At 42.8% G+C, this 144,179-nt stretch overlaps 1 pseudogene; it reads right to left on the bottom strand.

Annotated features, from left to right (window-relative positions):
* Positions 1-19,919: 19,919 nt before the first annotated feature.
* Positions 19,920-21,431, bottom strand: LOC143940451 (actin, cytoplasmic 2 pseudogene; annotated as a pseudogene).
* Between the last annotated feature and the right edge of the window lie 122,748 nt (positions 21,432-144,179).

Below are 144,179 nucleotides of genomic sequence, written 5' to 3'. Positions count from 1 at the left end.
TCTTTTCATTACCCTGTATTTTTGTATTGGGGAGGAGAGGCAGAAAGTAGAGCTAGTTCACATTTTATCACTATGCAGCAATATGTTCATTCAGGTAAACATGTATTTTTATATGTTATTTGTATGTTGATGACATTGCATTTGCATAAACTTGTTCTATCAATAAACTTTCTTTTATCATTTGTGGAGAGCAAACGCACCAGAATCGTGTATCGAAATAATGTTGCATTTTGGGTAAAACTGACATTTTTTAGCAGATATGAAAGAAAAGTATATTTTAAAAATCGGATAGTTATACAAGTAAAGCCGCGCCTATGGAATAGGTCTTGATCAGCAGGAGTATGTATAGGTATTGATTTATACCTGTGCCCTTGTGTTCTATATAGTTTTTTATTGGTTACAATTCTTCTATCTAATTTTTGTCTTATTAAAAGATTAGGTATAAGCTTTCTTTATTTTATGAGGTTGCTGCCACCCTAATATGCGAAGGCTGCACTAAACAACCTGCATTAATGGAATGATTCTTGATTAAAGGTTATTGGCGCTACCTCCACCCAGTTAATTCCAATAACACTCTTTGCTTAACCAAACCTTTTATGTCTATCTATCACCTTAACGTGTCCCCAAAGACTATGTGCATTAAACCCGTATTCCGTATTTTATCTCAACAACACCCCATATATCCAACACCTAATACTCAAGGCAAAAACTGATTGCACCCCACTTTATATCACCTAAGTGAAATAGTGCCACTATAGTTTCATTAATATTTAAGAATCTCCAATCAAAAAGATATACATACAAGAAATAAAAATAAAAATAAAAATAAAATAAAATAAAATAAAAAGTGATTGGTAGAGGCCTCTGCCGTAGAAAAACCTAACTTCAAACAAAAAGCCAAAAAATACAGAAAAAAACACAGAAGAAAAGGGGGAGAAAAGAACCCCCAACAGTTTTAGTGTTTACCAGTGCCAAACCTCTTCCTAATTGGGGAAGAAAACTATCATATACATTCTTTGTGCTAGTTATTACATATTAAATACACCAAATCTCCTTATATTAATAAGTGTAAAAGGAGGAAGCACAAGGTTTCCTCATGCAATAATATCCCCAAAAAAATTTTTTATACAGTAAACAAAAAATCAAAAAAGACAAAATATGTGAAAAGTCCAGTTATATCCAGTGGTCTATACACCAATCCACGAGCATGTGAGAGTGTGAGAGGGTCACGTGAGCCCAATATATGTCAAAAATAAGCAGTATAAATATCAGTCCACATTGAGTCTTCTATAACCGTATCAATGCAATTACGCCTCTTCAGAATACAGGAAAGGTGACTTTCGTGAGATTGCCTGCGCTTTATTAGTGACTTTCGTGCTCGTTCCCCCTCAAGGATCCCCACTCACCAGATCCATTCACCCCCTAGGGGGTTAAACGCCTGTAATCTGTATCCTGTTTGTCCGAAGATTCCACCATCCAGTTATATCTCCAATAGGTCCTTCTCAAGGTCTTTTAAAGAGATGCAGGTAAGTCCTTATATCCAATAGTGATTTCCTCAAATAGAAGAAAATACCCTCATGGTGTAGTATTTTTGATTATAATTGGGAAAGAAGGGAGAACAATCTGATAATCTTCTTTAAAAAGCAGGTATTTTTAGTTATGTAGAAATTTTAGGAGGCTAATTTCCACTTAAAAATATTTTATTACAAAAAATATTTTATTACAAAAAAACTTTATACAACACTCTGTGCAGAAAAAAAGGGGGTTTTTTTATGCAAGATGCAGTCTAACAGTCCATGCATCAGCATACACCGTATATAACTTGTGTTATACGGCTCAAAAAGATGTAATGTAACAACCCTTTTTCAGAAAAAAAAGAGACAATATAAAATATAAAAGATAAATAAAAAGTAAAAAGAACAGATGCAATATAAAGCACTGATTCCGGAATACAAAAAAGGATTTTCTTTATATATGTACCAAAAGTTCACCAATTATGAAAAAAATAAATAAATAAAAATCAAAAATGAAAAAACAGAATCTCCTACGGTCCTTTACATGAGTCTGCAGAGTATCTGCACTTAATCCCAAAGAGCCCTATTCCCCCAGTGCTACAGTCCCCTTACTACAGTGGGGTTAAATGATGGTCTCCTCTGGGGGCCGTTTATCAGGCTTAGTTTGGGTTAGGAATGGAGCTCCGTAGGTTAAAAAACCCGAAAAGAAAAAACGTTAATGTTAAAAGAAATTTTCAGAAAGTTTATCGGGCTTATTCCCACTAACTTCAGCCCAAATATTCAACTCGCCGGTCCGTCATAGAGACAATTCCCCTGAACGCGCGGCGTGCGTTCCAGGCTGCGTTCCAGCGGATCCAGGTGCACCGGAAGTGACGTGTGTGCGTAATGACGCTGTACGCGTTTCGTCAGAGACGTCCTCAGCAGCGCTGGAACGCAGCCTGGAACGCACGCCGCGCGTTCAGGGGAATTGTCTCTATGACGGACCGGCGAGTTGAATATTTGGGCTGAAGTTAGTGGGAATAAGCCCGATAAACTTTCTGAAAATTTCTTTTAACATTAACGTTTTTTCTTTTCGGGTTTTTTAACCTACGGAGCTCCATTCCTAACCCAAACTAAGCCTGATAAACGGCCCCCAGAGGAGACCATCATTTAACCCCACTGTAGTAAGGGGACTGTAGCACTGGGGGAATAGGGCTCTTTGGGATTAAGTGCAGATACTCTGCAGACTCATGTAAAGGACCGTAGGAGATTCTGTTTTTTCATTTTTGATTTTTATTTATTTATTTTTTTCATAATTGGTGAACTTTTGGTACATATATAAAGAAAATCCTTTTTTGTATTCCGGAATCAGTGCTTTATATTGCATCTGTTCTTTTTACTTTTTATTTATCTTTTATATTTTATATTGTCTCTTTTTTTTCTGAAAAAGGGTTGTTACATTACATCTTTTTGAGCCGTATAACACAAGTTATATACGGTGTATGCTGATGCATGGACTGTTAGACTGCATCTTGCATAAAAAAAACCCCTTTTTTTCTGCACAGAGTGTTGTATAAGGTTTTTTTGTAATAAAATATTTTTTGTAATAAAATATTTTTAAGTGGAAATTAGCCTCCTAAAATTTCTACATAACTAAAAATACCTGCTTTTTAAAGAAGATTATTAGATTGTTCTCCCTTCTTTCCCAATTATAATCAAAAATACTACACCATGAGGGTATTTTCTTCTATTTGAGGAAATCACTATTGGATATAAGGACTTACCTGCATCTCTTTAAAAGACCTTGAGAAGGACCTATTGGAGATATAACTGGATGGTGGAATCTTCGGACAAACAGGATACAGATTACAGGCGTTTAACCCCCTAGGGGGTGAATGGATCTGGTGAGTGGGGATCCTTGAGGGGGAACGAGCACGAAAGTCACTAATAAAGCGCAGGCAATCTCACGAAAGTCACCTTTCCTGTATTCTGAAGAGGCGTAATTGCATTGATACGGTTATAGAAGACTCAATGTGGACTGATATTTATACTGCTTATTTTTGACATATATTGGGCTCACGTGACCCTCTCACACTCTCACATGCTCGTGGATTGGTGTATAGACCACTGGATATAACTGGACTTTTCACATATTTTGTCTTTTTTGATTTTTTGTTTACTGTATAAAAAAATTTTTTTTGGATATTATTGCATGAGGAAACCTTGTGCTTCCTCCTTTTACACTTATTAATATAAGGAGATTTGGTGTATTTAATATGTAATAACTAGCACAAAGAATGTATATGATAGTTTTCTTCCCCAATTAGGAAGAGGTTTGGCACTGGTAAACACTAAAACTGTTGGGGGTTCTTTTCTCCCCCTTTTCTTCTGTGTTTTTTTCTGTATTTTTTGGCTTTTTGTTTGAAGTTAGGTTTTTCTACGGCAGAGGCCTCTACCAATCACTTTTTATTTTATTTTATTTTATTTTTATTTTTATTTTTATTTCTTGTATGTATATCTTTTTGATTGGAGATTCTTAAATATTAATGAAACTATAGTGGCACTATTTCACTTAGGTGATATAAAGTGGGGTGCAATCAGTTTTTGCCTTGAGTATTAGGTGTTGGATATATGGGGTGTTGTTGAGATAAAATACGGAATACGGGTTTAATGCACATAGTCTTTGGGGACACGTTAAGGTGATAGATAGACATAAAAGGTTTGGTTAAGCAAAGAGTGTTATTGGAATTAACTGGGTGGAGGTAGCGCCAATAACCTTTAATCAAGAATCATATTTTAAAAATCGTCTTTACATCCACTATCTCCCATTCCAGTGATCTCAGCCCTTACACATTTACCAGTCTGGCATTAGTTATAAGCCTTTATGCCTGGGGTGTCCAAACTTTTTTCAAAGAGGGCCTGACATTTTTTTAACTATTAAAATTCGGTCTGTGTGTTAGTTCGAGCAATAATACAACGCACAACAAGCATTCTCTTGCCTTTGTGGCTGTATATGAGTAAAGAGATGAGGTCGGGCGTGTTATTTGGATATACCGTATTTATTGGCGTATAAATTGCACCTTCACTTTAAGAGGGAAGTTTCAGGAAAAAAACGTATATTTTACATGAAAAAACTATGAAGCAAAATAAGGGTCAGTGCCCATCTGCAGCCCCACCATTGCCAGGAATGCAGCCCCCCATCATTGCCAGGAATGCAGCCCCCCATCATTGCCAGGAATGCAGCTCCCCCATCATTGTGAGGAATGCAGACTCACCATTGCAATCACTGCAGCCTGACTAATTCCCATGCATCTGCAGCCTCGGAGGGTACAGGGAGGGGGGCGGGACGAGGATGAGCGCCAACAGATGAGCTACAGGAGAAACTCCTGTTTTCTCTGCGGCCTCTTTAATAGAAAGTCCTGCCTCGTTTGATGGACAGATCAATCATCCAATGGCAGCGCCAGAGACGGGACTTTCTATTACAGAGGATGCCGTGTAAACAGGAAATTCTCCTGTGTGCACGGCACTTGTCCCGCCTCCTCCCTGTCCCCTCCAAGGCATTTGGACATTTATATCTACTGAGATGGTCAAAGGGAGATCGTTGGGGGCCACAAAAGATATATATGTCAAAATAACCAGACGGGCCGTTCAAAAACGGAATATGGGCCGTGATTGGCCTGCGAGCCGGACTTTGGATATGCCTGCTTTATGCGTTCAATTGTCCCTCTTATATGCTGAAGCCTTTTCTGTGTCTAATGGGCGCAAAAGTCCCACCAAAACTATGTATTTGGTAAAAAATAAAGGAAAAGTATAATTGTTTCATATAGTAATTATTGATTTGTTCACTTACAATAGAATTATTTGATATTGCTTGAAGAGGCCATACTTAAAATATGTGTTCTCCTGCTGTTTCAATAAAGTATTATGATCACATGATTTAAAAATTTTTTTTATTGAAAATCAGTAAAAACTATCTCTTATTGGCCACACATCGATAGGGTCACTCAGTTGTTCTCTTGGTGAGGCTAAACTGATTGAACCAAATAAAAATTTCCAACAAACCAAAGACCCTTCATATAAAAAATTGGCAAGTTATTGATTGATTTTAACTCTGCCAAGTTGACAACTTTGATGCAAGTTTGTGGATCACTTCTGATTGATCAAATAAACATATGTGTATTGGAGAACTGATTGTAATATAGATTCTGTTTTCAGATTCATTGATGATTACTTCTGTCTAGATCAGTCAAAAACCTCGATGGTGTTTATAAAAACATTAGCATTCGCTCAGCTCAAGAAAAAACCCATATTTTGGGAAATATGATTATTTTATATTATTTTAAGCTCGACCAAGTGTCCATAATTTCCTGAGACAGGTATCGCAGAAACATATTGCATTATGGCCACTAGATGGAGCCGATGACCATAAAAAAGAAAATGTTTTAGGTAAAAAATTGGATTATTTTCTGATAGCTAAGAGAATGATTGAGACATTCGGCCAGCATTTTTTGTTTTAAATAAATAGACCCTATGTGTATGCCTACTATAACACTTTCCTTGTAAATCCAAGTATTTTTCATTTCTTTCACATTTTTCGTATTTCTCTTTTGGTACATTGTTCCTGTATTTTGGTTTTAGCATAAAATAATTACCATAGGTGTGCACAGCCTATTGTATTAGGGTGTGCACCCCAAAGCTTAAACACACATGTAAAACTTAAATACACGTTGCAACAACTTGGAAGGGAAAATAGGGGTAAAAGATCTGGGGTTCACACCCCATCATCATTTTCTAAACCCTTCTTTGCAGAATACCAGTTATCCTGGCCTTGTAACCAATCAGGGAGCTTGACGTATGGTCACATGAGCTCCTGCCGGATGTCCTGATTGGCTGTAAAGCCAGTATCACTCTCCCTCTGCTGGTCAGAGAGCAGAACTTTCTGATCTCTCCGCCAGAACATTTTCTCCTTGCCTGCAGATTCAGGGTGAAAAAGAAGTGCTACCATGCTTCTCTTATAAGCAGAGATGGTCAAAGGGAGATCTTTCCTTTCTTTCCACCAGCACACAAAGCGATAATTGTAATGCACATGGGGTGATTAGTGTGTACCCAGACACACCCGACACACCCTGTGCACATGCCTATGAGAATTACAATATGTAACACATTCAAGCAATTAGAGACTGGATGAACTTTTTAGTGTAGTATTACACTTTTGTTTGCTATATTGTACATCTTTTATATCGGTAGACTAGCTATTTACAACCAGGAGCCTTATGCCTCCTACACACAATTGGACTTTCCACCAATAAAACCGTGGAATTTTGTCTGAAGAGCATTGGCTCAAGCTCCTTCTGCTAATTTCGTGTTAGTAGACGTTTGAGTGCTGATTTGAGCTTTTCTTTTTACGTTTTTCATTTAGCACTTTTCAGTTCGCACTTTTCATTTTGTGCTTTTCAGTTTGTTTCTGAACGGCCGTTCGTCAATCAGCCATGTTGCGGGATCGGAGGAGATAATGTGGTATTTATTATTGGCCTTGGAGTTATTGCTTTGGCATTTTTTTTGGTTGAATAATGATTTGATTTGGTATATTTTCTATATTTTTGGATGCACAGAATGCACTTTTTGGTTAAGTTCTATTGGCAGATAGCATGTATTTTTTTTTATTTTTTATGCACAATAATGCACACCAACATAGTTGTATCTTTGATCTTATAAACTACAGGATAATGGTGTTGTGGTAACTTGCCCAAATAATAAAAAAAAAAGTATAATAATATTATTCTTGATATCACTAGAAAAAAAAGCCTTTGAAAATGTGTTTGCAATAACTCCATCAGTATCACCAGCAAAGCAGCTTCATTATTATTCCCTTAAAGAAGAAGAGAATATGTGCTGCATTTGGAGATTTCATAATTTGCGTGTCACAATTGTTAATTCTCCTTTACAAACGCTAGTTTACAAGACCGACCGCTTCTGGTTCGGAGCATGCATGTTTTTACTTTTGTCCGATGGACTTGTGTACACACGATCGGAAAATCCGACAACACACATTTGTTGGAGGAAAATTTGAAAACATGCTAGCCAACATTTGTTGGCAGAAAGTCCGACAACATTTGTCCGATGGAGCATACACACGGCCGGATTTTCTGACAACAGCCTGACATCCAACATTTCACGACGGAAAGTATGATCGCGTGTATGGAGCTTTAGGCTTCATTCAGGGGTTGCTAGGGATACCTTGAGCTCTGGCTTATTGACCTCCTGTATAATTCCAGGTCCAACGCCACTTGGCAGAACCTGTAGTGGGGGTGCCTCACATTCTTCCCACTGACCTCCAAAGTAAGAGGCATCCTTCCCATTGACCTCAGATGAATTCATTTTAGCAGGGGTCAGTAAGATCTGAAAATGATTTTAAGGGTTCCCTCTGGAGTACAAAGGTTGAGAAAGGCTGCTTTAGACTAATAAGAGGGACAAATAAGAAAGAAAGAAGCATTTGGTTCTAAATTTCTAATAGAGGGACAGTTAGGATCTATGATCTATCTATCTAAAATTTTAAACACTATACATCAGATGCATGCTTAACCACTTCTGGACCGCCGCACGCCGATGTACATCCCTACTTTGGGGACGGATATCGTTGTTTTGGCAGCAGCTAGCTGCCATAACCCCAGTATCCCCGTGTTCTGCTGGCGGTCCGGTACAAGATAAAAGTGGTCTCTGCGGTGGATTCCCGCAAGATCACTTTTATCGGTGGCAGGAGAGGGGGCCCCCCTCCCGCCGCGATCTTGTGCCCTCTGCTGCTTACTGGAGCCGTTGGCAGTGGCGTAGGCGATTGGATCCTTCTCAGTGCTGTGCATGGAGACGAGTGAGGGGAAGATAGCCCCCACCCATCTCCATGACACTGCAGGGTGGAAGTAACGTCCTAACGTCACTTCCGCCCATAGCTCTTAAAGGGCCATTTTATTTTTTACATTTTTTTAAATGACAATTTTTTTTTATTATTGCATTTTAGTGTAAATATGAGATCTGAGGTCTTTTTGACCCCAGATCTCATATTTAAGAGGTCCTGTCATGCTTTTTTTCTATTACAGGGGATGTTTACATTCCTTGTAATAGGAATAAAAGTGACAATTTTTTTTTAAAAAACAGTGTAAAAATAAAAAATAAAAGGTAAAATAAATACGAAAAAAAAATGTTTTTAAACGCGCCCTATCCCACCGAGCTCGCGTGCAGAAGTGAACGCATACATGAGTAGCGCCCACATATGAAAAACGGTGTTCAAACCACACATGTGAAGTATCGCCACGATCGGTAGAGCGAGAGCAATAATTCTAGCCCTAGACCTGCTCTGTAACGCAAATCATGCAACCTGCAGAATTTTTAAATGTAGCTTATGGAGATTTTTAAGGGTAAAAGTTTGTCGCCATTCCACGAGCGGGCGCAATTTTGAAGCGTGACATGTTGAGTATCAATTTACTTGGCGTAACATTATATTTCACAATATAAAAAAAAAATGGGCTAACTTTACTGTTGTCTTATATTTTTAATTTAAAAAAGTGTATTTAAAAAAAAAAAAAAAGCCAGATTGTAAGACCGCTGCGCAAATACGGTGGGACAAAATGTATTGCAACAACCGCCATTTTATTCTCTAGGGTGTTAGAAAAAAAAAAAGTATAATGTTTGGGGGTTTTAAGTAATTTTCTAGCAAAGAAAACCATTTTTAACTTGTAAGCACCACATCTAAAAAAGAGGCCCGGTCTTAAAGTGGATAAAGAAAGTGTTGCATGTTTTTTCATGTGCACAACACTGCACCAAATTCACTTGGGAGCCTTGTATACCATTCTCCTTTTTCAGATTTTAGTGAACTTTGACAAATTGTACTGTAAGAGAAGCACTGCATAAAATTACCATACCACAGAAAAGGAAAAAAAGTATACAAGTCACTTACCGTACACATAACTGATTGTGAATACGGGGGTCACACTATGACTTTCCAATTTGGGAATAAATCTGCTGAGCCTTTCAATGGGACACCTTTTTTTATAGATATTCATTTACTGTGTCTATTCGTAGATTTAATGTGCTGCTACTGTGATGTGACAGCACATTGCAATCCAAATGCTGCTTAGCTGCATAGATTGATCACTGTGATCAAAGATTCCATTGCACTACCAGTGCCAGAAAGCACACTGAATCTTCAGAAATATAGAAAAAGGAATAAACGGTTTGTTCCATATTTTATCTTCCAGTTGGTCATGATTAACTGATTCTTTTGGCAGAAAAATGTTCATTCACACCTAATGCTAAACAGCTCATCCCGAGTAGATAAAATAAATTCTTTGCATAGTATTTTCCCTGCAGAAGCTAGGCCGGGCCTGTCCCTGCATGCTAGGAATCTCTGAGAAATATTCCGCTTCAGCCAGAGTTTTTGCAAATCTTTCTTTTTCCATAATTATTCACCTCAAAGGTGGGTTCACTGCTGGAGTTTGAATGTGGAGACCGATATTAATCATCTTCATAGCCAGACGCCTCAGATTTATTTATTTACTTAATTGAGGGGATATGACTGGAAGAATTCAGTTCAATGATTCAAGGAAAATGGTCATAAGAGAACACGGCGGTTGCCGTCTCTAACTTTTGAAAATCCTAGTTGCCTGGCTGTCATGCAGACCCTCTTCGTTCAAGATAATCAAACACAAAGGGCTGATTTGAACTTAAAGCTGAACTCCAGGAAATCGAAAAATTCTCCCTTGCAGTGAAGCTGTGCCTGCACTGCAAGGGTTAACTGTTTCTGTCCAGAAGGTTTGGAAAAGTAGATTTATTTACCCAATCATATGCTTCTGCAGACTGCTCTCTGTTGCTAGACCGGTTCCCGCAGCTATTTCTTCCACATTTTCCGGTGGTCTAAGGTGCTCTGATGTCACCAAGACCAGTATAGGGTCCATAGCCCTGCACTGAATGCAAGGTGGCTGAGAGACAGCCCACCGCCAGAGCATGGGGGACCTGGGGGATAAGCAAGTATAAGGGCTTCCTCCTAGACATAAATGAGCAGTTAACCCTTCTAGTGATGGGCACAGCACCTGTCACGTACCTGGTGGCTGAGCCCACGGATGCTGGGAGTGGCAACTCGAATTCCTCTGGCTCAAGAACTCCTGGTAGAGAGGACAGATGTTCAAGAGCGCAGAAGGGGCACAAGCGCCTAGCAGGTCACTGATGCAAGGGCTAGTCCGGCTCCAGGAACAGAGGGAAACCAGATGCAGGCTGGAACTGAGGTCAGCAAGGAACAGGAGCTGCAGGAACACACAAGCTGGATAGAAGGGGAAGGTGTCTTGTAGTATGGCACACTCTGCGGACCTACAAGCAGATGGAGTAGTATGCTGGAAGGCAGGAACAACAGCAGGACGGCAGGCTAGGCGTAGTCGTAGACAGGCCGGGTCAAATACAGGCAGGCGGGTAAGGCACCGAATCAGCAAGCAGGAGAATCGATAGACAAGCCGGGGTCGAAGGCAGGCAGCAAGCAAGGGATCGTCAGAGGCAAGCCGGGTAACAAGAGTCAAGCAGAAGTCAAACAGGTACAGGGGGGTCTCTCAGGAACGCTGTAGACCGGAAAGCAAGGAGGCAAAGTAACAGGTCCCTTTAAAGAACCCCTTTGGTGCCAAGAACTGTCATGCTACGCGCCCGCGCGCGTTCACACGCGCACGCCCGCGTGCGCACACCAACCTCTCCGCGCACCCGCGTGCGTCCAACATCACTAGCGCGCACCCATGTGTGCCCGGGTAGCAACAGCGCGCACCCGCATGCGCCACCAGCGTTAATGCGCACCCGCGTGTGCCCATCAGAGCAAACGCGCACCCGCGTGCGCCCATCCGCGTTAGCGCGCACCCGCGTGCGCCGACTGGCACTTTTACAAAAGACTTCACGGATAGAACTTCCGGGGACAGCCGGACGATCGGAACGGCCTTCTTGACAGCACCACTGTAAGGGAGAATTTATAGGTTTCCTGGAGTTGGGCCTTAAGCCTTCTGTTGGGTTTCAATAAAGCGCATTATGGCATGTGTCAGCGTGTATTGAGTTAAGTCAATCAAATCATTATAAATGGGCTGCCAAATCACCACAACGCATTAAATTGCACATGACCTTTTTTTCAGCAACACAGAAAACCACCATGCATGTTATACATTGGGCTCCACTGTACAATGCATTGGGGTCATTGGCGTATCATCCTTGAGTGCACCCCCTGAGGGGGGTGGATTTCGGTATGTTCCAGCACACATGGAGGAGCTGCTGCTCCTCCACTTGTCCTTAAAAATGCCTCCCTCCACTCCTTTATACCCTCTACCCTGTAACATTGATCCCCTGTGTTTACTATACTTCACTTTGTGAATGAATAGGAGACCCTGTACAGAGACTTCTGTTCATTCATCTGTACTGCAGCTGAGGCTGCAGAGAACGTGAACGAGGACTCTATGTCCTCAGTCACTTTCTCTGTCTCAAAACAGAGACATGAGCCAACCCCCACCAAAAAAGTAAAAAAAAAAGATAAGAAGTATTAAAAATATCATTGTAAAAAAATTATTATATTAAGAATTAAAAATGTGGAAGACCATGTTTACCTGTGTGTTCCATGCATCCCCATTCAAGCAGTCCGTCCCATTGATGTCAATTGGGAAGCAGCGGCTCCATGGACATAGCTGCTGCTCCTAATTTGACATTTGTGTGGGTGAATGTCCCACACAATTCACACTATCTGCATTTAGGCTGTGCACCTGCATCCACATAAATGTCAGATCTGTGCAACTGTGTCCATGCAGCTGCTGCATCTCAACTGACATGAATTGGACTGCCTGCACATATGGGTATAAACTTAAGTACACCTATTTGAACAAAGCATTAGTAGGAATTTAACAGGAATTGTGTAAGCTATGTTGAGTTTATGTGTGCTAATATTGATTTTAGTGTATTTTTGGTGAAAACAGTGATTTGATATATATTTGTGCAACTACTGCGAGGACTAAAAAAAAATCAATGAATGCAGATTGTACTGAGGGTCAGTCTATCGGGGGGGGGGGACCTGGGGGAATTGGCCTTGTGGAAGGGGGAGATTGTACTGGGGAACAGACTGACCTGGGGGGGAATTATTCTGGGGCACAGATTGAAGTGGGGGGATTACATTGGGGGACAGGCTGACCGGGGGGGGGGGGGGGATTGTACTGGGGGACAGACTGACCTGGGGGGAAATTTATTCTGGGGGACAGATTGACCTGGGGGGATTATACTGGGGGCCAGACTAACCAGGAGGGATTATACTGGGAGACAGACTGATCTGGGGGGAGGGATTATACTGGGGAACAGACTGACCTGGGGAGGAGGGTTATACTGGGGGCAGACTGACCTGGAGGAGATTATACTTGGGGGCAGATTAACCTGGATAGGGGAAGCATTATACTTGGGGACAGACCGACCTTGGGGGATTACACTAGGGGGATTATTTTTATAATCCAGCCTCATAACCTCCTCCCACCATTAACGCAATTTGGCCAGACCCCCTCTTCACCTCAGTGCACTACATTAGCCTCATTACTCTTCTGCTTGCTGTGCCCCATGTCTTTTACAATCCTAGCAACTCCCCTGGCACAATTTAAGCCATGCCCACTCTTCGCTGTAGCATACTAAGTACACTAAGCACATTTTTTAAATGAAAAAATGGGGGCCCACATATGATCTTGCACATAGGCCACTGATTTTATAAAAGGCCCCTGATTGGGGTGCCATTTATAATTATTGGCATGGAACATGCAGCACATAAAGCAGGTTGGTTGTAGATGTAAATGTATGTCAGTTTGTGCTTTTAAAAGCGCAACACACAAGGGTGAATAATTCTGTAACTGGAACGAGAACAAGGAGTTTTGACTGTTCTCTGAATTTTCCAATCTGCGTTTCCATTTGTTCGCTTTAATCCTTTCTCAGGTTGGCACAGGGAAACTGAAAGTGAACCTGTTCTTAAAGTGGTTATAAACCCATATACCTTCTTACCCTATTAGGTTAGGGCATACCACCAGAAATTTATTTGCAGAGCATATACCAGGTAACATGACCATTTTCCTTCGCTTAGCTCTACATATCCCAGGTTGGTGCTGGTCATTTTGTTGTAGGTTACTCATGTCTTCCTCCCCTGGCCATTCAGAGCAGAGTAGAGGAAAATCAATCCAAGCAGTCAGATGTAAATCAAGGCAGCTAGGAAAATCAATCAAAGACTAAGAGCATGTGCATTGTGGTAGAACTGCTGCAGATGAGCCCGCAGATCGTTGCCATCAAGAATTATGTTCAGAGTGACTGGCATGATTAAGAAGTAATTTATCTAAAAGTAATGTTTGGTAAAAAAAAAACAGACTGATTATAAAAACCTTTAGGGAAGCTTTAGCATTTTTTTTAGCCATTTCCCTGATGATCAGCCATGACACCAGCCATTGGAGGATTCAAAAAGTAAGTTGAGAACTGACATTAACAAAGAGACAACTGTGACAGTTATCACCAAAGGCATGCCTTGAATGTAGCAACCCTTGGCATGTGCTAGCAGGCAGCACGTAAATAAAAACACTACAGAATGCAGCATTGATATGTTTGATTAAAGTATATCTAAACCTGCGTTATCTTTTCGACACAGCGGGCTCCTTGCAGACTCTGATGACAATTATTAATAAATTTGGAGAATTTTCCAGCTTCACGATAAATTAGTTCAAATCTATCTTTATGCCCCTTCGCCAAATAGGAGCACCTCTCCCAACTTGTGGCAATCAAATTGCTGTCGCCAATTCTTTTAAATATCTGGGGGTGGCGGTCTCTCCTGTGCCTTCCCACTATCTCAAATTAAATCTTAGCCCCTTGCTGGACAGGCAAAAACTAAAAAGCTTAAGTTGGTGTAAACTTCCCTGGTCAGTAGTGGGCAAAGTCAATTTAATAAAGATGGTTTGGGCCCCGCAACTGCTGTACATTTTCCAAATTCTCGCTATCTCCTAGGCAATTCTACCAATACCTTCAGTTTAAACATGCGCTGCAGGTTCAGCAACAAACCCTTAATTTGACTTTACCTAACTCAGCTCTGGTGGCCAAACTCCTACAGTCAAGTACTCGTAAAGGTTTAATTTCCCATATTTACTTGGAATCACTATCCTCTATCCAAGACCACGACAAGCTGAAATGCAGGGCCTGTTGGGTAATAGATATTGGAGACAATAAGGGTGATCAGTGGGACATGGCTCTAGAATCAATCCCAGTAACCTCCCTTTCTGCCTCTCACAAGCTCTCGCAGCTGTTTATTCTACATAGGACCAGACCATCTTTAATATTGATTGGACCCCGGGAAAACATTTTCTTGGGGCCCCCCCCATACAATTTCGCTATCTACCTGCTCTGAGACATACAATAAATAACAGCTAGACTTAAAATCAGTTTACTGTATCAAATCAGGCAGCAATTGGTTGCCAGAGGTTACAGTGTATTATTACCACTTACCGACTGGTTGCTAGAGGTTACAGCACACATTAAGGCTCACTGATTAGTTGCTAGAGGTTACAGCACACATTAAGGCTCACTGATTAGTTGCTAGATGTTACAGCACATGGTTTCTGCTTGTTGATTGGTTGCTAGAGATTACTGTACAGTAATACTGCTCACTGATTGGTTGCTAGAGGTTACAGCACATCATCTCCTCACTGCAGGGGGCATGATATACATATGAATGCCACCTTTATTTACATATCTATGCTGCTGGATACAGCTATTTACATATGAATGCCACCCCTATTTACATATGATTGGCGGTTATTTACATCAACACAACACAACAATAGGGCAGAGCTGGGCAGCATTAGTAGCAGAACTTCACACTGAGATATCAGGATGCAGCATGGGACTAAAACTTCAAGGGACAAGGGAATTTAAACTGGGATAGTTGGCAAGTATGAAGCAGCTACTTTGGGCCCCAAAACAATGACAGGGCCCATGGCAGCTGCCCCTTTTGCCCTGCCTTAAAGATGGCCCTGCATAGGACCTATCGAACGCCTGTTAATCTGTTTGGGGCAGGAGAGATACACCAATGTGCCCTAAATGTAATATTCATAGGGATGATTTTATACATATGATATGGTGATATGGTGATGCCCAAAACTTGTAAGGTATTGGACTGAGATCTTAAAAAACATTTCTATGTTTGCCCAAGTTCCTGTACCTCTTGACCCCCTGGTGTGCTTACTTGGAGCTCTGGATGTTGAATTGGTACCCACCGGGCATGTACATCATAACAAGATTGTTATATTTGCCTAGGAAGCTAATAGCTAGATTTAGGATATCATCTACGATACCCACTCAAACGAAATGGGTTGAATATGTTAATTCTGTTCTACTCAGGGATCAGTTGGCATACCACCACTGAAATGCACTACGGAAATTTAATCTAGTCTGCCAGAGCTGGCTGGATTCTCCTGGCCTTGCTCCATCACAACTAGTAATGGATAGACTTATAAAACTCTGAGCTAATGAAGCTTTACTGTCAAAGGAGCTGGAATATCCCACCCATCTATAGGGTTTATTAAGTTAACTTGGTTTAGAGTCAATAGGATGACCCTTTAAGAAAAACAGAAAGAAATAGCATCCTGCATAAATTAGTGAAATATGGGCTAATGTTGTTTTACCTTGTTTTGCTTACTCCCCTTTTTGTTTTCTATGGCCTTTTCCCCTTTTTTCTTTTGGCACCCCAATAGCACAGATTGCTTATTGTATTCTGTATAACGCTATTGTATGACTTATACTGCTCAATTAGTCTGTGCATTATCCAGATGACCTTTTTTTTCATAGTAATAAAAATAGTTTGGATTAAAAAAAAAACAAGAATGAAAACTGTATGTATTGAAAGTCTTTTATTAGATGTAGTGTTTCAGTTCGTTTTTTTTCACATTGTTTCACCCTTGTTCAATATTCAAAAAAGGGGAAATGGGACTTTAAATGAGGCGTGTTGCTGAATAGAAAATATATTTATTTATTAAGTACAAACCATATCACAAAAAGTGTCAAACTAAGATATAGGACACAACTTATTTTGGTACATTTCTTTAAATACATTTGTTTACATATACAGTCATTTTGCAAAGTACAATACAACATCATTAGCGATACAGATGTGTAGACATACTCATCCATTCATAAAACCAATAAATATTAGCAATTGCTCATAGTAAGTCGAAATGATCTGGGCATCAGTTGGATATATACTCGACGCACGTTTCATGGCTCTTGCCAATCATCAGGAGTACAAATGCTCTGAAATTAGATCAATAGTATCTATAAATATGGTATAACCTTTAAACGGAGAACCATCTCTCAAGAAAAGGGGGGGCTATAACTTACTGCCTGTCCCAAAGGTGATACCAAACATCTGTCCAGGAGATACAGAGGACAAGGATATCAATCTCCCCCGGGGCTGAGGTGGAACAAATCCATACTTGTAGGTAAATAAAATAAATAAATAATATGCAATTAATGCAATCATTTTAAATGTAATAATTAAACTACAGTAAGAGAAAGTATGCAATATGTACCCACTATGGGTCACCATAAATCAGACCCTCCCTATAAAGGTGATCTGAAGAATGTAAGTAAATCTCAGTAACCTTGTGTATGATTCTATGGCTGCAGATATGCCTGGAATCCTGCTTGTGTGGATGAACAATAGGGAGGGTCTGATTTATGGTGACCCATAGTGGGTACATATTGCATACTTTCTCTTACTGTAGTTTAATTATTACATTTAAAATGATTGCATTAATTGCATATTATTCATTTATTTTATTTACCTACAAGTATGGATTTGTTCCATCAATAGCAAATAATCTCAATAGGTTTTATCTCTATATTTCTGCAGAATAGTACGGCCTGGTAAGCACACATCATATACTATCATGGTCACCTGGGCTTTGCACAGCTGCTATCCTCGTTTTGGGTGCGATTCCTCACCTCAGCCCCTTTGGGCCGGACAGTAAGTTATAGCCCCCCCTTTTCTTGAGAGATGGTTCTCCGTTTAAAGGTTATCCCATATTTATAGATACTCTTGATCTAATTTCAGAGCATTTGTACTCCTGATGATTGGCAAGAGCCATGAAACGTGCGTCGAGTATATATCCAACTGATGCCCAGATCATTTCGACTTACTATGAGCAATTGCTAATGTTTATTGGTTTTATGAATGGATGAGTATGTCTACACATCTGTATTGCTAATGATGTTGTATTGTACTTTGCAAAATGACTGTATATCTAAACAAATGTATTTAAAGAAATGTACCAAAATAAATTGTGTCCTATATTTTAGTTTGACACTTTTTGTGATATGGTTTGTACTTAATAAATAAATATATTTTCTATTCAGCAACATGTCTCATTTAAAGTCCCATTTCCCCTTTTTTGGATATTGAACATATATCCGGGATGGAGGCTTGCTGCTGCTACTAATAGGTTGTGTCAGGTCGCATCACTTTTTTTTTTTTTTATTTACTGCAGCGCTTTATTTTCCTTACACAATGAAGTGTTTTCTGGGAGTTACAATTTTTTTTCCTCAACTTCAGGATGACTTACAAATTTTGGTTCTTCTACTGTCATGTGAGAACATTAAGGCAACATACAAAAAAAATGTACATAAATTAACTCGGATGTATAAATTTACAGGTGTAACCAGGGGCGGATCCAGGGGGGGGGCAACAGGTCAATTTCCCCCCCCGAGATAGTAGCAGTGAGATTGAGTCGTTGCAGCTCTGTTCGTTTGTGTGCCGCTGCCTGTGTCTCTCTCTGTCACATAACCCGATCAGATCATCAGCGGGCAGCGGCGCAGAGAGAGAGAGACTTGTACTAGTTACGCCCAGCCAGCACTGCAGCCTCGCATCCTCATTGGCCAGCGCCAGTAACAGATTCAGATAGGAGGAGGAGGAACAGCGGTGGGTGGAGCCTCTCTCCTGCACTCGTTGCTAACGCCTGGGCCGCTTGGCGTCTAGCAACGAGTGACGTCACGGTCACGCCGGTCACCTGGGGGAGGGAGACAAACACAGCGGAGCAGAGCTGCCTGCTGGAGCCTGGAGAACAGATCAGGCATCCGCAGCAGCGCAGCCAGGGAGAGCTCAGCCTCAGAGCAAGAGCAGACTGACTGAGGCAATGTTATGCCAGTGACTGTGATAATCAATCACAGTCACTGCATTTGAGCTGTTTAACTAAACTAAGCTAAAAAACAAAGTCTTCCTTTCTGCAGAGTGGCACTTGCAAGTTGCAGCAATCTTAGTTCTGGAGTCCGCCCCTGACGTTGTGGTCCCACCCCCCCAGCTCCCCCTCCATCTTGTCCACGCTACAGGCCTCCGCTCTGCCACCCCTGAGTTAGTTTTAGCTCCACCCACCTCCTCCATCTTCTCCACCGGTTTGTGCAGTGCAGTACAGAGTGAATTCTACAGAGGATATTGAGAAGATTACTGCTGGATCCATCCATCCCATCCATCTCCACTCCATTGCTCCTGCATGGGAACGGTACCCATCCCCTCACCAGACTACCAAAAGAATTGCCTAAACGTGAGTATAAATGAATGTTATGTGACAAATCGCAAAATACATGTGTGCCATTATGTATGATTATTTCTTGTGATCCTGCGCTGCGTTACTTTGGCTGATAATTGCGCGGTTGTGCAGTGCAATCAATGCTGTACCGAAATTAAATTGATATCCTTTTTTTCCCACAAATAGAGCTTTCTTTGCTGGCATTTGATCATCTCTGCGTTTTCTTTTATTTTTTGCGATATAAACAGAAAAAGAGCAAGAATTTAAGTTATATGTGGTTAAACCTATCTTGTCTGTTTGTAATGTAATAATCTAATCTGGAATGATAAAAGTATCACTGTTTTAAACAAGTTTAGGACTGTACGATACGTTCGAGTTCTGTAAGCAACACCTTCGTTTCTGGCAGTGCCCCTCCCGAGACTTGACTCTGGATCCGCCCTTGGGTGTAACTGCAATAAGTTGTAACTTCTTCAGACCCGTTCAATGATGGGTATACAAACTGGGCTAAGAGAGAAAAAACAAGAACCTGTTTCTAAGGCCTGGATGCCATTTCTTTCCAAATGTACTAGAAAAAAAAGTGGCAAAAAAAGAAGTGAAGAAGTGATAATTCCTTTATGAACTCCTACCAGCCTCAGACATGAAATTCTGGAATATTAAGCGCTAAAAAATTGGTTATCTGGAAGCCTAAACCTCAGATAACCTGTACACATCTCCCACCTCGACTCCCCCAGGAGCCCCCTCGGGGAAGTGTCATTCACAATACTGTCGCAGATCGGCAGCCTTTCACAGAAATGCATTCCTTAGACGTTTATAGCTTAAAAAGGAGACACAAAAGACGGAATGCCAAGTGGAGTTTTGTATCGGAGGTGTGTACAGGGTATAATATGCTAGCACTGACACCACAGGAATAGTTGGATATTGGGAAGAGACAGTTCCAAAGTCTTGCATTACAAAAAAGAAAAAAAAAATCCCCAACAATGGGTGACTTTAGAGTGTCTCACATTCTGAGGGCAAGTTCAATTGGATGTTGGCTCTATTCCAGTTTCACGAGGCTAGCATGAGGCGTACACATTTGCCGAAGCAAATATTAACACTTTGAACAACTCATGCAGCAAATGCAACGCATCTGCTAGCAGTCCGTTTAAAAGCATTTGCGGTGGACGATGGATGGGCCAGATTCGTCGTATTCCTGCTTGCTGATCTACATCTGTTGGAAGGTGGAAAGGGAGGCCAAGATGGAGCCACCGATCCAGACGGAGTATTTGCGCTCAGGTGGTGCAATGATCTTAATTTTCATTGTGCTAGGGGCCAGGGCGGTGATTTCCTTCTGCATTCTGTCAGCGATGCCAGGGTAAATGGTGGTACCTCCAGACAGCACAGTGTTGGCATACAGGTCCTTACGGATATCTACGTCACACTTCATGATTGAGTTGAATGTGGTTTCGTGAATGCCACATGATTCCATACCCAAGAAGGATGGCTGGAAGAGGGCCTCTGGACACCTGAACCTCTCGTTTCCGATGGTGATGACTTGACCGTCGGGCAGCTCATAGCTCTTCTCCAGGGATGAGGAGGAGGCAGCGGTGGCCATCTCCTGCTCGAAGTCCAGGGCGACGTAGCAGAGCTTCTCCTTGATGTCATGCACGATTTCTCTTTCGGCTGTGGTGGTGAAGCTGTAGCATCTCTCGGTCAAGATCTTCATGAGGTAGTCTGTCAGGTCACGGCCAGCCAAGTCCAAACGCAGGATGGCGTGGGGCAGGGTGTAACCTTCATAGATGGGCACTGTGTGGGTCACACCATCACCAGAGTTCATCACGATACCAGTGGTACGACCAGAGGCATACAGGGACAGCACAGCCTGGATGGCAACGTACATGGCGGGGGTGTTGAATGTCTCAAACATGATCTGTGTCATCTTTTCTCTGTTGGCTTTGGGGTTCAGGGGGGCTTCTGTGAGAAGGACAGGGTGTTCTTCAGGGGCGACACGCAGCTCGTTGTAGAAGGTGTGATGCCAGATCTTCTCCATGTCATCCCAGTTGGTTACAATGCCGTGTTCAATGGGGTACTTCAGGGTCAGGATACCTCTCTTGCTCTGGGCTTCATCACCTACGTAGCTGTCTTTCTGTCCCATACCAACCATGACACCCTGATGTCTGGGGCGTCCAACGATTGAGGGGAAGACAGCACGGGGAGCATCATCTCCAGCAAAGCCGGCTTTGCACATACCAGAGCCATTGTCAATGATGAGTGCGGCAATTTCTTCTTCCATTTTTCTGGTGGTGTGAGGGTGTTCCTGGTGCGGGAGAATTCGGTAGGTGAGATGCTGTCAGGTCCGCTGCCGCCGGCTGAATCGCATCACTTTTAATTGTTTCACCCTTATTGTCAACTAGTGAAAGGAACACACTTACTGTCCTAATGTGTCAACTGTACTGTGTCTAGAAGGAGCAGTGTTGTCAGTCTAGGAATGAAGTGTGTTAAGACTATATAAGACGTTCCCTTCATAATATGTGAGAAGGTATTTGTAGCAATGGAGATAGCTGGGAACAATGCTAACTGCTGTCTGCAGAGAAAGAGAGCACTGGATTTCTGGCTGGATGAACAGCATGTGTCAAACAGATATAACAAAATACTTTTTTTTTTTTTTTTAACAGGTAAGACAAATACTTTAAATTGTATATTTAAAAGACCATGAAGGAGGGAAAAAAGGAATGTATTGTTAAAATTTACAAACACTTTAAGGAAAATCTGTGCAATACATGCACTTTTCCACATGTTTTATCCCCTTAAAGCGGTAGTAAACAGCAGGTTTAAAAAAATAAAAAAGCCCTGCAAGTCAATGGCATAATGTGCTAGTATGCATTCTAGCACATTAGGAAGTACTCAATTTAGGATGAAGCCCTCCACTGGCGAGCTGTCACTGCTGACAGGGCTTCCTTCTTCACCTGGTCTTTCTTCCTGGTTCCTGCGCTGTCTGATTGACCAAGCTGCGGAGACGTCACTCCCTCGCGTGCACACTGGAGTCATGACTGAAGGGACAAAATGGGTTTGCCGCTGACATTACTGGCTGCATGCAGTGTGAATATCTCCTAAACAATGTAAGTTTAGGAGATATTCACTGTACCTACAGGTAAGCCTTAGTAGGGCCTTATTATAGGCTTACCTGTAGGTACAAGAAAAAAAAAAAAAACTTTACTAACACTTTAAAGAATTTTAGGTACAAAAAAATATCTGCTGATCTATCATACATGCACTAGTCTCCTAAGTCATGTTGTGGGCTGACAAAACACAACTATTTTGTGGACTGTGTTGTCAGCCCTGTCCAGTTTTTTTTCTAAACTACTCAGACCCACCTACTCTCCCATCTCCACAACACAAAGGATAATCATTCTGTAGGTCCAAGATAAAAACTGTGAGGGCTCATTTCTCTTTTTTGAGACAACATAGGAAATTTACATAAGATACTGGACAGTTTTGAATGTCTACCACAATCAGCAGGTTTATGTTTGCAGTTATTTAACGCAGGGCTGGTGCAAGGAATTTTGACACCCTAGGCGAAACCTCATTTTGCTGTCTCCCCTTAGCTCCACCCTTGACTCCACCCCCTTTTCCCTGCCCATGTAACACCCACCTTTTTGAATGAAGCGCCCATCAAATGCGGCCTCACCAGCGCCCATCAATGCAGCCTCACCAGCGCCCATAAAATGCAGCCTCACCAGCGGCCATCAATGCAGCCTACCAGCGCCCATAAAATGCAGCCTCACCAGAGCACCTCAATGCAGTCTCACCAGCACCCATTAATGCAGCCTATCAGTGCCTATCAATGAATGTTTGCTTCCATTCATTCAGGAGTTGGGACACAGATACAGTCCTCCGTTGCTACTGTACCTCTGACAATATGTGCGAACGGAGCAGCGGTAGTCTGCTGATACTAAGAATTAGTTTCTTGCTGCAGAGAGAAGAGAGTATGAACACCAGTGGCCGGGCGCCCTAGGCAGCAGGGCACCCTAGGAAGTAGGGCGCCCTAGGCGGCTGCCTAGTTTGCCTAGTGGTAGCACCGGCCCTGATTTAACGGATACAACAAAATGCTTGCAATGGTATATTTAGCAGGCCAAATATGGAACAAATAAGTGATCTTCATTGTTAGCCCCTATACACACGGTCGGACACTCCGACAACAAAATCTGTCGGATTTTGTCCGAAACTTGTGTTGCATACACACGGTCGGACAAAGTTGTCGGAAAATCCGATCGTACGTAACGTGATGACGTTGTTTCGCTAGGATGGGACTACGTTCAGGCTATTAGCCAATAGCTTTGGTCTAGGAATTTGATCTGAGCATGCGTGGCCCTTTGTCTGATCGGAATTCTCTACACACAATCGGACAAAGTACGATCGGATCATGTTGTTGGAAGCCCAGCTCTAAAACTTTGTCCATCGGATATTCTGACGGAAACAGTCCGATGGAGCCCACACACAGTCAGATTATCTGACAACACGGTCCGATCGGACATTTTCCGTCGGAATGTCCGACTGTGTGTACAAGGGCTTAGAGTTTACTTAATTAACATTTATTAAAAATCTCCAATGTAAGTTTTCTTTTGGGAAACAGTTAACATTGGTGGGTTTAGTTCCACTTTAAGGATTGCTATACTTGCGTATTTAAGTGAGCTATAATAGAAAAATCAGATAGGAATCAAAGGAATTTTCACCTGAATTATGTATGCATGAGCTTCAAATTCATAGCTAATATATTTAAATACAATTCAACAGTTGCTAAGGCTATTTAATTTGTTTACTTAAAAAGAAAAAGACCAGTACCTCATTATGCAGTTTATTTTCTGCTCTTTAGATCAAAGAGTCACATTTATTCTCACCTGTGTTATAATTGTCCACAATACCTGCTATGTTTTTTCGTTTTTCAAAACAGCAGAAAAAGGAACAGATGCTTCTTTTGCATATGAAATGTAAGCTGGCTTTGTTTCACATGGTTCATTTAAAATTTGCATACAGTACATAAAATTGCTAAAATTACAAACATGCTAGTATTTGTATGATAAAACTCTATGTCTTTTCACTTGGGTTAATTTAGTGAATATTTAAGTCATAATTGTATGGGGGCGAAAGGTGGATCGTTTGTCCCTATTGTCTACCTTGTCTAATATGAGAGTGGCTTTGTACTCACTGAAAAAATGGGATTTTTATATACAGCTTACCTGTAAAATCCTTTTCTTGAGAGTACATCACGGGACACTGGAGCTTCATTACATAGTGGGTTATATAGGCACCTCTGGTGATTGGACACTGGTTGACCCCAATTAAGGAGAATTCCTCCCCTATATAACCCCTCCCATCTGGGAGGCACCTCAGTTTTGTAGCAAAGCAATAAGAAACCACGTAAAACCCAAGAGGGGCGGGAGCCCTGTGTCCCGTGATGTACTCTCAAGAAAAGGATTTTACAGGTAAGCTGTATATAAAAATCCCATTTTCTTGATCATACATCACGGGACACAGGAGCTTCATTACATAGTGGGATGTCCCATAGCAATGCTCAGATTGAGGGGAGGGAGACACAGATCATAAATATAGACCGCCAGGGACCGGAGGACCTAAACTGCAGCCTGCAGTACACTGCGCCCGAAGGCGATATCCTCTTGCCCTCTGATATCCACCTGATAGAATCTGGTGAATGTGTGGACTGATGACCAAGTCGCAGCCTTACAGATCTGAGCCAGGGAGGCCTGGTGATGCACTGCCCAAGAAGCACTAACAGCCCTAGTAGAGTGCGCCTTCACCCGAAAAGGAGGAATCTTCCCCTTTAAACCATAGGCCTGAGAAATAACTTGCCTGATCCACCTTGAGAGAGTGGATTTTGACGCCGCCTGGCCCTTTCTAGGGCCTTCCGGCAGAATAAACAAACAATCAGTTTTCCTTATCTGAGACGTTGCTTGAAGATACATACTGATTGCTCTAACCACATCCAAAGTGTGTAAAGATTCTTCTTCTGTGGACTGAGGGTCCGGAAAAAAGGATGGTAGGATTACATCCTGATTCAAATGGAAACCCGAAACCACCTTAGGTAGAAAGGAACTGTTGGGACGCATGACCACCCGGTCCTTATGGATAATTAAATACGGCTCCTTACTGGAAAGAGCTGCCAACTCTGATACTCTTCTAGCCGTAGATATGGCTACTAAGAAGACCAGCTTTTTAGTCAGGATAACTAAAGAAGCCAGATGCAAAGGTTCAAATGGTTGCCCCTGTAAGGCCGAGAGAACCAAATTCAGATCCCATGGGCATACCGGAGGTTTAACTGGCGGTTTTGTCCGCATAGCCCCCTGGATAAAAGCCCGTACTAGGGAATGTGATGCAAACGGCTTTTGAAAAAATACTGACAGGGCCAAAATCTGCACTTTGATAGTGCTTAGAGAAAGGCCAAGATTCTGTTAATGATATATTTTCTAGGATGCCATTTCCTGAGTTCACACCAGGAAACATATGTCCTCCAGATTTTGTAATAAATAAGCCTGGAGGCCGGCTTTCTGGCATTGACCAGAGTAGAAAGGACTGGCCCCGAAAGGCCACGGTCTCTCAGAATGTGGGTCTCAGCAGCCAAACCGTCAAATTCAGACTGCGTAAAGCAGGATGGTAGATTGGACCGTGTGAGAGCAGATCTGGCCGGAGAGGGAGGGTCCATGGCCTGCCTACTGCCAACTTCATGATTTCTGCATACCATGGTCGCCTGGGCCAAGCCGAGGCCACCAAAAGGACCGACTTTGTCTCCCTTTTGACTCTTCCCAGGAACCGCGACAGAAGCGGGCTCGGGGGGAAGGCATAGATCAGATTGTACTGATCCCAGGGAACTGTCAGAGCATCTGACCCCTGAGCAAGTGCATCTCTTGTCCTTGATACAAACTTGTCCAGTTTCCTGTTGAACCTGGATGCAAACAGATCTACGTCTGGAGTACCCAACTTGTGACATATGTTCTGAAACACGTCGGGGTGCAGAGCCCATTCTCCCGGGCACAACTGCTGGCGGCTGAGAAAATCCGCCTGCCAATTCTCCACTCCTGGGATGAAGACTGCAGAAAGACACGGAACATGCTTTTCTGCCCAGACAAGTATGCGATTCACCTCTTTTTGGGCCACCAGACTTCTGGTACCGCCCTGGTGATTGATGTAAGCCACTGCGGTGGCATTGTCTGACTGAACCCGAACCGGGAAACCTCACAGTCTGTAAGACCACTTTATGAGAGCCATGTAAACTGCCCGGATCTCCAAGATGTTTATGGGCAGTAGATTCTCGGTCGCAGACCATTTCCCCTGCGAGCATGTTTCCTCCAATACAGCTCCCCAGCCTGTCAGGCTGGCATCTGTTGTGATAATCTTCCATGAGAGAGGAAGAAAAGTTTTGCCCTTCAGCAAATTCTTGGTTTGTAACCACCAGACAAGACTCTTGCGTGTCCCTGGGGATAGACGCATAGGAAGATCCAGAGATTGGGGCTTCCTGTTCCAAGCCGCAAGGATGCATCCTTGCAGAGGCCTTGAGTGGAACTGGGCGAATGGGACGGCCTCGAAGGAGGCGACCATCTTCCCTAACAGTCTCATGCACAACCGAATGGAGGAAGATCTTCTGCCCAGAATCAGGCGCACCAGATCCTCAATGGCCAAGGCTTTTAGCCTTGGGAGAAACACCCTGCTCTGAGCGGTGTCGATGATCATACCTAGGTATTCCAACCTGGTAGTCGGTTGTAGGGACGACTTTTCTAGGTTTATGATCCAACCTAGGCGTTCTAGATGTTCTAGCGTTTTGGTGACGCTGCGACTTAGGAACGCTGCAGTTTTCTCCATGAGAAGCAAGTCGTCTAGATAAGCCATGACGGCTATGCCCTGAGCTGTTAAGTTTGCTAAGAGAGTGTCCAGAATCTTTGTGAAGACTCGAGGGGCTGTAGCAAGCCCGAACGGCAAGGCCACAAATTGAAAATGGCGCCGCTCTACTGCGAACCTTAGAAATTTTTGGTGTGCGGGAAAAATTGGCACATGGAGATATGCATCCTTGATATCTATTGATGCCATGAATTCTCCCCCTTGCAGGGAGGAGACTACAGTGTGGATTGACTGCATTCGGAAGGACCGGATGTTTAAAAACCGGTTCAGATCCTTCAGATCCAGGATAGGTCTGACACTTCCATTTGGCTTTGGAACGGTGAAGAGATTTGAGTAAAACCCTGAACCCTGTTCTTTCGGGTTCACTTCTACTATCACACCCTGGGATAGTAACTGATCTAAGGCCAGAAATAGCGGTTTTTGCTTTACTGGATCCCTGGGGATCCTTGACCTTAGGAAACAAGAAGGTGGAATCTCCTGAAACTCTAGCTTGTAGCCCAGAGATACTGAAGAGATCACCCACTTGTCCTGGATCTCTTCCCACCAGGCGCCTGCAAACTGCAGGAGCCTTCCCCCCACTCTGCCGAGCGGGGGCGCCCCTTCACAAGGAAGTTTTTGGGCTCTGCTTGGCAAGCTTTCGCCCCCAAGTCTTTTTCTGTCCCTGGGCTCGGCCTTGAGCCTTTCTAGTAGAGGAGGACTGAGAAGGCCGTCGCCACTGTTTAGAGCTTGATGCTTCGGGAGAAAGAGCACGCCTGAATGAAGGACGCTTGCTCTTTTTGACTGGAAGGAGAGTAGATTTACCCCCTGAAATATTTTGGACGAACTTATCTAATTCTTCTCCAAACAAATGCTCCCCTTTAAACGGGAACCCAGCCAAATGCTTCTTGCATTACAGCTCAGCTGCCCAATTCTTTAGCCATAGGGCCCTTCGCATGTGAACCAACATGAGAGACAAACGTGATGCTTGTTGGACGGAATCCAAAATCGCATCAATTATGAAACACAGAATGTGAGGCAATTCTGTATAATTTTCTACTTCCTCACTGGGAAGGAGCCCAAGCATCTGTTTAACCTGTTCCTTGAGGAACTGACACAACCCCACGGCTGCGACTGTAGGTTGCACCACAGTGCCAGCCATGGAAAAGGAGGCTTTTAATAAGGTTTCCAGCTTTTTATCAGCTGGATCCTTGAATACCTGCGCATTATCCAATGGATAAGTTAGGTTCTTATTCACACAAGAAACAGCCGCATCGACAGATGGGACCCCCCACTTCTTGGTGAAACTTTCCTCCACAGGATAATGCATAGAAAACCTTTTAGGAGGAGCAAACAGTTTATCGGGATGTCCCCAATCCTCATACATCAATTTATCCATTAAGGGATGAATTGGGAAGGAATAGGCAGTCTGTGGGGCTTTCCTGACCCCCAGGGAAGAAACAGAGGACGTAGCGACTTCAGCAGCAGGCATTCTGAATGTGGTACGCACCAATTCAGTATAATACTGCACCTGTTTTCTGAGCGCCTGGGAGGAGGGGACTATCTCCTCTTCCTCTGACTCATCCGACTGCTCATGATCCCTATCCAAAGATAGGGATCCCTCCTCATTTTCAGAAGATTCATCTGAGAGAGGGATTTCAGCAGAGGGAGGGGATCTACCCCTTTTCCTGCTATCTTTTAGGGAAGCAGAAATAAAATTCATGATTCTCCCTTCAAAACCCTCCAATGTAGCCCTAAGGGAGTCCTCAGTGACATAAACCGGGGCTGCGACATTAGGAGAGGCTGCAAAACCCGACAGGAGCACTGACTCGTCTTGAGAGGCTGGCTCCAGTCTTGCAGGGGGGGATGGTAACTTACAGGCACTTTTGGAACCCCTGGACCTAGGCGGTGATTTACCATTGCCTTTGCTACCTCCCCCTGAGACCCTCTTACGAGGAGACATAGTACTAGGCTACAAAGCAGAGGTACTAGTACAAGTGCAATCACTGTTGTGCTTAAAGTCTCACAATAATATATATGCTTAACTTGCACAACCTGATGCTGAGTAGGTGTCTAAGGTTTGCCTGGATCCAATCCCCACGGATGCTTACTGCCCACAGCTCCTGTGTCTCCAATTACAGCCTCCTGACGCTCGGGGATTTTAAAACTGCCGCCTGGCGCCTGCGCAGTACAGCGCCGTGCACACTGACGTGCACGGCTCGCAACCACACCCCCCCTCCTCCATTAGGCCGGGAGCGCGCCCGGCGCGCGAGCCTGCGCCCGCGCGCGTGCACGAGTACCGCGGAATCCAGGGGGGGAAGGAGAACCCAAAAACGGAGCTGCGTGGGACCCCTGAACTGCGTGGGACCCCTGTTTACCTTTGTTTGTGGCAGGGACTGCAATGGAGACGTAAGTCAGCTGGAGAACCAGGCTTCACTGAGCGTGTGTATTGAAAGGCATGTAAGTATGCATCAGGCTGCTCTTACTCCCTCTAGTGGTGGAAACCAGGTAAGACATACAACTACTCACAATGAAGAAATCCATTCATATAATTAAATATACAGGATAACTTCCCTTACCAGTCCTCGCCGCAGGAATTGCTGAACCAGACAAATTCCAGCCTTCACCCATCATGGCGGGTATTGTTAGCCAACCTTCAGGTTTATCTGGGGTTCCTTCTCGGAAGAACCTCCCACCTGGGCCATGTAGAAAGCTCTGCCAGAAACTTCCGTGCGCTCTGTATAAACAGTACACCAAGTCTGGTTTTCCCAGAGCCCAGTCTTCCAATGGAGAGGACTTACAGGCAAAACCTCGCTTCTTCGGCTGACGAGGCCCGGGTACCATACCATCTTGGGAGTCAAATATCGGCCCGAGGTATGGATCCAGTTTGTTGTAGCCCTTCGGCCCTCGCAGGGACCTGCATAGAGCTAAAGTTTTTACGTGACCATCACCATAGACACTGGCGAAAAAACTGAGGTGCCTCCCAGATGGGAGGGGTTATATAGGGGAGGAATTCTCCTTAATTGGGGTCAACCAGTGTCCAATCACCAGAGGTGCCTATATAACCCACTATGTAATGAAGCTCCTGTGTCCCGTGATGTATGATCAAGAAAATAAGACATTCTCTGAATGGCGGAAATTACTCAACCAACACCTGAAAGAGGACAATGCTCACTGTATGGAGCACAAGTTACCACAATGAATTTCTGCATCCGCAGGGGCACCCCAAATGTGAGATATGAGGACATAGATGTAATCAAGCTGGACCAATATATTACTGTAATAATAAAAAAGATAATCTGACATTCCTTATTAAAGTGGTTGTAAACCCTTACAACATGCTTTTTTGCAGCAGATAAGCCTATAATAAGGCTTACCTGTAGCTACCATGGGTATCTCCTAAACCTGAACCATTTAGGAGATGTCCCCTGCATTTGCATGTGCTGACATCATCGACATATGCACACTGAAGCAATGGCACGTACCGCATGCGCGGGAGTGACTTTATCGTGGCCCCAGCCAATTACAGCGCCAGAGCCCAGAATACCTGGAAGTGACTCCGGGAACGATGTCGGCCATTGGAGTGGTGTACAAGGAGGGCTGCAGAGGCTTTGATCTCAGGTAAGTAATTCATAATGAGCTAGTATGCTATGCATACTAGCTCATTATGTCTTTGTCTTGCAGGTTTTGTTTTTTTGTCCTAGGGTTTACAACTAGTTTAAAGCTGAACTCCAAGAATTGTTTGTGTCATTCAATAGGGATGTATGCTACACACCCAAAATTTCATATTTGTGTGACCAGATAACAAAGCCAGGGGTTAAGGACCATCAGCCCCCCTTCCTCCCAGGGTAGGTATTCTGTCTCAGTTGTTTTATTTTTTTTCTGTGTTGTATTGAATTTCACTAAGTTAAAGTGTTTCTAAACCCACAACAGTAAAATCAGCCTTTATATGCAGTAATGCATGCATCCATTCACTGTGAAACTTAAGGTGTAATCCTTTGCATTGTGTAAAATGGCTATTTAATCCTTTCTCTCTGATCCTCATCTTCTTCCACTGTCTCAAAAAAATAACTTGATATTTACAGAGCCAGAAGTCAGGCTGCACATGCTCAGTTTGGTGTGTATTGCTAGAGAGTTTTTTTTTTTTCTTGGGAGGGGGCATGTGATCAGCGCAGGGCCAATCAGCACTGTCCAGACATGTCCAGACAGAGGATTGGGGGAAAATGAAAACTCTTCCTATAGGGTTTACTAGGAACTGATAGAAGTCACAAGACTGCTATATACTGCTGATGAGAAAGGGTATTTATCAATTTTTATTCACTAAAATAATTGCATATCCATGTTCTGTGTACTGTGGGAGACCAGATATAGTAAATGCAGGTTCTGGGTTTGGTAACACTTTAACATTGTTCTGTAGTATGCTGACATCTAGTTGTGATTTTGGGCTATTACAGCTTGTTTACTTATGTGAATTGGTATCTCCCCTTGTCCTCTCCTCCAGATCAGGGCTAGTTAGTTTAATCCTGTCTAGACCCATTCTGGTTATTCCATGTTCCCTCTGTCAGTTTTAGTACTTTGCAGAAACAAGACTTAGGGAAGTCATTGTCATCTTTAACTTCAATTCATAAGACCTGAAAAACATCCCGTGTACTGCAATTAGTTGAAGTAAACATAAGTTGGATTCAACTTCTGTATCCTTTTGAATTATTGAGTTAAGCTGACTGTGGATGGTGCCAAGTCCGCAGATGACTATACCATCTGGACAGACTGGGTCTAAGAGGGTATGTCAATGCATATAGCAACATTTGAAACAGAGCAGGTGGTCTAACTTTTACAATTTAAGTGGCCTTGCCTTTTCAGACAAGTCCTTGGAACAGAGCACCAAGTTTAAATAAACATCTTTAGGGATCCAAATGTGTTATAAGTGACTTACAGAAGATGGTTGTAAAAACATAATGTTATTTGTAAACTAAATGATACTGTATGTATTTGCTATACATTTTTATTTTATGTGGTTGTTAATTTGATTATCACTATTAGCTTTGCTGGAGTAAAAATCTTTGTATTATCATCGTTGTTTGAAGTTCTAAGGCGAATGCTGACCAGTGCTGATGTTTCTGTTGAGGGAAGGTTGCATGCTTCTGGTATTATACGGGTGGGAGGATTTTAATCAGATTTCCTTATTTTTGCAACTGCTAAACTTTTCTTTTGCCTGTTATGGCAGGGGTTATTAGGTGGGTAAATCTTCCTGTTTGGCTCCTCTTGCACCCCCTTACCAGATGGGTGGGGATGAGATTGTTGGAAGCGCTTGCCCAGTAGGTACAGAAGTGACTAGCAATAGTGACATGTTCAGCATGTATCAAGCATGTGCAGCTTGCGGGGCACACTGTGATGAAGTCACACATGGCATAGTGTGGCTTAAAGTGGTTGTAAACCTCAGTCATGGAATCTGAGAAAAGCACATACATTTACCAGTCACTTTAAGCCACACTGTGTGGCATAGATTTAATAAGGTATTAGAATCATTTCTCAGAGAATTTGGTCCATATTGACATGATAGCGTCACATAGTTGCTGCAGATTTGTTGGCTGCACATCCATGATGTGAATCTCCCGTTCTGTCAAATCCCAAAGGTGCTCTATTGGATTGAGATCTAGTGACTATGGAGGCCATTGGAGCAGGGCCATCTTTAAGGCAGGGCATAAGGGGCAGCTGCCCTGGTCCCTATCATTGTTGTGGGGTCCAAAGGATCTGCCTCATACTTGCCAACTATCCCAGTTTATTTTGCCTTGTTCCTTGAAGTTTTAGTCCTGTGCTGTGTCCCCATATCTTAGTGTTAAGTTCTGTTACTAATGGTGCCCAGCTCTGTACAGATGACTCACCTGCAGACCCTTTGTTTACATGTAAATAACCCACATTGATATGTAAATAGTGGCAGCATTAATATGTAAATTGACACGGACCAGTGGCATTGATATGTAAATAGAGGCAGCATTCATAAGTACAGGTGATACTTAAAAAATTAGAATATCGTGCAAAAGTTAATTTATTTCACTAATGCAACTTAAAAGGTAAAACAAATATATGAGATATACTCATTACATGCAAAGCAAGATAGTTCAAGCAGTGATTTGTCATAATTGTGATGATTATGGCTTACAGCTCATGAAAATGCCAAATTCACAATCTCAGAAAATGAGAAGATTGTGAAAAGGTGCAATATTCTAGGCTCAAAGTGTCCCACTCAGCTAATTAAGCCATAACACCTGGAAAGGGTTTCTGAGCCCTTAAATGGTCTCTCAGTCTGATTCAGTAGGGATCACGGTCATGGGAAAGACTGCTGACCTGACAGTTGTGCAGAAAACCATCATTGACACCATCCATAAGAAGGGAAAGCCTCAAAAGGTAATTTCAAAAGAAGTTGGATGTTCCCAAAGTGCTGTATCAAAGCACATTAATATAAAGTTATGTGGAAGGGAAAAGTGTAGAAGAAAAATGTGCACAAGCAGCAGGGATGACAGCAGATTGGAGAGGATTGTCAGGAAAAGCCATTCAAAAGTGTTGGGGACTTTCACAAGGAGTGGACTGAGGCTGGAGTCAGTGCATCAAGAGCCACCAAACACAGACGGATCCTGGACATGGGCTTCAAATGAAGTATTCTTCTTGTCAAGTCACTCCTGAACAACAAATAATGTCAGAAGCGTCTTACCTGAGCTAAAGAAAAACAGACCTGGTCTGTTGCTCAGTGATCCAAAGTCCTCTTTTCTGGTGAGAGCAAATTTTGCATCTCATTTGGAAACCAAGGACCCAGAGTATGGAGGAAGAATGGAGAGGCACACAGTGCAAGATGCTTGAAGTAGAGTGTGAAATTTCGAAAGTCTGTGTTGATTTGGGGAGCCATGTAATCTGCTGGTGTTGGTCTACTGTGCTTCATTAAGTCCAGGATCAACACAGCTGTCTACCAGCAGATTTTGTAGCACTTCATGCTTCCTTCCACAGACGAGCTCTATGGGAATGCTGATTTAATTTTCCAGCAGGACTTGAAACCTGCCCACACTGCCAAAAGCACAAAAACCTGGTTCAATGACCATGGGATTACTGTGCTTGATTGGCCAGCAAACTCGTCTGATCTGAACCCCATAGAGAATCTATGGGGCATTGCCAAGAGACAGATAAGAGACATGAGACCGAACAATGCAGAAGAGCTGAAGGCTGCTATTGAAGCATCCTGGTCTTCCATAACACCTCAGCTGTGTCACAGGCTGACAGCTTCCATGCCACACCGCATTGAGGCAGTAATTGCTGCAAAAGGGGCCAAAACCAAGTACTGAGTACATATGCATGCTTATACTTTTCAGAGGTCCGATATTGTTCTATGTACAATCCTTGTTTTATTGATTGCATGTAATATTCAAATTTTCTGAGATTGTGTATTTGGAGTTTTCATGAGCTGTAAGCCATAATCATCACAATTATGACAAATCACGGCTTGAACTATCTTGCTTTGCATGTAATGAGTCTATCTCATATATTAGTTTCACCTTTTAAGTTGCATTAGTGAAATAAATTAACTTTTGCACAATATTCTATTTTTTAGAGTATCACTTGTATATCAGGCTTCCCCCTGAGGTCATATCAGCCATAACTTATGCTGCCCACTGGGGAGGTAAAGGGCATGCTTGAAAGCCATTAGAAAGTCCTGCTTACAAGTGTGGTCATTAATCCTAATATCAAGCCTGTTCTACAAAGGTAAGTAAATTGGAAGTGGAACCCTTTTTCAAAATAACATGGTGCCATAGCACCCTGAATTTTTGTGCATGTGAATGCGCACATCTCAGCAGATGCATGAGGGTGTCATTAACAATTAATGGCACTGCTGTGTATCTGCTAAAGGGCAGCACATTTCTGTGGTGTCTGTGGTGTAAGCCCTTGTACACACGGTCGGAGAATCTGTCGGAATGAGTCTTATCGGACCATTTCGTCAGATAATCCGACTGTGTGTGGTATGCATCGGACTGATTCCGTCCGAATCTCCGTCTGACCCAATTTTCCAACATGTTGGAAATATTTCCCGACCAACTGGGCCGGACGGACCTAATCCGATCATGTGTAGAGCATTTTCATCGGACCAAGTGCCACGCATGCTCAGATCAAATTCCTACATCAAAGCTATTGGCTACTAGCCTGAATGTAGTCCCATCGTAACGAAATTACGTCATCACGTTCTGAAAGATCGGATTTTTTTGCCAACTTGGCCTGACCGTGTGAATGCAACAGTTTCGGACACAATCCGTCGGACTAAATCCGACAGGCAAAATCCGACGGATTTGGTTGGCAAAATCCGACCGTGTGTACGTGGGCTTAGACTGCATTGACAAATGTCAATGGAGTCCAAATGTCTCAGTTACATTGATGGTCAGTGTAAATCATCTCATTATAGTGGGGCTTTGTGTCAAACCTTTCATTCACACTATTGGCCAGTGTGAAGGTCCCCCTTACATTGGGTGTCAGTGTAAATCCCTCCTTACATTGGCGGTTACTGCGATTCTATTACATTAGTGGTCAGTGTAAGTCGCCATTAAATTAGTGGCCAGTGTAGAAACTCCTCTTCATGTTGGTAATTGGTGAAAAAATCCAAACTTGCATTTGTGGTCAGTTTCAAATCCTCCCTTACATTGGTGGTCCATGTAGAAGCCCCCTTTAAATTGGTGGCAAGTGTAAATCCTCGCTTACATTGATGGCCAGTGTAGAAATCCCCCTTTAATGGTTGTTGATGTAAAATCCCCCATCACATTGGATGTCAATGTAAATTCTTCATTACATTGGTGGTCACTGTACATTTCTCCTTACATTGGTGGTAAGTGCAGATTTGTCCTTACATTGGTGGTCAGTGTAAATCCCCCTTTACATTGGGGGTCAGTGTAAATTCCCCCTAACATTGGTGGTTGGTGTGGAAGTGTTACCTTACATTGGTGGTCAGTACAAATTTCCTTAACCATGGGTGCCAGTGTAAATTCCCCCTTACATGGAGGTCATTGTATATTCCTTCTTACACTGGTGGTTGGTGTAAATGCTCCTATTGCATTGGTGTCAGTGTAGAAATCCCTCTTTATATTGGTGGGTGAAGTAAAATCCCCCTGTTACATGGTGGTCAGTGCAAATTCCCCCTTACATTGGTGGTCAGTGTAAATACCCCTCACTTTGGTGGTCATTATAAATTCCCCATTACATTGGTGATCAGTATAGAATCCACCACTATATACTTGCCAAAGATTTCCAGTTTTGCTCTACATGATTCAGAATTTGCCACAGTGTACTGCCTCCTAACTAATCCCATCCCCCACCACTGCCCCTGATTCTATCAACCCCCCAGCATTTCCACTGATCACACCCCCCTCCCCCAGCATTGCCACTGATCCCAGGAGTCCTAGGATCCCTAGAAGCTTTCTGTCTATTGATGGGTCCCTTAACTTCCCCAGTCCATGGTGTGCAGGCAGTGAGGAGATGATGTGCTGTAACCATTAGCAACCAATCAGTGAGCAGTCATGATGTTCACTAACCTCTTGCAACCAATCATTGAGCAGTAAAGATATGAAGTAAACTCTAGCAACCAATAAGTGAGCAGTAATAATGTGCAGTAACCTCTAGCAACAATTGAGTGGCAAGGATGTCCAGTAACCTCTAGCAACCAATCATTGAGCAGTATTGATGTAGAGTAATCTCTAGCAACCAATCAACAAGCAAAAGTCTTGTGCTTTAACCTCCTAGCAATTAACCAGTGAATCATAGACATGTGCACACTGAAATATTTTGTTTCGGAATTTCGTTTTCATCCGAAAAATACATTTATTTAGTTACTCCCAATTTTACTCCCTATTTTTTTTTATTTCGTTTTTCGTTATAAATTGCATTCGTCTGAAAATCCAAATTAATTAAGGTCAAATCTGTCATTGAAGGCTTATGGTGTCTGTCGAATGTTCAAAGAAGATTCAACGGAGCAGCTAAACTGTATGACTCCATATAGTTTAGCTGCTTCATCGAATCTTCTTAGAACTTTCGACAGACGCCATAAGCCGAAGATTTGTCATTTGTATGTTTTTCGCTGCTTTGTCTTTCTCGTTCATGTTGAATGTATATAGTTCAAACAGAAAATGGACTGGTGATAGTGATCACTGATCAGACAGGTAACAAGAATCTCAATCTATAATATAGAATCTATAATAATTCTATACAACATGGGCAGCCTCTGAGGCTATCACAACACTAGTATCACTATCAAGTTCACAACACTAAAACAAAAGCAGCAGATTATTATGAAAACGTTAAGTTGAACTGTAGCTTGCTTCACTATTGTTCTGCTTCTGTGCTTATGCTTAGTTGCTAAATAATTCAGGTTCTCTGACAAACGGACCAGCTAAGATTGACTGTCTTTTGAAATGATTCAGTGTGTGTGTCTCTCTCTGCTAGCAATCGTAAGTGAAAGTAAGTTGGCTGTACGTGTGTACTTAGTTCTAGCTATTTTACTGCTCCTCCTCTTTGGTTACAATCAGCCAATAACATTCATCATCATCATTATTTTTATTTTACTTCCCCCACCCAATTCCAGCAGCAATCTTTTCTCTCTATGTCAAATCTTTTCTCTTTGTCAAATCTTTTCTCTCTGTCGAATCTTTTCTCTCTATGTTGAATAATCCTGGACTAATAGAGTTAAGGTTAGGCACATTCGACCACAGGTTCGATGGACACAGATTGTTTTTGTCAGCGTCACGTCGAATCTCCTATCTATATCGAACTGTTATCACAACGAAAATAAAGCATTTATTTATGTTGGATCTTTTGTTTTTCGGATTCTGCACTTTCGTTATCGTTTGTTAAAACGATAACAAAAATACCTGAAATTTGGACAAAAATGCATTCGGATGAAAACAAATGCACGTGCCTAGTGAATCATAATGTGTGCTGTAACCTCTAGCAGTCAGTCAGTGAGCGGTAATGATACACAGTAACTTCTGTCAACCAATCGCAATCACTACCTGATCTGATTCAGTAAACAGCTATATTTTCTATGTCTCAGAGCAAGTGGAGAACAAATTTGCATGGAAGTGGGGGGGCTCCAAGAAAATGTTTGCCTAGTGTCCAATCAATATTATGACAGCCCTGGATTGGAGTACAGTAAATTCATTGTCATGTTCAAGAAACCAGTTTGAGATTATGTGAGCTTTGTGGCATTATCCTGCTGGAAGTAACCATCAGAAGATGGGTGCACTGTAGTCATAAAGTGATGGACGAGGTCAGTAACAATTCACAGGTAGGCCGTGGCATTTAAACAATGCTAAATTGGTACTAAGGGACCTAAAGTGTGCCAAGAAAATACCCCCAACAACACCACCACCACCAGCCTGAACGGTTACTACAAGGCAGGATGGATCTATACATTAATATTGTTCATACCTAATTCTGACTCTACCATCTGAATGTCGCAGTTGAAATGGAGACTCATCAGACCAGGTAAAGTTTTTCCAATCTTCTATTGTCCAATTTTGGTGAGCATGTGCGAATTGTAGTCTCAGTTTCCTGTTCTCAGCTGACAGGAGTTGCACCTGGTGTCGTCCTCTGCTGCTGTAGCTCATCTGCTTTAAGGTTCGATGTGTTGTGCATTCAGAGATGGTAGTCTGCATACCTTGGTTGTAGTGAGTAGTTATTTGAGTTACTGTTGCCAGTATATCATCTTGAACCTTGAACCTTGAATCTTGAAGTCTGCCCATTCGCCTCTGACATCAACAAGGTATTTTCCTCCACACAACAGCTGTTCACTGGATATTTTTTCTTTTGCGGACCATTCTCTGTAAACCCTAGAGATAGTTGTGGGTGAAAATCCCAGTAGATCAGCAGTTTTTGAAATACTTAGACCAGCCCGTCTGGCACCAACAACCATGTCATGTTCAAAGTCACTTAAATCCCCTTTCTTACCTATTCTGCTGCTCAGTTTGAACTTCAGCAAGTCGTCTTCACCACATCTAGATGCCTAAATGCATTGAGTTGCTGCCATGTGATTGGCTGATTATCAATTTATGTTACCAAGCAATTGAACAGGTGTACCAAATAAAGTGTCCAATGAGTGTATATCTGTAGTGTTTATTTATATCTCTCTAAAGCTCTAAGTGTCCTTTCTCTCTGGTGCTTTGTCAATCTGTTAGCATTTGAGTCACTTACGAAAAGTTTGGAAAATCGTTATCATACGCTTAACGTAATTTTTTAAGGTATGTATTTGATAACAATTTTCCATTTTCCTAGCCCATCTCATGTCAGCACACAATGGGGATATACCTTTGCTGAATAAATGGGTGGGAAAGAACAAATGAAAGGAGACACTGACAATCAAAGACAAGCTGCTTAAGCCAAACAAAATTGATCTCTTTTGTCCCAAACTTGCTGACCGCACATTTAGTTTGTAAGGTTGAATGAAGGCTGCACAAGACCTTCAAGCTAGTCATCTTACATATATCTTTCAAGCAATCCTGGCATAACTGCCCCAATGGCTGCCACACCTCTAGTCAAATAAGCTTGCAATTGTTCCAGAGCAGGAAGGCCTACTTCCTGCAAGCCAAGCTAATCACCCTGGTAACCCAACAGTGGATGACTTTTGAGGATCTGTTAGCTAAATGAAAAGAGTTCACTGTTAGAAAATTGACCATGTGTAAGGAACTAAAGTCTTCCTGCTGTGCACTAAGGTGACTCTCGTGTGTAAACTCGGAGGAACTACTTCCCAATTTTGCTGGACAATGGATGTTACTTTAAAATTGAACTTGGAGATAGATGTAGTATTACCATTGTTGGAAAAAAAAGAACAGACACCAAAGAACCCTTGCAGTAAAGTGTTGCAATCTTCAACCTCCTTCAGTCTGAAGTAGTTGCTGTCAGAAGAACTAGTTTTACCGGTAGGTACTTCAATGGAAATTAAACCAATGGAGCAAATGGTTCTCTCAGATCCAAGCCTAAGGCCCACCGAGGGAACAAGGATTTCCTTCAAGGTCATCTATAGATTGTCGCCTGCAAGAAGCATTTGGTCATCGGCTTTTCCACCTATCTGCAACCTGTGAAGGATAATGTAGAGATCTGTACCTTAAATATAGTTGTATGCCAGACCAACCTCTAGCACTGACTGTAAAATATCCAGGATATTGGCTAGAGCAGGGAACACAGGAGACAAACCTTTTGCCGAGAACACTAAACAAACTTCCTTCATATCCTCTCATATGTAGCGTTCATGGATAATCTTCTGGTCACCAAGGTCTGAACAACTTCGAATGAGAATCCCTGCACCTTTAGTCTAGCCTATTCCATAGCCAGGCTATTAAACGTAGTCTCAATGGATTGAGGTGCTGTCACTGACCTTGCCATAAAAGGTTTAATTTGACCAGAACAGGTTTGGCGGTGCTGATGACATCTGGGGGAGTAGTGAAAGACAAGAGCTTCTCAGTAGGTGTAAAGGACCTGTATGGCATGGACTTGTTCTGTACAACTTTTCAGTAGTACCTTTATCTTCAAGGACATTGGGGAGAGACAGAGATCAAACAGAAAATTATATGGCACTGTGAACCTATCTTGCATTGGTATCCTGTTGCAAATATCAGAAGCTGTGTGTTCAGTAAAGTCTTCCTGAGAACTATTGTTGGAAAGCCCCATATGGCCAATATTGGTTTGAGGCACTTGTTGAAAAATATTCTGTCTAACCGAATCAATAGTTGAATTTGCTTTCCTGGCAAGAAGACCAACCTTAACTGGCTGCAAGTGGTTCTCTGCCCAATGAAAAGTTTCTTTGCAAGATGTAACAGTAAGGGACTTTTGGAATCTCCTTGGAAGGCAATGTAGGCTACTACTGTCTTGTTGCCAATCAACTTTACTCAGGCCCCCTTGAAGAAGATCTTGAAAAGCTTGCAATGCTAGAAAAGGCTTCCTTCCATTCAAGATGATTGGGGAGTCTGCATTCCACCGTGGTTCAATGGCCTTGCACCTGATTCTTCAGATTGTGGACTCCCCAGCCCCAGATACTGGCATCTGGCTTTGGAATCATCCTATCTCCTGTGCTGAGAGGCATGCCCCGAACCACAGTGGCGATGTACAAAATTCCAGTTCTTGCTGAATTTGTATAGGCACAAAGATTTTCTGATCCATAGACAGGCCAGCTCATAGACTAAAGAGGGCAAATTGAAACACCCTTATGTGCCACCTAGCCCAAGGTATCACCTCTGCCAACAAGATCTTCAAAAGATTCCTGGGTCTGTGCCAATTCTGTAAAAGGCAGACACCTGAACTGGAAGTGACATCTGGCCACTGCAAATCTCACATGCCTCTGGGCCTTGGCATTGATCAGTACATTGAAGTATCAGCCAGCGGGTCGATTGACACTAACTGGTCCTCCTGCTGGACTATCCCTGTGACTGTCTGCATGGACTCCATCTTGAACCTCTTGGTGTGTATGTACACATTTGATTCCTTCAAACTGAAACAGGCCAGAAGGCTCCTGTCTTAGATACTAGAAAAACTGTGGAGAAAAGTCTCCAGATGTTTCTATGTTTTCGGCATCACTGGCATGATAGCCTTGCAGCAGAATAAATTCTTATATCTAATCTTTGCGTAAATTTTCTCTTCTGAGATCTGTTGGTCATAAATGAAATGGATTCAGTGGTCAACTTTGGAATTCTCTATTTTACTTCCACATAACTGTCTTCTGGACCCACTGGTCTTTGATTGTCCTCCAAACCCTCCTAAAGGAGGCTACAATTAGGGATGAGCCTGATGTTTGAGTCAAACTTAAGTTCGACTCGAACATCGGGTGTTCGTTTGCTTGCAAACTAACTGAACATATGGGGCCCCCTACCCATTCACCAAAAATGTAAAAAGGACAGAAGACAGTTTTGGACAATTCCTTTATTAAAAAAGTAAAAAAGTGTCCCGTGATGTCCATCCATCTTCAATTACGGCGCTGACAGACCCAAAAAACAGAAAAATCAAAAAAGCTCTGCCCAGTGGGAATTGTCACATTGACTGCTGTCTCTAAGCAAGGGCGGGGCCACTCAGTGACATATCTGGTTGACCCCGCTCCTTCTGACATCATGTGCTATCATGTGATGTCAGAGGGGGCAGGGTCACCCGTTTACATCACCGTGCCTATATAACAGCTGTCACAGCCAAGAGACAGCAGCCCCCGGGAGGCCTTCCATGAAGGCGGAGGATTTATTTTTTCTATTTTTTGGGTCCGTCAGGGTGACGTGATGGAAGATGGATGGACATCATGGTAAACTTTTTTATTTTTTAATAAAGCAAATGTCCAAAACTGTCGTTTTTTTATTTTTTTACACTTTTTTGTGAATGGGTAGGGGTACAATGTACCCCTACCCATTCACATAGGGAGCTGGGATCTGGAGGCTTGTTAAAGGGGGCTTGCAGATTCCGATAAGCCCCCCACCTGCAGGCCCCCTCAACCACCAGGCAAGGGTTGTGGGACTAGGTGTTTTGGGGGGACCCCAAAGCACCCTCCCCATGTTGGGGTCATGTGGCCTGGTACAGTTCAGGGTGGCCTGCTCCTCCCCCCTATCCTGACCTGCCAGGTTGTATACTCAGACAAGGGTCTGCTATGGATTTTGGGGGGGGGGGGCCTGAAGGGCCTGGTATCAATTTTGTCAATTTTGGGGGGAGGACCCCCACGCCATTTAAAAAAAAAATGGCGTGGTGTTTTCCTTAATATCCATACCAGACCCGAAGGGGAACCACACGCATTGTTTTTCAATGTTTTTTTTAACTATGTTGCTGGGCGCTGACAACACATTACAGCTGTGAGCAATTTCAAATGACACTTTTTCCTTTTAGAAATGTCATTTTGCTGCGGTACTGTAATAAACATCGGAAAGATCAACTACTTTACAGGCAGACTAAGGGGACCCCCCAGGCATGATATTTAAAGGAATATTTCATTTTTATTGTTTCACTTTAAGCATTATTAAAACCACTGCTCTTGAGAAAACTGCTGTTTTTTAAAACTTTTTTTTGCATTGATACATGTCCCCTGGGGCATTACCCGGGTCTCCATACACTTTTTATGGCAATAACTTTCATATAAGCATTTAAAATGAGCACTTTTGATTTCTCAAATTTTTTGCCTGTTCGCATGTTCTGGTGTGATCCAAACCGGGGGGGGGGGGGGGGGGGGTTTCTCATCCCTAGCTACAATCATCAACTTCACTCAGGCCCCCTGTTCCCAACTGGAAGAGACTGGTTGGGTGCACCTTCAAAAGACTTTCCAGCCATCTTAGAAACTTGCTCTGCACTTGATTTCATGTAAAAAGTTACTTTGAGGCACCTCCACTGTGATCTGTTAAATCTGCAGTCTGTCCTGTAGGATTTGACCTTCTGCACCTTTCTGAAGTTCAATAGGCTTGAGTGAAAGTATTGAGTATTAAGTCTTGCATGAGGTATCATTACTTTGTGGGATTTTTGCTGTCCCAATTTCAGTTTTAGATGAGCTATTTGGATGTTCACTTTACCTTTTTGAAATTCATCTCTAATACATCAGCGAAATCACTAGGTCGAACAGTTAAATGTTAACATTAATATACCATATATACCGTATATCATTACTTTAGATTCTTTATAATGGGGTGCACAATTAAGGCCTCATGCACACTGGACATTAAAATAACTTTATAAAAATGGCAGTAGCTTTGCAGTGAGACTTTCAACTTTTTTTAACATTTTTGCAATAGTGTTTATTAGCGCGTGTAGCGTTTTTCCACATTAGCAGTTTTTAGCGTTTTTTTTTCAATGGTTTAAAAATGTTAAATGCTGGCAAGCCACGTTTTTGAGCGTTTATCGACGTTGATTCGTGTTTATGATCATTTGCCGTTTTTTGTAGTCATAAAAATGACTCCTGAACGTAATTTTATGGCGTTCAGAAAACAGACCATAAACTCTACTGCTGATAAACATCCAAATATGCGTGCATGGACACATAGGATAACATAGAGGGGAGTTTATAGGCTGTTAAAAAAACTCCCGAAAATGTCTGTTTATGAGCATTGTGCATGGAGCGTAATAGTTAACATTGATGTACCATACTGTAAATATTTAACCACCTCCAGTGTGGGCCTTTTCTGGCAATTTTTTTTTTCACATGTAACAGCCAGTATTGTTTGCTATAAAATTACTTAGAACTCACAAACTTTATATATATATTTTAAAGCAGAAGCCCTAGAGCAGTGATGGCGAACCTTGGCACCCCAGATGTTTTGGAACTACATTTCCCATGATGCTCTGGCACTATGCAGTGTAGTGGAGCATCATGGGAAATGTAGTTCCAAAACATCTGGGGTGCCAAGGTTCGCCATCACTGCCCTAGAGAATAAATTGGTGGGTTTTACATTTTTTTTTCAAAAGCGATTTTTGGGGAAAAATACACTTTTTCAAATTTTAATGCAAAAGAAAAAAAACACAATACATAACACAAATTTTTGTAAAATATAAAAGATAATGTTAGCCAAATAAATAGATACCAAACATGTCACGCTTTAAAATTGCACACACTCATGCAACAGCGACAAAGAACATAAATTTTACTATCTATAAGCACCACTTTAAAAGCCTTTACAGGTTACCACATTAGATTTACAGGAGAGGCCTGGTGCTAGGATTACTGCCCATGATCTGACGTTCACGGTGATCCTTCGCATGTGTGGGCTGATCAATGCTTGCCTGCGTGCGGGACATAGCACGGAAAGACGGGGCATTTTGATTTTTTTTTTTACACTAGCTTTAAAAAAAAAAAATTAGCACTTTTATTGCTGTCACAAGGAATGTAAACATCCTTTTGACAACAGTAGGCATGACAGATACTCTTTATGGAGAGATCTGGGGTCTATAAGATCCCAAATCCATTTTCTGCACTTAAAAGCATTCAAAACTCCAAGATTAGTGTTTTTGAATGCTTCAGATTTTTTAAAAATGGCACTGATTGTTTCCAAGTAAACTGGAAGTGATATTATGTCATCGCTTCTGTGTTACTATAACAGCTGATCAAAGCCGATCCTGACTTTGCTTAGCTGTGCGGGTGTGCTGGCTGGTTGCTTGGGTCTCCCAGTAGGATGGGAGATCCCGAGCAAGTAGATGTGCATGAGGAAAAAATATAGTTTTGTTTCCTTTGGATTCATTAACCTAGTTATTTAGTTCCATTAAATTTGTTTGATTCATTTAATTCGTATATTTGGGATTCTAATTTGAAATTTGTTTTATGTCTTTTTCGCTTTTTCTTCAAATTTACCAATTTTTTATTTTTATTTTTTTCAATTCGAAATGTTCGAATCGATAAATTTTAAATCGGCCGAATCGAAAACTTTAGATTTTTTTTTTTTATTTGAAGATGGCAAAATGAACAAACAAAAGAAAAAATCTTCATTAAATGATTACAATGACTCTTCAAATCACCTTGGGCTTAAAGAGGAGGGCCGGTTTAAAGAGGAGGGCCGGTTTAAAAAATAAATAAATAAAAGTCAGCAGCTGCAAACACTGTAGCTGCCGACTTTTAATAAGCACACTTACCTGTCCAGGGCTCCCGCGATGTCGGCCGACCGAGGCTGACTCGTCCCTCGGTCTCGGGTCCCGGCGCCACCATTTTTGCTAAGGGAAACAGGCAGTGGAGCCTTGCAGCTTCACTGCCCGTTTCCTACTGCGCATGCGCGAGTCGCGCAGCGCTTTGTGAATGTTCCCAGAACACAGCGCAACCCATTACCCAGAAGACGCCGCACGGAGGGGAGAAGACCGAACATCTCTGCGGAGGAGGAAGAGGCAGATTAGGATGATGTGCCTAGCAACAGGCATTTCTGGTAAGTTAAAAAAAAAACTTTTTTTTTTTCTGATTTTTTTCTAATTTTTAATGTATTTTTTTTTCAGGGTGGCCCTCCACTTTAACTAAAACGGCATTATTTTGAAATGGTACTCTAATAACACACACAGTCTTTGATTTCAGAAACATGTTTACAGTTTGAATTCAACTGGAATTTGATGTTAAATTTGACTCACATTTCAATTTGAATTTCGTAAATTTGGACAAATTTGGTTTTGTTATTCGGAGCATTCGTTAACTTGATTTATGCTGTAATTCGGGTATTCGATATATCCAAATCTCCGAATAATAAAATTCGTCTGAATATTTATTCAGAACAAAACCAACCACACATATCTATGAGACGGGACGTCCCCTCCCACTGCTTGTAATAGCAATTAAGTGGCTAGTTAGCTGCTCCAATTGGGATTACAAAAAAGCTGTCCACTGGCTCTAAAAAAACTATACCAGGCTGATATCTGCAGCTGCAGGCATTATCCCAGTATAAGCACCGAAAGTCCAGCGACGTACGAGTACCTCTCTGAATAGGAAGTGGTTAATTACTTTTGTTTCTTTTATAATGGGATTTGCATCTTCATATGCATTATCATAGAGTTTTATTTGAGATATTATAATTTTGTAGCATAATTGCTGTAGAACATTTTCACCAGTGACTACAGCACTCGCGCTCCTATACATAGGGGGAGATTTACTAAAACTGGAGCATGCGAAATCAGGTGCAGCTCTGCTTAGAAACCAATCAGCTTCCAGGATTTTTTGTCAAAGCCTAATTGAACAAGCTGAAGTTAGAAGCTGATTGGCTACCATGCACAGCTGCACCAGATTCTGAGTGCTCCAGTTCTAGTAAATACCCCCATAGTGCCTATGTAAGTAGTTTAACCTCCCTAGCGGTGATTCTGAGTCTGGCTCGGGTTGGGATTTTAGTTCCACGAGCGGTAACCCCGAGCGAGACTCGGGATCGCATCGCTGGATACAGGGAGGACACAGGGAGAGTTACTTACCTTGTCCCCTGGATCCAGCGATGTCCTCCGCGCTGTGTGATTGAGCTGTCCTCCGCTCGATTCACAGTGCCCGAATGCTGCCGAGCTCCGTTCCCTGTGACGTTACGGCGTACGGGAGCGGAGATCGGCGCCAAATTCAAAAAAGTAAAAAGACACAAAACACACACAGTACTGTAATCTTACAGATTACAGTACTGTATAAAAAAAGTACACACCCCCTTTGTCCCTAGTGGTCTGTGCAGTGCCCTGCATGCACTTTTATATTATAAATACAGTTTTTTCTGCCTGAAATTTGGAGATTGTCCATAGCAAATAGAAAGTGTCCCTTTTTCAGTGTTTTAGGATTTAATTACATTATTGAATAATTTTTATTATTCTTTATTATATTATAAACTTTATCATACCCGGGATGTCTGCTAGACTCTGGTTTGAACAGATTTAAGAGAGTTATTCCTAAGAATTACAGGACTACAATATAAAATGCCAAATTTCCATGGAAAATAATTGTACCGCTTTCAGCACCTAAATCCAGAACTAATCATACCGCCAGGGACGTTAATAAAATCAAAATAATGAGGATATTTCTCTTATATATATAGTTGTATTTTTTATAATTCTGTTATAGTAGTAGATCTACCCAAACTGAGAAAGCATATCACTGTGAAACGCATTGAAAAAGAGATCATGTAACTTTTTAATCAGTCCTATATACTTATTATTTTTATTAAGTTTGCCCATCCAACTATAGTTAGATAGGACCTGGTTTTATACATCTCTTTGAATTTATTAGGGGGAATTAAATAAAGCTGCTGCGCCACTTTTCCGACATTAATCCCTTTTTCCGACATTAATTCGTGAAGCATTTGCAACACTTTTGGTTTTGACTGGTGCAACAAACTGAGGTAAGTATAAAATGCGCCACTTTTACATTGTGTCACATTGAATGCCACACTTTTACATTGTGTTGCATTGAATGCGCCAAATATAAAAGTGGAGCTGTTTTGGATCAACTCTCTTTTGGAGTACAGAGAGAGAAACTGTCTCAGACAGATTTTGTAAAAGTGTCTCTCGTGCATTTTAAAAGTGGTGTAACATGAGCCAAATTCAAATACAACTTCTGGACAGGTATATGAATTTGGAACATTTTTACCACTTTTAGAATGCATAAAAGACACTTTCACAAAATCTGCCTGCACCAGTCTCAATGAATTCCAGGGAATGAGTTGGATAAGTAAGCAGAATGTGCAGGTAGTGGGCTCATTCTGACATACAAAATTCCAATCATTGGTGTCCAAATAAGCCCACATTTTTCGTGTCAGTGAATTCCACACTACTATATCTTTGAGTCAAAAGTTGCCACTAGACTAGGATGCCTATCGGTCAGAATCAGAGATAAATTTAAAAATTGTTGTCTGTTATTGGCTAGACCTGCAAACGGACAATAATGTCAGGGCTGTCTTTAAGGCAGAGAAAAATGGGCAGCTGCCCTGGACCCTGTCATTGTTGTGGGGCCCAAAGCAGCTGCCTCATACTTGCCAACTATCCCAGTTTAAATTTCCTTGTCCCTTGAAGTTTTGGTCCTGTGCTGTGTCCGGATATCTCAGTGTGAAATGCTGGTACTAATGCTGCCCAGCTCTGCCCTATTGCTGTGTACAGATGACTCACGTGCAGACCCTGTGTTTACATGTAAATAACCAGAATTCATATGCAAATAGCGAAGTTTTGGTCCTGTGCTGTGTCCGGATATCTCAGTGTGAAATGCTGGTACTAATGCTGCCCAGCGCTGCCCTATTGCTGTGTACAGATGACTCACGTGCAGACCCTGTGTTTACATGTAAATAACCAGAATTCATATGCAAATAGCAGCAGCATTCATAAATAGCTGTGGCCGGCGGCATTGATATGTAAATAAAGGTGGCACTCATATGTATATCATGCCTCTCTGCAGTGAGGAGACAATGTGCTGTAACCTCTAGCAACCAACCAGTGAGCAGTATTACTGTACAGTAACTTCTAGCAACCAATTAACAAGCAGAAATCATTTGCTGTAACCTCAAGCAACTAATCAGTGAGCGGTAATGTGTGCTAAAACCTCTAGCAACCAGTCAGTAAGCAGTAATGATATTCTGTAACTGCTGGCAACCAATCACAATTGCTGCCTGATCTGATACAGTAAACTGATTTTAAGTCTAGCTGCTATTTATTGTATGTCTCAGAGCAGGTGGAGAGTAAAATTGCATGGAGGGGGGAAGAAAATTTTTGATCAGGGTCTAGTCAATATTAACGATGACCATGAATAATGTATTTACATACCCTTAGCAAGTAGTAAAAGATTCTAAACAAACCAACCCTAACCACCCTAGTAGATTGCACTGTAAAGTTATTAATTTTAAAAAGATCCTAAAAGATCACAACAGAGGTGGCAAGTTTCAGTAAGTTTCTAACAGCTTAGAAATACCCACAGCCAAGTATTCTTGACAGGCTGCAAGTAATTAGAGAACAACTAATGCAGGCCATACATGATCAGAAAAATCAGAAATTTTGCGGGTTTTGTGATTCGATGGTGCCACCATTGTTTTTGAAATTTGACCAACCAAGCCTTCAATTGCACCTCATGTTGCTACAGAAAATAATTTTCGTGGCTGGGAGTTTTCTTTTTTTTCCAGGTTGCAGCTCATGCAAATTTATTTTTCAATCATATTTCTCTCACAATTCTCCCATTATTAATTAGAAGTTTGTTTGTTTTTAAGAATATTTTCAACATAAACAAAATCAGCCGTTTCTGTGGCCCACTAATGGTACAAAATTCAAAAAAAATTCTTAGTTACAATTTTCAAAAGAAAATTCTTTCGGAATACTACCCATGCATGGCCGGCAGTATTAATGCTTTTGTTGAGAATTTTAAATATGAATTTCTCTTAAGTTAACTTCAAAGGTGAATGAGGGCTTGTTATACTGCTTAACAAACTGTCAGAATATTGGGGTTGATTTACTTAAACTGAAAAGTGCAAAATCCAAAAGCTGATTGGCTTCTATGCAGAGCTGCACCAGATTTTCCACTCTCCGGTTTTCGCAAATCAACCTCCACAATGTCCTCTCTCCACCTCGTTTGTGCCAACATGGCAGCATACATATGATATAAACGTGACGGAAGTGACGTTTACATCCGAGCAAGACGCTCATTGATCTGTTGCTAGCTGTGTGCCTGTTTTCGTTTCCTCTTGTGAGTAGTTAAAGTTATATTTTAATAAAACCATTTATTTTAAATTCTACACTATGGTGGATGCTTTTTACCTGTCCTTTTGAGCCTTTTCGCTGGTAACATCCACGAGGAAATCGGCACCGTCAGAAGTCCTCTCCGCAGTCCCCCTGACCCTTCCAAGTACCCCCTGCAATATAGCTGTTTTTTTGCTGCACACCTCGCAGCCGTGAGGTAATTACTTAGTGTAATTAGCACTGGCACGGAATACCACTGGAAGAGAGTTGGCTTGGCACATTGCACTTTAATTCTGATTGTGATATTGCATCCAAATTGCACGATTGGACTATGTATGGAACACTCTATTGAGATTCACTGATTTGCTGCTATTGTTTTTTGTTTGAATTTTTTATTAATTTTTTCTACATTTTTTTCTGCGTTTATATCACAGAATTTTTTCTGCGTTTATATCACAGATATATATATATATTCTTTTATATACTGCATTTTCAACCTGTTATATGCACTGTATGTATTTAAGCACACATTTTCTTGATTTTGACACCCGAGTGATGCACAGAGACACCTTAAATCAGTTGTTTTATGCAATGCACAGATGCACTTTTAATGCAATTCCATAAGCACTAAGCACTGTTGTAGTTTACAAGCACTATTGCACCTTTTGCCTTGATATTTATTTGTGTATTTGTTTATTTATTGTGTTAGCTCATTTGGTACTAAGGAAGCGCAACACAACCCCCCCCCCCCCCCCCCTGTTTCATTTTCTGCATTATTGAGAGTCAACTCATAGAGTGGCTGCTGCTTCCATTAGAACAGAATTGGCCATATAGCGCGGGAGCCTTTGATATATACATACATATGATATAGCTCCCAGCACGCAGTCCCAAATCTCAAACATACCAACAAGGTGAGAAACCCCTTCTGGTGGTCTTTTGGGGTCGAAGTGTTCTCTAATCAGAGATGGCAATCCTCTTGTGGCATGCCTGCTTTGGGGTCCGTATCTAGCGCCTGGGACTGCATGGCATCTGTGTCCTCTATGAAATCTGCTTTCAGGCCTGTCTTTTCTGTTTATACTGTACATATATATATATCATATATCTAAAATGTCTCCAGCAGTGTATTTTTTTTGTTTTACCGTATCTGAGCTAGAGGGGGAGATGGCACTTATATAGGGGTTCCCCCGGATGCTGTTCTCCCTCCTTGGGGGTCCTTGGGGCTCGAGTGCGGCTTTCCTCTCTGTTCCAACTAGCTGCAGCGGCCTCAAGTGATCCTGTTCGTCTGCATGTGCACTGTGGTCTCCAGTGGCCAGGGGCCGGAGATGCCGGCGCATGCGCGATGCGTTACAAAGTCACGGTGGCCGTCTTGGATAAGGGAAAAGGCTTTCCTTGAATGATGCGGACCTCCTGGGTAGGAGGATGGATTGAGGGGTGAGGAGCCAGTCCTAAGGCACCCTATTTAAAGCGTACAGATTCAGAAATATGGATAACTTTTGATTTTGGCATCAGAGCAAGCAGCATCTCTAACAGAGGAGCAACAAGAGGACGATTGTTTTGTGAGAGGATGGAAGGTCCTTTTTATGACTTCTTTTTAGCTAAATGAGTTTTTTAGTGGGGATGTATAAAATGGGGATTATGTATGTATGTATATGTGTATGTATGTGTGTATACCGTATTTATTGGTGTATAACACACACTTTTTTCCCCTTAAAATCAGGGGAAAAACGTGGGTACGTTTTATACGCCGATCCCCTGCCGTTGTGAGCCTCTGGGTGGCTTTCAGCCACCTTCAGCCCTTCTCGGCGGCTTTCGACCGCCTTCGGCCGTTCTTGGCCGCTTTCGGACGTTCTCAGCAGCTTTCTGCGGCCGAGTTTGGCCGAGTGCGGCTGAAAGCAGCTGAAAGCTGTCAAGAACAGCTGAAGGCGGCCGAAAGCTGCCGAGAGCAGGCGAAAACTGCTGAGAACGGCCAAATGCGGCTTAAAGCCGCCGAGAACTACAGAGCGCCACCGAGCTCCACAGGACATCCGGCGCTATTTTTAAAAGGCAAAGCTGCAAATAAAACTGACAAGGCTGCAAATGACACTGACAAGGGTGCAACGATGGGCAAGGCTGCATGACAAAGCTGCATATGACAATGACAAGGGTGCAATGATGGACAAGGCTGCATGACAAAGCTGCATATAACACTGACAAGGCTGCAAATGATGGACAAGACTGCATGACAAGGCTGCAAATGACACTGACAAGGGTGCAATGATGGGCTTTTAAATGTTTTTTTCCTTAAACTTCCCTCCTAAACTTGGGGTGCGTGTTATATGCCGACACATGTTATACGCCGATAAATACGTTATGTGTGTGTATCTCCCTTCTCTTTCTTTCTTCTTATTTTCCTTCTCTGTTGCCATGCAGTTCCCTTTGTACCTTTCGGTTCTTCTGCCAGCATGAGCCTACAGCCACACAACCAAGACCACCACACAGAAAAGGGCCAACTTTGGGTAAGTAAGAAGATGTGGGAAAAAGAGCGCGTTATGCCCTGACAAGCATGCCTTCTTGTCTATTGCAGCCCCGGCCACCCACATTTCCGCTTTAGAAGGTCCGGAGACCCTCTGGTTTGTCGAGAATTTCCCAGGGCAGAAAGTGACTCCTCCAGTCCCGACAGACCCCAGTACAAAGGATGCAAATATATGCTTAAAAGAAAGCACACAGCTTCTCCTCCAATGGCTCTGCAGCCGAAGGGCAAATGTTGATCATGTGGTGATGGCCCCATGTCAGGAAAGCTAATTTGCAGCAGCTGCTTCAGACAGCTTGCCAGAGACCAAGAATATGAAAGTTAGCAGGTGTCAACATTGCTCATAAAAGTAGTCCGCGATTCCTTGGCAGAATTTTCCAGTCTGTTCGGACAACCAGGGACAGAAGCGGGTGAGTAGGGTGTGGGTCTAAACCAGGCCGTTCAACCTTCTCTAACTAGAGTTACCAGGCCCTTCAGAGGTGACTCCAGCCCAGCGGATCAGGTGGGATGATTAGCAAGATCCAGTATTTCAGCTAACCATCCAGGCAGAAGGAGAAGATACCGCCTCCTCCTCGACTGAGGAACCTGAAGGTTCAGGCTTTGAATTTTCAATGGTGCAGCCATTCATTAAGGCAGTAAAAACTGCACTGGAATGGGAAGACCCAGAAGCTCCTCCAAAGAAGACTTATTATCCCCACCTAAAGAAACAGGTAGCTACCTTTCCTCTTATGACAGAAATAAGAGGCCTGTTTCAAGAGAATTGGGAGAATGGAGAAATTGTTTTCAATGAACAGGTTGCAGAAATTGTGCCCACTCACGGAAGAAGATGCAGCATCGCTATCTAGCCCCCCAATGGACATTCTAGACTAGTCAAGAATGGGACACTTCCAATGGTAGAATCCTCTTCCTTTCGGGATGTCTTGGATAGACGCATTGACTCGGACTTAAAAAGTCTTACCTTGCGGCAGATGGTGCCTGTAAACCCGCTGTGGCTTTAACGTCAGTAGCAAGCGCTATGCGAGTGTGGACGCAGAACCTGGATTATGCACTCAATAACCAGCCACAAGAGAAAATTATCAAGTTTCTTGATTAAATAAAGCTCTTGACGGTCATTCGATGGTCTTCCGGGGCCATGCTTAGCTCAGTCACAGCCAAAAGAGTTCTGTGGCTAAAACCTTGGGTGGCCGACCCATTCTCAAAGCAGAACTGCTGCAAGCGGCCTTTTGATGGAAGGCACTGTTTGGCCAAAAGCTTGAAACTGCCATCTCCAGGGTTACCCCAAGATCGGAGGTCCAGACGCCAGGGGGGGTGACCAGAGGGGCACCGGGACTCCGGAAATTTTCATCCCTCCAAGGATTCCAGAAGAGGTTTGAGAGGGGCAGCCCCCAGAATACTCCTTAACCCCCACCAAGACACCCCAGTCACCCCCGAAGTGAGCTGCTCTTCAGGAGTACAGTAACATCTTTCTGCTTCAAGGGGCAATCATACCAGTTCGGACCTGTCAAAGGTTTACAGGCTTTTACTCGCCACTATTCCTGGTCCAGAAAAAAACAGGGGGCTTCAGATCAGTGATCGACCTCAAGAAGCTGAATCAATTTATTTGGGTAGAGCAATTCAAGATGGAGTCTCTCCCTACTATAATCAAGATAATTCAACCAAAAGACTGGATTATTTCGGTGGACTACCAGGATGCCTACCTGCATGTCCCGATTCTGCGGTCGTACCAACAGTTTCTAAGACTCCCAGTTGGGGACAGTCATTACCAATTTGTCTATCTTCCCTTTGGCCTATCCACTTCTCCATGAACCTTCGCCAAGGTTCTGATTGGACCCTCTGAGGGAGAAAGGGCTCAGAGTCCATCATTATTTGGACGACATCATCCTCCTGGCCCAAGACCAAGACCTTTTGCGGACACAGAAAGAGCTCCTGCTGTCCATCCTATGGTCATTCCGCTGGATAGTCAACTATCAAAAAAGCCAGCTAGAACCTACACAGAATATGGTCTATCTATGGGCCCAGTTCAATACCTCTTCAGAAACTCCCCATAATCAGGGAAAAGTTCCAACAGGCATTTGATGCACCAGTGATGTCAGCATCCCAGTGCATGAGTTTTCTCGGGACAATGGTTTCATGTATCCTGATGATCCCCTGGGCTCACTGGAGACTTTTCCAACAGGGCTTCCTGGTACAGTGAAAGAGGATTTGTTTAGCCTAACCAATCACGATCACCAGCTGGGCAGCAATATCTTCCAGATTTGAGGGCCATATATCTTCCAGACTGTCAGAATTTGGAAGCGGATATCTATCCAGAACTTCAAGGATCCCAACAAATGGTCCCTTCACCCTGAAGTGTTCAAACAGATCATCCACGAGTGGTGGTGTTCACAACTGGATCTGTTTGCCTCATCAACCAACTACAAGATGAGCCGGTTCCTCTCACGCTACCCTCATCCATTAGCGGAGGGGACAGATGCCTTGACCCATCCACCCATGCATAGCTGGCTTATGTCTTCCCTCCAATTTCTCTAATTCTGAAATTCCTGAAGAGATTGTTGACAGAGAATCTGACAGTCATTGCAATACTACCCTACTGGCCTTGCAGGCCATGGTTCTCTCTAGCAATGTATCTCAGCGTGTGCCCACCGATCACTCTGCTGGTGACTCCTCATCTCTTGTCACAAGGAGATATCCTATATCCGCAACCATCATGACTGGCCTTAGTGGCCTGAAGATTGAAAGGCAAGGGATGCAAGAGTTAGGATGTTCTTCAGAGGTTATTAGGACTTTACAAAATTCCAGAAAGGGGTCAACCAATGCCCTCTACTCCAGAATATGGGATAGATTCAAGAGCTTTGCAGCTGGATGTCAGTTTGACCCTAGTGACCCGAATGTGTCTAAAACCCCGTCTTTCCTACAAACCGGATTGGATTTGGGGCTCAGCCTAAGCTCGCTTAAGGTGCAGATTTCAGCCATCTCAGCTTTTACACAAAAGAAATGGGCAGTAAACCTGCTGATGGAACGCTTCATGAGAGTGGTACTTAGACTACATCCTCCCAAGAGAAATAAGTTCCCTCAATGAGACCTGGCAGTAGTCCTCAATTTATTAACAAACCCACCTTGTGCTCCCACGGATGTCTGTTCACTATGGGATATGACCTTAAAAACGGCATTCCTAATAGCCATAACTTAAGGGGGAAGGGTATCAGAACTCCAAGTGTTAGGAGCAGCCAAACCTTATACCATGATCTTCGCAGACTTGTTAAGGGTTGTGCTAAGACCATTGGATGATTTTGACCCAAAAGTGGCACCAATTTTTCACCTCTCCAATGAATGGGTGCTTCCAGCCTTCCCAGCAGAAGCAGATGCTGGCCTGCACGAGTTGGACCTTCCCAAAGTCCTCCAAAGACTACCTCCAGGCTACTTCTTCAGTCAGTTGTTTTGGCAGACTTTTTATTATACCTTCTGGAAAATTTAAAGGGAAAGAGGCCTCGGCCAGAATCATCTCGGCTTGGATTTTAAAAACTATTCACTGGGCATATAGTGGCCGGGGGGGGGGGGGGGACCCTCCAGTGGTGGTTAGAGCTCATTCGACCAGGACAAAGTCTTCTTTTTAGGCAGCGCCGGCAGGAGTGTCCCTGGAGACAGTATGAAAAGAGGCTGGTCATTCCATCACACATTCCTGAAACACTATAGGGTGGATCCAGCAGCTCTTACTACAGTGGAGTTTGGGAGGAAAACTATCCAAGCTTCTCTGTCTATTGTTAATTAAAGACTAAGTTTGCAGCATTAAACCCTCCCTCTCAAAAGCTCATTATTTATCTTATGTATGCTTCCATGTTGGCGTCAGGAAAATGGAAAATTGTATCAAATACTTACTGTAATTTTCCTTTCCTGCTGCCAATACATAGCAGCATACACACCCTCCCTCTGATCTTTGTGCTTTATACAGAGAATGATGAGGTAGCTCTCAGTCAGACTTTTATAGAGCTAAACAGGTCCTGTGGATGGATATAGGGGCAGAGCTATATCATGTGTATGCTGGCATTGGCGTCAGGAAAGGAAAATCACGGTAAGAATTTGATACAATTTTCCTTTTTTTTTTTCACTTAGTCCGCTAACTGAAAAAAAAAAAAGATTTACAGTATGATCAGCTTAAAATGGAGTTCCGCCTGGGTAAAAAACAATTAAAAGTCAGCAGCTATAAATACTGTAGCTGCTAACGTTTAATATAAGCCCCCTTACCTGTCCTGGAAGCCTGTGATGTCGGCACCCCAAGCTGACCCGTCCCTCAGCTCTTAGGGGAAGGGGCTGGTATTACTAAGGGAAACAGGAAGTGAAGCCTCATAGCTTCACAGCCTGTTTCCTACTAAGCATGCGCGAGTCACTCTGTTCTTTCTGAATGGTCCCTGCTGTCTTCTGGGACCTGTGTGTCTCCCAGAAGGCAGCATGGGGGGGAGGAGGAGGGGCCAGACATTATGTAGATTGTGCAGCAATCTTTTCCCCTGGAAGTGGGAGCAGATACCTGGATTTGACAGGTATCTGCTCCTCCCTCCGCTCTGAAAGGTATCAAATGTGGCACCGGAGGGGGGGGGGGAATCCGATCAGCGGAAGTTCCATTTTATGGATGGAACTCCACTTTAACTTCCGTTGCTTTGTTCATCACAAGTGTCTAGAAGTAGGCTATAATACAATAATGAAAGAAATATAAAGTAATTATAAACTAGAAAGCTGTGGTAAGGTAAATACGGAGATGTACAGATAAAAAAAAAACAAGTTAATTACATTTTGTAAAAACGTTATTTTCGTTCCAAGAATGCTTTCGTTCCGCAGGGTAAAATATGTAGAGAGCTGGAAAAAAGCTGCAGTCTGCACAATTCAAAGCACATTGTCCTCTAGTCACAGGGAATGAAAATAAATATGCAAGGTTTTGTTGTGTCTAAGTTAAATTTGAGCAACTGGAAAAGATATGCACCAATCTATTAGTCACACCACCAGAAAGAGCATAAATGACCAACTTCATCTGAATTAATTGTTTCCATGCCATTGGCTCATTCTCAAAGGAAGAGTGGTTACTTCAAAGCATCCAATTCTATTCTCTATTATTAGCTTATAAAAGGCAGACATAGAAGCATCCATTCTGTGGAAACATCTAGTTAATTTGAGTATTTACCTCAATGAACATTTTTGTTTTTACTTAAGACAGCGGTTTATAAGGATGGAATGTTAATGAGCGAAAATTCAAAATGAACCAATGGGGCTGTTTGTTAAAGCTGGTAAACTATTCTGGGTCAGCAAAATCCTCATTTGAAAGCTCTCTGAACTTCTTGTGTGTTCTGATTCTTGCTTCCATCTTTGCCTGGGCAGAAAAAAACACTGATCCACTTATTGGTCAAGAGTCTACTAGAACAATGTTTTTCTCTTAACAAGTGCTTACTGGATCTGGTACACAGCAAAAGAATTTGTTTTGGTAGTACAATTAAGTATTCCGGAACCGGACATAATTTTAGGTTCCCCACATTCCTCACATCTGTTTAGAAATTTATATATGTATTTATTTTATTACAAGCATATATAATGCCAACAATTTAGGCTGTGCTTCAAATATTGTACTTTCTCAACAGTCCCTGCCTTCAAAGAGCTTACAATGTAAGATATCTATCTTACATGCATTAAGTATATATATAATACCTCGCGCTAAACAAATATTGAAAAATAAATAAAAAGTCTGCTGCACTTTTTACCACTCCCTGAATACAGGAAATAAATACTAAATGTGCCAAAAATGTAAAAGATTTGCACTGTCTGTTATCAAAGTGATAAATAAATATTGAAACAAAGTATATTGTGACCCAACACCAAGTTATTTCAACACATAAATGAACATCAATAGTGATCAAGTGTCCATACATATATTCAGGATGTGTATTTGTGTCGTATTCCAACAAGATATTATACAGTGCACCGCTCCCAGTGACAAATAAAGATGAATCCGTGTTCCACCAATGTGATTATTAAACGTGCCTCTTACCAGAGCCACATGATCTCTACATTATAGGAGATTATGATAAGCGTGAGGTGAAAGGTTATTATGTTTATAGCCTTGTCCAATGGATGTAGCGACCCTCGTGGCAGATGGATTAAAAAGCCAGAAGATTGGCATCCCAGCCTCGCACACAACAATCCAGACTCACTATGCACCTCGCACTCGGTCCACGTTATGTATTTAACCAAAAGCAAGGCTCATTGCATAATCTCTAAAATTTAGGAATTTATTGAGCTAAAATATTGCACTTACAACAAAGTAGAAGCAATCAAGCAGTAGAGGATAATCCGACCGCTGGATCACCAGCAGATCCGTACAATAGTAATGACACAGCTCCTGTCTCCTTCCGACATGTTTCCCCATAAAAGGCTATGTCTGGGAATGGATGTTCATTTATGTGTTGAAATAACTCAGCGTTGGTTCACAGTATACACATGCTTGGCCAGTCCTTGGCCATTATTTATCTTTTATATTTTTGGCACATTTATCTTACATGCATACATACACACTAGGCCCAATTTAGACAGGATTCAATTAACCTTTCAGGGCATCTTTGGAGTTGGCAATTACATTTTGTTATGAGTGTTTGATTTTTTTTCTCGATGTTGTTACAAAGATTCAAATTTTTAAATGTGCTTTGTGTTAACAGATGAAGTTGTTTTGTTATTATTTCTGTAAACCTTGACTATAGGTTCCACAGATATAAGATATAAAAGTTGGCTGATCTGCCTATTTGTAGTCAAATCAATCAATATAATTCTACATTCATGAGTTTCTGTGAATGCTACTGGTCAATGCATTCAAGGATCAAAAAGTGTGTGCATTTCAATGGTCCTGATACCCTTCCACACGGGAGCCCGGCGGTGATTGCGACCACTGGGAACTCGCATCGGCTCCAGGGACGAGCAGTGGGCGCGCGCGCCTCTGGTGGGGCGCATGTCCCTAGTGACCACATGGAGAAGCGACGTTACATAATGTAGTTTCACCCAGCTGTACCATTCTGCCACAGTAAAACTGCGACGTCTGTTTGGCAAGTGGTTATGTTCAGCTCTGTGGGGAGTCGATGCTAGATTATCACCGTCCATGGCGAATCTCTACATGGGTTGGTGGGAGGAACAATTTTTGCTCTCTCCCAGCAACCTCTTTGCTAGGCAGATTCTATGGTATGGTCGTTATATCGATGACCTCCTGATGGTGTGGGATGGTGACACTATAGAATTGCATGAATTTTGGATATGCTTGAATGACAATCAGTTAAATTTGCATTTTTCAATTGAACATGACGCTTTCAGTATCAACTTTTAAGACATCACCCTAAAGGGCGATACAACTACGGTTGATGTTTCAACAGGCACTTATAGGAAACCATACTCTGGTAACACTACACTTTTTGCAGCCATCCCTCATGGGGAGCTTATTCGAGCAAAACAAAACTGTTCAACAGATTTAGCCTTTGAGCTGGAATGCAAGATCATTCATCGGCGCTTATTGGACCGAAGTTATAACAAATCTGTTATATACCAAGGAGTGGAAAGAGTTTTGATAGTGGACAGAGAGGAATTACTGTCAGATAAGCCTAAAACCAAGAGAAAGCATACAAATAAGAATAAACCTTACAACTCTAGAAATAGAGGAACGGGCAAACATATTACGTTTGTAACTACATTTTCCCAAGAATATCTTCAAGTAGTTAGAATATTAAAAAATAATCTGCCAATACTGTATACAGATAAAGATTTAAATGGGATATTGCAAGCAGGTTGCCATTTTTCTAGCTGACGTGCGCCCACATTAGGACCTGCACTATCATCCAGTCTTTTCTCATCTAAACAATGCCAATCCACCTGGCTCTCCTATCCTGGAAGTTACCCTTGTAATACAAAAACCTGTAGGTACTGTAATTTGTGTCTTTTGGGTAAAACGTTTGTTGCCACCAGTGTTGGTCATCTTACTTTAAAAAAGTAATTAGTTAAGTTACAAATTACTTCTCCCAAAAAGTAATTGCGTTAGTTACTCGGTTACTACATTGGAAAAGTAATTAGTTACTTAGCAAAGTAACTGTGACGGGGTGGCAGCGGTGGTACTTGAGGGGGTGGCGGCGGTGGTACTTGAGGGGTGGCAGCGGCGGTACTTGAGGGGTGGCAGCGGTGGTGTACTGGGGGGTAGCAGGTAGCGGTGGTACTTGGGGGTGGCATCGATGGTGTACTGGGGGGTGGCAGGCAGCGGTGGTACTTGAGGGGGTTGCAGCGGTAATGGTGCCATCCTCTCCCACCACCACCTCTGCCTCTTACTGATCCCATCCCCTACCACCACTGATCTCATCCCTACTGTATCCCCCCATCACCTCTGTTGTAGAAGTGATGGTGGGTGGGTAGGGATGGGATCAGTAATAAGCAGAAGTGGTGGAGGACTTGGGATGGATGGATTGCACTGCAATTCGAATCGTCAGTCACTTACTTGAATGCCTTCAGGGATGCCTTTCCCCATGGGGAGAGAGAGAGACCCTCCCCTTCACTCGATTGGTGTCAGCTGGTCAGCTGACTTCATTTTTCAGTGTCCGCCCCGCCTCCCTACATTCTCTCTCTCTGGATAGGCGGGGCGGGATGGGGTGGTCCAGACAGTCTCTGAGTCTCAGCCTCTTCTCAGCTCAGCGGGCGAAAGCCCCCCTCCCTGAGGCGGAATGAACGGCCAGGCAGCGGCGGCCATGGCAGGCCTCCCGGGCGGTACATGTAATTGTGGTAACACCGCCCAAGTAATGGGAACTTTACCCTCTAAAGTAACTGCGTTAAGTAACTCAGTTTTTTATAACTGAGTTACTTACATCACTGGTTGCAACAGCCACAGATGAAGAGTTCACTATACAGCAATACATCCACTGTGCCACAAACTATGTTATTTACCTGATCACGTATATTTCATGCAGCCTTCAATATGTAGGCTGTACCACACATCCTTTGAGAGCCGTATAGGGGAACATTATTGTGACACAAATAATCCAAATAATCCAAATGCTAGAAATATTTTTAATGCAACACGACACTTTAACCACTTCCCGACCAGCGCACGACGATGTACGTCGACAGAATGGCACGGGCAGGCATATTGGCGTACATGTACGTCCAATATTCGTTGCCGCCGTGCCATCGGGAGCGCGCCGCCGGCGGCGCGCTCCCGCGCTGGTCGGGACCCCCGTGAGTCCGGTCGCGGGACCCGCGGACTCGATCGCCGCAGGCATCCCCGCGATCGTCTCACGGAGCGGCCGAATGGAGGAAATGCTGTATAAACAAAATTTTTCCATTCTGCCTAGCAACTAGTGACGCTGATCTCTGCTCCATGTGATTGGAGCAGAGATCAGTGTACACTAAATGAAAGCCCAACCCCCCCACAGTTAGTAACACACCCCTAGGAACACTTAACCCCTACACTGCCACCCACTGGTTAACCCTTTCACTGCCAGTGTCATTTACACAGGAATCACTGCATTTATATAGCAGTGATTACTGTATAAATGACAATGGTCCCAAAAATGTGTCAAAAATGTCCGATGGGTCCCCCACAATGTCGCAGTCACAATAAAAATCGCAGATCGCCGCCATTACTAGTAAAAAAAAAATAATAAAAAATTATTAATAAAAATGCTATAAAACTATCCCTATTTTGTAAACGCTATAACTTTTGCGCAAACCAATCAATAATCGCTTATTGCGATTTTTTTTACCAAAAATATGTAGAAGAATACGTATCGGCCTAAACTGAGGGAAAAAAATGTTTTTTTATATATTTTTGGGGGATATTTATTATTACAAAAAGTAAAAAATAATGCGTTTTTTTCAAAATTATCGCTCTATTTTTGTTTATAGCGCAAAAAATAAAAACCGCAGGGGTGATCAAATACCACCAAAAGAAAGCTCTATTTGTGGGAAAAAAAGGACGTTAATTTTGTTTGGGAGCCACGTCGCACGACCGCGCAATTGTCAGTTAAAGCGACGCAGTGCCGAATCGCAAAAAGTGGTCTGGTCTTTGACCAGCAAATTGGTCCGGTCTGAAAGTGGTTAAAGAATGTCATCAGGGTGATCTTTCCTCATTTCAGAGAAATAGAACGGCTGTCTCACTTGCTCAGAGGAGGTGACAGGGAGAGAAGGCTACTGGGAAGAGAAGCATGGTGGATTTTTAGAATAAAAACTAGATTGCCTCAGGGGTTAAACTTGAGGTGGGATCTGGAATTTCACTTACGTTAGAATGCCTCTCCCCAAAGCCTCCTCTTTCTTTTTTCTTCTCTCTTTTATTTTCTCTCTTCTGTGGTCTTTTTCATATACCTGGATTATTATTTTCATCTTTTTTTTTTAAATGTTTTTTGAATGTTATGGTGTGTTTTCTTATGAATATGTATATACGTGTATGAATATATGCACGAGTGTGTGCATACATGTGCATATTATCACCACAAGGTGTAGTGACATACACATGAATCACCCTATATGTACTGCAGCTGATTCTCTCTTTTGGATAATTGCCTGTGGTCAATCAAGACAATTCATGGGTGGAGCCTGCAATCTTTAGAGCTACTATTTATTTCAAAGTTTTATGTTTGCAAGGTGTTTATGACTAAGGCCTTATAGGCTGAAACGCATCAACTGATTTAATCTGCGTTTGTCCACTGTGGCTTTTCAATAAAATTAAGAAATTTTAAGACCAACAGAGTGCAAATAATTTTTTCCACAGACTTGCAACTACTTTTTTTACCACTGTGCAGTTCTTCATTAGTGAGATTTCCCCTTCCTTCCTGTTTTCTCTTGCACATTTTCCAACCCTTCTATTTTAAATACATACCAGGTCCCCATTAGGGATATTGGTCTGACTAACTGTTTAAGAGACAGTTTAACCCAAATAGAAGGGGTGGAATATTGGGAGCAAGTTCAATACAAGTGATGGTGGGGGGTATAAGATATCCTAAATAATATTTATTGGTATAGGGCCTGGTCTAGTACACACAGGGTGTTATTTATGAAAGGCAAATCCATTTTGCACTGCAAGTGCACTTGGAAGTGCAGTTGCTCTAAATCTGAGGGGTTGATTTGAAATGAGTGGAAGCTCTGCTGATTTTATCATCCAATCATGTGCAAGCCTAAATGCTGTTTTTTATTTTTCTTGCATGTCCCCCTCGGATCTACAGCAACTGCACTTCCAAGTGCACTTGCAGTGCAAAGTGGATTTTCCTTTAGTAAATAACCTCCACAGTGTCTTGATGATGTATTTTAGGGAAAATGTCATGTGTTGCAAACATCTGATTTAAAAAATGCGCAAAATGAAAATTATAAGCAAATGAGATCTAGTTATGTCCAAAACATTTGTTTAAATTAAAGTGGTTGTAAACCTCAGTCATGGAATTGAGCAAAGCCCCTATATCTATAGTGTTAACTTATCTCTGTCAAAAGCTCTAAGGCTGGCCATACACAGTTTGAATCGTTAATGGGCAATTGATTAACTTGGGTACAACCAGCCTGCCAGATTTGTTTACGATTATCACTAGCAGCTGCTATAGCCACTAGCAATAATTATTGTCTTTTCCTGGTGGGGAAGGCTTCCCCTGCCTGCCCCTCTGCCAGGAGCAGACAATAGGTTGGCAGGCCACATTTTATATATAAACACAAACACAAACACTGTTAAGCCATTTAATATTTATAGCAGAATATTTGAATTCAGTCTTTACAGAGAGGAAATTTCTAGAATCCAACCCTGTCTGGATATAAAGGCCTGGAACACACTGTTACATATTCAATTCATATTATTCCGTTATTGCTATTTTCTTAAAAATTAAGGGTGCTCTGAAAAAAAAAATACATACAAGTACATTGCCTCCAATCATCAGGTTGCATTCACAAATAAATTGTAAAAAGTAGCAGTGCCTAAATTGAGAAGTGAACAAAAAATTGATAGCCACTATTGCCGTGTGTGTGTGTGTGTCTGCTGGGAAAATTCACCCTCTTTATTTGTTCTGATGACCCCTGGTGCCAAAGGACCTGAACAGGGCATGTGGCTTCCACATATATTTTCAGGAGTATAAAACTAAGACACGTCTTCATTAGAATGTTAGAAATTAGTTTCAATACGGTAGTAAGGGCTACAAAAAAAAAACATTTTAAGGTTCACGTGCAAGTTAATGTCATAATGTGCTGGTACAGTATGCATCACATACTAGCACATTATGAAAGACTTGCCTCTAAAACTAGTTTAGTGCTGTCACTGCTGACAGGGCTTTCATATTCATCCAGTTTTTAACCGGGATCACAGGCTGGTTGAATGGCTGAGCCACAATGATGTAATTCCTGCAAATGCACAGCGGGATCACGGCCTTGGTACAGAGCTCTGGATTGATGGCACATTCACTGTGTCCTCAATTTAGGTTCAATAGGTGTTATTGTCTTATCAACACAAAAAGACAAAGAGGTAACAAGGTACAAACCAGTAGGCATACTGGAATATTGAGCTTGTGTTGCATAGTTGTTAAGGAGGTATTCTATACAGCATAAATTAATACGTGGAAGACAAGTCAACACCATTTAATTCAGAGTAACAAACTTATTGCGTTCTATACGTGGTTCCGGCCAACCCATACACCCGATGGGAGCAGGCTGTGTCCTATGGAATGGGGAAACCACATTATGTGTCATTTATAATAAAATAAGTTTTGTTGTCAACACAATAAAAGGGAAGTATGTGGATAACAATATCCAGGCCTTCCGAGCGCAAAAACATTGATGTACAATCTTGTCAATTTAGAATGGTATTTAGTGGTAATAATGTTCACATGTAAGGGACTAGAATATTAGTAGTTCCAAAATAAAATGATGTTCAACCACGCTAAAGGTGTAGATAAGAAAGAGATAAATGGTAAGGAAAAAGAGAAAAATAAGAAGAGAATATATGGAAAAGGGAGGGGGAGAGGGGAGGGAGGAAAGATAGCAAGCTCTGTTCAAGGGAGGCTTCAAATAGGGAAGGCAAGAACAGGGACTCTAGCTGTTGTTATGGCGGGGCTCACGAAGAGTCCCTATCAAAGAGATTCTATGTTTTAATTTCTCTGATGCAGAGTAATGCCTCCAGAGACTAGAGAATTTGTCCCATTTATCAAGGGCTTTGGCTTGCATCTCCTCCATAAGCATGATATTACCCACTCACTCACTTACCTATTCTAAAAGGGTTGGAGGGGAGGTGTTTTTTCCAGTATCTAGGGATTAATTGCCTACTTGCACTAAGAAAGAATTTTATTGAGCCTGGGAGTAAGGATAAAAGGGCGATGGAGGGGGAAGGCGTTAGTGGTTCGTCATATATTTCGGTGAATATTTGGAAAATATGTAACTAGAACGGGCGGATGCCTACGCACTCCCACCAAGTATGGAAGTAGATGCCTGTCGCGGAGTAACATCTCCAGAAAATGTCCATGGCAGAGGGAAACATGAGCTTAATATTAGTTGGGACTCGATACCACCTGGATACCAGCTTGTAGTTTTTTCCTGAGTATAGCCTGAAATAGATGACTTATGAGTGAATTTGTCAAATAGGGGGGTGAGCGGGCTGGGTTCAGCGGACAACGAGTACCCATCTCTCCTACGGTACCAAATGCAAAGCATGTCAATTGTTAAAGGGGATAAAGTTGGCAGAGATTTGTAGACCAAGTCGTAGCCCCATAACAAGGCACAAAGGTTGACCGGGGACATGTCTTGTTCCACTGAAGTGGAGGCTTTAGTCAATGGGCAGGGAAACCATTCTAGGATGCGGGAGACTACTGCTGAGGTATGACAGAGCTCAAAGTCTGGTAAGCTTACCCTGCCATTAGCTTTTGAACAGCATAGGAGTTTATGTTTTAGTCTAGGATGATTCCCATGCCAGACAAAGCGAATGGCCATAGAGCGGAGGGTGTTATCGGTAGAGCCTAAAATAAGTATAGCAGTTTGGGAAGTATGTCCATTATTAAGACATTCATGTATCTGAACCAAGACACAGGAGGTTCAAACCTGCTCTCTGTGAGGCGTGTATGTTTCGTAAACAGTGGACTAAAATTCAGGGCATATACATCCGGTATATGAGCCGGGATTGCCTAAGTATGAGATTGATTTGGATTGCCACTAGAATGGAAAGTTGGTCTTGATTGAAGAGAGAGTGGATTGTGTCAGGGAGAGGTTCAAGGCTTGTTTTGGAGAGATTTTGTTTATAGTTGCTGAACAAATCAAACCTGTGGATCTCGGTCAGTATGGAAGGAATGCTGATGTGAGGTTGGGTTACATATAGAAGAAGAACGCCCGCATACAGGAAGAGTTTACAATGTAACGAGGGGTATGTACTCTGTGAATGCTGGGATTCGCTCTGTTGGCTTGGGCCAGAGTGTTCAATGACCAGGGCGAATAGGAGTGGAGAGAGAGGGCAGCCCTGTCTGGTGCCATTGGTGATATTCAGTGTCTCCCATTGGGTCCCATTCACCAACACTGTGGCTGAGGGCATGGAATAAAGGGACTTTATACATAAGAGCATTTTTTGGGCCTAGACCTATCTGGGAAAGAGTATTTTGGAGGAAAGATCAGCTGACCCTGTCGAAAAGCCTTCTCTGCATCACAGGAGAGAAGGCAAGTCGGAAGGTGTTTATGTTCGGCATAGGCAATGAGGTGTAGGGTCTTGGTGGTGTTGTCCCTGGCTTCTCGTCCAGGGACAAAGCCCACCTAGTCTTTGTGGATTCAAATCAAAATTCAAATAGTTTCAAATCTATGTTCAGAAGGGATATAGGTTTGTAATTGGATCTCAATGAAGGGTCTTTGCCTGGTTTAGGGATGACCACAATCTGGGCATGTAGAAGGGTGGAGGAGGAAGGGTGGGTCTCATTTATGGTGTTAAACACTTTCGCTAATAGCAGGGTGAGCATTTTATAAAATAAAATAGAATAAAACCCATCTGCAAGACTTTTTCAGTTTTTGAGACCTTTAACAGGAAGGAAGTCAGTTTCTGATAGGGAAGATGGTCGGAAGGGCATTTTCTTGGACATAAGAGGGCAAGTCTTGTGGTGTATCGTCCACCTGAAGGGAGGAAGGTAGAATAGTCTGCCGAAATTCTTCGGCTATAGCTGAATAAGTATGTTGTTTACCATTAGTTAGAGAGTCGATAAATGGGATGAACTTACATGTGAGTGTGTGGTTTAGGACATGAGCCAGATGTCTTCCACATTTATTGGCCTAAGAATAATAAGCAAAGCGTTCCCTATCTCTCGTCACTAGGGAGTGTTCTGCGAAGATCCATAGTAAGTCCCTCTGGGTATTGGATAAGTCAAGTTGGGTCATGGGGTCTAGAGAGGGTTTATGGGAGCTTTCCACTGAGGCTATTTTGGCTAAGAGACGCAAGATGTTTGACATGCGTGCCCGTTTGAGTCGGGAACCATGCTGGATAAATTTGCCCCTAAGAACACATTTAAGTGCTTCCCACTTAGTTAGGGGGTTGGTGACATCATAGGCGTGGTCATTGACAAAGTCTCTTATGGTATGTGTGATATCTTGGGAACAGACCGAGTCAGACAATAAATTGTCATTCAGCACCCATGAGAACCTTTTCCTATGCTTGGGAATGTGCCTGAGACTCATGTGAATTTGGGCATGGGCAGACCAGAGTGTCAGGCCTTTCAATGCTGTCCGTGAAAAGTCCAGTAGGGATTGTGAGGTCAGAATGTAGTCTATACGTCTATATGAGGAATGTGCGGGGGAGTAGTATGTGTAATCTCTACTTGAGGGATTTAACATTCGCCACAAGTCTACCAACAACAGCTCAGAAAAGAGAAAACTAATTTTGGCTAGGGAAGCTGAGGATATAGAGGACTTGCCCATAGATGAGTCTAAGCGTGGTATCAAGGCAGCATTGAGGTCATCCCCTAGGATCACTTTGACAGCACCAAACCGTTTCAGATGGGACGTCACCGAGGAGAGGAACTGCATTTGGTCCTGGTTAGGAGAATAAAGGTTAACTATAGTAAAAATGTATTGCATATATGACAGTTTCAAAAAGATATACCTGCCTAGTGGATCAATGACCAAGTCAACAACATCTGGGGTGATAGAAGCATGAAAGGCGATAGAGACCCCCTTAGACTTTGCAGAGGGGTTAGTGCCGTGAAACCATGTAGGATAGTGTTTGTGGAGGAGGCGCGGGACAGCATCAGATCTAAAGTGGGTTTCTTGAAGAAGGAGGATTTGGGTGCAGAATTTGTAAAAATTATATAATATTTGCCTCCTTTTCTCAGGGGTGTTAAAACCTCTACAATTTAGAGTGGAAACCTGCAGGGAGATTTTCCGAGCCATTTGGAAAATAACATGAGATTAAAAATATCTGAGATGGGATGGAAGCTTGCTGTCTCAAAGAGAGGGATGGGAAGATAATACAAATGGATAGAGTGGCCTCTAGTGGTGATAGAATAGAAAGTAGGAAGGGAGAATAAAGGAAAAAAATAGAAAGAAAGGAAGATAAATAACCAATGCCTCAACGGCCAATCTAAGGACTTTGTATACAACATGTCAGCTAAGACCACTATGGGCGCTGACAACCCAAATGTGGAGATCATGGTCAGCGCACAGAGGGGTCCAGACACACCAGGTAACAATAGAGAGCTTTTTGTAGGCAAATTGCAGCTCAGAGCCCTGAGAGCTGCGTAAAAAAAAAAAAAAAAAAGAGTCCAGCAACTTACGACTAAACAATACTGATACACAGGGCTCATGACCAATGCTCATATATCTATGTAAGGCGGGTGTGGGGGGTGGGAGGGAGGGTATGAAGCTGGGAGTGAAAAAGCAGCATCTAAAAAAGGGGAGAGTCTTAGCAGAGTAAAACAACCTGCTTGAGGGAGATAAAAGAATGTTAGTATTGTCTCAAAATAAATATGAACAAAGGGGTCTTTACAGGTCTGAAACCTGAAAAAAAAATATTGGTCAAGGAGCACCAGTTGGTCTCTCATCCAACTGATGAGTTAGAGGCTTCAGATCTGGAGAGTTTCTTCTTCGTGGATCACTGTTGCCAGCCTGTAGCGATAAGAAGGCCCGGGTGGCAGCGTGTATTCAGGTATGGTGATTTGTGGAAGTTCAAAAGTACCAAGGTAGTTCAGAAGATCTCCTAGCGTGTGGAGTGTTACTGATTTTCCTTCATGGGATACAAAGAGATGAAACGGGAATCCCCAGCGGTATTTAATTTGGTTAGCCTGCAGGATGCTGGTAAGTGGCTTCAAAACCCGAGGCATGTCCAGGGTCAGCTTGGAGAGGTCTGGGAGTAACGTGACCTGAGTGCCATTAAAATAAACGTCGTCTTGTGTGTGGGCTGCCTGCATGATGTCGGCTTTAATAGCGTAATAGTTCACCCTGCAGATGATATCTCTGGGGTATTCCGGGTTCGGATTCTTAGGCCTCAAGGCCCTATGGATGCGATCAAGTTCCAAGGGAGAGTCCTTAGGTTTTTGGAGAAGTTCACTGAACATGGTGGTAGCGGCTGAGACTAAATCCTCGGATTCTGGGAGGCTGCATATGTGTATGTTGTTGTGCCTGGCCCTATTTTCCTGATCATCATGATATATCAGTTGTTGGATTTGCTAGGTATGTTCTTGCAGAATAGCTTCATGTGAATTTAGTGTGGGGATCATGTCCTCCACTGTGTGCTCGACTTCTTCCAGCCTGTTAGTGACATCCCTGTGCAAATCTGATATTTCCTGTTTGTAAGGGTGCTTAAACCGCTTGACATAGGCCTCAAAATGGTGCTTAGTTGGCAAGGCCTTAATATAAGCTTCCAGGTCTCAGCTAGCATAGGAGCATTGCGAGTCAGGAGGAGGGCAGCCTGAGTGGAATGAGCCGCGCTTTGACTCCGGAGGGGATCGGGTGCACTGTCTGGTTCTCATTTGTGGAGATGAGCATTGTGAGACTGAGTGCTGAGAAGCCGCATGTAAGCCAGAGGAATGGGACGGTGCCATCTTGGAAGAGGGGGGCCGCTCGGACTCTGCCCCAAACTGGTGAAAGAACGGCCGATCTCTCCTTCTTTATGCTGATTGGGGGTCTTGCGTCCCTTTCCCCCACCTTTCCTCCCCATCAGTGATCCGCAGGGCTATTGTATGGGCGTCGGGAGTCGGTAAATGCCTGGAGTGTGCGGGAGCCGAGGAAGCAAACATCAATTTAGAGTGCAGTGCACATGCACCGGTGATGTCACTGGCTGCAGAAATTGTGGACATCTCCTAAACAGTGCATGATTAGGAGGTGTTCATTTTACCTACAGGTACGTTTTATTACAAGCTTACCTGTAGGTAAAGGTAGCAAAGCAGAGTTTACTACTGCTTTAAGAATATAGGTCCATTTTCTTGGGTAGCAAGAATAGTTCTGCCGGATTTTGAATTGTATGTCAAAAATTTGTGGGCATAGAAAAGTCACCATAAAAGAGGACAAAGGGGTGTGCAGTTAATTTTTGGCTCTGGATGAATAATTAAAACCCTAGCTAAACAAGGCTTATAGAATCTGTTATAAAACAACTAATATTAGTGCCTGGAAAAGTTGTTAGTTCTTATTAATGCTGGCATAAGAAAAAAAAACATAAATTACATTACCGTTACTGTAACTAGAAAGTATCTGCTAATCATATTTTGTGCCATTACATTTCAAGGTGCTGAATGTGCTGAGTGTAGCATGTAACAAAGGTAGCTATTGATAGAAAAATAGCCCATGCTCAAACCTCAATGTTAATGAAAAGAGACAGGTTTATAGTAGACAAACATCTGTGCTCCTAATGATAGTGATGTATAGAGCTTACAAAGAGCTCATTTGTACAAGGCAGGTGTCTGGTTGGCTGTCTCTGAAAATAAAACACAGCATAGTCAGCATACTGCCATAGGCTTGCAACTCGCATACAGTATATTATAGAAAAAAATAGCATAACTGTTGTTAAACATTGCTAGTTCTTTATATTTAACAACATAAATTACTAATTTTAAATAAAACATATTATTCATGGGCAAGTAAAAACATTAAGGCCTGATTAACACTAGTGCGATAAGTTTTGTATGCAATTTTTATAGAGATTATGCAGTATGGGTGCTTTGCAATTTTCAGTGCAAGGGGTTTGTGATTTTAATGTGATTTGGGGGCTGTGCGTTTCTAGATGCAATACTACAACTGTCCTGGAAAGTAGGAGGATGTGTGGCGACAACCAGGTGAGGAGTACAAAGACAAGTGTGCCTACAGTCAAGAATGGTAGTGGGAGTGTCATGGTCTGGGGCTGCATGAGTGCTGCCGGTGTCTTGTCTAATAAAGTCCTCCATCGGATAGTGTCCGCTGTGTACTGCGCATGCGCAGTACACAGCAACACAGATTCCGAAAATTGCCGAGGATGAACGGCGCCTGCGGCGTGCGTCCAGGTTCTATCCCCACTATCCAAGTGGACATAGAGTAGGAATAAAAAAGAGCCGAGTGCAGCGAGGCCGAGCCCGAAGCGTGGCAAGCGAAGCTCGCCCGCGAGGGGCCCTTTAATACTCACAACCCTATGTCCGCTTGGATGGTGGGGCTACCACCTCCACTCACGGCGCAGGCGCCGTTCAGGTTCGGAAATTTTCCAAGGCTTCGTCTGCTCCGTACTGCGCATGCGCAGTACGGGGCGGACACTATTTCATGGCCGGACACTATACGGCAGAACACCGGCACTGGGGAGCTACAGTTCATTGAAGGAACCATGAATGTCTACATGCACTGTGACATACTGAAGCAGAGCATTATCCCCTCCCTTTGGAGACTGGGCCGCAGGGCAGTATTCCAACATATAAAACACAAAACTGGCGCTGAGGTGATAAAACAAGTAAATAAACGATGATGAATAAATTGTTTTAGCTGCTGCAAAAAAAGTGCTATAACTTTTAAATACAATAAACATATGAAAGCAGCGCTAGCAAATAAAAAGTGAAACACAGCATGTGTGCATATGTGAACGAATATAAAACAATTTGAAAAAAAAAAGTGAAATTCATAAAATTATTGATAATAACCAAAAGTCATTTGTAAAATGAAAATTCTTATAGTGCAAAAAATGCGAAAAAGTGCAAAAAAGTGTATCCCCTCTTAGGAGACCACACTCACCAAACTAGATGAGTCCTCAACTTTTCAGTCCAAGGATCAAGCAAGTAAAACAGCCCCGAAATTGATGATGAAAAAGTTCCAAAGATGAAAACATTCGATGAATACTTGATAAGGAAATGCCACACTCCACCGGTAAAAAAAAAGAGATGAAAAAATATATGGTGAAACATCATTAGACTGTATAAAATACTGCGCACTATGGTCGGAAATTACGTTGACGCGTTTCACCCCTCCTCCAGGGCGTTATAAAAGACATCCATGTCTTTGATAGCGCCCTGGAGGAGGGGCGAAACGCTTTGACGTAACACTGACAGATGAGTTAACCTGTCATGGTTATGCAGTGATCTTCCTGTGTTTGCTTACCTTCCCTCATGTCTTCAGACTAAGAGGTCAGCCACTTCCACCTGGTGGTTTTTATAACCTCTCCTCTAAGCATGGCTCCACCCCAGGCCCTATCAGGGAGCCCTATATTAACCTGTGCACTGCAGGACATCAGTGCTGATCAACCATTGTGTATTCCTTTGTGTGTTAGCTTCCTGTTTCCTGCCGTGTGCTCTGCTTCTGTTTTCCGTTACCGACTTTGGCGTGTCTTGACTATCCCTGTTTGCCTGTGATCCTGACCTTTTGGCGTGTACCCGACTATTCTTGTCTGCTTGTGGCCCCGACCTTGGCTTTGTCCCTCACCATCCCTATCCTCCCGTTGCCTACTGTGAGTGTGAGCTGGGGGACCCTGGGGGTCGCGACCTGGAGCCAGTTGCAGCCAAGTCCATCCTCACCACTAGAGGCGCTGGTGAACACCTGCTGGCTCTTAGACTCCGCGCCCCAGGGAATCTTACGCTCTAACCCCAGTGGGGTCTGTTCCCCGTCTGCAGCAGTCAGCCGTAGGGTCCACAACCTTGCGGTGCACTCCTGATCCCTGCGGTGTGCACCTGTCACCTCGCCTCAAGGTGACCTGACATAACCCTTTTTGTTCCCTTACAGTCCAAACAGAGGAGAGACATAGTGTCCTTCCAGAAAATGGCTTGCCCTCACGGTCACCTGGTTGCCAGGGGTAACAGCCGCTTGTTCACGGCCCTGAGAAAGCTGCTGCACTTCTTCTTTTAAGGCAGTCACCTGAGCCTGCATAACCCCTTGCTGGGTGGCTTGCTGGGCTGCCAACTGGGCCACCAACAGACGAGTATATTCTTGATGCAGAGCCAGCACCTCTTTGTGGTGGGTTTGTTGTACCTCCAGCTGGGTTGCTAAGCGCTGATTAGCTTCCTCATGGAGAGACTGCGCTTGCATATTAACCAAAGACAGCTGTTTAATTAGCTCCTCCATTGTTTCAGCTTTAAGCATTTGTGTGGCTTTAGGCTAGGTTCACACCGTAGCGATGCGGGAACGCCGCGAATCCGCAGCGTTTTCCCGCATCGCATGCCTCCCGCCGGCAGTTCACACTGCCCTATGCGGACTGCTGGGAGTGTCAATGAAATCTTAATGACCCCCCCAGATCCGTCCGCATATCACAGTGCGATCTGCACACTCGGACAGGAATCGGATCTCATGGTGTGAACACCCATGCGATCCGATTCTGCTGCGGACCAAAAAAAGGGTCCCGTGCGAGTTTGCGGCGAGTGCGATGCGAATTCAGCCATACTATCTGTATGGCTGAACTCGCATCGCTACAGAGATCGGATGTGATTTGCACTGCAGTGCGGTGCGAATCACATCCGGATCTCCCACCCGCAGCAGTGTGAACCCAGCCATAACCCAGGACATAAATCCACTGTACTGTCCCTTTAAATGTCAGTTTAAGACCAATGCAAAAAAATAGCCTGTTACTTTGTCCTGCCCACATTCGAGCACCACTTGTAAAGTTCGGGGGACCAGCTAGATTGGAGGACACTGGCTTTTCACTCAAAAAGAGGTTTATTGAACTTAAATCGCTTCCAGGAGGCTTCCAGGCAGGACACTCTGTTCACTTGTTGCTGCAAAACACCATCCACAATCTCCTCTACACTCCTCCACACCCATCTACAACTTCCTGTCTTGTGTTAAACCCACTTCCTCTGACAGGTGAGTTAAAGTGGAAGTAAACCCTTCTATCGTTTTCAGTCAAGGAAGCTGCCATCTTGGCCTCTAATTATTCTTCAACTGCCATAATGCTGCACATGTGATCAGTTATGAAACCAGCCATTGGATGGTTTGAAAGTTTGGTTGAAAGCACAACCAATGTGAAAGTTAGTATTTCCGGCATGCCGGGAATCTAAGTGTTTTTTGAAACTGGGTTTACTACCGCTTTAACCCTTTTTGTTTCCTTAAAGGGACCACAGTCCAAACAGAGGGGAAACATAGCGTCCTTCCAGGACCCAGCCACTGCGTCCTGTACAAATATATATATAAACATATTTATATATATATATATATATATATATATATATATATATATATATATATATATATAGATAGATAGATAGATAGATAGATAGATATAGATCTATATATATATATTGTGACGATCCGGGGTGATTATGCTCAAGTGGTGTATGCGTTTTCAGGAACACCGGTCAGTCAAGACTGTATTTTTAAGGGCGTGGCAGCCAGATTTTTTTTAAACTAAACAAACTTCACAGAAAGTCTTCCCTCGCGGGGGGATTCCACCATCATTGTATAACAAAAACTTCAGCCTCCCGGTCAACTCACTCTTACTTAGTCATACTCCCTCCTGTAGCTTACTTGCTCAGCTGCGTGCTGCTTGGTCATGGACCACCTTGCCACCCACTCGTCCTGACTCCTGCTGCGGAGTGATCTCTCTGTGTGAGGGAGGGGCTGGGAGTCTCTCTGTGGAGTCCTAGGCACCCGCAGCACTGGTCGCAGCCAAAGAGCAGGACAGAGCCAGAGGAACCAACTGCAAAGCAGGGGGCCTCAAGCCCAGCTGCCCAAGGAGCCGACTGTCTGCTGAGACCAGGGGCGGACTGGTTGTGGGGGGCCTGGGGCCCCATGAGAGGCTCTGTCCCGGTATCTTTATTGTTCAGGTCAGCAACCCGGTGGCACACGAGAGTCACACATAAAAGCCGACCAGCAGCTGCATGCATGGAGTGCATTGTGGCTGGTTCACACCCACCATTATTCCCGCCTACTTCTTTTCCTGCAGTGTCCGTTCTGCACTTCTCAGTGTGCACAGAAGCAGTTGGATTCCCCAGGCAGCTCTCCCTTTGAAATGGTAATTACCATTGTAATGCTAATTATTGTAAGCAGGCTCATGGCCAGGCTTTTCTGTACACTGCACATCGATCTGACTGATGCGCTTGCTGTCTCTCAGTCTTTCTCCCCTCATCAGCCATGCACCTGGCTCAGGCTGTAGGGCAGACCATTATATGCAAAAAAGTTAAGGGTTTTTATTTAATTAGCTTTGTAACTACTGCTTTATTGCAGGCTTAAGTACTGCTATGCAGTTTTTACAAAGCCAGTTATACTATTTTTTATGCTGGTTTTGTGAGTGCCTGGCTTTGTACTGGGGGACGGGATGAGTTGGATGTGGCACCACAGGGCTCTCCTGGTGGCTCTAATCACTGCTAGAGCTGTTCTGCACCTGGGGTACATTGGATCCAAGCTGTCCAGACACTTGTCAGCCCCATGTATGGACAGATCAAAAATGTGCAGCTCCAGGGAGGACTTTGGTGGGGGTTGTGGGGCTGCCAGGCTCCTCTGGGGGGGGTTTGCCAGTGCCATGTGTCAGCTTGCCCAGTCGTTTCACACTCTGTACGCAGCTCACCCCAGAACCCTGCACGCTGTATGTAGCTCTTCCCAGAACCCTGCGCTCTGTATGTAGCTCATCCCAGAACCCTGCGCTCTGTATGTAGCTCATCCCAGAACCCTGCTCTCTGTATGTAGCTCACCCTAGAACCCTGCATGCTGTATGTAGCTCATCCTAGAACCCTGCACTCTGTATGTAGCTCATCCCAGAACCCTGCACTCTGTATGTAGCTCATCCCAGAACCCTGCACTCTGTATGTAGCTCATCCCAGAACCCCCTGCGCTCTATATGTAGCTCATCCCAGAACCCTGCACTCTGTACATAGCTCATCCCAGAACCCTGCACTCTGTACGTAGTTCATCCCAGAACCCTGCACTCTGTACGTAGTTCATCCCAGAACCCTGCACTCTGTCCCTCATTTTGAAGTTCAAAAGTTGGGAGGTATGCTACCGGGATACCGGTAAATTTCCCGGTAGGCCGCCTGCCCTGGGGCTGCTTTGAGTTACGGCTGCGGTGCTCCGCTTCGCTCTTTCCCTCTCTCCTCCTCCTGTGTATCACGGAGCTAGCTGGGTCTGTGTTCGGTGGCCGCGCTGTAACAAGGTCCCACCCCCTAGACTGCCTTGTGTAATAGTAGATTGAATCAGTGTTCCCCCTATCACACGAGCCAGTCTAGGGGGGCAGGACCTTGTTACAGAGCGGCGTCCAAACACAGACCCAGTCAGCTCCGTGATACACAGGAGGAGATGCCCACTGTGTGTGTGTTACCAGTGATGGTGAGTCTGTATTAATTGGCATAATTATGCTGCATTCATGGGCACAGAGAGACTGCATTCATAGGCACAGTGAGGCTATAATGGTGGGCACAGTGAGTGTGCAATGGTGGTCACAGTGAAGCTGCAGTGGTGGGCACAGTGAGGCTGCAATGGTGGGCACAGTGAGGCTGCATTCATGGGCACAGTGAGGCTGCAATGGTGGGCACCGTAAGGGCTGCATTCACGGGCAGTAAGGCTGCAATGGTGGGCACAGTGGGGCTGTATTGCCGGGCACAGTAAAGCTGCAATGGTGGGAACAGTGAGGCTGCAGTCATGGGCATAGTGAGGCTGTAATGGTGAGTACAGTGAGGCTGCATTCACGGCACAGTGAGGCTGAAATGGTGGGTACAGTGAGGCTGCATTCACAGGCACAGTGAGGCTGCAATGGTGGGCACAGTGAGGCTGCATCCATGGACACAGTGAGGCTGCATTCAATGGGCACACTGAGGCAGCATTCACTGGCACAGTGAGGCTGCATTCACGGGCACAGTGAAGCTGCATTTGATGGGCAATTGTCCGTGATTGTGTAGACAGGGCCCCAGTGCACGATATTGCCCAGGGGCCTATAATGCTCTTAAGATGGCACTGATCACAGGCGTTGCTACAGGCAAACGCTCTCCTCTTGAATTTCCAGTCAGCCTGTTGCTCTCTCCTGCTGTATTTCCCAATGCGGTTACCGGGTGAAATGAAAGACTCTTAGGCTTCCCAGCCCTCTTTGTGGGAACAGTGAGCCACTTCTTCATAGGAGCCCCACCATCCAGACGTCACTTCACTGGTTGCTATGGGAGACTACATTCTCCCTGCAGAGCTTCCCCATCAACTGTAATGATCCTCTTGAGCCCACTAGCCAGGACTCTCATCAGGATCATTTCACCGTTCACCATAGGTCTCACTACCGACCTTGCCTTTGTTGCTACGGGCAACAACATGGTGGAAATCTTATATAGGAAAGCCCAGCCAAGTTGAGTTCAGTTCACGTGTGTGCATCGAGAGGGATAGAGAACCCTCTTGTCAGGGACAGTTTGGAGAAGATATTGTAGCACTGACCCCCGAAGGAGCTGCTGGTTTGAATTGGGCCTGCACTCTATCTAGAGACCCCGCTAACTAAACTCAATACTCTTGACACAGCTGTGGTGCAATGTAATGCAGTACAATATATATCAATGCAAAGTACCTGTATTATACCCTCAGAATCCACTGGCTCCACATGGTGGGGAAAAAAACATACGCCACACAATCGGATACTTAACCAGAAATATTGTTTACTGTAAATTATTTAAACAGGTGGTTACAATAATTGTGTGGTCATCCCAACATAGGACAACAGCACAATATATTTCAATATAACACAATATATTTCAATATGACACAATATAAAATATGTATATATGTATTTATATAAACCTGAGAGCTCCCTCTGCTTTAAAGGCTATACATGAGGCCTCACTTAAAGTACTTTAATCCGGGGTTTTCTTTTCTTCGCTAGCTTAAGTCACTCCTTTGTATCTGTAATCCAAAGTTCATGGAGGATCAAGTTGAAATGCTCCTGGTATAACTCCAGTAACTTAGGTACAATAACTTGAGGCGCCAAGTCAGATAGGCCTCAAACCTGCTCCGTGTCAGTTGCTCTGCTGCATCTAACTGCGTGCAAAAGTTAACAAACGTGGGCCACAACCCAACTGGATCAGAGTTCTGCGTGATCACTTTGGTCCGGTGAGTGTAGCTTGCCCTTTCCGTAAGCTGGGCCAGGCGCTCTGTATTGCTCCGCTGAATCGATCCGGTTCTCTGATTCTCCGCTGAGTGTCTTTGGATCTTCTCAATCCGGCTACCCTCTTTCAGGTTCCATCAGGTCACACCACAAAAACAAATGGGCTGGCGCTCTGCGATAGCTGTCGGCCGCTGTTTCTCGGGAAACCTCTCTGCAGATCTGCACAGGCAGGTAGCATGGTCCCAAGAGACCTAAAATGGCCGCTCAGGTCCCTTTTATTCCCTACCCAGCATGCACTGGCAAAGAAAGTGTTAATGGGTAGGTCACACGGACTCCGGGGTAAAAAAGGTCAACCTTCAGAATCCAAACAGTCCCTTCCTGTACAAGTCTTTAGATTATTCTGAGGTAATAATAAACAGGTGCATTACCCATATTTGGTCACTAGATGGCTCTGGTACGAAACCACAGTAATGTCCATATAACTTACATTAAAGCATGCATAATCACATCAATAGGCAAGGATGTCAGCGCTACAATAGGGAGAGTGTTCCCAGCTTGTGAGGGATATTTCAGGGTTCCTACAGAGTCCTGCATCAGCAATCCTGATCAGATAAAAGACTCCCCATTGTGGATTATTAAACCGGTGCCCTCGCTGTGAGGGTGGGACAAGCGGATCAGATGCCTATATCCATCTGCTGAAGGAATACTGTTGTACCGGGTAATGTGTGCGAATAGCAGCCTCTACAGATAAGCAATGTGTGCTTGGGTTTATACTGTGCTAGTCAGTGAAAAGTGCCTATAGTTCTGACGAATACAATTACCACTTACATCAGGAGTGACTGTGCTGTGTATCTGTGCCTCCATGCTTGGAGTGAAACTATGTGCCTTACTGCTGTAAATACTCTTTCCTCTTTCTACTACCGTACTGAGTTGGCCCACCCTTTGCAGCTATAACAGCTTCAACTCTGCTGTCCACAAGGTTTAGGAGTGTGTCTATGGGAATGTTTGACCATTCTTCCAGTGCATTTGTGAAGTCAGGCACTGATGTTGGGCGAGAAGGCCTGGCTCGCAGTCTCTGCTTTAATTCATCCCAAAAGTGTTCTATTGGGTTGAGATCAGGACTTTGCGCAGGCCAGTCAAGCTCCTCCACCCCAAACTCACTCATCCATGTCTTTATGGACCTTGCTTTGTGCACTGGTGTGCAGTCATGTTGGAACAGGAAGGAACCATCCCCAAACTATTCCCACAAAGTTGGGAGCATGAAATTGTCCAAAATATCTTGGAATGCTGACACCTTATGCATTCACTTCACTAGAACTATGGGGTCAAGCCTAAACCCTGAAAAACAACCCCACACCATAATCCCATAATCCTCCCTTCACCAAATGTTTTGGACTAGTGCACAAAGCAAAGTTCATAAAGAAATGGATGCGTGAGTTTTGGGGTGGAGGATAGCTTTGGGGTAGCTTCATCAGGACGCATGAAAATAGCACAGCACAAAAATATTCATAAATACATATAAATAATTATTAGGATGGTTATTACATATTACATATACAACATAATCTGCAGTTTGCACCTCAGTAAGGCCCCTTTTACACGATAAGCCGCTCGGATCTGCCTGTCCGTTTTCAGGCGGATCTGAGCGGGTCACCCATTGACTCCTATGGGCAGGCTGATGTCAGCGGAGATGTGTCCGCTGACACCCGTCTGCCATCCGATCCACTCAAAACAGACGTATGACGATACGTCTGTCATCCATCTTGGCGGATCGCATCGGATGAGATCTGATGAAAACGGACATGCGGGGCTCTGACTGGTCCCTATCCGCTCAGTGAACAGAGACGGACCTGTCATCCGCCAGCTCAGCGGAGATCAACAGAGCAATCTCCCGCGGAGCTAACGGACTCTGCTGAGCGGATTCACCTCGTGTGAAAGGGGTCTAATAGAGCAACACCAGCATCAAGATGATCCCCTGAGCAGAGCACAAAGAGAGGCCAAGAAGGTGGACACCTACCCTGTTTCCCCGAAAATAAGACCTAGTGTAATTGTCGGTGATGGCTGTAATATAAGCCCTACTCCCCAAATAAGCCCTAGTTAAAGTCCTTGTAGGTCTTATTTTTCAAGCTAGGTCTTATTTTCAGGAAAACAGGGTAAGTATCTTCATGAAAATAAATATGTTCACTAATGTCAATATAGAATGTAATACTATAAAAAATATAGACAAAGAGCTTATCTCTTGACATACCAGTTGTATTCATTGAGTCTGCCTATTAGCAGGGAACAAGCACATCAGAGAGGGTTGACAGCAAACCTAGGTCTGAAAACAAAACAAAAAGAGAACCATGCTCAGGCTATAAATGAAATATAGAATCACTCTGGTATTAATTATTACAGGCAACTATTAAGCCAATACAATACCTCAGATTGTTCCCAGACAGTTCTAGGGAAGTGCTAGATATGGCCGATGATGTTTAGAATATCACATGAGATCTTTCAAGATCAAAAAGCCTCAAGGCCAGTGTACTGTAACACAACTAAAAACATAAAGTAGCTCACAATGTCCTTACATAAGACTACAAATATTTGGTTACATAGCATATGACTAAAAATGAGACCCAATACATACTTTAGTAGAACAGGTGTCCTATCAATCCAAATCGAAGCAGCGGTACTTCCATAATCAGTGGGGGCTTACGTTTTTGGTTGTAAAATGACAAAATGTGGAAAATTTCAAGGGGGTGTAAATACTTTTTCAAGGCACTGTACCTATTTTTAGCCGATCACATGTCTCCCTTAGGGATGAGCTTTATGTTCGAGTCGAACCCATGTTCGACTTGAACATCGTCTGTCTGCCCGTTTAGCGAATTCCAAACGTTATGGGCCGTTCGCACCAAATTCGAGTGGCGAGACAGTGCCATTTTATTTAAGTTAGATAGAATAGGCAGGCGAGTCAGTTATCTTCAGTTACAGTGTGTAGAGGATATATATGCATCCCAGGTGTGTTGTATATATATTTATACACTGTATTCAGTTTAGCTAGATCCGTTTCTGTTATTCTCTTCATATTATACTGACAGGCAGGTATCTGCACTATTTTCACTTAGTGTACTGTGTCCTTTGCACAGTGTGCACCTAAAGCTTTACCTGAATACAATTGCCGGTGTTCTCATACAAATACAGACAGGGATCTGCAGTATTTTGTTTTAGTGTCCTTTGCACGGTGTGCACCTAAAGCTTTACCTGAATACAATTGCCGGCGTTCTCATACAAATACAGGGAGGGAGCTGCAGTATTTTGTTTTAGTGTCCTTTGCACGGTGTGCACCTAAAGCTTTACCTGAATACAATTGCCGGCGTTCTCATACAAATACAGACAGGGAGCTGCAGTATTTTGTTTTAGTGTCCTTTGCACAGTGTGCACCTAAAGCTTTACCTGAATACAATTTCCGGTGTTCTCATACAAATACAGGCAGGGATCTGCAGTATTTTGTTTTAGTGTCCTTTGCACGGTGTGCACCTAAAGCTTTACCTGAATACAATTGCTGGTGTTCTCATACAAATACAGCAGGGAGCTGCAGTATTTTGTTTTAGTGTCCTTTGCACGGTGTGCACCTAAAGCTTTACCTGAATACAATTGCCGGCATTCTCATACAAATACAAGAAGGGAGCTGCAGTATTTTGTTTTAGTGTCCTTTGCACGGTGTGCACCTAAAGCTTTACCTGAATACAATTGCCGGCGTTCTCATACAAATACAGGCAGGGAGCTACAATATTTTATTTTAGTGTCCTTTGCACGGTGTGCACCTAAAGCTTTACCTGAATACAATTGCCGGTGTTCTCATACAAATACAGGCAGGGAGCTGCAGTATTTTGTTTTAGTGTCCTTTGCACAGTGTGTACCGAAAGCTTTACCTGAATACAATTGCCGGCGTTCTCATACAAATACAGGCAGGGAGCTGCAGTATTTTGATTTAGTGTCCTTTGCACGGTGTGCACCTAAAGCTTTACCTGAATACAATTGCTGGTGTTCTCATACAAATAAAGGCAGGGATCTGCAGTATTCATACAAATAAAGGCAGGAAGCTGCAGTATTTTGTTTTAGTGTCCTTTGCACAGTGTGCACCTAAAGCTTTACCTGAATACAATTGCCGGAGTTCTCATACAAATACAGGCAGAGAGCTGCAGTATTTTATTTTAGTGTCCTTTGCACAGTGTGCACCTAAAGCTTTACCTGAATACAATTGCTGGAATTCTCATACAAATACAGGCAGGGAACTGTAGTATTTTGTTTTAGTGTCCTTTGCACAGTGTGTACATAAAAAAAGTTTTACCTGAATACAATTGCCAGAGTTTTCATACAAATACAGGCAGGGAGCTGCAGTATTTTGTTTTACATTCCTTTGCACGGTGTGCACCTAAAGCTTTACCTGAATACAATTGCCAGCGTTCTCATACAAATACAGGCAGGAGCTGCAGTATTTTGTTTTAGTGTCCTTTGCACGGTGTGCACCTAAAGCTTAACTGAATACAATTGCCAGAGTTCTCATACAAATACAGGCAAGGAGCTGCAGTATTTTGTTTTAGTGTCCTCTGCACAGTGTGCACCTAAAGCTTTACCTGAATACAATTGCCGGCGTTCTCATACAAATACAGGCAGGGAGCTGCAGTATTTTGTTTTAATGTCCTTTGCACGGTGTGCACATAAAAAAGTTTTACCTGAATAGAATTGCCAGCGTTCTCATACAAATACAGGCAGGAGCTGCAGTATTTTGTTTTAGTGTACTTTGCAAGGTGTGCACCTAAAGCTTTACCTGAATTCAATTGCTGGAGTTCTCATACACATACAGGCAGGGAGCTGCAGTATTTTGTTTTAGTGTCCTTTGCACGGTGTGCACCTAAAGCTTTTCCTGAATACAATTGCCGGAGTTCTCATACAAATACAGGCAGGAGCTGCAGTATTTTGTTTTAGTGTCATTTGCACAGTGTGCACCGAATGCTTTACCTGAATACAATTGCTGGCGTTCTCATATAAATACAGGCAGAGAACTGCAGTATTTTGTTTTAGTGTGCACCTAAAGCTTTACCTGAATACAATTGCAGGCATTCTCATACCAATACAGGCAGGGGCTGCAGTATTATGTTTTAGTGTCGTTTGCACAGTGTGCACCTAAAGCTTTACCTGAATACAATTGCCGGTGTTCTTATACTAATAATACTACAGGCAGGTAGTTATTTCTGCTAGCTGCAGTATAATCAGTATAGATATGTAGCACCGGCTCCTGAAGAGCACGTGCTATGTGTTTTTCAAATTTAAGGTTACACCTGAACTACAGTTTGGTTTGGGTACAATTGTCTAAATTTGGACTTCAGCATCAGTCTGACTGAACTATGTGATGTTCAGCCTGACCACAGGGGGCACTGTCTCTTCTGGCAGGCATGGATCTAATGGTCTGGTTGGGTGCTTAAGTTACTCTCTCTCGCCAGTGGGAGCGGCGCTCTTGCTGTGCTTTCTTGGAGAGATTTTAAAATGCGGATGTCACGTGGTTTGGGGTACCGGTCCAGAAGGATGTACTAACTTCATGGTCCTGGTCCTCCTGACCAGCCCCCAGGAAGGCTATGGCCTGGGGTGCGGATCCACCCGATCTTGTTGTCTCAGGGCTGGCTAGCCCGAGGCAGGGAAACTAAAGGAGGATTCTGAGGTGTTTGGGTGCCGTCTCCGGTTTGGGAGAGACCCAGTGACTTCATGCTATCCAGGGAAGGACTCTTCAGAAGAAGGCCACGTACGGGTTGGTTTCTTCGCAGGAGCCTGGAGGAGCTGAAGTACTCAAGAGAATCCGGTCTCGTGGATATCGCCAAGCTGGCTGAAAGATCCAGGTATCACACGAGTGTTCTACAAGTTTAGTTTTCCTACGTGTACTACAAAAACGTCTGTGGCAGAGACTTATCCTTGTATGTTCTTCAACAACGTCTGTGTCAGAGACTTGTTCCTGAGTAAGCACCTTGTTGGCTGCTTGGGCTTGTGAGAAAGGGACTGTCCAACTTGAGTGAACATCCAGTAGGAATGGCTATTCTCTGGATACAATCAAAGTAAGCAAGTTCTTCAATACTGACTTTGACACTAATCCACCCATCTGATCCCATTTTATGAGACTGTTCATTGTCTACGTTTTTTTGCAAATAAAATCCATTTAAGTGGATCTGTCGTCAGTCTCTCAAGTTACTGGGCCATGTACCACGGGACACCCCTAGAGGTGAAGTGAGGAGAAAGAAGGTAACGGTAAGCCCAATCTAACCAGCAGCTCCTTTGGGGATTAGTGCTACATTAATATGTCCCAGGTTTGTGCAGTTACATCTCCCCGTAGGCCATTAGTATGTCTGGAAGGCCAAGAAGGAGGGGCAGACAGTCATGAGCCAATAAAAGAGGGCAAGCAGGCTCTGTGGCTATAGGCAACAGTGCTGGTCGTGGACACGGTGCATCCTCATCAGAACATGGCTGCGGGACAAGCTCGTCCTTTTTTTCGGTAGCTGGCCATGTTGAGTTGCAACATGCCGAAGACTTGGTAGAGGGGATGACCAAGCTGTCCTCATCCTCTCTCACCCAGGCTCAGGGTACTTCGTCTGGCAAAGCAGCTGCCAACGCGGCCTCTTCCCTCGGCTCAATGGCATCAGTTTTTCCTTCCCTAGCCCCACCATGTCCTCCTGAGGAGTCCCCTGAACTGTTTAGCCACAGTGTTGGGTACATGCTCCAGGAGGATGCCCAGCGTTTTGAAGGCTCTTGTGATGGTACCCAGCTAGAGGAAGGCAGTAACGTGAGCCCAGAGAGAGGGGGTGCCCAAGAAGGACAGCAATCTGGCAGTCGTGTTTCCCCAACTGCAGCATACTGCCAGGTTTGCTCCAGTGATGAGGAGGGAGGGGATGATGAGGTCACTGACTCCACGTGGGTGCCTGATAGGAGAGAGGAGGAGAAGGAGGCACATCTCCAACAAGGCAGGGTGCCCTTCAGGGGCCAGCTTAAGGGCAGCACACCGGCTGCATCACACCGCAGAGCTCCTCATGTGCAGAGCGCTGCTGTCTCTGTGCGTTATTACAAAAGTTCTGAGATGAGAGCATCAGATCTCACCGCTGCTATTTGCAACATATGTCTCAAGCATTTCTCGTGTGGCCAAAACATCAGCCGCTTGGGCACCACATGCTTGACCAAACATATGTTGACCTGACATGCAGTTCGTTGGCAAGCGTACCTAAAAGACCCACACCAAAGAACAAAGCGGACCTCTCCTTGCTCCTCATCAGCTGGGATCTCCAACCCCATGTGCCCTGTGTGGCTCGCGTCCATAACTTGGTGGTGCAGCGGTTCTTGGGCAGGTACCCGGGCTTACAGGATGTCCTGAGGCAGACCAGGAAAGTCTGTGTGCATTTCCGCCGGTCATATAATGCCAGTGCTCGGCTGGCTGACCTCCAAAAGGAATTTAACCTGCCCAAGAACCGCCTAATCTGTGACATGCCCACCAGGTGGAACTCAACATTGGCCATGCTGCAGCGTACCAGGACAGGGTCAAGGGAGCTTGTTTTTTTTTCCCCACGCCAGTGGGCCATGATCAGGGATGCATGCACTGTCCTGTCACCATTTGAGGAGGCCACGAGGATGGTGAGCACTAGCACCAGTGCCTAAGGCCCAATTTTCAGCCCCTGTTTAACAGGGGCGTGTAATTACAATATTTGATGCAATATTTTGCAGGAGGGCTCGTTTCTGCGCTCAACTACGATATCTGTGAGTGGTTACAGTGTTGTGGCAAAAATGGAACCTCCGCTTTTTGGAACCCTCCCCCCCTCCAGTGTCACATTTGGCACCGTTCAGGGGGGAGGGGTGCAGATACCTGTATAATACAGGTATTTTCACCCACTTCCGGGAATAGGCTCCCACGGGAGTCATGCCCCTTCCTGTCCCCCCTCACCGCTGTCTCCTGGGAAACACACAGGTCCCAGGAGATAGCAGAGACCAGTTAAACGCGCAGCATGACTCGTGCATGCGCAGTAGGGAACCAGGAAGTGAACGCTTCACTTCCTGATTCCCTCACCGAGGATGGTGGCAGCAGCTGCTGAGAGCCTAGTGATTGATCGGCTTCGGCTGCCAACATCGCTGGACCCTGGGACAGGTAAGTGTCCATTTATTAAAAGTCAGCAGCTGCAGTATTTGTAGCTTCTAGCTTTTAATATTTTTTTTTTTTAGATGGACCTCCTCTTTACGGCTTGTTCACACATGGTGACTGGCATTTTCTGTACTGGATAAATGCTAATCACACTAAAGTACATAGAAATCAATTATTTTCTACATGCCTGTTCGCTCTGCAATGCAGCCTTGAAGTGCATTGCCATATGCTGTGGTAAAATGCAGCCATGTAACATTTTACTGCAGCTCACATTTAGGCACTGCATGTCACTGTACAGCAGCACAACATGCTTCCATTTTTCTGGTTCCCACGCAGGGTCATGGAATAAGAGATATTCATAGTAGGTAGCCTCACACAGCCAAGATATGTACAGCCATAGCATTTTCTTTCAGGGTAAAGCCTTGAACACTAAAGCGTTACTAAACCCAGCACCCTGCATTCACTATATCTTGTCTTCCACAGTACACAGAACATGGAAATGCAATTGTTTTAGTAAATATAAACTGCTAAATACCTTTTCTCATCAGCAGTATGTTGTGACTTCTATTAGTGTCTGCTTAAAGGAGTTTTCATTCTACTCTGACTGCCCTATGAGGCTGCAGGATCCCTGATGCTCTTTCTGGACAGTGCTGATTGGCCCTGTGCGGATCACATGCACCCTCCCAAGAAATAAAAACTCTCTAGCAATATACACCAAACTGAGCATGTACAGAGTGACTCCAAAGGCTCTCTTATCAGGAGATTAATTGGGGACAGCGAAAAAAGGGGAGGATCAGAGAAGACATGATCAAATAGCCTTTTTACACAATGCAGAGGATTAACCCCCTAGGTTCCACTGTGATTATAACAAGCATGATTTTCATCATATACAGACTGATTTTACTGTTGTGGGTTTAGTAACACTGTAATTGAACCTTCTACACAGTAGTTAAACATGGGAAAGTCCTTTGTAATTATTTAACTCCTGGAAGACAAGTTATTCTTTCTTACGGGAGTTATTTGCATTTCCAAATGCCATTTACATTTACAACTAATATTGGTGGGATTGTGCTTGTTAAATTCCTCTGTTATATTCACAAAGCACACCAATTCTAAACAGTGGTTTCACGCTGCCCAATCATAACTAGGGATGAGCAGACTGGTCATGGTGAAACTGATCTTGCGGCAAAATCAAGGATTTGTCTTCAGGATCCTGAATGTTTGACCTACTGTAGCAAATGGAATGCCCAAGTCTTTGTATCTTGTTTTGTATTCTTATAAAAGCAATAAAAAGACATTTTTAATCCCACTTATAATTCCACAATTAAGAATCCAACTTCTTAGTATGCCAGTTGGATATAGTCCTCTGTCAGAGGTATCAGACATGCAGAAGCGAAGGTCACCCCCGTGCCTCCCTAAGTCTTCTTCTACCCCACTGAACTCGGAGGTGACCATCATGCCTCCCTAATGCCCCGTACACACGTTCCGATTATCGGACCACAAAAGTCGCTTTCGGACAGATCGTTCGATAATCTGATCGTTAGTACGCAGCTTTCGACAGCCGATACACGACAGTCCGTCCAACTAAATCCGAAGGAACAAACAGGAAAACTTTGGTCGGATGACAGCCCATCGTACGACAGTCGTGTAGTCAGTACAGTATGCGTCCGATAAAAGTCATTAGACAAACACCACGCATGATCGGAAACATGAAAATAAACCAGAAGGACACACAGGTCACACGTTTTTGACATCATTTAAAATACGTAGCTACGCACGACAGAATCGTACGACAAAAGTCTTACACACATTTTGCACTGTTGTATTCAATCTTAGTTGTATACAACAAAATGTGAACGATCGGTCTTGCGATAATCGGAACGTGTGTACGGGGCATTAGTCTTCTTCTACACCACAGAACTCCATCCAACACCACATTGCACTGTAATCATTATCCTGCAAAGCAAGAAGGTCATCTATTATGGCAGCAGTTCCCAAACTTTTTGGCTCTTGGTACTGGTTTTGTGGAAGAATATTTTTGCTAGGACCGGGGGAGGGGCAGAATTGGGATGTGTTGTGTTAGCGCTTCAATCATTCCGACACCATGGTATCAGGACGATAGAAGTGCATTATTTCTATTCTTAGATTATAGTACAATAGTTCAACTAACCATAATACAAAATCAGTGGGAGCCCTGAGCTGCCACCAGATGCAGCTTTTCACTATTCTGTCACCAGTTACAGCCTCCTACTGTTGTGGCCTGCCACTAGATGCAGATTGTCACTATTCTGCCACTAGATGCAGATTGTCACTGTGGCAGCCTGCCACCAGTTGTAGCTTCCCACTGTTGTGTCCTGCCACCATGGTATCAGGATGATTGAAGTGCATTATTTCTATTCTTAGATTATAGTACAATAGTTCAACTAACCATAAGCTTTTTACTATTCTGCCACCAGTTACAGCCTCCCACTGTTGTGGCCTGCCACCAGATGCAGATTGTCACTGAGTGAGTGACTTGTATAGCGCTACCTATGCGAACTGAATCGCCTCAGGGCGCTTTTTCATTGCCACCATCTGTGGCTTTGCATTGTCCTTACAAACACATACAACATTGACATACACATACTAAGGCCATTTTTTTTTTTTATAGACAAGGTCTAATTAACCTACCAGCACGTCTTTGGAGTGTGGGAGGAAACCAGAGTACCTGGAGGAAACCCACGCAGGCACAGGGAGAACATGCAAACTCCAGGCAGATGGTGTTATGGTTGGGATTTGAACCAGCAACCCTATTGCTGCTAGGTGAAAGTGCTAACCACTACACCACTGTTGCAGCCTGCCACCAGTTGCAGCTTCCCACTGTTGCTTACTGCCACCAGAAGCAGATTGTCACTATCCTACCATCAGATACAGATTGTCACTGTTGTGGCCTGCCACCAGATGCAGCTTCCCACTGTTGCGGCCTACCACCAGATGCAGATTATCACTATCCAGCCATCAGATGCACCTTCCACTGTTGTGGCCTGCCACCAGATGCAGATTATATCTATCCTGTCAGAAAATGAACCTTCCACTGTTGCAGCCTGCCACCAAATGCAGCTTCCCGCTGTACCCTGCCCCCACAAAAACCATATGCAGCTTGTCACTTTAAGAATTGAAGGCAAATTTGTAAGTTTTGTTTTCTGCAGCGAAACAACTTACATGCACCCTCTTTAAAGAGCCTCTCCCCAGCAATACAGCATCCGACTTCTGCGGGAGAAACCAGCACATGCACATTTGCAGAACTGGGTTACATCCTGTGAGAGTGAGAACAGAGATTATGTGATCTCTTGGCTCAGCCACCGCTCCACTTTCAGTGCAGCCTTTGCAGCTTGACTGCAAACAGGGCACAGACTGGGTCCAGCCCATGGGTTGGGGACCCCTTTGCAGAAACCCTGCCAGCACCTCTGCCTGGACCTGACTACTTTTCTAGCTAGTGTTTTTTTGTACAGCTTCAACAACATAGCTGTTCTGTTTTAGCTACTCCCTTGGTAGGGGCAAACCTGAGGGCCGCAATCTAGTGACAGCTTGCAGCAAAGAAAACAGGAACCACTGGGGTTTCTGGCTCATCTCCTTCAGGAGCTCTGGTGAACACCAGCTGTCATTTAGGCTTAGCGCCTTGGGTGCGTCCATGTCACTATTGATTCTAGCCACTTGCACAACCATTTTTCCTAACCCTAAATGTAACATGACAGTTTTTTTAAACCAGTTTATTCCATATACTCCCAAAATGTTCCCAGCACACCATAACAGCAGCAAAATTGGTCTTATTATCATTAATCCAGAAGCTTCAAAATTAAGCCTGTTTGTATTTAGGAAGTGAGTTCTGTCAGCTTATGTTAGTGAGTTGCATTTTATATGTTCTTTAAGTTTTGCATGAACCTGCTATATGTGAGTTTTTAAGTGTTGTATACTTAAGAGTGGCATTTTAATTAACAAAATTAGAACTATAGGGGGTTGATCTTATTATATTCAATGATTATATTTACACTGGGAACATATGAGACTGTACTGTTGGGTGACATTCATTATCATAATAGAAACATGAAAAAGCTGCTTTTGTGCAGCGTCCTTACACTTGTAGTAGTGTGTTGATGACGAACAGGCGTGAAATTTCATGGTCTGCTTGTAAATTATAATCTCCACTCAGACATGTTTCATGTGTTCAGGTTAGGAAGACTTTGAAGAACTTGGCAAGACTTTCAGAGGCTGGTGGCAAAGCTATATGTTTTAGGATCCATCAATGGAACACATGCTGAGGTTTGACATAAATTAAAATAATACCTTGAGTATATTGAATTTGATATTTTAATACCATGCCATGTTGCAACAATCTATTCTTAGTTTCTGGAGTTTTTGCTCTGAGAATCACAGAAATGTTAGGAAACAAAAAAGCAAGTGTAAAGGTTTAAATTCAAACTCCAATATACAGTTTAAATGTGGCTTATGTCTAGTTGTATTTCAATAAATTAAAATTTAGATTTGGGCCAAACGACCCTCTGTACGGTTAGTGGCAAAAGTAAATTGTAACCGCATAACGAACCCCATTGAAGTCTATGGGACTCCAACTGGAAAAATCAAAAGTTACTATTTTGAAGGCTTATATGCAAGTAATTGGGTATACAATGGTTATGGGGGTCCTGATATTGCCCGGGGGACATGTATCAATGAAAACAAAGTCTGTAAAAAACATCAATTTTAAATGAGTAGTGATTTACTGATGCTTAAAGTGAAACCATCAAAATGAGAAATAACAATATAAATGAAAAATTCCTTTAAATATAGTGCCTGGGGTGGTCTTGACCAAAAGAAGCCTCATAACAACGTTTTCCATCAGACTGTAACCTATGAAAAGCTTTACATAAACTCCTCCCTAAGGTGTCCTCAAGAGATTTAATCTTCTGCTCCCTCTGTGGGGACAGGATGAGTTCCAAGACTTTTCCCCTGTAACTGTGGTCAATGAGGGTTGCCAACCAACAGTGATCCTTCTTCTCGATGCCACGTATTCTCGGGTCCTTTCGCAAGCTTTGAAGAATGAGGGAGCCAATGCACCACAAGTTTGTGGAGGCCTGAGAAGCAGACTCCCCAGGGGTTACTGATGATTACAATATCTGGAACTGCCACCTTCCAGTCACGTACTACTCCCAAGGGTTTTGAGGATGGAAAACCATCTGTTAAGGGTTGACGTATGTCTTGCTCTGCTTCATTGCCTCCAAAGCTGCAGAATCCTCCTCCTCCCTCTCCTCTTTTGTGTTCCGTGGCATATGAAGAATGGTGTCTGGAAGTCCTCCTTTTCCTCTTGCTGCTCTGTCTCGAGTGCCCTGTCCATAATGTCATGCAGAGTCTGCTCCAGCAGGAACACACCAGGGACTGTGTCACTGATGCATGCATTATCAAGGCTCACCATCCTTATGGCCTCCTCAACTGGTGACAGTACAGTGCATGCATCCTTTTTCAGCAGCCCATGGCTTGGGGAAAAAAAAGCAGAGCTGGCCTGAGCCTGTCTTTGTGCCATACTCACACAGGTACTCATTGACGGCCCTCTGCTGAGTGTTTAGCCACTTCAGCATTGCCAAAGTCGAGTTCCACTTGGTGGGCATATCATAAATCAGGCGGATTACAGGCAGGTGGAATTCCTGCTGAATTTTAGCCAACCGAACACTGGCTGTGTATGACTGCCTGAAATGGCTACAGACTCTTCTGGCCTGCTTCGACAGACCTTCCAACCCTGGGCCTATTTAAAATATGCTGCATCACCAAATTGAGGACATGTGCCAAGCATGGCACATGTGTCAACTTTCCCTCTTTAAGGGCGGACAGGTTTGTGCCATTATTGCACACCACCATTCCTGGCTCCAGCTGGTGTGAACCACATCTGGGCTTGCCCCTGCAGAGCTGCCAGAATCTCTGCTCTGGTATGGCTCCTGTGACCTAAACAGACCAGCTAAAGCACTGCATGGCACCTTTCCGCTTGACTCATTGAATAGCCCCTTGAACGCTTAGGGGGTACTTGTAGTTCATGGGACAATTCAACAGAGGAGGGCATGGAGGAGGAGGTGGAGCTGACAAATCCCACATCATCACCACTAGCTGTATATGTGGTGGCACAAAAAGCTGCAGCACTGAAAAGAAATAGCAACTGGGAACCTGCCATTGTGGTACAGCACATTCTGCAAATTCACGGAAGGGGGGCAGAATCCACCTGATGGAAAGGCAGGAATTATAAAGCCAGCAGCTTTGACAAGCTTGAATTTAGACACTGGGAATGTTGGTGGCGGTGACTGTATTTTTTCTTTCACTGCAGTAGATGGGGCAGAGAAATTTGGCTGCTGTAGTTTACAGCTGGTAGATGTGCTGTAGGACCTGGGACATACTGCGCTATACCATCATCCTTGTCAGGTACAAAGAGGAGAGGGGTGGTATGGTTGACCGATGGGCTGGACCTACATACCAAAAAGACAGTAGAGTGGAGAAGGAACTTACGGGACTTTAATTTAAATGTATTAAAATATAAACAATTAAAATTTGAATCAATAGGTGGCTATAGACATCTGAATTACATAGATGTAGTGCTGGCTCCTGAAGAGCACACTCTATGTTTTTAGAAATTTAAGGTTACACCTGAACTGCAGTTTGGTTTGGGTGAAATTGTCTAAATTTGGACCTCAGCATCAGTCTGACTGGACTATGGGATGTTCAGCCTGGCCACAGGTGGGCAGTGTCTCTTGGAACTACAGTCTGGTTGGGTGCTTTAAGATTACTCTCTCTCGGAGCCTGCCCAGTGGGAGTGGTGCTCTTGCTGTGCTTTCTTGGAGAGGGTATTTAAGATGCGGATGTCACGTGGTTCAGGGTTCTGGTCCAGAAGGATGTGCTGACTTCATGGTCCTGGTCCTCCTGACCAGCCCCCAGGAAGGCTATGGCCTGGGGTGCGGATCCACCCAACTTGTTGTCTCCGGGCTGGCTATCTCGAGGCAAGGAAACTAAAGGAGGATTCTGAGGTGTTTGGGTGCCGTCTCCGGTTTGGGAGAGACCATTAGCTTCATAGCATTCCAGGGGAGGACTCTTCAGAAGAAGACGGGTTGGTTTCTTAGCAAGAGCCTGGAAGGGCTGAAGTACCAAAGCAAATCCAGTCTCGTGGATATCGCCAAGCTGGCTGAAAGATTCAGGTATCACACGAGTGTTCTACAAGTTTAGTTTTCCTACATATTCTACAACAACGTCTGGGGCAGAAACGTATTCTTGTAGGTTCTACAACAACATCTGTGGCAGAGACTTGTTCCTGAAGTTAAGCACCTTGTTGGCTGCTAGACCTTGTGAGAGAGGGACTATCCAACCTGAGTGAACATCCAGTTGTGAATGGCCATTCTCTGGATTCAGTCAAAGTAAGCGAGTTTTTCATTATTGACTTTGAAACTAAGAGTACCTGAACTTTCTTCCTAACCCTCTGATCCCGATTTAAAAGACTATTCATTGTTTACCTTTTTGGCAAATAAAATCCCTTTATGCGGATCTACAGTCAGTCTTTCAAGTTACTGGGGCATCTACCACGGGACACCCCTAGACGTGAATTGAGGAAAAGAAGGTAACGGTAAGCCCAATCAAACTAGCAGCTCCTTCAGGGGTTAGTGCTACATAGATATAGCAAAAAATAGGACAAAACTCTAGAGAGGTCCAGGGACTACCGTGATAGGGTCACCATGGCAAGTTGCATGGACCACACCTGACGAGTTTCAGGAAACTCTTTCTTCGGGGATGTGTAGAGCAATTTTGTTTCTATATGTTGCCAAAATAAATGCTACTACTTGGGCCATTAAAGTCCCATAAGGGTTCCTTATCCACTCTATCATCCCTGTTAGAGGCTGCTGAGAGGTATAGCAGGGGTAGACTGAAAAGGTGAGGCGTGAGAAGGAGCAGAAATGCATCCCTTTTGTCTGGCTTTCAGGTGCTCTTGCCAACTGGCTGAGTGGTAGGAAGTTAAATGCCTTGTCAAGCATGTGACACCCAAATGGCTGGTGTTTTTGCCACGAGTGATGCGCTTGAGGACAAATTTGCAAATTACAACAGTGCGATCAGCTGCACATGAGCTAAAAAAGGCCCAAACAGCTGAGCTGGGGGAAGTGGGCCGAGAGATAACAGCTCCACAATTTGGTGGAATAGGGTGGCTGCTCTCTACTCATCCATGATGGCTGCCTCTTTTGGGTTGTGACTCACCCTCATTTTTCTCCTCGGTTCTATCCATCACCCAAGTTGTGTCATTGACCTCATCAACATCATCATCATCCCTTCCATCCTCATTATCACTGGAGAAAACTAGGGAACAACACTAAGCAGAGGAAATTATGCCCTGCCTGAGGACAGACCATGTCCACCTTTGCCTGTGGACACATAAGGTGCTGGCCCCCTCACAATGCCATGGGAACATCTGCCTTTCCTTGTTGGCCTTCCAGACATGATAGATAATGGGGGAGCGCTTATTCACAAAATGTAATATATAGGTGGAAATGTGTACGTGGATGCACTTCAATCGGTCAATCAATTGAAAGTGGTGTTTGGTGCACTTTAACTTGAGTACTCACTACTACACAGACACACTCCACTGGCACACTACAATATCTCGGTAATCTTAGTGAACCGCAAACTTATGGGTGGTGCTGACATTTGTTTCCAGCAAATGTATCAAAAATTTGCATTTATAGCATTTCAGGGATAGGGGAGTTAGGTGAGTGCTGCCATGTCATAAAGCATACGTATGTCATTAAATTTGAAATTCCAATATTTGACCTGAGACCAAAAGTTTTGAAGCTCATTGCAAGGCCAGAAGATGTGAAGCATGATTCCCTCCTCTTCCAAGCAAAGTATGGAGCACTGCAGAATATGGAGTGTTTCTGGGGCCCGGTACCATCAACAAAGGATATTATATCCAATTTCTTGAACATTGCAGGATAATGACGTCCTGTGGGTGTCATTTGTATAATTCTGTCCTGTTGTTGTTTGGTAAAGGTTGGGTGAAGGTCTGCTTCCCATCGTGTAAGATATTTAGGAGGCATGCTATCTGGCAGGTAGGATTATATACGGCACTCGCGGAGACACTGTGGGGATCCCGGCAGCCTGACATTTCTTATATGAGGAGGGCGTGGCCACCCGTCACCGGACCCCGTCCCCTTTAACGCAAGTGGGGAAGCCTGGCTTCCCCAATGACGTGTGGGTGACCCTGACCCCGTCCCCTCTGATGTAACGCAGGTTTCCGTTACATCAGAGGGGGGCGGGGTCACCCACACGTCATTGGGGAAGCCAGGCTTCCCCACTTGCATCAGGGGGCGGGGTCAGTTGACGGGTGGCCACTCCCTCCTCATATAAGAAATGGCAGGCTGCCGGGATCCCCGCAGTGTTTCCGCCAGTGGAGACAGAGGATGGATGGACTGCGCTGCACTGGAGGGCGAGATCACCCGTCACTGGATCAGATCAGCCATCGCTGGACCTCGGAGAGATGATCATCCGTCGCTGGATAGCAAGAGTGGATTACCACCGCTGGAATCTTTTTTTTATTTTTTTTATTTTTAATAAAGGACTTTTTAACGGTGTGTGTGTCTTTTTTAACATTCTTTTACACTTTCTTTGTGAAATGGTAGGGCCCTTACCATTTCAAATGGGGGGAGGCGGGATCTGGGGTCCCTTTGTTAAAGGGGGCTTCCAGATTCTGATAAGCCCCCCACCCGCAGATCCCCACAACCACCGGCCAGGGTTGTGGGGATGAGGCCCTTGTCCTCATCAACATGGGGACAAGGTGAAGAAAGAAGAGGAACCGGGCGGGATTATTACGGTGCTATAGAATCAATTTAAAAAGGAAAGGAAATGCCCCCCTCAATGGGGGAGTACAAGGACAGAGAAACTATATAGTATAAAATTGGAAAAAAGCTTTATTAAACATAGTAATAAAGAATAGTAATAAAAGTAAAGTCAAAATTTTTGAAATTTACAAATACCAATACCAATACAATGATTAGGGATACAATGTCCACATTTCGTCAATTAATTCAAATCGATGGCTGTTCTGATGGAGTCCCAACATGTTTCGCCTAAACAAAGGCTTCTTCAGGGGAGCCAATAATTGACATAAGATGGTTGTAAAACAAAAAGAGATTCACTGTAAATAAAATACAACAAAATTTGTGAATTAGGTCTTAAAGATAGAGTGCAGCCCAAACCCTGAATGCTCACACAAATTTCAAAGAAATATCAATAAGCTTCGAAAGGCTTATGCTTATAATGAGTACTATGCCTACCTATCTCCAACCAAGAGCCCCGCCAACACGATTAGATAGGGACGCCTTTAAAGCATGGAGAGCGGACCAATAGAGAAATCCCCAAATAGTGGCTGCAGGAGATAAATGGAACAGACAAATGCCCACTATCGTTAGAATTCATAGGGCCAAATAGGCTCCCATTGTCAGATTACCATGCGAAAGGAAATAACGGTGTGGTTTAAAGTTAAAGGACATTGTGGGGACAAGGTGCTTTGAGGGGTCACAGACCCCCAAAGCATCCTCCCAATGTTGAGGGCATATGGCCTGGTATGGTTCAGGAGGGGGGGCGCTCTCTCATCCCCCTCTTTTCCTGCGGCCTGCCAGGTTGCGCGCTCGGATAAAGGGTCTGGTATGGATTTTTAGGGGGAACTCCACACCATTTTTTTAAATTTGGCGTGAAGTTCCCCTTAAAATCCATACCAGACCTGAAGGGTCTAGTATGGACATTTAGGGGGAACCCCACTTTTTTCTTTTTTTTTTATTTGACACGGGGTTCCCCTTAATATTCATACCAGACCTGAAGGACCTGGTAATTGAATTTGGGGGAACCCCACGTTTTTTTTTTTTTTTATCAATGACTTTCAATGACTGTTCTCTGTATTACGGTGAGCCGACAATTTTTAAAAAAAATCTTGTCTAAGGGGGGGGGGGGGTATGCTGTCGACCACCGATAATAACCCTTATTTTTAAAATCTTGTTTAGCGGGGGGGGGGGGGGTTTAATGCTGTCGACCACCGATAATAACCCTTATTTTTAAAATCTTGTTTAGCGGGGGGGGGGGGGGGGTTTAATGCTGCCGACCACCGATATTAACCCTTTTTTTTAATCTTGTTTAGCGGTGTTTGGCAGCATACCCCCCCAAACAAGAGTTTTAAAAAAAAGGGTTATTATCGGTGGTCGGCAGCATACCCCCCAACAAGATTTACAGGTTGTAGATATGTGTAATTTACAGAATGCAGATATGTGCGATTTGCATGTTGTAGATATGTGCGATTTGCATGTTGTAGATTTGTGCGATTTGCATGTTGTAGATATGTGCGATTTGCATGTTGTAGATATGTGCAATTTACAGGTTGTAGATATGTGCGATTTGCAAGTTGTAGATATATGCGATTTGCAGGTTGTAGATATATGCGATTTGCAGGTTGTAGATATGTGCGATTTACAGGTTGTAGATATATGCGATTTGCAGGTTGTAGATATGTGCAATTTACAGGTTGTAGATATATGTGATTTGCAGGATGTAGATATGTGCGATTTACAGAATGCAGATATGTGCTATTTACAGGTTGTAGATATGTGCAATTTACAGGTTGTAGATATGTGCGATTTGCATGTTGTAGATATGTGCAATTTACAGGTTGTAGATATGTGCAATTTACAGAATGCAGATATGTGCAATTTACAGAATGCGATTTACAGAATGTAGATATGTGTGATTTACATATTGCAGAATGCAGATATGGGTAATTTACAGGTTACAGAATGCAGATATGTGCGATTTACAGGTTGTAGATAGGTGCTATATATAGGTTGCAGATATGTGTTATTTCCAGGTTGCAGATATGTGCGATTTACAGAATGCAGATGTGCGATTTATAGACTGCAGATATGTGCAATTTACAGAATGCAGATGTGCAATTTACAGACTGCAGATATGTGCAATTTACAGAATGCAGATGTGTGATTTACAGGATGCAGATATGTGCGATTTACAGAATGCGATTTACAGAATGCAGATATGTGCGATTTACAGGTTGCAGAATGCAGATATGTGCAATTTACAGGTTGCAGAATGCAGTTATGTGCGATTTACAGAATGCAGATATGTGCAATTTACAGGTTGCAGAATGTAGTTATGTGCGATTTACAGAATGCAGATATGTGCAATTTACAGGTTGCAGAATGCAGTTATGTGCGATTTACAGAATGCAGATATGTGTGATTTACAGGTTGCAGAATGCAGATATGTGCGATTTACATGTTTCAGAATGCAGATATGGGCCATTTACAAGTTGCCGAATGCAGATATGTGCAATTTACAGGTTGCAGAATGCAGTTATGTGCAATTTACAGAATGCAGATATGTGCAATTTACAGGTTGCAGAATGCAGTTATGTGCGATTTACAGAATGCAGATATGTGTGATTTACAGGTTGCAGAATGCAGATATGTGTGATTTACAGGTTGCAGAATGCAAATATGTGCGATTTACAGGTTGCGAAAAAGGTGCCTGATGTGGTTATACACAAGATTGGCATGATTCATCTTAGAGCCCTGTGTATAATGTGCAGCCTGGTATATGATGTGCAGAGCCCAGTGTATAATATGCAGCCTGGTATATGATGTTGATTCGATAAGGGGTGTGGCTTGTGAGAAGTGGGAGGGGCCAAATCTGAAGGGGCGGGGTCTTGCGCTCCCTCATCCTAAAACTTCACCAGCCACCACTGATATCCATTGTTTCAGGTCAAAAGAGGAGGTTAGAAGTAGCAGTAGTGTTAGTATTAACAGGGATGTTGAAGTCACAGAGAATGATTGTGGAAGAGAAAAAGTAGGGAAGCAGAAACAAATCATCAAGGAAGATTGATACTGGTCCAGGGGCCAGTAAATCACAGCAATTCTCAAAGAAACTAGAGAAAATAGATAAATGCAATGTGCCTCTCATGAGGAGAGTGACAGAGCGGGAGGTGGGTAAAGTACCTGGAAGGTGCTATGTAGGAATAGGATTCCCACTCCCCTCCCTTTTGTCCCTTTTGTTTGGGTCTGGGAAAGTGAGTCCAGAGAAGGGCACATTGGGAGAGGGAAGCAGGAGAAGCAGTGTCAGATTCATGAAGTCAGGTTTTAGTAACAGCAAGTTAGCAATAAAGAGGTCGTGGAGAGAGGTGAATTTCCTAAGGGCGCAAGAGAAGAGGAAGCAGATTTTGGGAAGATGAGGAATGGAAACTAAATTCTGTGGATTGTGGCTGCTGCCAGAAAGCGTGGGGTGTTGGGAGCATTGGGCACATTTAAGTGATTGAGGCCCAAGGTTTGGGGATATATAGAGGTTAGGAGAAGCAGAAGTGTGAGGCAAGTAATATGGGCACGCGAAGAGACAATGCCCAGCGTCCTGGAGGCTTTATTAGCATGTGGGTCTAGAATTAGCAGGAGATGGTGAGTGCAATAACATAAGGAGGACAGAAGTGAGGGTGCTATATATAAAATCCCATGATTCTTTACTTTGCCCGATCCTGCATTTTTTTACTATTGGAATTGTTACTGTAGCACTTACCTCAGAAGGAATGGCTGGTTTTGCTGGGCCTGCACTCTAGCAACGCACCCCACTAACTTGCCTCAGTCCCCTTGACACAGCTGTGGTGCAATACAATACAGTCCAATACAATACAATGCAAGGTACCTGTATTGTAACCTCAGGATCCACTGGCTCCACCTGCTGGGAGAAAACAGTACGGCACACAACTGGATACTTAAACAACAGTGTATTTTACTGCAAAAATATTCGAAGAGGTGAGTAAAGTAAGTAAGTAAAGGTGCTCCTGGTATAACTTCAGTACTTATACTACAAGGCTTTCTGATGTCAGAGTAAGTAGGCCTCAAGCCTGCTCAGTGTCAGTTGCTCTGCTCCTTCTCCGTGGAACTATAAATCCCAGTGAGGCCTGTGTATGAGTCTAACTGCGTATGAAAGTTAACAAACTGTGGGCCGTAACCCGATCACCAACTGGATCGGAGTTCTGTGTAGTAGCTTTGGTCCGTAACTGCAGCCCCGTCACTCTGTTCCGCTCCACTGGGTGAGCCCGGTCCTCTGATGCTCAAATGAGTGTTTCTGGATCTCTCCAATCCGGTCACTGTCTGTCTGGCACCGTCAGGTGACTCGCACAAACAAGCGAGGTTGCGCTCTGCAAATAGCTGTGGGCCCTGTCTCCCGGGAGGGCCTTAACACAGATCCTCACAGGCAGGTCATGCGATCCCAACCGAGCTAAAATTGTCACTCGGGGTCCTTTTATGTTCTACCTAGCATGCACTGCTAGAGAAAGTGTTCATGGGTAGGTCATCAAGCCTCCTGGGTAAAAGGGTCAACCTTCTGATCAAAACAACAGTCACTTCCTGTATATGTCTTTTGTGCTTTCGTCAAAGCAATAAACATGTAAGTTCAGTACCAGTATTTGGCCTCTAGATGGCACCAAATACTAAGCCATAGAAACGTCCATAGACTTCTGTTATAACATGCTATCATACATTTATATACAGGTGAGTCAGCGCTACATTACTACTACCCATGAGTTCTCTGTCTGTTTTTAAAACTTGTGCAGGCCAAAAATCAGATGATTTCTGCTTTTTCATGATATTTAACCACTTCCCACCCGGCCAATGCATATATACGGCCGGGTGGGAGCCGTCTACTCCTGATAGGACATTCAGGAACGTCATTCAGGAGTAGCGGGATCGCGCGCGCGCGCGCCCGCGCAGCGGCGCGATCCCGATGTGCTCGTGTCACCCGGACACGGCACATCTCAGATCGGCAGGAGGGCTCTGTGATTGGCCCTCCTGATCACATGACGGCCGTGTCCAATCACGGCCGTCATGTGATGTAAACAAACAGCCGGTTGCTAGGCAATCGGCTCTCCTCTCCTCACACGGAAGTCACCGCTGAGGAGAGGAGAGCAGAACGCTGCAGCCGGCTGATGATCAGTGAGTATGGGCTGCTTTTTACAGCTTTTTACTCACTGATCATCAGTGTAGTGTAAACACACAACACACCACACAGTACAAACACAGTCCCCACACATGTCCCCAAACCACACATGTCCCCAAAACATACATGTCCCCAAATAATAAAAACACATGTCCCTAATAATAAAAACATGTCCCCCACATATGTCCCACTAAAATCACATGTCCCAATGATTATCTGCACACATATGTACGTGATCACCTGCACACATATGTACATGATCATTTGCGTACATATGTCCGTGATCACACAAACCAATTATTATACACTTAACGGATTTTTTTTTACCAAAAACATGTAGCAGAATACATTTTGGCTTAAATGTATGACAAAATTTGATTTTATTGGATTTCTTTTCAAATAGAAAAAAGAAAATATTGTTTTTTTTCCAAATTTCCGCTATTTTTGCGCTTATATCGCAAAAAAAAAAAGAGTCGTGAATAAATAACACCAAAATAAAGCTCTATTTGTGCGAACAAAATGATAACAATTTCATTTGGGTACAGTGTAGCATGACCGCGCAATTGTCACTGAAAGCGCTAGAGCGCTGAAAGCTGAAAATTGGGCTGGGAAGGAAGGGGGCGAAAGTGCCCTGTATTGTAGTGGTTAAATTAGTAAAATGTAAACTGTTGTGTGTCATGGGGAATACTCAATTTGTATAAATATATGCAAAGTACAGGATTTTCCATTTTATATCCTACAGGCTTTTTCTGTGTCTCGTCTAAAGGTTCCATATGATGAGAAGTAGGAGTCTGGAGATTTTTTTTGTTAAGCTACATACAGTATCTCACAAAAGTAAATACATCCCTCACATTTTTGTAAATAGTTTATTATATCTTTTCATGTGACAACACTGAAGAAATGACACTTTGCTACAATGTAAAGTAGTGAGTGTACAGCTTGTATAACAGTGTAAATTTGCTGTCCCGTAAAAATAACTCAACATACAGCCATTAGGGATGAGCCGAAACACCCCCCGGTTAGGTTCGCATCAGAACATTCCAACGGACCGAAAGTTTGCGCAAACTTTCGAACCCCGTTAAAGTCCATTGGACTCCAACGTGAGAAATCAAAAGTGTAAATTTTAAAGGCTAATATGCAAGTTAATAGGGTTTGGGGACCCGGGTCCTGCTCCAGGGTACATGTATCAATGCAAAAAAAAGTTTTAAAAACAGCCGTTTTTTCGGTAGCAGTGATTTTAATGATGCTTAAAGGGAAAAAATAAAAGTGAAATATTCCTTTAAATATCGTGCCTGGGGGGTGTCTATAGTATGCCTGTAAAGTGGCACATGTTTCCTGTGTTTAGAACAGTCCCTGCTCAAAATTTAATTTCTAAAGAAAAAAAGTAATTTAAAACTGCTTGTGGCTTTAATGTCATGTCTGGTCCTGGCAATATGGATGAAAATCATTGAGAACCCTCCCCCCCAGCCCATTACCAGCCCCTTTGGGGCTTGTATGGATATTAAGGGGAACCCCGCACCCAAATAAAAAAAAGGAAAGGCGTGGGGCCCCCAGGCCCTATATACTCTGAACAGCAGTATACATGTGGTGCAAACAAGACAGGGACTGTAGGTTTGTTCTTAAGTAGAATCTGTTTGTAATTTTGAACTGGTACATTTTTTACGTGTAGCTCCAGCCCAAAAAATTAAAATTTTAAGCTTTTTGGAAAACATGGGGAAGGATTATCACCCTTGTAACATTTGTTTTGCTGTCTGTGCACCTGTTCAGAAGATTTGACCTCCTCTTTCTGTCCCAATGACAATTGGATTTTGAAATTTTGGGGTTTTTAGTGAAACAAGGAACTCTTACAGGTGAGAATTTCCCTTCCTAGCGGTAGATTTCCTCTCACTTCCTGTTGTCTCCTTCCAGTTGCAAGTAGGAGTCGTTTGTAAGTTGGATGTTTGAAAGTAGGGGCCTGCCCTATATACTCTGCATAAATTTGGGCCTTAGGTGTTGGTGTTGCCACAACACTGTAAGCCCTCACAGTTGGTGGTGCAGGAACGGGCCCTGCTGTGAAATATTAGATCAAGAATAGTAATTACATGGCCCTGTTGAACAGGGTCAGAAAAATTGGGCCTTTGGTGGTGGACTGTGTGGTGGTGTTGCCACAACACTGTAAGGCCTCACAGTTACTCTTGGTGTGTGCAGGAACAGGCCCTGCTGTGAATTATTAGATCAAGAATTGTAATTACATGCCCCTGTTAAACAGGGGCTGAAAAATGGGGCCTAGGACACTGGTGCTGGTGCCACAACACTGCAACCCTTACAGATACTCTAGTTGGAGTGCAGGAATGAGCCCTGCTGCAAAGTATTGCATCAAAAAATGTAATTACACGTCCCTGTTAAACAGGGGCTGAAAAATTGGAACCAAAAATGTTCTTACAAGCTATCAGCATGAACATTGAGGAGGAAGAGGATAGTCACTCAGCATAACAGGATAGTCACTCAGCATAGGCAGTCTTGAAGGGATCTCACATTAAACAAAAAATGATTCGGTTACATCAGCATCAGGTGCTTGGTAGATGGTGATCCAAGACTGATTCATTTTTATGAAGGTCAGCTGATCGACCGATTCGTTGGACAGGCGCACCCTGTGATCGGTTACAAAGCCTCCAGCAGCACTGAATGTGTGTTCCAAAAGAACCCTGGATGTAGGACAGACCAGTAGTTCAGTTGCATACTGTGCAAGCTCTGGCCAGTGATCCATCCTCAAGACCCAGTAACCCAGAGGATTTTCGGTGGGAAAGGTGTCCAAGTCTGATCTTGCCCTAGGTATTCCTGCACCATGTGAATCAGACGCTGGTGATGGTTGCTTGGGGCTGTGGACTAAAATATTGTCTGAACACATCGGTCAGACTGCCACCTTCTCCCCCTTCTGTGACTGACCAAAGCCTCAGCAACACCTTGTCCAGGAGGAAATGGAGATTTTAACCTCCCAGGCTCTGGAAACACATTGCACAAACCTTTCTGCAAGGCCTCCCGAAGATGTTTCATCCTCTGGTCCCTCTGCAATGACAAGATAAGGTTCGCAACCTTCCCCTTGTAACATGGATCAAGGAGGGTTGTCAGCCAGTAATGATCCCTCTCCTTGATACCAAGAATATGAGGATCCTTCCACAGGCTTTCCAGGATCAGGGAGGCCATGTAGCGTAGGTTTTCTGAGGCATGTGGTCCGGAGTCCTCTGGGTCACCAAGGACGACATGATCCACAGCCACCTCCTGCCAGCCATGTACAAGTCCATGGGTTTCTTGAGACTGTAAATGATCCCTTGAAGACTGCTGCTGATGCTGAGTGCTAGGATCCACCTCCGTGCTGACACAATCCTCCTCCTCCTCCTCTTCCTGCGTGATTGACGGGCACACAGGAACACTGTCTGGATAAGGGAGGCCTTGAGAGGTAAGGAAGTCCTCCTCTTCCTGCTGCTGTTCTGCCTCCAGTGCCCATGTGCTCCGACAGGTGTGACTGATGCATGCACTGTCACTGCTCACCATCCTTGTGGCCTCCTCAGATGGTGACAGGACAGTGCATGCATCCCTGATAATGGCCCACTGGTGTGGGGAAAAAAACAAAGCTCCCCTGACCCTGTCCTGGTGCCATACTCGCACAGGTACTCATTGATGGCCCTCTGCTGCATGTGCAGCCGCTGCAGCATGGCCAAAGTTGAGTTCCACCTGGTGGGCATGTCACAGATTAGGCAGTTCTTGGGCAGGTTAAATTCCTTTTGAAGGTCAGCCAGCCGAGCACTGGCATTATATGACCAGCAGAAATGCACACAGACTTTCTTGGCCTGCCTCAGGACATCCTGTAAGCCCGAGTACCTGGCCAAGAACTGCTGCACCACCAAGTTAAGGATGTGAGCCAAACAGGGCACATGGGTCAGTTGTCCCTGTCGGAGGGAGAGAGGAGGTTGGTGCCATTGTCGCAAACCACCATACCTGGCTTAAGCTGGCATGGCATCAACCACCTCTGAGCCTGCCCCTGTAGAGCTGATAGAATCTCTGCCCCAGTGCGGCTCCTTTCCCCCAAGCACACCAGCTCAAGCACCGCATGGCATCTTTTTGCCTGTGTGCTTGTGTAGCCCCTTGAATGCCTACGGAGCACCGCTGGTTCCGAGGACAAATCAGCACAGGAAGAGGCCATAGAGGAAGAAAAAGAGGAGGGGTGGAGGAGAGAGTTGGGGCAGAATCACCACTAGTAGAATTTTGGAGGCGTGGTGGTGGAACAATCTCCAACACTATTGTACCCTGTCCTGCATCCTTCCTAGCTGCCAGCAGAGTCACTCAGTGCGCGGTGAAAGCTAGATAACATCCCTGTCCATGCCTGCTGGACTATGAGTCAGCGGTAATATGCACCTAACCTCTGACTGCCAAGTCCAGCGAAGCATGGACATTGCCTTCCACATGCCGGTAGAGAGCCAGAATTGCCTTCCGTGAAAAAAAGTGACGTTTGGGAACCTGCCACTGAGCTACTGCACATTCCACAAACTTACGGAAGGGGCAGAGTCTACCAACTGAAAAGGCAGCAGTTGAAGTGCTATCAATTTAGCCAAGCTAGCATTCAACTGCTGGGCATTTGGATGGCTGAGAGCAAACTTCTTTCGCCGGTGGAGCAACTGGGGTAGGGAAATCTGCCTGCTAGAATTGGATGTTGGTGTACCGATAGCAGATTGCCCGCAAGTACTTAGCAGTGGCACACCTAATTCTACACTTTCATTCCTCTCAGTGCAGGTTTCTGAGAGGACTGAAGGTATAGTGGGGTTGGAGATCCCAGCTGATGAGGAGGAGCAAGGAGAGGTCTACCTTGTTCTTTGGTGTGGGTCTTTTAGGTAGTGTTGCCAACGGGCTGCATGGGAGCTCGACATATGTCTGATTAAGCATGTGGTGCCCAAGCGCTTGCTGTCTAGTCCAAGCTTGATACGCTTCAGACATATGTTGCAATTAGCAACGGTGCGATCTGCTGCACACATCTCAAAAAAGGCCCACACCGAATAATTTTTGGAATAACGCGCAGAGTCACTAGCGCCCTGCACTTGCGGAGCTCTGCAGTGTGATGCAGTCAGTTGGCTGCCCTTAAGCTGGCCCCTGAAGGGCATCCTGTCTTGTTGGAAATGTGCCTCCTTCTCCTCCTCTCTCCTATCTGGCACACACTTGACTGCCAGTTTGTTGTCCTTCTTGGGAAACCCCTCTCTCTGGACTCATGTTACTGACGTCCTCAAGCTGGGTACCATCATCGGAGCCTTCAAAATGCTGCGCATCCTCCTGCAGCATGTATCCAACACTGTGGTCAAACAGTATGAGGGACTCCTCCGGTGGGGCTAGGGAAGAAGTAACTGATGATGACCTTGATTCCAAGGAATAGGCCGCTTTGGCACCTGCACTGACAGCCAAGTTAGCCTGGGTGACAGAGGATGAGGAGGATGAGGACGGCTTGGTCATCCACTCGACCAACTCTTCGGCATGTTGTGGCTTAACACAGCCACCTGCCGAGAAAAAGGACAGGCGTGCCCCGCAGCCACATGCTGATGAGGATGTACTGTGTCCATGACCAGCACTGTTGCCCCTAGACATAGAGCCTGCTTGCCCTCTTTTATTGGCCTGTGACTGTCTGCTTCTCCTTGTTGGCCTTCCAGACATACTGTCTTTGATGTATTGGAATAGGTACACAAGGAATGGCCTGCAGTGAGATGTAGCTGCACAAAGCTGGGATGTGTATATATATATATATATATATATATATATATATATATATATATATATACTGATTATAGTGCAGCTAGCTGAATTGCCTGCCTGCCTGTACTATTATTAGGAAGAAAACAGCAAGAATTGTCTGCAGTGAGCTTTAGCTGCACACTGTGCCCAGTATACAGTACACTAATATACTGCAGCTAGCTGAATCAACTGCCTGCCGGTGGTATTATTAGGAAGAGAACATCAGCAATTGTCTGCAGTTAGCTTTAGTTGCACACTGTGCACAGGATATAGTACACTGACTGAAAATACTGCAGCTGCCTGCCTGTGGTATTATTAGGAAGTGAACACCAGCAATTGCCTACAGTTAGCTTTAGTTGCACACTGTGCACAGGATACAGTACACTGACTGAAAATACTGCAGCTGCCTGCCTGTAAGTATATTAGGAAGAGAATAACAGGAACGTATCTAGCAAAACTGAATACAGTACATATATATATATATATATATATATATATATATATATATATAGATATACAACACCTGGGATGCATATATACTAAATACACTGACTGCAGCTAACTGACTCGCCTGCCTGCTCTATCTAACTCAAATGAAATTACACTATCTCTCTCTCTCAGCACGCCGGAACACACTACACAAGGCCGATTTCCAGGCGGCCTTATATAGTGTGGGGCGTGTACTAAATCCCCTGAGGCATAATTGGGCAAAGCCACCCTGCCTTTGGCCAATTATGGCTCTCCGTTCTTACCGCTCTGTGATTGCAAAGCATGCGGGTCATAATGCATGCTTGGCCAATCATCAGCCAGCAATGCACTACAATGCTGCAGTGAATTATGGGCCGTGACACGCCACTCGAATTTGGCGTGAATGACCCATAATGTTCCTAATTCGACGAACGGTCGAACGGCCGATGTTCGACTCAAACTCGAAGCTCATTCCTAACAGCCATTAATGTCTTCACCACTAAAATGCTGGCAACAAAAGTGAGTACACCCCTAATTGAAAATCAAATTTGGGCCAAAGTGTCAATATTTTGTGTGGCCACAATTATTTTCCAGCACTGCCTTAACCCTCTTGGGCATGGAGTTCACCAGAGCTTCACAGGTTGCCACTAGAGTCCTCTAAGCCCTTGTACACACGGTCGGAGATTTCGACGGAATGTGTCCGATCGGACCGCTTTGTCGTATATTCCGACTGTGTGTGGTCTCCATCGGACTGTTTCCGTCGGAGTATCTGACGGACCAAGTTTTCCAACTTGTTGGTAAAATTTTCCGGCAAAGTGCTCCAATCGGACATACTCCGATCATTTGTAGAGAATTCCGATCGGACAAAGTGCCACGCATGCTCAGATCAAATTACTACACCAAAGCTATTGGCTAATAGTGTGAACATAGTCCCGTCGTAACGAAATAACATCATCACGTCGGATTTTCCGACAACTTTTTCAGACAACAGTTTCAGACAAAATCCGTCGGACAAAATCCGACGGATTTGGTTGTCGGAATCTCCGACCGTGTGTACAAGGGCTTACACTCCTCCATGATGACATCACAGAGCTGGTGGATGTTAGAGATCTTGCGCTCCTCCAACTTCCATTTGAGGATGCCCCACAGATGCTCAATAGGGTTTAGGTCTGGGGACATGCTTGGCAAGTCCATCACCTTTACCCTCAGCTTCTTTAGCAAGGCAGTGGTCGTCTTGGAGGTGTGTTTGGGGTTGTTATCATGTTTGAATACTGCTCTGCGGCCCAGTCTCCAAAGGGAGGGGATCATGCTCTGCTTCAGTATACCACAGTACATGTTGGCAATCATGGTTCCCTCAATGAATTGTAGCTCCCCAGTGCCAGCAGCACTCATGCAGCCCCAGACCATGACACTCCCACCCCCATGCTTGACTGTAGGCAAGACACACTTGTTTTTGTACTCCTCACCTGGTTGCCGCCACACACGCTTGACACCATCTGAATAAAATACGTTTATCTTGGTCTTATCAGACCACAGGACATAGTTCCAGTAATCCATGTCCTTAGTCTGCTTGTCTTCAGCAAATTGTTTGCAAGCTTTCTTGTGCATCATCTTTAGAAGAGGCTTCCTTCTGGGGTGACAGTCATGCAGACCAATTTGATACAGTGTGCAGGATATAGTCTAAGCACTGGCAGGCTGACCCCTCACCCTTTCAACCTCTGCAGCAATGCTGGCAGCACTCATACGTCTATTTCCCAAAGAAAACCTCTAGATGTGATGCTGAGCACGTGCACTCAACTTCTTTGGTCTACCATGGCGAGACCTGTTCTGAGTGGAATCTGTCCTGTTAAACCACTGTATGGTCTTGGCCACCGTGCTGCAGCTCAGTTTAAGGATCTTGGCAATCTTCTTATAGCCTAGGCCATCTTTATGTAGAGCAACAATTCTTTTTTACAGATGCTCAGAGAGTTATTTGCCATGAGGTGCCATGTTGAACCTCCAGTGACCAGAATGAGAGAGTGAGAGCAATAACACCAAATTTAACACACCTGCTCCCCATTCACACCTGAGACGTTGTAACACTAACGAGTCACATGACACCGGGGAGGGAAAATGGCCAATTAGGCTTTTGTTGCCAGTGGTTTAGACATTAATTGCTGTGTGAGTTATTTTGAGGGGACAGCAAATGTACACTGTTATACAAGCTGAACACTCACTACTTTACATTGTAGCAAAGAGTCATTTCTTCAGTGTTGTCACATGAAAAGATATAGTAAAATATTTCCAAAAATGTGAGGGGTGTGCTCACTTTTGTGAGATACTGTAGCTCCAGAATTAGATAAACATAGACACGGAATCATATTAATAGTTAAAATGATAAACATATGTAGAATTTCAAAATTAAAACATATGCCTAAATAAAAAAATTAGGAGAGTACATTTATGCAAATTTCTGGGGTAAAAAATATGGAATGTGACTAATAAATGTAACCAGAAAAAAAAATGTGGTGCCTGCATATTCCTTTTTAGCCTATACATAAAAAGTTAGATTTAGTTGTAAGTAATAACCAATATTAATAATGTAGATAGATACAGTGCCTTTAAAAATTTTCATACCGCTTGGAATTTTCCACATTTTGTCATATTACAACCGAAAACATAAACGTATTTTATTGGGACTTTATGTGATAGACCAACACAAAGTGGCATATAATTGTGAAGTGGAAAAAAAAAATGATAAATAGTTTTACATTTTTTTTTACAAATAAATATCTGAAAAGCGGGGCGTGCATTTGTATTCAGCCCCCTTTACTCCAATACCTCTAACTAAATACTAGTGGAACCCATTGCCTTCAAAAGTCAGCTAATTAGTGAATAGATTCCACCTGTGTGTAAGATAATCTCAGTATAAATACAGCTGTTCTGTGAACAAACAGCATCATGAAGGCCAAGCAACACACCAGACAGATCAGGGATACATTTTAATATAGAAAGAGGGATTAGGATTTTTAATGTTCAAATTAATTTGAAGAATAGTACCAACTATGTTTATAAGAAATGCTTTTATCTTAGAAAAAATAAAAAAAATGTTAAAACACAACAATTGGCAAGTACAAATCAAGAAGATTTTACGGATACAGCATAATAGGATAGAACTCCCAACATGTTCCACCCATATATCGGGCTTCTTCAGGGGATGCTGTCCAGCTAGAGGTAAAAGCCTTCTATTGAAAAAACATATACATATAATGATTACATCAACAATTAAATTATGACCATATATCACATTCATAATACTTTCATTTTCATTACAACTTCAGTATATACATGTGCATGTCTAATATCAGCGCAGTACTCCTTACCTACCTTGGTCTCTTAAAATATTTGTCAAAACACTAAAGGGTCATAGGTGTCTATCTGTGTCCAGAGAACCATGTGCTACAGGGGACCATAGGGGACATTCAAGGACCGACTAAAGAAGTAATAGAGTATGTAAAATTTAGTTTAGGTAAATAATAAGAACAAGTCTTCAGAATAAAATACAAAAAAACAAATAAAAAAGAGTCAACTTACAAAAATAAAGTTCTGCAGTGGACTCAATACCGTGGGACAAATGCTATCTAAAACCATCAGTACTTATTGATAAGACTATCCAGGTAACCAGAAAAAGAAAAGAAATGAAGACTATTCAAAACAGACAAAGCACTTGCAGTATAAATAACAGCAGGAGTGGTTGGATATTACATTGACATAGCAAAAAAATGATCAATATGTCCTCTGAGATGGCAGGAGCCTATATCAGGGCAATAGCATAGAGATTCAGTAATGGTTTTTCCACAGTCAAAAAGTTTCAAGTAATTACCTGCCATTTAATGACAGCATGTGTGTGTCGCTGGATTCCAGCGGTGTCTAATAGCTGGAACCAGCAGCCTTAAATATCCCCATCAGGCCTAGACCAGATGAGGACGTAAGGACTGTGCCGCGCATGCGCGGACCACGTCCCATCCATCCCTTTGTTCGCCGCCACTGGGTCTCAAGGCTCAAGTGCAGAGGCAAATGACATCCCTCCCTCTGGTGGTCGGAGGGAAGATCTCCCCACATCTTAAGGACAACCAGGAGATACGCAGAGATCTTGTGAATGAGAAGAGGTGAGGCAGCGAGCACGCACGCGGGACAGTAAATTGGGCATCTGGTCAAGAATTAGCACAGATGTCCTGGGCGTCCATATGGTCACCAAAAATGCGCAGGAAGCAAAGTCACGCAAAGCAACCCATGTGCCATATAGGTCTTAAAGGTGGTAAAGAATTTTTCAAGAGAGAATGGATTCAATAGGGCAAAGCATTGAGGCCGGACACAGAGATGCACATGTATTTACAAAAATATCTAAATTAATTTCCAGAAGTATTTATTGTAAATAAAGAAAACAACTAAAATATAATTAGAAATTTCAAATTGTTAACTATATATATTGGTTAAATAATCCTACATTGACCATATAAAAAACACAGCACAAAATGTAACATTGTAAGATTGAATTGAATAATTATATGGATGTGTTTTGACCAATATTTCAAGAGACCAAGGTAAGGAGTGCTGCCTGATATTAGACATGCACATGTATATATTGAAGTTGTAATGTAATTAAAATTAAAGTATTATGTATTCCCTGAAGGAGCCTGATATATGGGTGAAACATGTTGGGAATTCTATCCTATTATGCTGTATCCATAAAATCTTGTTGATTTGTACTTGCCAATTGTTGTGTTTTAAGAATGTTTTATTTTTACTAAAATTAAAAAATTCTTACAGTATATAACATAGTTGTTACTATTCTTCAAATGAATTTGCACCCTAAAAATCCCAAACCCTCTTTTTATATTTAACCAATTGAGGGATGTGGTACAATTACTAAGTTTATTTGTCTGTAATCGAAAAAAACTTTTGTCTCCCAGGGATAAAGTTGTGGAGAAGTCTAAAGCAGGGTTAGGTTATAAAAAAAATCCCAAGCTCTGCACATGTCACAGAGCACTGTTCAATCCATCATCCGAAAATGGAAAGAGGCTGGCACAACTGCAAACCTACTAAAACATTGCCATCTACCTAAATGTACAGGCCGGGAAAGAAGAGCATTCATCAGAGAAGCAGCCAAGAGGCCCATGGTAACTCTGGAGGAGCTGCAGAGATCAAGACCACAGGACAACTATTAGTCATGGACTCCACAAATCTGGCTTTTATGGAAGAGTGGCACGAAGAAAGCTATAAGAAATCCATAAGAAGTCCCGTTTGCAGTTTGTGAAAAGCCATGTGGAGGAAACAGTGAACATGTGGAAGAGAGATCTCTGTTCAGATGAGACCAAAACTGAACTTTTTGTCCTAAAATCAAAACACTATGTGTGGCGGAAAACTAGCACTGCACATCACCCTGAACACACCATCAGCACCGTGAAACCTGGTGATGGCAACATCCTGTTGTGGTGATATTTTTCTTCAGAAGGGACAGGGAAGCTGGTCAGAGTTGATGGGAAGATGGATGGAGCCAAATACAGAGAAATCTTAAAAGAAAACCTGTTAGAGCCTGAAAAAGACTTGCGACTGGGGCAGAGGTTCACCTTCCAGCAGGACAATGACCCTAAACATACACCCAGAGGTACAATGAAATGGCTTAAACCAAAGCATGGCCCAGTCAAAGTCCAGACCAAAATCCAATTGAGAATCTGTGGCAAGACTTTAAAATTGTGGTTCAGACGCTCTCTTTCTGACAGAGCTTGAGCTATTTTGCAAAGAAGAATGGGCAAAAAGTTCACTTTTTAGATTTGTAAAGCTGGTAGAGACATACCCAAAAACACTTGCAGCTGTAATTGCAGTGAAAGGTGATTCTACAAAGTATTGACTCAGGGGGGCTGAATACAAAAAACATACTTATAATTCTACTTTAATAAATGTATCCAATACCTTTTAAGGAATTTTCAGACTTGATCGAATAGAGTGACCTTGCTTCAACAATAAAATTCTCCTTCTACAAACCAATAATTAAGTCCTAATTTCTTAAGCAACTAAACTCTTGATTATAAACCACAATGTATTAAATAAGCAGAAAGAATGATTCTCATACAGTACAATGTACTCTTCATGTGTCAAACTATAGTAAAAACAGGCTTGATTAGAGCACAGAGAGAGGCTCACATATACCATTTCTAAGACTCAAATAACTCAAAGGACTGTCGGCCAAAAACAACTTCACAAAACTGAAAAGATTAGTTTTACAAAAATGTAAATCTCAGCAGAGCATTAGTGTGAAAAAAGGAAATAGATTGTAAAAAAAAAAAAAAAAAAGAGCAAAAAAATTCAAGTGTATTTGCTTAAGACAAAGGTTTAAGATACTGTCCTCGAAAGCAATGACAACGCCAACAATTAAAAACAAAACAAAAAACTCTTTGATATTTACTAATATAAAAGGCTAGATGTACAGAGCTAATACCTGACCCTGGCTGGCTTATTATACAGGGTCAGGTTCTAGGGGCCCCAAGGCACTGCAACAAGCTATATATTTCAGGCAAATACTTGGAGTTTTTGTGTTCGTTTAGTTAGCTTTAGATTCTAGTGTATGAATATGTGGATTTCACAAAACCCTCGGAGCAGTGCTCCAAAGTTCACACTTACCACTTATGCAGAACACAGTTGAATGGATCTGACCTAGAACCCCAGGCACATGTTTATGTGATAGGATGCCATTTGTAGGGTTCAAAACATGACAAGGGCCTGTTCACATTTTTGTATTTTAGGAATATTGAAGAATAGTAACAACTATGTTATATACTGTAAGATTTTTTATTTTATTTTAGTAAAAATAAAAAATTCTTAAAACACAACAATTGGCAAGTACAAATCAACAAGATTTTATGGATACAGCATAATAGGATAGACTTCCCAACATGTTTCACCCATATATCAGGCTTCTTCAGGGAATACATATTACTTTAATTTTAATTACATTACAACTTCAATCTATACATGTGCATGCCCGTCCTCTCCTCCTGCTCCTTCCTCACAGGATTTGACTGACAGCAGCTGAAGCCATTGGCTCCCGCTGCTGCCAAGTCTCCTATCAGAAGGGAGTGAGTTTTCTGCAGACAGGAACAGCACTGAATGGTGGCTCAGGTAAATGTTTTGGGGGCTGGGGGAGCAGCTAATGAAAAGTGTTTTTTTACCCTAATGCAGGGAATGAATTAAAGTAAAAAAAAAAAGTTTGCCTTCATAACCACTTTAATGTTGTCCAAATGTAGGGAAAACTGAAAGCTAAAAAATAATGGTCTTTAAATGCATTTTCACTTTTTGGTGTTTACATTTCAAATTCAAACTTAACTATGAGTGCTCAGGCCACAGTCAGTCATACCATGGGAGAAAAGGCAAGTGGGTGTTTACAAATGAATACATTTTTACAGTAAAGTCTTTTTTCTAAGATGTAGATTTTTATTAGTTACACAATAAAAAGGTGTACATTTGTATATTGCCAATTTCCACATCTATCATACAGATTGTTCATACATCTGAATGCAAAAACCTAAAATAAAATGAACATTACAGTGTCTATTGTGATTCAGGCAATATGACAGTAATGCAATGCATTTCATTAGAAACATATGGTTCTGATGTTTGAAGGAAAATAGTAAAGTATTCCAAAAGTATTTAAGCATCTGTAATTTTTTAATTAACATATGGATTTAGTAAACAGGTAGATAAATATAACCAGCATGTTTTAAACAGTACTTCAGTCCAAGAGGATGGTTTGATGTGTTCCTACCCAAGGCGACCACAGCTTGTCAAACATTTTTGGGCAGCCCCTTACTTCATAGGCCAGTTTATATAATGGTAATTCTTGATTAAGAAGTGCCTGCCAACTAGCAATGGTGGGAGGGTCAAAGGATTTCCATCTGAAAACAATATTTTTCTTAGCATAGAAGTATAATAAGCGAAGGAGGAGTTTGGTCTATTTAGATATCAGTATCACGTCTTAAATAACCCAAAAGACATCTAGTGGGGTTAGAGATGTTAGGTATATCTAATAAGATGGTGGTGAATCCTGATATATCAGAGCAAAAAGATCTTATTTTAGTACATTCCTAGACCATGTTTAAATAGAAGCCTATCTCGATGTAGCATCTATGACAATTGGTAGATGAGAGTTACCCATCCTGAACAGTTTAGAGGGTGTGTAATGAATCGACTGTCTTTTCTGTGTGTGTTTTTTTATAAAAATAAGTCTCTGGATAAGCGAGCCTATTCGATGGAGAGGGTAAATATGATGTGACTACCAGTTTTTACATATGATAGAAGCACAAAAGAATGTGACTGTACATCATACTATATAATATTGAAATCTGTCTTTTCGATGTATCCATAGAAGTATAAGAACTCCCTGAGGAAGACCATAATCTTTAAGGTTGAAATGGATTGGGGCAATTCCTGAACATCGGACAGTACAACCATAATCTGAATATTGTGGGTTGATATTTTTGAATACACATTTTTTCAAATCAATTTACAATGTATTGTCAACTGTTTGTTTCCTCTTTTTAAATCCATAAGCCTCGCACTGTGTATACCAGAGCTCGTATTTTAACTCTTGTACTAACATTGTCCAATTACAAAAACCTTCTTGACCTATACTTGCTGCTAAAAAACCCCATGGGGATATTTCCTTTTTTCTCAAATAGAGGGTGTGTAGTAAACCTGGTTTAAGTACTTGTTGATTTAGCCTATCCCAGAAAAGGGAACCAAAGTGATATGTGGGCCTATAATATCTGGCCATGCATCCTTTTGGTGGTTTAACGAATCAGTATACCACAGATTTTTGGTTACAGTCATTTCATTTTAGAGTGTATAAAAGATTAATATATAGAAATCTGTTTTTGATGTCTTGGGTCAGTGATTAGGTGCTCTAATTTAGAAGGGAAATAGATCTACTGCAACCAACCCCAGCTGAGCCTCTGCTGCATGTCTATTCTGCAGATACCAAAAGAATACAGTATTACATACACCAAATTCAATTTGGAAGTTTTCAAATTATATAAAAACTCTGCATTCATATTAATGATATAAATATTTTACTCCATATCCAGCCCAATAGGGTCATTTAATATAGGTTAAGAGCTCCTTGACTTGAAGATTACACAATAATGGTGCATTTAATAAGTCGGGGGTTTCACCCTCAGATAGAATCCTAATGACTTAGAAAACAATATGTAAAGATATACAGAGAATCTCCATAACTACTTTTACAGTTGGTTGTTTTCTATTTATAAAATTGTGGAGTGTCTCAAATGAGGTGAGGATAGATGCTTCAACCTCCAGTGCAGTGTTAGCCTTAGCCCTTGTACACACGGTCGGATAATCTGTCGGAATGCGTCTTATCGGACCGTGTCGTCAGATAATCCGACTGTGTGTGGTATGCATCGGATTGATTCTGTCCGAATCTCCGTCGGACCCAATTTTCCAACATGTTGGAAATATTTCCCGACCAACTGGGCCGGTCAGACATATTCCGATCATGTGTAGAGAATTTTGATCGGACCAAGTGCCACGCATGCTCAGATCAAATTCCTACATCAAAGCTATTGGCTACTAGCCTGAACGTAGTCCCATCGTAACAAAATTACGTCATCACGTTCTGAAAGATCCGATTTTTCGCCAACTTGGCCTGACCATGTGTATGCAACAGTTTCGGACAAGATCCGACGGACAAAATCCGACGGGCAAAATCCGATGGATTTGGTTGTGGAGATCTCCGACCGTGTGTACAGGGGCTTAGGGAAAAACCATCAATGAAAGTGGACCAAGTTGGGAGGCTATATAGTATACCTGTAGGATTGAGAGGGCTAAGCCTCCTTCCAATAATGATAATTGTGACATTACAGTTAAGTTTACAGGAGGTAAGGATAATACTGAGGGTTAAAGTGTTTGTATAGCTCAAACCACTTTTTTCATCAGTCATGAACCATTCACTAAAAAGTGATTTAGGAACCAACCAAAATACACTGCTGAGTCTTTGCTCTTGGTCAGCTGAGTCACAAAAAAAACCCTATAAACCCAGCTCCATGATTATAAAAGGGTATGCTTACAGCACTCATATCTTTAGTGTGTGTTGCAGATGTTAGGGAGAGCTGACAATTCTATGTAGGGAGGGATAATGTAGGAAAATATACTCTACAATAATATACCCACCAACCTCCCCCCTCCCCCCATCATGGGTTTGTTCAGATTTCTACAGACCCAACAGTCCCTATCAGGACTTTTTCTGTATCAGCAAATCTGTTCTTGCTTGTCAGCTGCTGGTCCCTTCTTTGCCACCCTTTTGTTTCTTTTGTGATTGATTATCTTTTTTCTTTTGTCTTTCTTTTTAAAGATTTTTCTCTTTTATTTGACTTTTTGTTTCAAATAAAAATGACACAAACATTTTCAAATGGAGGCACTGTCCCCCAGGAGATCTAATGTTTATTGCTAGAAAACACCTGCCTTATCTCTTCCAATTCTGGTCTCATCTATTTGTTGTCCTGCCGCTGCCCATGTCCTACCAAACCATGCCTGAGGGCAAAAGCTTGATTTTTTTTGAAAGGGGATAAGGGGATGGTGGAGAAAATGTGCTGTGGGCATCCCTAGGGGCCATGGCCTGATGCCAGTTTGCAGTGAAGAAAACAGGTGACCACTAGGGTTCTTTGCCATCATCCCTTCTGGTGTGCTCTGACTTGTGCTTAACCGTTTCCCGACCGGTGCATGCTGATGTACGTCGGCAGAATGGCGCGGCTGGGCAAATGGGCATACCTGTATGTCCCTTTGAATTTGTCAATGTGCCAGGGCGCACTGGCCGGGAGCTCCGTGAGTCGGGTCGCAGGTCCCGCGGACTCTCTGCCAAGTGACAGTGTCACTGATCATTGCTCCCTGTGATCGGGAGGTATGATCAGTGATGTGTCACAGCTAGCCCATCCCCCCTACAATTATAACACATCCCTAGGACACATTTAACCCCTACAGCGCCACCTAGTGTTAACCCCTTCACTGCCAGTCACATTTACACCGTAAGCAATGCAATTTTAATCGCACTGTAGCTGTATAAATGTGAATGGTCCCAAATCCACTCCAGAATTGTTCGATGTGTCCGCCATAATGTTGCAGTCCCAATAAAAATTGCTGATCGCTGCCATTACTAGTAAAAACTAACTTTTGCATAAACCAATCAATAAAGCCTTTTTTTTTTGTACCAGAAATATGTCAAAGAATATGTATTGACCTAAACTGAGTAAAAATGTTTTTAAATATATTTTTGGGTGATATTTATTATAGCAAAAAGAAAAAAAATTATGTGTTTTTTTTCAAAATTGACGCTTTTTTTGTTTAATACGGAAAAAATAAAAATCTCAGAGGTGATCAAATACCACCAAAAGAGAGCTCTATTTAAAGGGAAAAAAATACGTCAATTTTGTTTGGGATCCACATCACACGACTGCGCAATTGTCAGTTAAAGTGACGCAAGGCCGAATCGCAAAAAATGCTCTGGTCTTTGACCAGCAAAATGGTCCGGGGCTTAAGTGGTTAACCTTCACACCCTGGGTGAGTCTGCTTCACCTGCCAGGGGGGCAATGTAATGCTATAGGGTTGATTTACTAAAACTGGAGAGTACAAAATCTGAAGCAGCTGTGCATGACAGTCAATCAGCTTCAAACTTCAGCTTGTTAAATTAAGCTTTGACAAAAAAAAGAAAAAAAATGAAAGCTGATTGGTTTCTATATAGAGCTGCACCGGATTTTTCACTGCCCAGTTTTAGTAAATGAACCCCTATGACTTTCAGATCTGTTTTGGCTGCTACTTCCACCAGTCAAAGAAAGCTAAGTACTGCATGGAGAAAAAAGTGTTGTTTTTGAAACTGTGTGGGGAAAAAAGGGTTGGAGTTGGTACATCCACATATGGAAAAGTAGTTTAATTATCCCTTTTTACCCTTTTTGATTCTCTATACTTATCTTTGCCAACGGCTGGGTGAGGGCCTATCTCACAAAAAAAAAAAAAATAGATTTAAAGACTAAATTAGATTATAAGAGGGGTCTTCAAAAAGTTTCCGTAAATTTATATAATTAAAAGAGTTGAAAAAAGTGTGGAAACTTTTTGAAGAACTCTCTTATAAAAAAAAAATAGATTGCAACTTTTTGTCACATTCTAATTAAGTGATTTGCTTGGAGTGTGCTTGAGTGAGCCTACAGATATCTACAAATATACTTTCAATGAAAATTTATTTGACAGCAAATACTAGCCCAGACTTAAAGTAGATCTCTACTTTATGGGCCGTTTTGTTTTTTTAGAAGGGGCCCCACAAACAGTAGCACCTGCTCAGTTTTGAAGCGTATAGCCTGGATTTGCATAGCAGGGTGCTTGCATGCGTGCTGCTTGACAGTTGTGGGTGCGTGCTTGCTGTGCTAGGTTGATATTTTTTAAAACTTGTTACTAAGACATAAAGGATTATAACCCACTTGTATTTAATACAAGACAGATATTCTCACGCACATTGGTCTAATCAATTCATTCACTAATTTCTTTCTATAACCATATCCAGTAAAAAATCTTAGTAGAACTAAGAATACTTTACCTGTAATAATTTCTCCATGTGCCTTGGGTAGCACCAACCCAAAATACAACCTTGGACAGAAGTCAAGTTGGTCCTATTGATGTGTTGATAGTTGGCCTGTTGGCATCTGTCCCTACAGTTTTCAATAAGCTGAGTTAGAACACTCTGTTTTTGGCCTAAATCCAAATGGCACAAAATCCTAGGCTTTGACTGAAGCTGAAGAAAAAGTTAACTATGTATGTGTTGAGTGAGTGGCCATTATTATTTGTGCTTTGGCAAGTGTTCACTTTCTCCACTTTCCAAGATCCAGCTCCAATATCAAAAAGACCACAAAGGAAGAATTTAAAGGGACATTATACACAACACAAAAATTACATTATGCACTATGCATTTTTATTTGGGCCCTTTTTTAATGTACTATATACATAACTGCAGCCTATTGGTCTATATTATCAGTCACTCTTACTTTCTTACAAACTCCTAGCTGTAGCTGCAAACTTTATGGATGTAGTCTTTTTTTAGTTTCCATTGCCATGGGCATCCTTAGCACTGGGCACCCAGATCTATCCCTTGTGGGGTGCGCTGGGTTTGATACTGCAACTGCTCAATTATTTTTTAACTTAACCCCTTCTCTGACACTTGCACTGCAGTTCTGGCTTTTTCTCCTGTCATATCTTAAATACAGTACAAAGACAATGAATGGGGCCTGTGCAACTCTGATGTGCAGCACCACAGCCAAGGGGAAGACTTCACCTTACTAAGCACTGTACTGATCTGTGGTCTGATGGTTGGGCTTAAGGAAGGGGGTATGCACTCCTACTCCCTGCCCTCTGTGTTACACACCCCTGACCCATGTGCTCTGTGCGGTATGTACTCCCAAGTACTACATTCTTTGCGGTACATACTCCTGACCCCTATGCACTTTTGATCCCCTTCACTCTGTTCGTTCTAAACTCCTCACCCCTGCACCCTGTGATTAATGCACTTCTGACCTATGTGATTTGTATGTTATGCACTCCTGACCCCTGTGTTTTTTGTATTAAGTCTCTCTTACTTTTGTGCCCAGGGAGTTATGCACTCCTGATCCCTACACTCTGTACATTATGCACTCTTAAAGCACTGACCATAGCACTCTGTGCATTTTGTATTCCTGAGCTCTGCACTCTTTGCAATACATCTTTGTACATTATATAATTCTGAATAAAAGGGCTTCATTGTCTCAATGGTTGCTGGTTGCTAAGCAGTCCCTACTTATTTTAATGAACTTTAGCTTATAGGCTAGGGATGCACCGATACCGGTATTGGTATCGGTACTCGTGAAAATGCACTGATACCAGAAACCGATACCGGAAGTGACGTCAGCTTGGGTAGAGCTCGGGAACCGGATAAGGTTTCGCCTCTCCACGCGGCGTTGAGTGCTGTTTCCCTCATGACATGTGATTTGCTGCTGCTGCTGCATCTGCTACATGGCTGCCCCACATGAAATTTTATAATGCCTTGTGTTGTGAGTTGACTGAGGTACTGTACTGTTCTTGCTTCTCCTCATGCCTAAACATTGTGAACTTGCAATGTGCATGACATGTCATTGATGACATTGACATTATTTTTTATATAACATGTTCTGTGCAATTAGCGCTTGAACAGCTTTGTGACCAGCAAATAAACATGTTTTCTTTCATAATGTCCTTTGACTGCATTTCAATTCCTCATATTATGGCAAAAATTTGTAATTTTTCATTATTTTAAAAAAAATCTGATATCAGTAATTGGTATTGGCGAGTACATGATGTCAAGTATCTGTACTCTCACTCGGTGTCAAAAAAGTGGCATCGGTGCATCCCTAGTATATGCCTTGTACTCAATATACAGAGCTTCCCCTCCTCCTTATTGAACAACCCCCCCCCCCCCCCAAATCCATTTCATAATGATTATACATAAATAAACTGCAGTCTTGTAGTAATAGCTATTTCATCATCATCCAACAAGATGCATTTATACATTCAGTGAATAATCAAATAAAATTAAAAACAGTGATTTCATCACAAAGTAAATATTACCCAATAAAGTATAAAGCACACACTTAAAATATCAAAGTGCTGTGTGCTAAATATGTGTCAAAGTTCAAACAACACTCTTATGCCGCGTACACACGTTCGGACTTTCCGGCAGAAAAAGTCAGACCGAATCATTTCATCGGATATTCCGATCGTGTGTGGGCTTCAGCTGACGTATTTTTTTTAAAAATTCTGACAGACCTAGAAATAGAACATGTTTTAAATTTTTCTGACGGAATCAATTTCTATTGGGAAAACAGTTTGTCTGTATGCTGTTATGATGGACAAAAAGCGATGCAAGGGTAGCTATTCACTACTGGCTATTGAACTTCCTTTTTCTAGTCCCGTCGTACGTGTTGTATGCCACCATGTTCTAAACAATCGGACTGTGGTGTGATCGTGTGTAGGCAAGTCCGTTTCAGCAGAACTCCATCGGAAAAACCGCCAGAGTTTATTGTGATGGAAAAACCGGCCGCGTGTATGCGGCAGTAGTAGAAAAATCAAGTAAGAAATGTCTCTCATAAAGTGCATATCTGTGATACAATGCCCTTTCTTTGCTTCCACATGTGACACCTTCACACTCTAATTCCCTCCCTTATGGCAACTGATTTTCCAGACAGTGTTGACTCCTTATATTAATATGCAGGTCTATTCTCGCATGATGGTTATTCATACACCAGAGAACTTCCTTCTCCACAATCCTCTCCAATCTTCTCCAACCTTAACAGTTCCAATGATAAGTGTAGCGCTGCCCCCTTGAGGACTGCTAAGAATTACCTGCTCATCTACATGGCCATGACCAAGTGAACCTTCCAGCCCACCTGACACTCTGGGTTCATACATCCGGTTAATACTATAAAGCAAGAATCAAACAACTCAGTAGTATAAAGTTCTGAAATGTTTTACTGGAACCAAATAGGAAAGTTATTTCACAAAGGAAGGAGTAGATCCACAGTGGTGATAACAGCGCCAAGCAAACAGATTTCTCCCAAAACACAACAATGGTTGAACAATAAAAAATGTTATTTATGCAAGGATACACTATATTCAGATCCAAATTCACCTTCTGGTGGACGTTTTAATTAACTACACTTGAGGCCACACTACAAAAATGTAATCTAAACAGTTTATGCTATATTCATGGGAGAGCTAATCTCCCGCTGGTGTTATATATATATATATATATATATATATATATATATATATATATATATATATATATATATATATATATATATGTTTCCTCTAAGTGATGGCAGTAGAGTTCCTCATGGCAGATCTGCTATAATTTCCTAGCTTAGTTGGAGCTCATTAATTGTAATCTGTTGGTGGCAGATGAAACTATAAATTCCAAATAGTGTAGGCCTAAGGCTTCTGAGTACAGTGTTCTTGGGTGAAGATGTGTGGATAGATAAAGATTGAGCAGATTGCTCTCTCACCAACGACCCTAATAGTTTTGCAGTCTTCTGGACAGGAACATGGATGGTGACACTCTGGCAACAGATCCTCTGTGTTGATCGTCCGTAGCAAATTTTCCCACACGTCCGCACTGATGGTTAAGTGTTGTGAATGATGTTAGTAACAGGATGTCTGACAGTGGATAACAGGACACAGCCTCTCAGGTCTCGTGGTGAAAGTATTGTTCTGTGCGGTAAGCCACGACCTCTCCCTGTATCACACAGAGAGGTCCATCTTGCATCAGGCTCAGGAGGAAAAAAGAGCGCCCGGCTTCCTGGGCTCCTTTTACCACCCCCCCCAGCAACATTCAGGCCATCGTAAGGGTCATTGGGATTTGTAGTCTTAGGGTACAGGAATGTATCGCAGCAGATTCCAGAAGGACAATACGACCCATCACTCACTCTGCTGGCACACAGGTCACTGGCCGCCTAATAATCACAGAAGAGCGACCATCATAGTGCTAAACTCTATTTGTTCAATTAAAACATACATAACAAAAAAACTCACATTTAACTTGCCTAAGGATATCAGCATATAGCTCTTTTAAATGTACTGTATATATATATATATATATATATATATATATATATATGCTGGTAGGTTAGAAATTTAGGGATACTAGGGTGGACATTCAATATTATTAATTTTCCTTAAGGTAGACTCAGACAAAGTGTAAACTCTCTGTGTATTTTCAGTGTGCAGTCTTTTTGCAGCCTTTGACTTTTTTGTACATGACTATGCTGAGATTTTTACATGTCTGTGAGATACTCACCTGTGACACAGCAGATAAAGCATATTTTATGTGTACAAGGAAACTTGAGTTTTATTTAACCTACCCCTTCTCACTGTTAACCTTATATGGCCACACTCGCTGTTTGCTGTGTACGGTGCTTCATTCTTAAGGCCCGTTTATACACAATCTGACTTTTTGACAACAAACATTCAAATTAGCTGTCCACATTTTTCAATGAGTTAGCATGACTCAAAATGTGCGCTACCAAACTGTGGAGCAGAACGTTAAATGGTTAAGGCAACATCCGACCGTGTGTACGCTCCATTTCGGTTTTCATCGGACTTTTGTTGGCTGTGCGAACAGACAAACTTTCTGGCAACAAAAGTCCAATGGAGCAAAGCCCGATCGTGTGTACACAAAACCATCAGACTTTTGTACAAAGTACAAACACGCATGCTCAGAACCAATGCAAAAGATCAGACAACAATACAGAAGTTGACCAAAGGGTGGCACTGGAGTAATTGAACGTCCTCTTTTGAAGTGTCGTCAGTATGTTGAAACGTCACTACGTTCATGTTTGTTGCCTAAAAAGTCCGATCGTGTGTATGCAATACAAATTTACGGCCAACGCCCTTTGTACAAAAATCCATGGGAAAGTTTGTACAAAGTCCGATCGTGTGTATAAGGCTTTACTTCTCTTTCAGTGCCCAATAGTGCCCCAGGTGTTTTGCAATCTTATCCCTTTTCACACCTGTAAGATGTTATCATGGGAAAAAGGTATGTCCACCGAAGCTTCATCACCAATCCACGACTGTACTGCCAAGTTCAGCTCCAACCATATCATCAAGTTTGCTGATGACACAACTGTGGTGGGTTTCATCAGCAACAATGATGAAACACTTCACAGAGAGGAAGTGGCTCAACTGGTTAAATGGTGTAGTACACACAACCTGCCCCTTAACATAAACAAAACAAAGGTGGTTGTGATGTATTTCAGGAGAAACTCTGTTTACTACTACCAGCAGCACTAAATTCCTGGGAGGGCACATCTCGGAGGATCTCACCTGGACAACCAGGGTCACGTCACTCGCCAAGAAGGCACAACAGTGCCTACATTTTCTCTGCCACCTTAATAGAGCAAGTCTCACTTCACCCATCCTTCCCACATCCTATAGGGGAACCATTGAGAGCGTGCTACTGTATGTTCTACTGTATGTTCTCACGTGTAGCAGAATGACAATAAAGCTTGACTTGACTTGAATACTTGCATCTACAATAATCAAACATTTTCAAAATCCACTTGTCACAGGTACAGAAAGTGAGGTGAAAACTGAACAGGGGCCAGACAGCAAAGCAAATGTTACAGAGGTGTTAACCCTTCCCTATGTTTCCCTATGCTATTAAGAAAAATGTTTTGGGCTGAAGTTACACCTAAAAAATGTACCTGTTCCAACTTACATACAAAACAAATAAACCAATAAAAAGTCTGAGCTATCCAAATATGTGTGGTAATCATACTGAATAATGCTAATGTGGACTTAAACTAAATAATAATACCATATTATGATCCTATGTAATTAAAAATATTATAGCAATCCTATGCAATTAAAATTAGCAACCATATGCAATACTCCCAGTGCCAACCCGTGTAACTATTACACAATTCTATATACAGTGGGGATCGAAAGTTTGAGCACCCCAGGTAAAAATGTGTATTAATGTGCATAATGAAGCCAAGGAAAAATTGAAAAATCTCCAAATGGCATCAAATTAAAGATTGGACATTCTTATAATATGTCAAAAAAAGTTAGATTTTATTTCCATCATTTACACTTTCAAAATTACAGAAAACAAAAAAATGGCGTCTGCAAAAGTTTGGGCACCCTGCAGAGTTAATATCTTGTACTGCCCCCTTTGGCAAGTATCACAGCTTGTAAACACTTTTTGTAGCCAGCCAAGAGTCTTTTAATTCTTGTTTGAGGTATCTTTGACCATTCCATTTTCCTTACAAAAGTGTTCCAGTTCTTTGAGATTTCTGGGCTGTCTGTTTTAAGGTCTATCCATAGATTTTCAATAATGTTGAGGTCAGGAGATTGTGAAGGTCATGGCAAAACCTTCAGTTTACGCCTCTTGATGTAATCCCCCGTGGATTTTGAGGTGTGTTTAGGATCATTATCCATTTGTAGAAGCCATCCTCTCTTTAACTTCAGCTTTTTCACAGATGGCATCAAGTTACCATCCAAAATTTGCTGAAATTTTATTGAATCCATTTTTCCTTCTACTCGTGAAATGTTCCCTGTGCCACTGGCTGCAATACAACCCCAAAGCATGATTGATCCACCCCCATGCTTAACAGTTGGACAGAGGTTCTTTTCATTAAATTATGTGCCCTTTCTTCTCCAAACGTACCTTTGCTCATTCCGGCCAAAAAGTTATATTTTAAACTCATTGGTCCACAGAACTTGTTTCCAAAATGCCTCAGGCTTGTCTATATGTTCATTTGCAAAGTTCAAACGCTGATTTTTGTGGTGAGGACATAGAAGAGGTTTTCTTCTGATGACTCTTCCATGAAGACCATATTTGTACAAGTATTTCTTTATAGTGGAATAGTGTACCACAAATCCAGTGTCTGCCAGATCTTTCTGGAGGGATCGTGCAGTCAAACGTGGGTTTTGAATTGCTTTTCTCACAATCCTGCGAGCTGTTCTGTCTGATATTTTTCTTGGTCTTCCAGATCTTGCTTTAACTTCCACTGTTCCTGATGACTGCCATTTCTTAATTACATTCTGTACAGAGGATATTGACATCTGAAAACGCTTTGCTATCTTCTGTTTTCTAGACAACTGCCTTAAAGAACCCATGGTGCTGATTGTTGGGGCAAGGTCAGATGAGTCTGGCCATTAAAAACCTTTGAGATTGACATCACCTGGTCTTCCCAGACAATGATTGAGAACAATCCATGACACTGGCAGGTCTCAGCTTTGCAAAGGGGGCAGTGCATGCTATCAATTCTGCAAGGTGCCCAAACTTTTGCAGATGCCATTTTTTTTGTTTTCTGTAATTTTGAAAGTGTAAATGATGGAAATAAAATCTAACTTTTTTTGACATATTATAAGAATGTCGAATCTGTAATTTGATGCCATTTGGAGATTTTTCCATCTTTCCTTGGCTTCGTTATTCATTAATACACATTTTTACCTGGGGTGCCCAAACTTTCGATCCCCACTGTACATATGTTGCAGTCATATGAGATGAAAATTTTGCAACCCATAATTACAGTGATAACCTGTAATCTTATACAAATCTATATATAAATAAAATGCATCAACATAAAATGATCAATATAGAATAAAGTGAACCATGTATTAAAGTGTTCTGGGTTTATGGTCAGCATTCAGATCCTTGGATGGTTGCTTGCACATATCCATATAGAAAACAGAGGAAATTCCATCTCATACACTGTCCTGTCCCCTTCCCAGCGTGTGTCGATACCGGGATCTACGGATCTATGCCTTCCCCTAGTAAAAGCACCTCCTTTTTTTCAAAATTGTCGGTCATTTTTTATTCCTAGCACAAAAAAATAAAAGCACACTGGTGATCAAATACCACCAAAAGAAAGCTCTATTTGGTGGGAAAAAAAGGACATACATTTTATTTGGGTACAGTGTCACATGACTGCACAATTGCCAGATAAAGTAATGCAGTGCCGTATCAGAAAAAAATGGCCTGGTCAGGAAGAGGGGTACATTTTCCAGAGCTAAAGGGGGTAAAAATACATTTAATGAATATATAACTAAATTAAATGATGGGTGTTTTTCTATATGACTAGAGTGCAGCTTTTCTGCTTGTATGCATACTGCTAAGGCAGAGTGCTAGTCTGGAAGAATTTGTGTTTGTTTGAACGTTTGCCACTCCAGAATCAAATAGTTAACTCACACAGGTTAGGTCTTGATTTCCACTCCACACTAAATACACCTTTAAGTATTCACTTCATCTGACTGAATTTTACTAGTTTGTTTTTGAAGTAAAAGCCCACAGTTTTACAACTTTGATGCTGGGAAATCTGTCTCCGAGATGGAGATCAGGTAAAACGTGGAGATAAATAGGACCTTCAAAGCTAAGGCTACAAACCTAGCAAACCGTGTCAGTTAATGGTATTTTTATTTGGTTGCTTTAGTCTTTAAAACAACATTCCATGTTACTTGATTTTAAATACACATGTTCTGCTGTTTCAGCACTTAAAAAAAAACCTGTATTTTAAAATACCAATTCTTGCTTGCCCAAAGATTTTTTTATTTTGTTGGAATACTGGGAAATTAGAGAGGTATGTGGAAACACAAATAAAACTGAATGGTGGCCTTTTACCTATCAGTCTGACTGAAGTATTTATTCCTGTGATCAGTGTTAAAATGTGCATTTTTATAAGAATACAGTTTTCAGCCTGTATTCTGCTTTTGAGTTTTTTACATCTGCTTTTGGTGACATTTTTGCGGCTGTCATTAGGCACTGTTTGCTGGTGGCGTAATAGCAAAATACAGACACCTTTCTCTCATATATATTTCCATGAAGGTTTGTGTACAGTTTGAACTTTTATTTTAGTTTTGAGTAGAGTATGGAATGGTGGGGACTAGGGATGCACCGATAGCCTTTTTGTTTTACAAGTACAAATTTTTGTACTCGCTGATACCAATTACCGATACCTACTGCAACTGTTTTGTTTACACTTCAGCTGTCAGCAATGGTACAAAGTATTGAAAAGTTATTTACAAATTCTTTTTATTATTTCACGTTTTTTTTAAATGTGAAACGTGTAAATACGTATATGTTAAAGGTTTAAAAATATCAACAAACCTTTCTGTTTCAGTGGCTGAGCAATGTTGTTGATAAACATTGCCCGGCTGCTTTTTTTCTTTTTTTGACAGCTCTGAATGCCAGGACTTTGTTCACACTTCAGCTGTCAACAGAGGAACCCCACTGACAGCTGAATGAGTCATTGGTTTGTTACCCATAAGTTATATTTTGAGATTTAATACAGTATATGTCAGATATGATTTGGGTTAATGAGAGTTCTTTGACCATGAGTTAAAGCTTTCACACAACAACAGAAATGTATTGGTAAATAGTATGAGAGTCAAACAAACATCAATCTAGTTAGTTAATAAAAGCAATATAATTCGGAGAGCTCTAATATAGTACTAAATACAAACAATGAGAGGGATAAGACATAAGACAAACTTTTCGATACAAGTCCAAGGGAGATATTCCATACAGGCATACGTCACTTTTAAGTACAAAATGGGGTTTATTTACTAAAGCTGGAAAGTGCAAAAGCAGGCTCACGTCTGCATAGAAACCAATGAGCTTCTAACCTCGACTTGTTCAATTAACCTTTGGTAATAAAACCTGGAAGATGATTGGTTTCTATGCAGAAGTGAGCCTGAATTTGCACTTTCCAGCTTTAGTAAATAAACCCCATTGTGTACTTGTAGTGGGGTATGCCTGTAGTTATTATGCTAATGCCCACAAAGGTCTCATTGTGGTGACTGCTCTACCAGAGAGAATTTCTCTCCCCTCCCATCTAGTCTGTGTATATCATTATAGGCTGGTGCCTCATTAGTTGGCATAGCATGGCTCTGATTAGTGGCCCTCTCTATTCCTGTTTAGAAGATTGGCTAATCTTCAATCCCTATACTTTGCATAATTCAGCCCCCTTTAATGCAACTCCTTGGCATACTTTTTGAGCGGGAAACTTAAACTTGCAAGTACATGACATTTTTAGGGAAATTAAGAATTCATGATGGGCTGACCACCTTCATTGCATATCTAAACGAGGGATCCTTTAAAGTGAATATTTGTAGAACAAAGAGGTTTGGGTCCTATTGTTTAGATAAATGAGCTTAGGCACCAAAGTGTCTGCGAAAAGCCTTTTCACATACAGGATTAGTAATTAGAATATGGCCTCCTGACAACTTAACACATCCTGTATAACAGGATCATATGAAAGACATATTACACACCCACAATGAAACACCGCTAAATGAAATTTCCTGACAGACTCTATGGCAGCCTACGTATAGGTTAATCCTGCCTCTCATACCTCATAGGACCCCACTCCCATAAATCTTTGCTCCTAATCAGAGACTGTGTTCCTTTTTTGTCCTCCTTAAGGACCAAAGAGGTAGTTCTTACCTGAAGGAGTCATGAATCCGGTTCTGGTTCCTGTTCGCCATTCGCACGCATTATGAATTCTTCTGGTATCTGGAGTCCAGCATCCAAGCTACTAGCAGGGTGGACATGGGGATGAAGTGCGATGCCACAAAGAGCTTACTATCCAGCCACTGGCTGGCAAGCGGCAGTATGGCCATACGTCCTAGCTACTAGCGGGAGGCCTTTCCCCTTAAATGATCCCCAAGGACGTGCCTGTGGATGGGAGCCAGTTCGGATGGTTGGCGTGCTGGAGAGGTATTGTATGGCAGCCTGTGTCTGTTTATGTTTAGTCCTGTGCCGGGGGGTTTTGTGTGGGGATGGCGGCTGGAGCACATATGCGTTCCAGCTCGCCGCTCTTTTCCTGTACTGTGCAGCTGCAATGCCTTGATTGAGATTGAGGCTTGGTTTGCACCTGCGCAGTGTGGTTGATGTGGCGGCGACTGCGCATGCGCATGAGCGCCGTGGAGATGACGTTGCTGGCATCATGACTTCATCCGGCGGCAGTTTTAAAAACCTGTCAGATTCAGACAGGTTTGTTGCCTCACCTTAGCAAAAAAATCACTACTCTGTGGATTTTCAGGGGTAAGAGTCTTAATAGTTTAATCCTTACTGAAATTCACTCTGTATTGGCTTATTGATTTTGAATACTTAGATGGTATTGATTTCATTCATTCATTCATTAATTAATTTATTTTTTGCTATTGACTTAGGAAGGTGGTTCAAGAATCTTTGAATAGATCAGATTCCACGCATGCAGCCATTCCTCCCTCTGTACCAACTTCAGTGGTTGAGGTGGAAGACCTTGAGGTTCCGGGTCCCTCCCATGACAGTTTTTCCTTCAGTGGATCCTCTGACAGTGAGGCTGAAGTGGATGATTCTAATGCAGGGTTTGATTTTCCCTGGTTCCTCATCTGGTCAGAGCAGTAAAAGACACACTAAGATGGGAGGAACCGGTGGAGGTACCCTCTAAACAGAGGAAGTACTTTAAGCATCTTAAAAAAGAGCACTCAAATTTTCTCTTTTTGGGGGAACTGGGTGAAATCATCTCAGATAAATGGAGTAAGGTCGAGAGGAAGAATTCTCTGCTCTCCAAAGTGGCGAGAATGTACCCATTTAAAGGTGAAGAGGTGAAGCATTTGGAGTCTGCTCCTTTTATCGATGCGGCCCTGATGAGGCTGGTAAGACATGTCACGCTCCCTCTGGAAGACACCGTCTCTTTTAAGGATGATCGTGAAAGGAAAATCGATACAGATTTGAAACATATCTATATTAAGGCTGGGATGGCCTGTAAGCCAGTGTTGGCATTGGCGGCATTATCTAAAGCTATGAAGTGTTGGACCGATGATATGGGTGCGACTTTGGGAAGCATTTCCGAGGAAGCACTCAAGAATTCTCCAATATATGAGATGAAGATGGCGTCTGCATTTCTAGGTGAGGCATCCCTGGACATTATTCACCTAGTAGCACGTGTCATGCTGTTCTCTGTTACAGCTAAACGGGCTTTATGGTTACGCCCTTGGGTGGCGGATCCAGCCTCTAAACAGGCTTGGTGCAAAATTTCCTTTGAGGGTGCTTCCCTCTTTGGGAATAAGCTTGATTCAGCCATCACATGTGCTACTGTCGGGAAGTCCGGATTTTTATCTCAGGATCGCCGTTTTTTAGTTGAGAACAGGGTCCAAGCCAGACAAGATCCAGAGCGTGCTAGGGATGCACGCTGCTACAGGCCGGGTTGTGAATTTAGGAAGAACTGGAGGAGAAACCAGCCGTCTGGTCAGAAGCCTTCAAAATCAACATCCTCCAGGGGACAAGAAGCTGCAAAATCTTTTTGATATAGAGCCTGTCCAGGCGGAGCAATTAGGGGCCCGTCTACTCCGATTCTGCCACGTCTGGGCATCCTCGATTCAGGATTATTGGGTCATCAAAACAGTCTCCCTAGAGCATGCCTGGGTGTTCAGCAGTCCACCCATAAATCGCTTTGTTTCCGTGAGTCTTCCTCATTCAGAAGAAAAGAGAGAGGTTCTCTTGGCTTACACGGACTCCCTTATCACCCAAGGTGCAGCCATTTCGGTTCCAACAGAGGAACAATTTCAAGGGATCTATTCCCCTCTTTTTTTGGTCCTCAAAAAGAGCGGGTCTTGGAGGTCGGTCATCAACTTGACTTACCGGAATTCCTTTATAAAAAAGGAAAAATTCAAGATGGAAACGTTATTGACTATACGCCAGACAATACAACCAGGCAATTTGTTAGTCACGATAGATCTGAAAGACGTGTACTTTCACGCCCCAATCGTGAAGGACTTCCAGAAATATCTCAGATTCTGAGTGAACCAAAAACATCTCTAGTTTATATGTCTCCCGTTCGGGCTTACAACATCGCCGCGGGTGTTTTCAAAGCTCTTACTGGCGGTGGTCGCCTTGACCGGGGTCAAAGGTATCTGGTTACATCATTATTTGGACGACCTACTCCTGCTGTCACAGGACAAGAAGCAGTTGCTGTCGCACCGGGATCAAGTCATCTCTACTCTGATAGGGTTCGGTTGGCTGTTGAACAAGGAGAAAAGTCATCTGGAGCCAACACAGTCTCTAGTGTTTCTTGGGGCACAGTTGGTCACTACAAAGAGCACAATCTCTCTCCCTCTGGAAAAGATCTCGGTAGTCCGAGGCAGAATTTATCTGGCAATTTCAGCTCCCGTTCTCAGGGCTTCCCAGTGCCTCAGGATAATAGGCACCATTGTGGCCACAGCCCCTATGGTGAAGTGAAATGCAACCTTTTCAGAAGGGTTTCCTTCAACAGTGAATCCGGAGTTACAAGATCACCTGATTCGGATAAGTCTTTCCATGCGGGAAAGTCTCCCCTGGTGGTTACAATGGAAGAATCTTCTCAACTGCCATTCAATAGCTCCAGTCTTTTGGGTAACAGTAACGACAGATGCAAGCAACAGGGGCTGGGGCGCTCTCTGTCTGTCAGAAGTAGCCCAGGGCAGGTGGGATTTTCCACCTAGGGGGGTAGTTTAGAATGTATTGGAGCTTCGAGCTGCCTTCAAGGCCCTTCGGGCTTTCCTCCATCTGACATCGGGGGCATCAGTCCTCATGAGGTTGGACAATACGATGGCAGTATCGTATATAAAAAGACAAGGGGGCACTCACAGTCTATCCCTTCTGAAGGAGGTGAGTCCAATCATGTCCTGGGCCCAGGCGAACTTGATGGACCTGACGGCAGTGTATCTTCCTGGAGTTCAAAATGTTCAGGCGGATTTCCTTTCAAGAACCGCCTTAGACAACAACGAGTGGTCTCTCCACATGGAAGTTTTCGACTGGATCCTGTCGTTGGGAATGATTCCGGAGGTGGATCTGGTCGCATCCCCCTGCAATGCCAAAATGAAGAAATATTATACGAGGGTCAATGTCCAAGCCATCGGAGTGGACGCTCTCATGGATCAGTGGAGATTCCACAAGGCGTATGCCTTTCCTCCAGTCTCGGTCATTCTTTGGTTTCTTTCGAGGCTCAGACAGGAAGCAGCCGAAATAGTGGCAATCATTCCATATTGGTCCAACAGGCCATGGTTTCCTCTCCTGTTACAACTGAGTTACCGGGACCCAGTTCCGCTCCCTGCCAGACTGGATCTTCTTCTACAGGGAACATCCCATCATCCGTGCTCATCTCATCTCTATCTGATGGTCTGGTGGTTGAGAGGAAGAGGCTGGAAGCGTTAGGGTGCCCAAGTTCAGTGGTGGCTACCTTGTTAAATGCCAGAAGGCAGGGTACGAATAAAGTTTACCAGAGAATCTGGTCTAAATTTATGGACTATGTCTCATCTTCTGGTGGTTCTTGTAACAACCCGAAAATAAAGGATGTTTTAGGTTTTCTCCAATCAGGTTTGGATTTGCCATTGTCTGTGAGTTCTCTGCGGGTCCAGGTTTCCACAATCTGTGCCTTTACTGAAAAAAGAAAACTCAAAAGAATCCTTTCAACAAATAGATCAGCTATCTATGAAAGACATTTCTCTTAAAACAGTGTTTTTAGTGGCCATAACATCGGCTAAGAGAGTTTTGGAGATCAGTGCCTTGGGTTCTTAGGAGCCTTTCCTTACCTTCTTCCTGGATAGAGTGGTTCTGATCCCAATGTTAGGATCAAATCCTAAGGTAACTTAGGTATTCCACGAGAATCAAGAGATTGTTCTTCCAACTTCTCAGTCAATTGATTCTTCAATTGCCCATCCTCTGGACGTTGGGGAAGTTTTGAGGTACTACTTGGAAGCTACAGCATCTTTCAGGAAGTCAGATCGTCTGTTTATTTTTACAGAAAAAACGTTTTTTGCTTGCTTCCTCTAGAACCATTGCGGGCTGGATTGTACAGACTATCCAAAGGTCGTATAAGGCTAAGGGGCTGGCTCCTCCGGAGGCTGTAACTGCTCATTCTACCAAGGGTGTGTCGACATCATGGACAGCCTCCCGGCACGTGTCGGTGGAAGTGATCTGCAAGGCAGCTTCATGGTCATCGATAAATACATTCATGAAGCACTATTGTATTGAGCCGGTGGCTCTTTCTTCTGTTAATTTCGGTTTAAATGTTCTATCTGTTTGAACGGTGCCAATTAAACCCTTTTTTGTTGAACCAGCAATTTGTGCCCACTCGGATGTGTATGGCTAGTTATTTTCCATACGTAGGCTGCCATGGAGTCTGTCAGGAAAACTGAAAATTTATATCAATTACTTACCGTAATTTTCTTTTCCTGCTGAACCCCATGGCAGCAGGAGTTCCCTCCCATTTGCTGGAGTAGGCTAAGTTATGGAACACGGTCTCTGATTAGGAGCAAAGATTTATGGGAGTGGGGTCCTATGAGGGAAGAAAGGCGGGATTAACCCATATGTAGGCTGCCATGGAGTCCATCAGGAAAGTAAAATTACGGTAAGTATTTAATATAAATTTTCCGTTATATTCATAGTTACAATATTATTTACAGCTGTTATTGAAGATTTCACATAAACTCATGAGGCAACAGATGTCCCTTGTGGCCAGAGAAGCTAGGCCATACCTAACATAATGGTTTATGTGTAATCTCCTTTAATATTGGGAGCTTTTGTTGTTGCTTTCCAAAATAAAGAGAAACTCTTTGAAAAGACCCTTTAACCAACAGACGACCAGCCACTGCAGTTATACTGCGGCAGGTTGGCTCCCCTGGGCAAATCGCTGTAGGTATACATTGGCCGCTTTAAGGCCACTAGCAGATGATGGAGCAGATGCGTGTGCCCGGTGGCCACGATGATCACCGGGCACCCGCGATCACTCCTGAGAGACACAGAATGGAGGTCTGTCAATGTAAACAGACAGATCTCCGTTCTGTCAGGGGTGAGGAGATACATCTGTTGTTCATATTAAGTATGAACAGCGATCGGTCTACTCCTTCAGGCAGTCCCATCACCACAGTTAGAATCACTACCTAGGACAGACATTTAACCCCCTGATCGCCCCCTAGTGTTCCCTGCCAGTGACATTTATACAGTAATTAGTGGCTATTTTTAGCTCTGATCGCTGTATAAATGTCAATGGTCCCAAAAAAGTGTCAAAAGTGTCTGATCTATCCGCCGCAATGTTGCAATCCCAATAAAAATCGCAGACCATTACCAGTATAAAAAAAAAATTATAATAAAAATGCCATAAATATATCCCCTATTTTGTAGATGCTATAACTTTTGCGCAAACCAATAAATATACGCTTATTGCGATGTTTTTTTTTACCAAAAATACGTAGAAGAATACATATCAGCCTAAACTGAGGAAGAAATATGTATTTTTTTTATATTTTTTGGGGGTATAGCAAAAAGTAAAAAAATATTGTTTTTTTTTTCAAAATTGTTGCTCTTTTTTTCTTTATAGCGCAAAAAATAAAAATTGCAGAGGTGACCATGGAGGGCAATGTTTACCTGCATGGGGATACACAGGCATTCTGTGCATCCCTGTGCAGGCAGTCTTATTCATGTCAAATGGGACACAGCAGCTGCAAGGACAGATCTAACATCCATGTGGGTGTAGGTACATGGACCCAAACGCAGACAGGGTGAGTTCAGGGACATGCACCCACACGGATGTCAAGTTGGGAGTAGTGGCTGTGTCCTTGCAGTATCCCAATTGACATGAATGGGACTGCCTGCACAGGAATGCACGGAACACCTGTGCATTCCCATGCAACTGCTGTGTCCAAATTGACATCAATGTGACTGCCTGCATGGGGATGCCTGGAACACCTGTGCATCCCTCTGCAGCTAAACACACCCTGTAGTGGTATGCCCTGCATGGACAAGGCCTTAGGCTTTGTTGAGATTTACGGTTGGGGAGAGGGGCGGAATGCATTTGCGGCACATTTGTTGGTAAAATGGGATTAAAACGGTGGTGAGGAGTCTTTGCATCACTCCCTCACCGCCTATCAGTAGCCTCTGGAGCCTTGGGCTTTAGAGGCAAGGGTGATTTACCAATTTACCCTTAGGGCCCTTTCACACCAGCTGTCTGATCAGGTCCACCTGTCAGTTTTTCAGGCGGACTTGACCTGACCCTCCAGTCTCCCCTATGGAGAGGCGGATGTCAGCGATGACATGTCCATTGACATTGGCTGCTATCCGATCCTACCTTCAAAGAGCAGATGGATGGAGGTCCTATCGGATGGGATATGATCGGATGAAAATGGACGGGTGTTCCATTTTCACCCGATCTCCCCATAGAGGGTGGTGGAACTGTGTCCGTCTCTGTTCTGCACAGTGGAGTGGAGATGGACCTGTCATCCACGGGGGATTAGCACACCGATCCCCCCGCTGAAGAAGCGGATTTTGTCCCATGGAGGTGCCTTTTATATATTTTTTTACTTTTTTTCACTTTCTTTATTCACATTTTTTATTTAAAGGGGGTGCCAATGGGGGGAACATCATTCACGAGGGAAAAAATGTAACTCTGCAAATGCCAGAGTGGCAGCAGGGGGAGCCGGTAATTGCAATGGATCCATGGAGATCCGTGCTGGTGGCAAGGGGAGCGCTGAAGCTGGGAGGGTAGAAATTAATTCTGGGGGACAGATGCAGTGGGCAGAGGACAGTGTGGGGGGGACAGGGCAGGCATTCTGTGTAGTGCAGGAGGGGGAGAAGCAGCGGGTGACAGGTAGAGAGGAGGCAGCAGCAGCCACATGCAGGCACTGATGTAGGGCTTACGGACCTGGCAGTGAAAGGGTTAAAGCATCGTTTTTTTTATGTTTGTTTTAAGGAGAAGCCTCTGAATGGGAGTAATTGCAGTCAGGCCTAACTAAATTCTAAAATATATATTGTTTTTTGTTTGTCTGTTTCAATAAACAGAGTTTATGTCCTCCTCTCTCTTAGAATCACCATGGAAGGCTGTCCCAGAAGCAAGGGCAGCATGATCAGATTGGCATTATGGACTTTTGTACTATTATTATTGGACTGTTGAACAAAGATCCTCATATTTTTTTTTGTTTTTTGTTTCTGTCTCTTATTATTATGGACGTACTACATACAGAACAAGTGATGGCAATAGATACTGAGATCCAGAAATGTGGACTGTAGAGATGGAGAGTTTAACCAATTTAGCCCTGGAAGGCTGAAGTCCAAGACCAATTTTTTGCAATTTGGCACTGCGTCACTTTAACTGACAATTGTGGGGTTGTGCGAAGTTGTACCGAAACAAAATTTATGTCCTTTTTTCCCACAAATAGAGCTTTCTTTTGTTGGTATTTGATTTGATACACATTTGCGCAAAAATTGCGGGGCCTTCAAAATCAGTAGCACCTTCTTTTTATTCTACTGGTCCTATGCTTTCAGAAAATATATGGTTTGGGGGGTCTTTCACAAATTCTGAATGTTGTAAGGGCAAAATTGAAAGCTTCAGATTTTTAGAAAAATTTGGATATTTACATTTTTGAGTACGTTCGATTTTAACCATTTTCAAAAAGGCCCAATGTAAAAATTACAAATATTTGTTACCTCCATACAGGTTAAGCTTTTATATTTAGCAGGGATTTATCAGGAATTTTGTAAAATTAGCAATGTTTTTAATCAGCTAATAATGGTTTTAGTGTATTTTTAGCGACAATATTGTTTTGATAAACATCTGCGCAAATACCGCAGGGTCTAAAAAAATCAGTAGCACCTTCTTTTTATTCTAGAGATCATATGATTTCAGAAAATATATGGTTTTGGGGGTCTTTCACAAATTCTGAAAGCTGTAAGGGAAAAATGAAAACCTTCAGATTTTAGAGACATGTGGATATTTATATTTTTTTGCATACGTTCGATTTTCACCATTTAAAAAAAAGATGCAATTTAAAAATATCTTTTTTTGTTATTTATTAACTCCATACAGGTTAAGATTTTATATTTAGTAGGGATTTTGCAGGATTTTTGTCAAATTTGCTTTGTCTTTAGCTGCTAATAGGGCAAAAGGTCACCAATGTAAAAAGAAGAAAAACGCCCAAATCTGCCCAATTTGAGTGACAAAAAAGGGTGCAGAACTTGTTTGAGCTTCAGGCCTTCAGGCGTTCGGCTTCAGGCGACATGGAGTAGAGATGTGAACCATTTAGAATAATAGATTTTTTCCCCTCCAGCGTTTTGTAGCTTCAGGCTTCAAGCTACAAAACGCCCAGGTGTGAATGGGGCCTAAAAAATCAGTAGCATCTTCTTTTTATTCAAAAGATCATATGCTTTCAGAAAATATATGGTTTTTGGGGGTCTTTCACAAATTCTGAAAGCTGTAAGGGAGAAATAAAAACCTTCAGATTTTTTGAGTAATGTGGATATTTGCATTTTTGCATACGTTCAATTTTCACCATTTTGCAAAAAGAGGCAATGTAAAAATTAAATTTTTTTGTTATTTATTTACTGCATACAGGTTAAGCTTTTCTATTAAGTAGAGATATAGCAGGAATTTTGTCAAATTAGGAGATAACTGCAAATAATGATTTTAGTGGATTTTTAGCAAAAATATTGTTTTGATAAACATTTGCGCAAATATCGTGGGACCTTAGAAATCAATAGCACCTTCTTTTTATTCTACTGGTCATGTGCTTTCTGAAAATATATGGTTTGGGGGGTCTTTTACATCTCTGAAAGCTATAAGTGAAAAATAAAAAAGCAAAGGAAAAATTGCAAAAATGGTCTGGCCATCTGAGAGTACAAAATGGAGCACAGGGCCTGGCAGCGAAAGGGTTCCTCTGTGTTTTTCCTCTAAAGTATTTTTCCAAGTCTGGTCCATATTCGTCTTATGCACTGATGTTTGTTTGTGTATTTTTCCTAAAATACAAAACTAAAAACTATTAATAGCAACTCACTCTACCTCTGTGAGAGGTTCCTAATGGAGTAAACTAGTAGTAGATGCTTGGAACAGACTTCCAGCAGAAGTAATGAGTCCATCAACAGTAAGTACATTCAAAAATGTAAAGACACACACACCTATCTACACACTGCAGCTTGAAAAAGCTCAGTACAGCTTTTTTTTTTTTACTGAGCTAAAATACAGCTCATTAATTGTAATGTGCCTATGCACACAGGTGGGTAAACAAGGGCTGTGTATTCTTCAGTAAAAATATAAAAATTTGCATTTTTGGTCAGTAATTTGGTCAGTAATTTATGCCTCATTATGCTGAGCATTTGCGCATATTTATGCACAAATTAGCAAAGATTTGTCCATTAACATTGTCAATGTGAGAACAAGCTTCCGCACATGCGCGGGAATGTGAGAAAAAATGCGTGAGTGCATATGCGCGAAAATAAATAGAAAAAAATCTGAAAAAGTAGATGCTCATACAAGAGTATCATGTGCAAGAGGCCTAACAGGACACAAGTCAATAGTTACAAACGGAAACTAAAATAAGAAACATGCGTGTTAATGTGATCACATTTCTTATTGATGGCCATCCAACAATGGTGTGTACACACCCCTGAAAAAAAACCTTTGCTTACACAGACAGTTCATACACATCCATGACATCACCCACACACACATTAATTGAGATTGAATCCCATATGTTCTGGATAAAGAAAGCATTTGTAATTGCAAATGAATTACTACCGTAGGTGTTTCTGGCAACTGGGAGAATAAAAAATAAGAAGGAAAAAAAAAAAACATGAATCAGGAGTACCTAGCCTATTATACCTTACCTTTTGTTAGTCGTGTGTATTTATGCATATGTACAGCTATCTACATACACCTGCTTTATATGTAAATACACTTTCGGGAATTCACTGAACCTGAAAAAGATAAGATAACTTATAGACAAAATGTATTACTCTATGCTTTTTCTTTAACCTACAAAGAAATACAAAACTTACGTGTACATTGGTAAATTGTCACTGACCTTCCCACTTTGATATAATGAAACTAAAATGCCATAGATCCCTGAAACATAACTTATAACTTATACTTATATCTGGTATTTCATCGTATTTCATCCCGTTTACTATCATTAAAATATCTTTTAAAGGTTTGGAATTCTTTCATAAATTCATCTCGTTCCAGTTTCAGTTGTTCAATTTCATACTGTAAAACCTCATTCTCAGCCTTATTGTTAGGGAAAAGATGCATGATCTAGTCTTTTCATATTTATTACCCCTAAGCCATGTTCCCCAGCGTGGTGAGTACACATTCTCTAATGATTTTGATTCACTATTTTTCCAGCAAAGACAAACACTTGGGCAATGTGACCCCATAATCCACATGTGTAACATTTTATCTTTTGTAAAGAATTAAAGCGTCTCCTAACAACCGGTGTGGTTTTAGGCTGAGAGTTTTCAATGGCTAAACTTTTTCTGTCTGCATATAAGATATAGGGGCACTTTCAAAAGAGCCCCCACCTTTCAATGAGTTGTTGAAACACATACCCTAGGTGGGGATAATTTCCTGTTGCATCGAGAAATACTCAAACCAGTTGCATTACAATCTATGGTATGTGGAGATTGCATAAGCTGCCCCATGCTGAAAGATGCAGACAACCGTTTACATTTAGTGTCTTACGCCTATGTGCCAGCTGACCAAGCTCTCCCTGCTCTTCTTGGTTGTCTATTGTTGGTTCATGGTGGCTACCATTCGAATTTGTCATAGAAACTTTTAGAGTACTGATATTACTTTTGGCTATTTCCAGATCCTCCTTGAGGGATTTGTTTAACTTGATTAACTGTTCGTGATTGTTAGCCAACCAACAAGCAGCAACAATCAGTGCCATCTTACCCTCACGTTTGCTGTATTTTTCTTTTCTGTTAGCTTTACATTTACATACTCTTGTGCCTGGTGCCATAGGCTTTTAGATTCCTCAATTTCTCTATTCTATTTCAGAGCTATTTTTAACTTTAGCAATCCTGGTCATTATTTTCTCTATGCTGTACAAAAGGTTCAGTGACTATACAACAATACCCCACATAACAGACTTCTGCCACAGTTGTCTACCACTACACTATGCACAGGAGTGGAGACACAAACATTAACATAACACTAGTATCTTCTCTGAAGTTTCTACAGAGTCTACACCCAAGAAACAAAAGATAGAGAAGATGTGCTGAACAATAAAAATGTAGATACAGTATGGACAGTAAATACACAACAAACAATAAAGGAAGGGAACCTCCAGGCAGATGATAGAAATAGTAAACACTGGCAGTGTTTTGCCAATAACTACCCCCAACAAATTCAACTTCCACGCAGTATGTTTAGCTTAAAAAAAAGTCTAAAACTGATAAGAAGTACAGCATGCTCAATGCAATTTAAAAATACCAATTCAATGACTACAGTTCAGTTAATCTTTATCTGATTCATTGACCAGACCTCCACAATTATATACAGTATCTTAGAATGTTTTATCCTTTCATTGAAAGAACCAAAATTTTATCTACAAATTTCCACTTTGACCAAAATAAGAATATTACAACTTGTACATTCCTCAAAACCAGCAACAACAAAACTCTCTGTAACTCTTAACCCACGTACACACGGTTGGACATTCCGACAACAAAATCCGTCGGAAATTTTTTTGGCCGAAACTGGTGTTGCATACACACGAACGAACAAAGTTGTTGGAAAATACGATAGTTCGGAACGTGATAACGTTCGTTCATTACGACGGGACTACATTGAACCCAGTCTGTGCAGATATTCCTTTTTGTTTGTTGTGTGAATAGCAATGTCCCTTAGGATGGATGGATGGATCCAGTGGCGTAACTAGAACCTTCAGGCCCCCGATGCAAGAAACCATGAAGGCCCCCCTGAACCCCAGCCAGGGCCCTTTCCTCCGAGTCCAGCGTTAGAACTCCAGGGCGTGGTCACAGTCATGACCTTTGTGAGCCCTGTAGTACCACCACTGGTATTAGTAGTTTTTTTTTAATTAGTTTATTTTTAGGTGCCCCATTGGGGGACTGTCCCTAGGCAGGATGGGGTCCCCGCCCCCAGAAGAGATGAGGTCCTTTTCTCCAGGGCAGATGAAGTTACTGCCCCCAGGTGAGAAGGGGTCCCTGTCCCCAGGGGAGGTGGTGGTCCCTGTCCCCATGTGAGAAGGGGTCCCTGTGCCCAGGGGGAGATGGAGGGGGTATGTAATGGTGTGTGGGGGATGGGGTCCTCTCACTCACCATGACCAAGCTGTAGGCCACGCACTCATCCATGTTGGCCTGGGCTCCATCCAGTGTGCTGGATGGGCGATCAGCATATCTCCCAGAAAGACCTTTCATCATCTGTGTATGACGGGGGAGGAGGGG

The sequence above is a fragment of the Lithobates pipiens genome, unplaced genomic scaffold (assembly GCF_037356315.1).
Source record: "Lithobates pipiens isolate NorthernLeopardFrog02 unplaced genomic scaffold, aLitPip1_a1.2 Scaffold_3, whole genome shotgun sequence".
NCBI lineage: Eukaryota > Metazoa > Chordata > Amphibia > Anura > Ranidae > Lithobates > Lithobates pipiens.
This window is presented reverse-complemented; position numbering and strand designations above follow the sequence as displayed.